The 116,751-nt window shown below is 39.2% G+C and overlaps 2 protein-coding genes, 1 long non-coding RNA gene and 1 pseudogene across 5 annotated transcripts; 1 reads left to right on the plus strand and 3 right to left on the minus strand.

Moving 5' to 3' along the window:
* Positions 1 to 31,731: 31,731 nt before the first annotated feature.
* On the minus strand, positions 31,732 to 72,841 carry TNS4 (tensin 4). 2 transcript variants are annotated; one of them, XM_087947983.1, is made up of 13 exons: positions 72,685 to 72,841; positions 64,888 to 65,475; positions 60,697 to 61,099; positions 58,033 to 58,457; positions 52,782 to 52,868; positions 49,811 to 49,918; positions 47,383 to 47,475; positions 45,989 to 46,066; positions 45,604 to 45,672; positions 42,566 to 42,734; positions 40,456 to 40,524; positions 37,376 to 37,402; positions 31,732 to 36,574 (listed from the first exon to the last, which is right to left on the minus strand). In XM_087947983.1, exons 2-13 carry the CDS (start codon positions 65,357 to 65,359, stop codon positions 36,448 to 36,450), a joined length of 2,127 nt encoding a protein of 708 aa, XP_087804109.1. In that variant the 5' UTR covers positions 65,360 to 65,475; positions 72,685 to 72,841; the 3' UTR covers positions 31,732 to 36,447. The 2 variants fall into 2 exon arrangements, with proteins under 2 accessions (XP_087804109.1, XP_087804107.1); XM_087947981.1 differs by having other exon boundaries at positions 49,778 to 49,918.
* Positions 72,842 to 85,509: 12,668 nt separating this feature from the next.
* On the minus strand, positions 85,510 to 86,012 carry LOC148129005 (NADH dehydrogenase [ubiquinone] 1 alpha subcomplex subunit 11 pseudogene; annotated as a pseudogene).
* A 396-nt stretch (positions 86,013 to 86,408) lies between these two features.
* On the plus strand, positions 86,409 to 98,722 carry LOC113424378 (uncharacterized). The gene is made up of 4 exons (XR_003372492.2): positions 86,409 to 86,792; positions 87,565 to 87,670; positions 91,389 to 91,495; positions 98,317 to 98,722. It is a non-coding gene; the product is annotated as an uncharacterized LOC113424378 (long non-coding RNA).
* Positions 98,723 to 99,708: 986 nt separating this feature from the next.
* Positions 99,709 to 108,936, minus strand: CCR7 (C-C motif chemokine receptor 7). 2 transcript variants are annotated; one of them, XM_026686043.2, is made up of 3 exons: positions 108,810 to 108,936; positions 106,701 to 106,750; positions 99,709 to 101,636 (listed from the first exon to the last, which is right to left on the minus strand). In XM_026686043.2, the coding sequence occupies exons 1-3, from the start codon at positions 108,892 to 108,894 to the stop codon at positions 100,518 to 100,520; spliced, it is 1,254 nt and encodes a 417-aa protein (XP_026541828.2). In that variant the 5' UTR covers positions 108,895 to 108,936; the 3' UTR covers positions 99,709 to 100,517. The 2 variants fall into 2 exon arrangements, with proteins under 2 accessions (XP_026541828.2, XP_087801665.1); XM_087945539.1 differs by having other exon boundaries at positions 99,824 to 101,830; positions 108,810 to 108,862.
* Positions 108,937 to 116,751: the final 7,815 nt, after the last annotated feature.

A 116,751-nucleotide genomic window follows, 5' to 3' on the forward strand; every position in this document is an offset into this window, starting at 1 on the left:
TAGCTAGTTATTTCCCCTTTATCCTATTCTCATCTCCAAATCTGGCAAAGCGACTCTTGGCTTTAATAATTTTTGCCTGTTGTTACTTTTATAAATGAGAAAGCCTGGGATTGTTTTCCCAGCTTGTAAGAAAGCTCTAGCAAGACGCTTGTACGAAAGTTAGATTTATGTCCATATTCTTTACCCTCCCCATCTTTGGTGCCAACTAATAACAAATATTATGTAGACTTTTGCATTCATTTTAATGGGCCTTCCATCAGGAAATGACATGCTGGTAAGATAAATGTCATTTGCAGCTGCTTCTTCATTTTCTTGGCAAACTATCTTGGAATTCTTAGACTGTTTGTTCCCCCAACCCACTTTTGTTGAAGGACTTAGCTGATAAACACACAGAGAAAAAGATGTTCAAGATGGGGGCAGATGGCCAAGGACCCCATCAGCATAAATTCTGAACAGAAGCCAACAGCTTGCTAAGTCTTCTCTCTTCACCTCTGGCAACAGCCTTTTAGGGCAGTTCAGACCTTTGAAAAAGAAAAGAAACAGGAAAATCTTTAGTTACCAAAGAAAGATTCAGAAGGCCTGCAAACTGCTGCTCCCTCCCATGTAATCTCCCTCAAACACATGGAAGATCCCTGAAGAAGACAGGGAGCACCCCTGACATCCCCCCCGAATATAACCCTCCCACTCTTGGTGCACGCAGAATACAGTAAAATGTTTTTAGGTCTTGTTATCTGAATATAAGAATGGCTCAAATTGTCATGAAATACATTAGTCTATTCTTGACCATCCTTATATGAGAGATTGTTCTAATCTCCCTAAACTCTACAGGACCTAGTGAAAAAAGCCTTATGTTGCTTTCCCCTTCCTTCCTACCCCTTTAAAACAGATCTGCCTCCAAAGGAGGAACTCATAATGCACTAGGACAGAGATGCTTCCTATAATTCAATCCAGCCCTTCACTGACTGATTTATTGTATCAATATTTTCCCCTTAATGGGATAATTCTTTTCCTGCAATACTTGAGGAGGGCTAAGAATTTGAAGTGTTGGAATGCAGATTTAGCACTTAGGAAGTCTTACTATGCATCTTAGTTTTAATGAAAAATTGTTATCTAATCAGGAGCAGAAACACTTTTTAAAAGTCCCAATTATTTGCAAAATTTTCTCTTTACAATTTACTTCCCACACATGTCTGTAGCCAGAAAAAAAAAATCACTGCACAATGTCAACCTTTCTGGAGAAAGCTTTGAGGTGGACCTTTGCTTCAGCCAGGACAATAACAAATATCTTGTTATTTGAAAGTCTGCCCTGGAATATCCTTAGGACTTTTCTTCTAAACTCCAAATGGAAAATTGGTGGTTCTATTAATTTTTAGGGTAGTTCATCTATGATTACCAATCTTTTTTTTTAAAAAAAAATTTGAATGAAAAGCTTTCATTCAAACTTATCAGAATCCCTTCACAAATATGCCCACATCTCATCTACTTCTGCACGCCACCAAAGCTATATGTTCTGCTAGTTAAAACACCTTGGATTGAATGTGACAATGGTTAGACTGTTCCAGCATAATAGCAATAGCACTTAGACTTATAGTCTTAGTGCTCTACAGCCCTCTCAAAGCAGTTTACAGAGTCAGCATATTGCCCCCAACAATCTGGGTCCTCATTTTACCCACCTCGGAAGAATGGAAGGCTTGAGCCTGGTGGGATTCGATCTGCCAAATTGCAGTAGGACTAGCTTGCAGCACTGCACTCTAACCACTGCACCACTGAGGCTCCTAATATAATATAATATACAATATAACTGAATATGAAGGTATCTTGCTATATGTTACTCCATATAGACTTTATTCATTCTTTGTTTAAACTATTTTAGCAATGTTTCAGATGGTGCTTTAACTCATGTGACCTCAGCTTCTTGGCTAATACAAATTTTGATGGTAACTGGGTTAGGGAATTGCTAAAAATTTAAACAAAACATTGTATTTGCACATGTTGTGAGCAAAGTCTTTTTTCTTCTCTTTTGAAAATAGACATTTTCTAATACAAATGTTTATGGAAGGCTCATTTGGTTCCCTGTTTTTCCTGAAGCAATGCATTACCAGGTCAAAACTATTTTTATGATGTGTACTGAAAGTTATACAGTTGCCTATAGCTACACTTTATCACAACTGAGCAAGAACATTAGCTGTGCTGCTCTCAGAATAGAGTGTTTATCTAAAATTGGTATGATCATTTGTCCATTATAGTACATAATCATATTCTTGTCAATCATCTACTTACTGGCTCAGAAAAGTGAGCAACCAACAAAATATTAGTCTCCCTGCTCATTGGCTCTATTCTAAGCAAGAAAACATCTTGGATTGAATAAGACCAATCTTATTAGGCTGTTCCAGCATAATACTGAATATGAAGGTTGGATTTGGAAAATTAAAGAAATGGAACAGCTACAATTTTCAGTGTTTTCCAGAAAATAGACTTGCTTAAGTAGCTTGCTCCAGTCTTCCTCACTTGGATTTGGACCTGCTGCTTTTTCAGGCAATCCCATTTCCAAAGTCATGGGGAAAAATAGAATCTAAAGTGAAAATATGGGAATGGTGATGTATAACCCATTTAATTTGTATAATACTGCTGGAACTGTATATTAAGAAAGTTACAACATTTCTCGACAGACATAAGTTAAAAATCTTCAACCTATATGAACAATATAGAACAGACAATTTTGCACAATTGTTCTTATTTCCACAGTGAGTTATGCTTTTGTTAATCCTGAGGTGAGGCAAAGAGGTTTTCAAAAATTGAAGCCATCACCTGAATCCTTCCTTGACTAACCATTGTCATGAAATCTTACCACCACTGCTTCATTTTAAAAATACAGGTGTCATTTGCATTCTTTTCATACTCACAGCAGCAATGAAGCTGTAAAATTCCTGAAATGAGAGGTTGAACCTCATACCGAATGCCACATCCTGCATTTTCACAGTGCTGTCACAAACCACAATTTATGACAGGCAGTGTAACCTAAAATACTTATGTGGAAGCTGTAGCAACTTTAGATGATGGAAGAAGAATTTTGAAATGGATTTTGGTTTCACTGAATGTTCAAATTCTGAGACATCCAGTGTGAACATTCACAAGAAATACTGCAAGTAGTTTGCAAAATATTACAACATTGCAATAGCACTTCTAGATTACCACTGCTTCCACTTCAGGAGTGTCCACAGAGGGGAAGGAAATGTCAAAAAAATATATAGAAGCCAGCTGTGATTGCACAGTTGAAGTGTTGCTCCTTTTTAATATATGTTGATCATGTGATCATTTTAACCTCTCCTTGAAGATGCACCCGTTCCACTCCCAATCTCTCAAAAGCATCCCTTGCCAGATGTTTATTGCTGAAAATATTTCATGTCCTTGGGCTGTTACAAATCTTGCAGGAAAAAAATATTTTCACTCCTACTTCATGGAAAAAAGGAACAACATTTCTTATTCCTCTACAGCATTGTGTCACTAGCTGATTGTATAAAGGTGTATTGGACTGTTGCTCTCCTCATTTGCAATGAATACTATCTTGATAGGGTGAGTTTTGCAAGGCATTTTATTTGCTTGGCTCTAAGCCCACAACACTGGCAAGATTAATCACAACAGATCCGGTGGAAGCACTCACATACCACAAACCATGCAATTTGGCTTGTGGCCACTCCGAGATAGCACATGCTTCTGGGAGGGCACCATGTAGACTGCAGGGATGGCCAAGGGCAAAGTACATGCTCTTCTATTCAGAAGAGGTTTGAGGCCTTGGGATGCCTGGGCAGGCAGGCCTGGGCCTCTGCTAGGCCTCCCATGTCCTCCCTACACCCTGAGAAACCCTGAGCCCTGCTTAACTCTTTGTATAGTTGCTTAACAACTGCATCAGGTAGAGCTGGAATGGGGGGTCATTAAAGGAAGCAATCAAGTGGTTGCTTCACTCATGCGATATTCATGCTCATTTGCCATTAAATCATGGGCAAATGAAATTTTATTATATTTAGATCTGGCTGAAAACATTGGTTGTAATATACAAAGCGAATATTGAACAAATATGTGATTGAAAGGATTGAAATTTACAGTATGTTATAATGTATTTTTATGAAATGATATACAGTTGGTATATGTTTCCCCCCAAAAATTGTCTAGAATATATAAAGGCACTTTAAATCTATGTTGGAAATGTGAACAGCAAAAAACATTTTATCAACTTTGATGGACATAAAAAACTAGAAAGTCTGGATTCAAATACATACATTGGTTTTAAAATTTAATATATAATTCAAACCAGAGGTTTTTTTTTTTTTTGAAGATTGATGGATAAACAGTGGAAAAAAGTTTTGGAACTTTGTTTTGTGTATGATAACTGCAGGGTTGGATTATGTATGCATAAAGATGGAAAAATTTGGCAATGGAGGAATGATTAGTGAGCATAATGGAACTTGCTGAAGATAGCTAAACTGACCTCCTTAATTAGACAAAAGACTATATCTATGTTTACTGGTAACTGGAAATTCTTTATAGACTTTTTGCATGAAACAAAAAAAAGAACTTATGAACTATGGTCTTGGTAAATTTTCAAAACAGACAATAGAAAGGAGAGAGCTATGTTGTAGTCATGGAATAACAGATAAATTCATCTTTGTATTTATAACTGCTCTAAAGAAGATCTGAATCTACTACTTTGCATCTTTTTTTCTTCTCAAATTTTCTTTTACTTTTTCCTCTTTCTTGAATTTTTAGCTTTCTCTTTTATTTATTTGTTCTTTTTTCCTTCTTACTTTATATTAACTTGCAAGCAGGGTTCTGTGGGTGTGGCTTAGGTGGTGGACGTAGCTTAGTGGTCATGTTATTGGCTGGGTGTGGCTAACTCAATGTCACACACATCGAGGCATGCATCTCCTCGCCTGGCCTCTCATGACTGTGAGGATGCTGCAACAGTCACAAGTGTGAAAAATGGTCATTAGTCACTATTTCAGTGCAATTGTAACTTTGAATGGTCACTCCACACAAGAAAAGTACCTGCAAAGGAGGGGGAAAAAAAAACTCCAGAGAAGTTCCAGAGACAGGAAGTCTAGTCCTGCCAAGAATGTAATAAGGGTTAACGGAGAGGTAGTTTCTGTAAGCAACACCAGAATGTTTCCTTCCTACCTTCCTTACAGGATTAGGCCAGTAATTTCTTCTAACAACCAGTTCTCCGAACTGCTTAGAATGTTAACAACCGATTCTAGCGAATAGGTGCGAACTAGTAGAATCCCACCCCTGCTCTCAAGCCTTTGGCTGCCAGATGTATATAATGTATATAAATTTGTCATTATAATGAATTTTGTTTTATCCTTCTCATACTGGAAGAAGGGATGCATGATCTTATTTACTAAAAATATCAATTGTGTAAGAATAAGCAACTATCTGTAGCAGATCCTATGTCAAATCTTGTTTTTTGTAAGCTGAATCTTGCAGGAAACATTACATACCACTTAAAGTCAAATAATTGCAGCAAGATCAGCCATTCCTTGGCTTTGGCTCAAGATGCCTCCATCCACAATAACACTGAAGGCCATAGGATTCCACACCTAAGCCAAATTCCCCCCCTTCACTTCATTGGGGGCATCTCATTTGGCGTTTCTGACTCATTGAGCACGAAGCTATGAAAACAAGATCACCAGCAGGGAATGTGGCTCTCTGTTTTCATAAGGACTGATGTAAGAAGGGCTTGGAAATTTCTCCAGGTTCAGTTATTACAAAGAAAACAAAAGGAAGAACGTGGGGAACTACAAGGGAGCCTGGGACCTGGAATGGTGCAATTGCCAACAGTAGCAAAGGAGAACAACTTTAGCAGGAAAAGTTGAGGAGCACAGCCAAAACCAAGGAGAGACATCCCCTTTCACCTACATTGAGTCCTTCCCAACCTAGTGTGTTATGATATGTACAGAATAACCCTTGAATAACAAGGATATGCACATGGAAACATTTATGAGAGTAGTTATGAATAATTATCCAGCCACACACAGATACACTAAATTGAGTTAAAGTTTACTTTAAGAAATAGCACTGTCCAATAAACGGTCCAGGTCATATACGTTTTACAGTCCAAAGAATATCCAATTACAAAGTCTTCTTACCGGTTGCCTTTGTCATTTACAATAAACAAAGATATCAAGGTATAAGCACAGCATAAATACAACAGAGAACCTTAGATAGCAACAGAATGTCAGAGATACAGAATGTCAGAGAGACAGAATGTCAGAGAGAGCAAGCTATGATCTCTAGCTCCCCCTTATGGTAATTTGCAATATAATCAACCAATCCGAATATAGTATAAATCAATACAGTGATTTTGTCTTAAAGCTACAAACATACATTATTGGTTTATATATTGCCAACCCAACTAATTGGTATACAGATTCCTAACATAGTGCCTTCAAGATGAATTGAGACTTCATCTCTCAAGATTCTCATATTGGGACACTAAAAGTTGCAGTCTTGAGATTTCTAAATGATATCAGGTTGAGGAAGGGCTCATTAGGCAAGTAATCTGGGAGATACCTACCCAAATCATAAACACTATGACCTCCTCTCAAGTACCTTATTGCTTATGCTTTAGCACAATTGTAAGGCAAAGTTTTGTGTAATTTGTGAATTTATGGATTCATGAATTTTACACCTCTTCCCTTCCAGAAGATCCTTCCAGAATCACTAGTTATCACTAGTTTCCTGAGAGAATAATATGCTGATAGTATCCTTCTTTCTGGATTCCTGACCCAGAAATTATAGGTAAAAGAATGCAATGTTGCAGAAAATCAGCCTTAAGAATACATTTTATGTGGGAATAGTAAGAAATAAGCAGGATTCCTTTATTTTATGTTAAGGCAAAAATTGCACTCTGTATAATATTCCACTATAGAAGCAGTTGTTATGACTTGCAAGGGGATCATGACAATGAATAACCTGCCCATAACTGACAACAGGAAAAAAAGTGTGGGGGGGGGAACCCCCAGTGTTATATCTTAGACTTCAGAGCATGACTTCATGATAGCAATTACACTGTTCTATTTTTATTAAGCTGGACAAAATGGTACACTTAATATATGAGTTTGGGGCAGAAACACATGGCCCTGTAAAACAAGTTTAGTTCTAGTCAAAATTCTGCCCTGGTTTAAAGCCAAATGATCAAATAAAGGACTTGCTGAGAAGATTGTTTGCTATTTGAGATAGTATGCCTTCACTGTGGTATTGAGATGAACCTTGGCCTCCCACCCCAACTCCTGAGCTTCTGATTTTGTAAGAGAAATGTTTATAGTTAGCTAGATTACTAGGGGACAAAATCTGACAAGTTTTTTCTTCATTGGAATTCCTCAGAGGTAAGTAGAGAAAGGTTAGCTTAACAGCTTTGTAGCTCCCCAGCCTCAATCCAGATAAAGGAGCAGAAGTAAAATTGACAGAGGTAGATCTGCTTTTCTTCCTGTTGATATACTGAATGAATGGCTGTTAATATTTTCCTATCCTTTCTTACTAAGTAAAAAAGGGATGAGGGTGAGTTTTATTTTATTACTTTAAGACTTTATGCAGCTCTGAAAAGGGCAGGGATCACCATTGCTTGTTCATCTTAGCAGTTTGAGTCAGATCGTCTTTAAACTAGTTCTGAGAACTTAGGGTATTCAAACAATGATGGTATGAAGGTGGGATAAGAAAGATAGTGTCAAAACTGTACCAGAAGTGATATGAAACATCATTAAGTGGCATAAATCAGCATCTGAAGGAACCAGGTTTTCTCCATATTCTTTCCTTCTTATTGATGAGAATGATGGCCACTGGGCTGAGGAAGATATCAACAATGCCTGTGTGTCCATATAACCCTCACATGTCCATTGAATGAGCACCTCATTGGTTTAAAAAGCAGAATAGATTTGAGCAGAATCTAGAATAATCTAAAACACTTGTAAAAGTAGTTTTTACACTACAGAACCCATCATCATTTTGCAGTAGTAAAGTAGCAAAAAGCGGTTTGGGTCTCACATCCAAAATACCTTCAGTACTGTCTCTTCAACTCCTTTGAGTATATCAGAGACAAAGCATTCCTATTAATCACGCCCAGACCTGCAAATACCCTTATTTATTAAATGATCTGATTTCTGACCACAGAAAACAAATAGTTATCTCAATACATCAACTGGGAAAAAGAGCAAGTAGACTTGTGGCACATTAATTGGTATTTTGACCTTTTTCACCTACCATGATATAAACATGGCCTTTTTTTTTTTTTTTTGCAGTGGTCCTGTAATATTACCTTCATCATGTTTTCAGAGCCCCTTTGAGGTACGCTTAAATTGTCTTTAGCTGTACCGGTATTAAAGTGTACAATGGTTGGCTTACAACCATTCATTTAGTGAGTGTTCGAAGTTACAATGGCACTAAAAAAATGACTAAGAACTGTTTTTCATACTTATGACTGTTGCAGAATCTGCAGGGTCACAAGAGTAAAATTCAGACAATTTGGCAACTGACTCATATTTATAATGGTGGACAACTCATAAAAATATAAAAATAAAATCCAATCCAAGAGACTATATGTAGTTTTGGTTTGGACTGTGGAGTGTGGTACTTTCTAGAGCTGGGGGAGAGAGAGAGAGAGAGAGAGAGAGAGAGAGAGAGAGAGAGAGAGAGAGAGAGAGAGAGAGAGAGAAACTGGTCCAACTAGATTATTGGACACTGATGATATTACTTAGTCGGATACTAAAACAGCTACAAGCCAACAACTGAGCTCATCAAGCACTCCACAAATAACGATCTACATAAAACAATAAACAGATGGCAAATCCAGGCAGCACATAAAATAGATACACCCAGCAGTATCTCTAATGTAGGGGCAGGGAAACATTTTTACTGATGATGTGCATAACAACTATGCTTAATGTGATTAGCTGATTAGTAGATATTGTAAAAATTCCATGGCACATCTACACCATAGATAGTAATCACAAGGTACAGTGCCTTTCCCCTTGCTCTTTTATTCCTTGTTTATCTACATGGTATGGAGTTTAATCTTGTTCATTAATTTTATGACTTTTCATATCCACAGTTTCTTGAATAGACCTTCAACAGCTCTATAGCTGAGCCCAGGTCAGCAGCATCAGAAATAACTCCCCCAAGCATTAGGGCTTCTGGTCCTAAATTGGGTTTAAGGTCCTGTAACATAAACTGTTGTTTATATGGTGCTCAATACAATGTATGAGGATACTTCATTCACTATTCGGAGTTAACAGCCTGTTCTTACTGAAATACATTTTTGGAAACAGGACACAAAGAGGTGATGAAACTGGATGCTGGTAACAATCTGAACAAGGCTGAAGTGAATAAAATTAGAATCCCCCCCCCCCTCCCTTCCTTCGCCCCCACTGAAACAGAGCATTTAGACAGAAATAAAGTTTGGAATTATCTAGTATCTTTACACAATTTAAGAAAACAGAAAAGGACTGGGGGGGGGGGGGTTTAACCTGTTCTTCCCTTTCTAAAAAATGCAGAAGTTTCAGGGGAATAGAATAAATAGTAACACAAGGATAAAGTTTATCTGCAAACTAATGTCTTCTATTTTGAATTGCTTTAGGAACATCTCCATTAGAAATGTTGGATGGGAACTTCAGTGAGACTCTAAAGATTAGAGAAATGTTAATTAGCAATGAGTAGCCATAGTAGGGAACTAAAAGGTATTCTCTCTACCATAATTCAGATGGAGAATTCTTCAGTTAAATTGGAATGAGGATGGATTATTCATCCAGAAGATTAAGGGTTTGTCCCAAAAAGGGCCACACTGGATTAGAGGGATTGCAAAGCTTTGGATTTGTAGTCATAGGAGCAGTTTTGGAAATAGCATAAGATAAGGCACTTGCTATGGCCTATATTCCAGTAAAGGGGTGGCAGTGGCATATCTTGCTGCTTTTTGTGTTTCTGCCAGTTTATTTGCTCTGTCTGATTGAGCAAGAAATGTTCCTGAATCTTTTCCTAGGAGATGGTTAACAGCAATAGCAATAGCTCTTACACTTATATAGTGCCTCGTAGTGCTTTGGGCGGTTTACAATGTCAGCATATTGCCCCCAACAATCTGAGTCCTCTTTTTATTGACCTCAGAAGGATGGAAGGCTGACTCAATCTTGAGCCTCATCAGGATCAAACTCCAAGCTGTGGACAGAGTTTGCCTGCCATACTGCATTCTAACCACTGAGTGACTTGGGATCCTAATGGCAATGAAAAGATAAATAAGTGCATGACTGCCACAAAGACATGAACACATTGCACGCTACACAAAATCCCCATGACATAGGATGCCAAACAAGGGCAATGGTTGGGTGCCAGTTGGGTGGTCTGTCCAGTTACTGCTCTGTGCTTGTAGAAGAAAAGGGAGAATAAAGCACTTTCTGGGAAGCTACAGCTGAAATAGCTTGTGACAAAAAGCTTTTTGCACAAAGACACCCTAGAGGTCAAACGAGTAAGGACTAAATGACAAGAGTGGTAATGAAGAAGAGGTCAACCTTTTAAAGAGCATTTTGTCTACTTCCGGTTTGTCGGCTTCGGCAGCGGTAGGGATTCGCGATCCTGCGCGATCCCTGTTGCGCTAGCCGTCTTGGTGCCTCCGATCCGGACGGGTTTGGAGGCTAAGGTTGCCCGTAGAGGCAGCCGAAGATAGGAGGATCCGGACAGGGGTTGGGGTTTTCGCAGACCTCTTCCCCACCTGGCTTAACCCTCTTTTCTCAAGGCGGTGGAGCGGCGGTCAGCAATGGCCGCCACAAAGAAGCTGACAGCTGGACAAGATTGTGCTGGAGGAAGAAGGAGAAAGTTCTGAAGCGAAAGTTTTTGGCTGAACTGGGACTATAAGATACAAGTAATATCCTGAAAATCCTGATTTTTTGAAAGATACTTTGTTTCCAGAAGAGATTTACAAGCGGCAGTGAAAGTGCTTAAAGAGAAAGTTTACTCTCCTTCCACATGGATTTAACAAATGGATATTGAAAATCCTGCTATTTTACAGAAGGTAAAAATTTAAAGCTTTCTGTTATAAGTGGGAAGGGAGAGGACAAAAGGAAAATTTTTATTAAGATTTTGTTGGAGGAGATGCCTGGAAGATTTTGAGATTGGAAGTTAATTGCAATAAGACTTTAAAATACAGACTCGGTTTTTTTTTCCCCTTGCCAATTGATATTACCCCAGGAAGAAAAAGTGTGAAGAACTTTGTGCTCTGTTTGGATTGTTTGATGACTTTGGGATTTTGGGGAATTGTTTCAAGCTTTGAATTATCTTGGTTGTTTTAAGAAGAAGAAGAAGAGAAAAAAGAAGAAGAAAAGGTTTATAATGGCTTTATCTGTTGATGAACTGAGAGAGGAATATGGTAAAATAAAAAAAGAAGGTAAAGACGGTGTGAGAGAAATTTTTCGCTTTTTAGAAATGGCGCTTGCCACCTATCAACAAACACAGCAATTAATGGAGGAAGCAGAAGCAGAAGAAGAAGAAGAAGAAGAAGAAGAAGAAGAAGAAGAAGAAGAAGAAGAAGAAGAAGAAGAAGAAGAAGCCATCTTTAACGAGTTTACAAAGTTGATTAAAAAGGACATAAGACTTAAAAAAACATCCAAGAAAGAGAAAAATAAGATGCAAAATCAATACAATGTTAGAAAGCAAAAGAAAAGAGAAATACAACAGAGAGGGAAGCTAAGGGGTGGGGGTAAAAAGACCAGATGGGATAAGATAGGAAGGAAGAAGGGGGAAAAAGCCACAAAGGTATGAAACAAGATGTGGAAAAGAAATCTTTTTTTAGGGATAATGGGTAATGCATAACTTTGTTCCAAAATGTTTCTGCAAGGTACATGATAGTATTGTAGTATTTGTATTAGAAATAGAAAATTAGAATTTTATAAGATTTAAGTAAAGATTAAAACATTAAAGGTTTAATAATGATAGATTTTAAGATTTAATAAAATATTAAAAGGAATGTTTAAAATACTTAGTTTAAGTATAGAGTTTAATTGACTATTGTGTGGATGTGTGTATGAATTTATTATTATGGTATTTGTTTTTGAGATAGATAATTGGAATGCTATGAGATTTAATGTTTAATTATATATTTAATTACTTTATGGATTTACTATTTTAGTAAGTAGAATGTACTAAGCAGAATTAGATAGGGAACTAGGTGTTACCTTAAATGTTAATTTAGGGGAGCGATGGAAAGGCATCATACTTCGATTAGTGATTTCAGGAGAATTTTTTTTTTCTAATATGAATGAGATAAATGGATAATTGGAAAAGAATGGACAAAAGATACAAATATAATGATTTAAATTAAGATGAAATAAATAAAATAGAATTAAGAAGAGTGGAAAGCGGGGAGAAGTTATAATGAAGATATAGAAGGGTAATAAGATAGGTAATGGCATATAAATTGAACATGAATTTAATTGAGGTCCATACAAAGAGAGGTAATCCGGGGCCAAGCTACTTTTTAAAAAGAAGTTTTATGTTTTTGTGTTTTGTGTGTGTATGTTTGATTGAGATTTAATAAAACCTTGGGAGAAAGCGAGAAGAATATTTGTAAACAAGGCAGAGGGAAATATGAATATGATGAGTATAAAATGGATAAATATAGAAGAAATGTAATTGAATAAGAGCAAAGAGAAATAATGAGAAATTTGCTAAAAAATATTTAAGCGGAAATGGGATATATTAGAATTATATTGTATAAAATAATGTTTTATCTGCCTTGTAAAAATTTATAATGGAAAGAGGTTTAATGTCTTTAATGTCTAATGATGCTTTGTTTGTTTTTAAAATTAATAAAATTTGTTTCAAAAAAAAAAAAAAGAGCATTTTGTCTGAGAAATTCTCAAGCCCAGAACTGAGCACTTATCCTTCTTGATAGAACTAAGAACTGGAGCTAAGGCAAAAAAAACTCATTTCAGAGGACCAATCTGGACAGAAATAATGGAGTAGACAGTACCATTTGAAACACCATATCCAGAGATGGATTCAAGATAAATTAATGGATTAAGGATACAATCTGGGAACTTCCGGTTTGTCGGCTTCGCGAGCGGCAGGGATTTGCGACTCTGAGCGATCCCTGCCGTGCTAGCCGCTTTTGGTGCTCCGATCCGGACGGGTCCGGAGCTAGGCTACCCTGCAGGGGTAGCTGAAGATAGGGGGGATCCGGAGAGGGGTTTGGGGGTTCTCCCCGGCCGGTAGAACCCCCTTTTCCCAAGACGGTGCAGCGGCGGTCCGCAATGGCCGCCACAAAGAAGCCGGCAGCTGGGCAAGTATGCGCAGGAGGAAGAGGAGAAAGCTTTTGAGAGTGAAAGTTTTCTTGGTTGATCCAGGACTCTAAGATACATTTAATATAATTCCTGGAAATGATGGCTTTTTGGATGATTCTTTCCACAAGAAAAAATAAGCGGCAATTCTGAGGTGCTGAAAGGAAAGTTTATTCTCCCTCCCGACGGAATTAATAAGTGGATATTGAGAAACCTGTTTTTTTTTCAGGTAAAACTAGCTTTATGGGATAAGTCGGAAGGGAGAGGACAAAAAATATATTCATCTGGTTTGATTTTGTTGGAGCAGATGCCTTAAGGATTTGAAGACAGAAATATAATTCCAATAAGGCTTTAAAATACAGATTTGGATTTTCTTTTTTCTTTTGTCTGATACTACCCCTGGAAGAGAAAGGGAGAATTTTGTCTTGGCTTGGATTGATTGAGGATTTTGGGATTGTTTTATTTATTTTTTGAAATATCTTGGTTGGTGTAAGAAGAAAGAGGGAAAAAAGAAAAGAAAAGAAAAGATCTATAATGGCTTTTTCTTTTGAGGAACTGAGGGAAGAATATGAGCAAACAAAAATAGACGGTAAAGACGGTATGGAAAAAGCCTTCCTTTTTTTAGAAATGGCGCTGGTTAACTATCAACAAACAATACAACAGATGGAGGCAGAAGAACAACAAGAAGAAGAAGACGAAGATGCCATCTTTAATGAATCCCAAAATTTAACTAAGAAAGAAGGAAGGAAGAAAGCGAGGAAAATGAAGATCTAAAAAAACATTCAAGAAAGAGAAAAATAAGATGCAAAATAAATATAATGAGAGTAAACAAAAGAAAAAGGGAGCACAACAGAGAAGGGATGCCAGCAAGGCAGAGGCTAGAAGAAGGGGGGGGGTTAGGAAGATTTGGTGGGGGAAGAAAGAAAGGGGAAAGGCGGAGAAAAGCCACAAAGTTTTGAAATTAGATGGGAAAAGAGGAATTTTTTTTAGGGACAAAGGGTAAAGTACAATTTTCTTAAAAAAGATTTTGCAAGGTACATAAGATGGTATTGTAACATCTGTATTAGAAATAGAAAATTAGAATGGCTTAAGAGTTAATAAGAAATTAAAATGTTGAAATGTTTAATAATGATTGATTTTAAAATTTAATAAAATATTAAAGGGAATGTTTAGAATATTGAGTTTTAATTAAAGAGTTTAATATGACTATGGTATTGATGTTATTGTAAAACTATTATAGTAGCATTTGTTTTTTGAAAAGGCAATGGGAATGTTATAATTTAATATTTAGATTTATTATTTAACTATGTATTTAATCATTTTGGATTTATTACTCCGTTTTTATTATTATTAAAAACAAAATTAGTAGATAGAATGTACCAAGCAGAATCAGATTGGGTATTAGGTGTTATTTTAAATGTTAATCTAATTAATTTAGGGGGAGGATAGAAAGGCATCATATGATTAGTGATTTCAGGAGAAATTCTTTTTTTTTTTTTTTCATTATAAGGAATGAGATAGAGGGATAATAAAGAATGGGCAAAAGATACAAATATAATGATTTAAATTAAGATGGATTAAATAAGATAGAATTATGAAGAGTGAAATGTGTGGAGAAGTTTATATAGAAGATATAGAATGGTAAATAAAATAGGTAATGATATGTAAGATGAGCATGAATATAATTGAAGCCCATATAAAGAGAGGTACCTGGGGCCAAGTTACTTTCCTAAAAGATTTTTTATATGTTTGTTTGTTGTGTGTTTATGTATTTGAGAGTATTAATAAAACCTTGTAGAAATACAGAATGAGAATAATGGTAACCAAGTCAGAAAGAAATAGATGAAATAATAATAGCGAAATTGAATAAGAGTAAAGAGAAGTAAAGAGAAATTGGATAAGAGGTATTTTTATGCTCATATGGAAATGGCTTAAAATAGAATTGTATTGTATAAAATAAGGTTTTATCTGACTTGTAAAATTTATAATGGAAAAAGGTTCAAATATGTAATGGTTGATGATGATTTGTTTGTCTTTGAAATTAATAAAATTTGCTTTAAAAAAAAAAGGATACAATCTGGTAAAATCTGATTTTGCTGAAGGTTCAATAACCTGGTTATTGGTTTCATGTTAAACCACTTTATTAGTTACTTTTCAAATGCAAACCAACTAAAAGCCCCCTTGAAGACTTTTATCCAGCCTAGAAGAACAGAGTGAAGCCAGATTGTATGCTAAAATAATCTTTGGTTAATTTCTGTATTTAGAAACAAGAGGAGGACGGGGAGCTTGCAAATAACCAAGAGCATTTCTAGATATCCTATTGTTGCTGGATTTTCTCTGCCCTTTTCCTATAAAAGTGAGTGATTGTGAAAAGTAAACACTCAGCTTTCAAGGCAAATGAAAGTTTTATGAAAAAGTTTCCAAGACAGAAGACATGCCAAGGCTGCCTCTTTTTCACCTTTACTGTGAATATAAATCCTTTTGGCTGTAAAGATTAATTGAAGAATAAGCTATTTGTATGGATTGGGATAACACCCAATGTGTTAACAAAAAGACCACTCACTGCACTGAGACTCAGAAGTTACTTCAGGCTGTTTGATCGAGCTCCTGCACTCCCATATTTTGATTTCTTTTTTGTTTATTCTTCCAAGCTGAACTCAAGCATATGGACGTGTATGTATATGAAGGCCATTTTTAAAAATCTAAGAAATGTCAGCAAACAGCAACAATAAAAAAAAAATCGGGATAAGCTACAAACTGAGATGGACTTCTATTTTTACAACAGACCCTTGAAATTGGATACACACAAAAACCTTCCCTTACAAATGTTTTCCTTAGCTGGGTTTTGCAGCCGGTGATAATGGAATGGGGTCTTGGCTCGGCCTCCCATCTTTAAGTTCATCTTTAAACTGTTTTCTTTTCTTTTCTTTTCTTTTCAAAAAGTGATTAAGGAGAGCACAAAGCCAAGAAAGAGCAAACATTCCATCCTTAAAGCCCTTGGACTCCACTGCACATTCCAAATTTCCTGTTCTTTGTCATCACTTTTTTTATATTAGACTTCATGGGTGAAGGAGCCTTCCTAACATGCCAGAATCTGGTACCATGCTTACCATCTCCAAACTGAGATTTTACACTGATTTTTCTATGGAAGAAATTTCTCTTGCTTTGCTCTTTTTATTAAAGTGTGCAAAAGCATATTGTACCTTGATAAATTGGTGGGCTGGGCATTGATAACATGTACACCTGTACTTTGGTGGATTGGTAATTAGAAGATATATCACCTGATCCGGTGTGGTTTTTGTAGAAGACAGCCCTCTTGTGTTCAGTGAAGCTTCTCCTAACCAAGTGCGCAGGCAGCTTTACATAGCATTTTGCACTCATTTGAATTCAAAGAGCTTCAGGTTCATTTTCTGAGTTATCTCTTTACCTTTTTACCTGGATACATATAAGAAAAATAAAAGAAACAATAGGACAGGGACGGTAGGCACGTTGGTGCGCTTATGCACGCCCCCTACAGACCTCTTAGGAAAGGGGTGAAGTCAATAGTAGAAAGTCTAAGGTTAAAGTTTTTGGGGTTTGGGGAAGAAACCACAGAGTCAGGTAGAGTATTCCAGACATTGACCACTCTGTTGCTGAAATTGTATTTCCTGCAATCAAGTTTGGTGCGGTTAACCTTGAATTTGTATCTATTGTTTGCTCTTGTATTGTTATGGTTGAAGCTGAAGTATTCATTGACAGGTAGGACATTGTAATGTATGATTTTATATACTATACTTAGATCGGACTGAAGGCAGCATAGTTCTAGATTTTCTAGGTCTAGAATTTCAAGTCTGGTGGCATAAGGTATTCTGCAATGAGTAGAGGAGTGGAGAACTCTTCTTGTGAAATATTTCTGGACTTTCTCAACTGTGCTTATATCAGATACGTAATGTGGGTTCCAGACTGATGAGCTGTATTCGAGTATTGTTCTAGCAAATGTTTTGTATGCTCTAGTTAGTAGTGTAATATTACCAGAGAAAAAGCTACGTAAGATTAGGTTATCAACTCTTAATGCCTTTTTGACTATGTAGTTACAGTGGGCTCTAGCACTTAGATCATTAGAGATGAGTATTCCAAGATCCTTTACAGAGCTTGGATCATCAACAAGGTCTTGACTATTCAGCTTGTATTTTATTTTCTGATTTTTTTTTGCCAATATGTAAGACAGAGCATTTATTTGTTGAGATTTGAAGTTGCCATTTGTTTGACCATTCTGATACATAGTTGAGGTCTTTTTGAAAGGTAGCAGTATTGTCTGTGGTGTTGAATAGCTTTACATCATTAGTGAAAAGAATGCAGTTGGTCTTGATATGATCACAGAGGTCATTTATGTAGAGTATGAAGAGAGTTGGTCCTAGAACACTGCCTTGGGGGACACCACTGTTGACAGGTTCAGAATTTGATAGGACGCTCCCAATTTTGACCATTTGTTGTCTGTTTGACAGGAATGCTTCTATCCAGTTGTGCAGGTGTCCAGAGATACCATAAGATTTTAGTTTTAGGAGTAGTTTCTCGTGTACCATTTTGCCATTTTTGTTTTTGAGGTTTCTTATTGCTATGTGGTTTCCCCATTCTTTTTGGTGAACTACCAAGAGTTGGGCAGGTACAAATAGTTAAAATAAAACAAATGATTAAATGAGAAATATTTTATTGGGTTCTTTATTGGGCTCTCTGTTTCATTACAAATATAGTGCAAGGGAGGGAGAAGTTTATTAGAGCTGTGGGGTACATTTGAAAGGAACTGGGGATGAGAGAGTGAGATCATAGTGGCACGGCACCAAGCAGAAAGTTGCAACTGCCCTCAGTGTGGCCAATACACTTTTTAAACTCTTTTGAGTTTCCTTCATTTCAGTACATTGTATAATTCTTTGTACCTGGATTTGCAAATCTGCTGAGAAACCTGGGAACAGATGACATAGCATGATAGAATTACAGAATCAGAAAACATTTAACTGCAGTTGGTGGGAAGGGAAGTGGAAGACAAAACAGAGATTTGCATTTTAATTTATCATATGGAGAGCTTAAAGGAAAGACCATGTTCCGAACTAAACAAACTCATTTGACAATAACTATACTGGCTTGCTTCAGCACTTGTAATCCTGCACTTCGGATTGGCCCGCGGATAAGCGAATCGTGATTGGCCGATTCTGGCTGATCTGATTGGCTGACAACGGGCCATCTCTGATTGGACGCTTTTAGAGCGGTTAGTTCAATTTCATTGGTTGTTGTGACAGCAGCCAGCTCTATAAAAGAGCTGCTGCTGCCCTAGTTGTTGCTCTGTTCTGAAGTCACTATTAAAGAGTTGATTTGAGTCACTATCGATGTCTCGTCTCCGTTCTTGAGCCCACTCCTCCAGACCTAACACTGGCGACGAGGGTGGGATGCGGAGACGATAGAGCTGACTGAGCACTCGCTGAGTACCGAACAGAGCACGTGGCTAAGAGCGCGCCAACAACGGCAAGATGGCCAGTGGCGCCATACCACCCGCTCCATTTGACCCGGCTAACGAAGATTGGGACTCATATATAGACAGGTTCCAGATGTTCCTGGAGACCAACAATCTGAAAGACGCTGCACCTGGCAAGAAATGAGTGATCTTCCTGACCCATTGTGGGCCTGCCATTTTTAAAATGGCTAAGGCACTTGCTAAACCAGCGGAAGTTAAAACAATGGACTGGGATACCTCGCACCGATCCTCCGAGCCCATTATGTACCCGCGGTACCAACGCTTATCCGAAGGCATGAATTTTACCAGAGGGACCAACGGAAAACGAGAGCGTTGGGGACTTCATCGCGGACCTCGGAACCTGGGAGGCCTCTGTGGTTTCGCAAACCTCGAGGAAGCCATGAGGGACCGCATAGTTCTGGGATTAGATGACCACACTGTGCAGAGCAAGATCATGGCTAAAGGGGACATCGACCTCGCAGATGTCATCGCTGACGCTACTGCAGCAGAAGCAACCAGGAAGTCGGCCGCTCGAATGCGCTGCACTAATGCACCGCTCCGCCAACTCGCCAGTGATACTACGCCTTTTTCCGAGAGGCACTCAACAATGGCTCACCATGAAGACCTCGAATCTTCGTCTGATAGTGAGGAAGAAGAGGTCAACCGACTCAGGTCAGAGTGCGACCAGCGAGACCAGAAGAACCAGAAACCTGCACGTCAATGCGCCGGTTGCAGGGCCAATCACCCACGATCGGACTGCAAATTCCTCGGCGCACTCTGCCATTCCTGTGGAAAGAGGAATGGTTTGCATCGCAAAGGTTTGCAGAAGCAAGCGAGCATCAAGCCCAATCCAAAGAACAACGGGCAGCCCATCTGTAAATCGGGACCGTCTGAATCACCAATGGAACCACTATCACTATAGGAATCGAGCGCCTGCTGCGTCAGCTAGGCGAGAAGAGGCGCATCAAACCATTACCATTGGTCACGCATCATCCTTGGATGCAAGAAAGATCCGTGTGAAGGTCGCCATTGAGAATCGTCCATGCGTAATGGAAGTAGACTCGGGATTGTCCCTATCAATGGTCTCGTGGAAAACCTTCAAACAGCTGATCCCTGACATCCGTCGCCAGGATCTCAGCACCCAAAAAATCATATTAAGGGACTACCAGGGAAACAGGATTCCCGTTGCCGGTTCCCGCCACGTCCAGGTGTCCTTCAAGGCCACACCGCAACTCTGCCTATTACCATCGTCGATCGAGACCGACCCAGCTTGTTGGGGTTACAGTGGTTCGCTCCACTGGGAATTGAACTAGCTGGCATTCACCAGACCGGGAACAGCGACTGGGAGCGGCCCTTGTCCAGGAGTTCCAGGGCGTGTTCACCGAAGCTAGACAAGTACAAGGGATCCCCATATCGTTTAGTCTCAACCCCGATGTTGCGCCCATCCGCCTTAAGCCTCGTCAAGTGCCCTTCGCACTCAAACCAAAGATTGATGAACAATTGGACAAATTAATAGCTCAGGGGTGTTAGAACCGATCGATCACGCCCATTGGGAAACCCCGATTGTAACTCCCATAAAGCCTGATAGATCGATAAGAATTTGTGGGATTACCGGGCCACCCTAAATCACACGCTCCAGCAGAACGCTTACCCGGTACCTGTGGTCCAACATCTTCTTCACTCCCTGGGTGGCGGAAAAATATTTGCAAAATTGGACCTCGCCCAGGCATACCAGCAACTACCCGTAGATGCAGAAACTGCTGAGGCCCAGACTATAGTCACGCACAGAGGTGCGTTTAAATGTAATAGACTCCAGTTCAGAGTGAGTGTAGCACCAGGCATTTTCCAAAGCCTGATGGAGAGACTGCTACAAGGCATAAAAGGAGTCGTGCCTTATTTCGATGACGTATTGATAGCTGCCCCCACTAAAGACGTATTAGAGAAACGACTCAGAGCGGTTCTTCAGAAATTCAAAAACGCCGGATTGATAGTAAAAAAAGACAAGTGTCAACTTTGTACTGAGAGGGTTGAATTCCTGGGGTACCTTCTTGACAAAAAGGGAATCCATCCCACTGAAAAAAAAGTAACTGCAATAAAAAATGCCCCAAGACCCAGGAATAAAACAGATCTCCAAGCCTTTCTAGGACTCATTAACTTTTATAACATCTTCTTGCCCCAAAAGGCGACTGTAGCTGAGCCCCTACATAGACTACTCGACAAGAAGGCTTCCTGGGTCTGGGGACATCGGGAAGAATGAGCCTTCCAGCAAGTAAAAGATCTCTTAACCTCAGATGCTGTATTAATGCAGTATAACGAGACTTTGCCTTTAATGGTCACCTGGGACGCTTCACCGTTTGGGGTAGGAGCCATCTTAAGTCATGTCCTACCAAACGGAAATGAAGCACCTATTGCTTTCTTTTCACGAACTTTATCAAAGACTGAAAGAAACTACAGCCAACTCGATAAAGAGGCTCTTGCTATTGTATCCGCTATTAAACGCTTCCATGAATATGTATATGGCAGACCGTTTACCATAATAACCGATCACAAGCCATTGCTGGGCATTTTAGTGGGAGACAAACCAACTCCCCACATATTATCACCTAGAATGACCCGTTGGTCAGAGTTTCTAGCCGCATACGATTATCAACTGCAACACCGCCCGGGGAAAGCCATTCCCCACGCTGACGCCTTGAGTCGTTCTCCGCTACCGGAAGCCATAGACGATCTGGCTCCAACTTTAACTGCACTCCAAATCGAAACTCTCCCTGCGCCACCCCTGACTGCATGAGACATCGCCGCGGAAACAAAAAAGGATCCTGTATTCGCTCGAGTCCTCAGCTGGGTGGAACGAGGTTGGCCTGACAGCGAACCCAACGACACCTTCGCGCCGTTCAAACACTGACAGACAGAACTGTTTTCCCAGAAGGGCTGCATCTTGTGGGGAGACAGAGTCGTCATTCCAGAAAAATTACAACATACAGTTCTAAAACTGTTGCACGATGGTCATCCAGGCATCGTGCGAATGAAGGTGTTGGCAAGAAGTTACGCGTGGTGGCCAGGTATCGATAAACAGCCTGGGTGGCCACATGCAACAAGTGCCAGGAAATCCGCGCTGCCCCACTGAAGGCACCTCCAACTGAATGGGACGCACCTCGTGGTCCCTGGTCCCGCATCCACATTGACTTTGCGGGACCCACCAAGGGACAAACTTTTCTCATAACTGTGGATGTCTATTCCAACTGGCTCAAAGTCCACAAAATGAAGAGCACCACCACAGAAGCTGTCGTTAAAAAATTAAATAGACTATTCGCTACGCACGGATTGCCTGACGTTTTAGTCTCAGATAACGGTCCCCAATTTACTGCCCTAGCATTTGAACAGTACCTAGCCGACCGGGGCATCCGCCATGCCTTAACTTCGCCGGCTTACCCTGCGGCCAATGGCAGGGCTGAGCGCATGGTCCAATTCATAAAAAAGACCTTGCACAAGATGGAACATGGAGACATTGACGACAAAGTAACCAGAATGCTTCTCCTCCAACACATCACCCCGCACAGCATCACAAACAGAACCCCAGCCGAACTTCTGATGGGCCGGAAACTTCGCTCACACCTCGATCGCCTGCACCCAACCTACACGCCAGAAAAACCTTGCGGTTCCAGCAGCAAGTATCGTGCGTTCAAGATAGGTGACTTAGTCTTTGCGAAAAACTTCTCGGGTGATCCATTGTGGGTCCCCGCTACTATAACTCAAATTACGGGCCCCAGATCTTACCGTCTACAAACTAGCGATGGCAAATTATGGAAGCGCCATATAGACCAACTTCGTTCCCGATTGGCACCTAACCCTATCTCAACCCCTGAATCTCAAACTGGGGGGGGAAGGGAAATCGAGGGGGCCGAAATAGAAATAGCAGACAACCCACTAACTGACGCCCAGCAGTCTGCACAACCAACCATGGGATACTCACCTTCCGGAGGAGGACCGAGCCGGGTGATTGTTTCGCCACAAAGCAGCCCGGCCATAGAAGCAAGTCCAGGGAACCCGGATGACAACAGAGAGGACAGCCCTAAATCCCCAAGCGAGATAGTGGAACCGTTTTCGCCACCCGGTTCTACAAACAGCCCACCGGAGCCCGCGCCAGAGCAGAGACCGGTGGAACAGCGAAAATCGAATAGACAGGTGAAACAGCCTTCCTACTTATGAGAATACGTCACCCCACCCCTCAGATGGAACCTAGGGGGGAGGGGTGTTACGAACTAAACAAACTTATTTGACAATAACTATACTGGCTTGCTTCAGCAGCAGGCTTGTAATCCTGCACTTCGGATTGGCCCGCGGATAGCGAACCGTGATTGGCCGATTCTGGCTGATCTGATTGGCTGACAACGGCCATCTCTGATTGGACGCTTTTAGAGCGGTTAGTTCAATTTCATTGGTTGTTGTGACAGCAGCCAGCTCTATAAAAGAGCTGCTGCTGCCCTAGTTGTTGCTCTGTTCTGAAGTCACTATTAAAGAGTTGATTTGAGTCACTATCGATGTCTCGTCTCCGTTCTTGCGCCCTCTCCTCCAGATCTAACAGAACACATTCCCTAAAGCAGTTTTTCCTAACTTACCTAGGTCTGATCTGCTGCAACTGCAGCTTTCAATCAATAGGACATTTGGAAAATTTAGATTTGCTCTAAACCTGAGGAAAACAATAGCCTGCTCTGTGACTTTGGTTAAAGGAAATTCTAAAACATGTTAGTACTTTTTTTCTGAATCTTTTCAAAGAGTATGGAAGGCAGAGAAAGACAGTACAATAAGAATCATGTCACAAGGTATTAAACAGGGGTGGGCTTCAAAATTTTTAGCAGTGGCTTTCCTTGAGCCTCCGAGAGCACAATAATGGCTCCCTGGGCTCTGGAGGCTCTCTAGAAGCAGGAAATGGGTCCATTTCCAGCCTTCCTGAACTTCCGGGAAGCCCATTTTTCACCCTCCCCAAGCTTCCGTGAGTGCCCTGTGCTTACCTGTCTCCAAAACGGACTGTGTGGGGACTCCTAGAAGGGGTGAGGCGGGGTGGGTGGGGCCAGCCAGGAGTGGGATTTCGAACTGCGTAGAATCTTAGCTAGGGGCTCTCCCCCTGGAAACTCCCAGCAGCCTACTCCTGGTATTAAGATAAGAATTCAACAAACTTAAATATCGCAGAATGCTGTCAAAGTAAAAGAAGGCAGTTGGGTACTTCTGTGTTGCGCTGTTTTGTACAATTTCTCCAAAGCAATGAAGTGCTCCCTTGAAGTGACCAATAAAAGAGAGCGTTTGGTCAGGTATCCATACTTCAGTTGTTCAGATTCTATGTGGAGTTTGGCTGCTATGATGAAATTTATCCAGCTGCAAATGTGGCTTTTCTTCTGTGTGTGTGTTTTTTTTTTTAAATCTCTGTGAGTTCTGAAGCAGAAAGAACAGCATGCCAGCATTTTTTCTAATCAGGAGTTTTTCACAATAGCTCTAAACCATGTTTATTTTTTTGCTGTGGCAGCAGAAGAGAGGGAACACAATCTGGATGATTTGGGACTGCTTTCCACTGATCCAGATCTTGTAACTATGTTCTGGGTGTAACTGGAGTGCAGATGAAGGAAGCCAGTAAGACCTTGAAAGGAATTCTCTCTGTTTTCCTCTTTCCTTGCATGGAAGAAAATGCCAGGCTTTTACTAAGTTTTCTTTTAGCCAGTTCTTGAAATGTGAGATGCTGGTGATGCATCTTAAGCTGCATGAGAAGGTCAATAGCTGGGAGGTGGGTGAGGCAAGAGTTCCTGCTAGTGGGGGAAACTGGATTGTCTAGAAGTTTAGTGTTCCAAAAGAAAACATAACTTTGTTGTAATACACAAAATAGAGCTGGGAGTAAATTGGCTTCACTCTTATAAACAGCTGGAGTTATGGAATCAAAGAGGTACAGAACTGCTTTTAAGATGATGCAGAATCAATTTGTATGATGTGCCCTCCTCTTAATTTTAAGCAGATGGGAGGGAGGGAGAGAGGGAGGGACGGCTGTTGTTCAGCCAATAATGCTGCCAATCAATGCTTGAAATTGTATCATGAGCATAAACGTAAATGCCCCTGCAGGGGAATATTGTGCTGTCTTTATTTATGGTAGACAGTATAAGACACATTGAGGACAGGGATGTTAGATTCTGTGGATTAATTTTTCTCCAAGCATCACCAGCCAGTGGGAAAACATTCACCAATCTGTTAAAGGCAACAACAGGGGCATACTACAGAAGGAAAAGAGGTTGCCAGATGTTTATGCCACAATTAGGTCAAGAAAGGCTCATAGACAGGAGAGAGAAAGCTTATTTGTTCTTGCTTGAGATGAGCAGCTTTAGAAAATACATACATACATACATTGTAACTTTGAATGGTCACTCCACACAAGCAAAGTACCTGCAAAGGACGAAAAAGAACCTCCAGAGAAGTTCCAGAGACAGGAAGTCACGTCCTGCCAAGAATGTAATAAGGGTTAACAGAGAGGCAGTTTCTGTAAGCAACACCAGAATGTTTCCTTCCTGCCTTCCTTACAGGATTAGGCCAGTAATTTCTTCTAACAACCGGTTCTCCGAGCTGCTTAGAATGTTAACAACCGGTTCTAGTGAATAGGTGCAAACCTGTAGAATCCCCCACCCCTGCTTCTGGATACAAAGACTAAGCGAGACTTAAATAGTTTTAGTCTTTGAATTTTAATAGAAATGTATATCATTTAAGTTCTGAATTCCAAACCCACATTTTCTTCCCTCCTATACTTATTATATCATGCTTAACAGCAGTGCTTCTCAATCTTGGCATTCTAAGATGTGTGGACAGCAATTCACAGAACTCACAGCTAGCCACACTGCTTTACATTAAATCTGCTTGCCAGCACTGATATAGTTCCCCAACTTTGGAATATCTGGTAAAATTATCTGGGGCCCATTAAAGTTATGCCTCTTCCACATCCTACCTCGTCTTAAATTAGGGACTCACTTCATTTTCTTATAGGAAAAGATAAACTATTTATTCAAAATGAGTCTCTAAGTAAGTAAGTACTGGTACAATCAGCTATATTTAATGGAAAATGTGCTATTTAAAATATGAATGGATGGCTAGTAAAATTAAATGTAGTTTTGCTTATGCCAGGTTCTTTCACACACTTTCATAGTTTTGGAATCATAAAGAATCCAATCTTATCTCCATCAATGGGAGAAATCTGCAATTCATGTAATTTCAATCTTACCTGATACATCATTGTTATTGTCCTCTACTTTACCTGCCACAGCCCTCTGGCCTGACTGAGGAACAGACTCAGACAAATAAACATTGTGTCAACCCTGAGGTTGGCTGAACTGTGGCCATTTTCTTTTGTAGCTTTTCTTTAGGGCAGTGGTTCTCAACCTTCCAAATGCAGTGACCTTTCAATACAGTTCTTCATGTTGTGGTGACCCTCAACCATAAAATTATGGCTCGGTTCCTAAGACCATAGAAAATATGTGTTTTCTGATGGTTTATGCGACCCCTGTGAAAGGGTCGTTCGACTCCCAAAGGGGTCGCGACCCACAGGTTGAGAACCACTGCTCTAGGGAGTTTTTCTTCTCACAGATTCAGGGCTGACACAGCCTGGGGCGAAGGGGTCAGAGGGCTGTAGAGCTAGCTGGGTTGTTGTAGCCAAAATAAAATTCTTTCCCCTGGGAATCAAGGATGTCGGTGCAGGTGCTTGAAAGGAGGAGACTGGGATCACCTAACAACCAGACTACATGCTGATTGGACCATGTGATGGGTGACTCTGGGGGGGAGAGATGACAAAGTTTTACTTTTAATTGGGTGTAAAACTGGTGGGAACCTAGAACCAGTTTTCCACCAAGAATATGCCAATGTGATATGTTCCAATAAAGTGTTATTTGAGGAATATGTCTGCCTCAGAGGTCTTATTGAATGGGACGTATTACTTGGAACCTTGACACATTGGACAGTCTCCCCAATTCACAGCTTTTCATAAATTTTGGGCCTGTTTGCTGAAAATTCGAGAACTTCAGGTTTGATATACTAGTGGCCATCCATTTGTGTAAAGTTATGCTTGTATTAGTGATAGCTTTTGAAACATAAATGGTGAACTAATAGAAATCTAACCTCAATGGGTTTCTTAGTGCCTGTATCAATGGGTTCTTCTTTAAAGCAATGTTAATCTGTTTTTCTCCAGTCCAATGAAAGGTGTATGTCAGCATACTTTATCCTGTCCTCATGGCTGAACCCTGTTCCATAACTGGATTTCCAGATTGCTTGTTGGTGGGAAAAAGTGCCATGAAGAGGCAAGCCATGACAGATGGGAAGACAATGGGTCAAATGCTGATCCTTCAGGTAGGATGGATGTTTATATATATATATATATAGGTGAGTGTGGTTCTGTCTAGTAAAATTGGCTATTCTCTCCCAATGCTTTCCCAAGCAAAACCCCTTCCCCTAGGAATTGAGCTCCCAACTGTGTTAGTTGGGTAGGCTCTAAAGGAACTTGAGTGGGGATGCGTGTGATTGTTTCTTGGTAGAGCACAAGATAAGTCTGTCCTTTTTTGTCCATGCCCAACAATTACCTGGAAAAGCTTGTAGAATAGTGAAAAATGTCTAGAAGTCTTCCAGAGGTCTGTTAACATGAGTTCAAAAGACTGCTGCATAGGTGTCAGAAATGCCCCTGTTCTGTATCTTCTGGCGGACAAGTCTGTGTGTAGGGTGGGGTGGAGGGTGAGAGTGGCTCTACTTTAGCAGAACTAGCCCCCAATTTTCTGATCCAGGAGAACTTGGGGTTAAAGAGCCACTTACCCTCTCCCCCATGCATGCCCCCCCCCATTCTTAGGACTGGTGAATTGACTAAGATCATTTTATTTATTTATTTATTATTTTATTTATTTGTCAATCACTTACAAGATAATAGGTATAAGTATAAACATGAGTAAGAATACAGGAAATAGGTATGAATAAATTGGGACAATAGGACAGGGATGGTAGACACAGTGGTGCGCTTACGCACGCCTCTTATATACCTCTTAGGAATGGGGTGAGGTTGATAATGGATAGTTTGAGGTTAAAGGAATGGGGGTTAGAGGATGTAACAACAGAGTCAGCTAGTGCATTCCAGGCATTGACCACTCTGTTGCTGAAGTCGTACTTTCTGCAATTGAGTTTAAAGCAGTTTACATTGAGTTTGTATCTGTTGTGTGCTCTTGTATTGTTGTGGTTGAAGCTGAAGTAGTCATTGACTGGTAGGACATTGTAGCAGATAATTTTGTGTACTATGCTTAAGTCTAACCATAGGCAGTGTAGTTCAAGGTTGTCCAAACCCAAAATCTCAAGCCTGGTGATATAGGGCAGGGGTCGCCAACCCTTTGGACCTCAGGCATCACCAAACTCATAATTTTAAATCCTGCAGACCAAAGACTCTGGGAAAATCCCAAAAACAGTCTGCAGGAAAATTCCTCATCCCGTTTTCCTACCAATCGATCATTCTTTATTTGGGATTGCAGGATACCATCTCCAGCTTCGTTCTCAGGAAGAGAGAGAGAAAGAGAGAGAGAGAGAGGCTTTTGGCTTCATGCAAGGAAAGCAGCAAAAGCAGCAGAAGTCTTTCTTTCTCTCCTCCAAACTCCTCCAAAAATGAGTCTTTATGAGACTTGTCATGCCGGTACAGCCTCTTGGAGCAGGATGCCTTGCAGGATCCCAAAGACTCATTTCTGGCAGAGTTTGGGGGAAAGAAAGAAAGACTTTTGCTGCATTCCTTGCATGCAGCCAAAAGCAGAAGAAGAAAGAAGCGGAAAAAAGCAGCCGGGTGGCCAGGCAAGGCATGTGGGCCAAATGGGGCAAATTCCTCCCCTCCACCCTTTCCCCCTTCCCCTCACTACCTTGTGTTGTTCACAATGCAAGTGACGCAAGCCTTGTGTTCCCGTGGGCCATGTGGGCAGCACAGCCTTGTGTTTCCACACAGCCTGGATTAATTGCTTTGGGGGATGCTTTGGGGGTGACATTTCTCTATGGACCACCAAAATTTTCTCACGGACCACCAGTGGTCCCTGGCCCACTGGTTGGCGACCACTGATATAGGGTATTCTGTTGAGAGCAGAAGAGTGTAGTACTCTTCTAGTGAAATATTTCTGGACTCTCTCAATTGTATTAATGTCTAATATACAGTGCGGATTCCAGACTGAAGAGCTGTATTTTAGCAAAAGTTTTGTATGTTCTAGTTAGCAATTTGATATTTCTGGAGGAGAAGCTTCGTAAGATTAGATTTACAACTCTTAATAGCTTTTTGGCAATGCTGTTACAGTGAGCTCTGGTGCTTAGGTCATTTGATATAAGAACTCCAAGGTCCTTGACAGAATGAGGATCATCAATGAGGTCATATCCGCCTAGTTTGTATTTGGTGTACTGATTTTTTTTTTACCAATGTGTAGACTGAGCATTTGTTGGTTGAGATTTGGAGTTGCTAATTGTTTGACCATTCAGACACATAATCAAGGTCGCTTTGAAGAACAGTAGCATTGTCAGTGGTGTTGCATAGTGTTACGTCATCCGCAAAGAGGACACAGTTGCTTATAAGGTGATCGCAAAGCTTCCTTTCAAATGAATCCTGTACCTCAGAGCTCTTGCAGCCTGGGGATTTGGCTGTAAGAAAAGTGGGAAGAGATGGCTATTTGATAGAGGAAAAGAGCTTGAACGACCTGGATTCCAGCACTGCTAAAATCAGAACAATCCTGGGAAAGATATGAAGGGGTTGTATTTTTTTTAGCTTCAGGTGGCTAATGGAAATTGGCAGAAAGGAACCCTTGACCACGTAACCAACACATCACAGTAAAGGTATCATTCATTGTTCAAAGGGCAAGACTTGCCCGATGACTGAGGGAAACTGGAACTACCAAATTCTTAAGTATATCACCTTCATAGTGGGCTGGGATGTTGATAAGATATCTTTAGTCTGCATTTAACACGAAACAGATAGTCCTTGACTTATGACCACAGCTGAGTCCAAAATTTCTGTTACTGAGTGAGACATTTGTTAAATTAATTTTGCACCATTTATGACCTTTCTTGACACAGATGTTAAGTGAATCACTGCAGTTGTTAAGTTAATAACACAGTTGTTATATGAATCTGGCTTCCCCATTGATTTTGCTTGTGGCAAAAGGGGATCCCATGACCCTGGGACATTGCAACTGTCATAAATATGAGTCAGTTGTCATGTCTGAATTTTGATCATATGACCATGGGACTGCTGCAGTGACTGTTAAGTGTGAACAATGGCCATAAGTCACTTTTTCAGTTGTAACTTTGAACGGACACTAAATGAACTGTTGTAAATCAAGGACTTCCTGTATGAGGAAGAAACCTTTAAGTAAACCTTTATGCTATTTTCCCCTTCCCTGGGCACCTTTTAGAAAAATTGTCCTCTGTTTCCAGAATTCTTGACAATGGCCAACTATTGTTCTCTGAGGATTTCTAGGAGTTTCATTTAGGTTGGGCATAACAGCATTTCTACTGGCCAGTTCTGCAAAATATCTGTAATGGGGTGAATACAGTTCTACATCTACCCTTGTTTCTATTTTAGGGAAGATTACTATAATAGTGCTTATGATGTTCTTGGAGTATTTTGAAAAAACATTATCCAGCCATTATCAATAGAACTTGGATCAGTCTCTCTCTCTCTCTCTCTCTCTCTCTCTCTCTCTCTCTCTATATATATATATATATATATATATATATATATATATATATGTATGTATGTATGTATGTATGTATATGTATATGTATATGTATATGTATATGTATATGTATATGTATATGTATATGTATATACTACTATATATCTGTTTTATAGTTCTCAATTTATGAGTAGTTATTTCTAAATTGAACTAAGATTAGAGCAGTTTTATATAAACATGTCTCCTTCCTTTGTGGCTGAATTTCACTGAAACCTGAATATAGATGATAATTCCCTTCTTCTGCAAATTTGGAAGAAGGGTCAAGAAAAAGGAATTCTAATTCAAGTCATAAAAAAGACCAAAATGGAAGTCAGGGAAAAGAGCCAATCTAGAAAATTGATTTTATTGATATCCGGGATATCCACCTCATCTCTTCATAGCTCTCTTTTACCATTATAAATGTGTTTTAATGAGGTGGAGTTATCATAAATGCAAGTAAATTAAAAAGCAGAGCTTTGTTAATGGCTTTCCAGGTTTCCTCAGAGAAATAGATTGTAATCTGCCAGGAAAAAAATAGCAAACTTGAACATTAGCAAGAGATATTATTTTAATCAAAACCGGACTGCATTTAGCAGAAACTTAAATCCCTGTTAAATGTTCTGCCTAGCGAGTAAAAGGAGGTTAGAGCAGAAATCTAACTCATTGGCACCCTCTGCAGCACAAGAGTAATAAATTTAGTTTCTTAGCAGGAAGTTGTGATCTAATTCTAAATCAATAGCTTTAATAAAGGAAAGAAGAAAAAGCTATGGAGTTATCAGAGCAGTTTTATATAAGCATATGTCCTTCCTTTGTGGCTGAAATTTTATTAACTTGTTACTCTATAAAATTTTTGTCATCAATGAAGCAAGGAAACAATTCCTTCCTTCTCATTAAATTATTGCCACTTTCAATGAAGTTTATTGACTAGTAACAAAGAGTTAATTGCATCTGACTTCAGGACACAAATGGATGAAATCCGCTCAGGAAATGTAACCCAGCCAAGCTGGTTTATAGGACATAAAATTAAGGCATGTCCTGTTCCATTTTCAATTTATGTGTTGCAGCTTCTAAGCAGTTAAAGAATAGTTTTAGAAGGATTTTTGTAATATAAAGAAGTCTTCATTTTATTGATAGCTGACAAACTAACTCCAGATGGGCTGATAAAACATACAAAACAGAAAAGCATAACAGGAAACTCAGAAAATTATAGCTCATTCTGAATACTTTATTGGTTCATATATTTGTTTATTTTCCCAGAAGAAACAAATGACTTTCATATTGGTGCCAAGGAAACAACACTGACGAGTTCATGAAGTCACTGGCAGTTGGGCTCGAGGGAAAAATGTATTTATTCAGTTTATTTTAAAAAAAAATCCTGGCTTTCATTAAGGGCAATGCATAATGAAACACAAACACATCCCCTATGCATAAAGTGAAATAATAAATCAATTTAACAAAGCAATTTAAAATCAGCAGAGATTAAAACAAGCACCACCAGAAAAATCCTAATATATGAGGGAGATATGCAACATCAGAACAAGATGACGTCTTAGAGCAGGGCTGTCAAACTCGTGGCTCACAGGCCGGATGTGTCACATGCTGGCCACACCTGATTTAGCAAAGAGGGAAAAAGTCCCGATACATCATGTGACACTGCCATGATGATGCGAATTTGGCAACTCTGTCTTAGAGGATAAAAAGGGAATTTGCCTAGTACCCCAAAGATAACAAAATTGAGATAGCAGACATTTCTTGTAGAGCATGTTTTACAGCTGAGAAAAAGGAGCACAAGGTGATCAATGAAAAGTTCTCTCCTCCTAAAGAAGCTACTGTACTACTTGAGCATGCAGTGGTGTTCAGAAGAAGCCCTCCATAAAAATCTCAGACATATATGGAAAGAGGCTCTCCTTCCTCCATTTGTCCTAGACCATGACATTTTGTCACCTGAAGCAGTATGAACTGGGCATAAAAATAATTGAGCTGGGCGGCATCAGAGCTACTGTGGTTTGAATGAAAGGAGTCTTCTAAAGACTTCAGGAGCAGCCATGGAGGGCATTTGCATGGTGGTGGTCATGGAAAAGTTAAGATGGCAGGTGCATGATCAGAAATTAATCTAAACTGAGCTGAACATGGTTCATTGAAGCCATCATACCTCATGCGCAACCGTAATATGCTTTCCTTAACTTTACCTTGCATTTGTAAATTTATTTTCCTTAATTCAATGAAGCAAGAGTCAATGTAATTAATAGGTTTTGGCCAAAGATATTAATGATCTTCTAAAGTCAGAGAGAACTGATGGTCAAGCACAATTCATAAAAAAGTACATCCTATAATTGGGAAACAAGCAAAGCAGGAAAAGGCATTCACCACCTCTCCCATTGCTCCAGTTGTCATGTTTTTGAAATCGGAAAGATCTTCTGAGTGGACTTCAACAGAGTTGAGTTTATTCTCAATTTTAATTTAACTCAATTTGAGGTTATTTAGCCTTGGAGTCCTAGTGGATGATCACTTAAATATGAGCCAGGAGTGTATGGCAGCCGCTGAAAAAGCTAATACAATCCTTGGTTGTATAAAAGAGGCATAGAATCAAAATCATCTGAAGTATTAGTACTACTTTACAAAGCCTTACTAAGGCCATGTCAGGAATACTGCATGCAGTTTTGGTCACATTACAAAAAAGATATTGAGACTTTAGAAAAAGTGCAAACAAGAGCAAGATGATTAAAGATCTGGAGATAAAAACATATGAAGAACATTGCAGGGTTTGGCTAGTCTAGAGAAAAGAAAGACATTCCAGCATTTGAGAGGCTGCATGAAGAGGAGGGGATCAATTTATTTTCCAAAGCACCTGAGGGCAGGAGAAGAAACAATGGATGGAAACTAATCAAGGAGAGAAGCAATCTGGTATTAAAGAGAAACTTCCTAACTGTGAGGACAATTAACCAGTGGATCAGCTTGCCTTCAGAAGTTGTGGATGCTTCATCACTGGAGATTTTAAAAAAGACACTGGACAGTCACTTATCTGAAATGGTGTACGGTTTCCTGCTTGAGCAGGAAGCTGGACTAGAAGACCTCTAAGGTCCCTTCCAGCTGTATTCTGATTGATAACTATGGCTTACCAGAGTAGAAAGCTGGCCACACTTTGACTGGCCACAACCATTGAGGCAACCTTTTCTGAACAAATCACTTTCCTGTACAGTAATTTTGGGTTAGGTTTAAATATAACCCCCAACTCAAAAAGATTGCTTGCCCCTGGCTTAATGCCTGTGAGAACCCAGTCAGAAAGGTTCCTGAATTATGCTTGGTGTTTGTATGATTTGTCAACTTTGCCACTTGTGGGTTATTGAGCAAAACCCCCATTTAAGCAGGATATGGAAGACTGGATTTCAGTGACAGGAAGTCAGTCTTATTCAGTATTGAAAAAAGCTTTTTAAGGACAAGAATAGTTTGACAGTAAAAAGAAGCAGGCTTTCCTTTATTGGCAGCTAGACAGCTCTCTGTTTGGGATATTTTAATTTCAATTCTCACACTGATCAGGATGGCCTCTTGCACCTTTATGAACTAAATATAGAACTAAATGTGACCCTAGTCAGCTCTTTATTGAAGTAATTCATACACAGTGTATTAGCTTAAGAGTTAAAAAGTGCTCCAAGCCCCAGAAATGCTTGAGCCTCTAATGGCAATCATACAATATCCGCAAGTTGTAAAAAGTCTCCTATAGGACAGCTTTTCTTAACCTCATGCCACTTTTTCAATCAATACATAGGTAGTCCTCGACTTACGATCACAATTGAGCCGAAGATTTATGCTGTGAGACATTTGTTAAGTGAGTTTTGCCCCATTTCCCCCCACTGCTGTTATGTGAATTACTGCAGTCATTAACCTAGTAGCACAGGTTGTTAAGTGGAATCTACCTTCCCCATTGACTTTGGTTGTGAAGAGGTCACAAAAAGGGATCCCATGATCCCAAGATGCTGTCAGAAGTATGAGTCACTTGCCAAATGACTGAATTTTGATCACGTGACCATGGGGATGCTGCAATGGTTGTAAGTGTGAAAAATGGTCATAAGTCACTTTTTCAATGCTGTTGTAACTTCAAATGGTCACTAAATGGTCAACTGTTGTAAGTTGAGGACTACCTATACTGGACCAACTCCTATATTAGCTGGTGATTATTGACTTTTGGAGTCTAACTCATGAAGATGCTTTGCCTGATGTAAATCAATTATAGCAAGTTCCAATCAGGATGGAAAGAAGTGATAAACTCTACATTCATGCTTTTCTTAATACTTAATTCTTTCATTGCATCCTATTTGCTTATAATTCTCTAATTCATTACTGAGACCAATGGCCATGTAAAAGGGAGTATATGTGAAAAACACCAAAAACTGAAGCAATAAGAAAAGGCTGAGTATTTTTGTATAATGATGGAAATAACTTTCTGATGACAAAACAACAACAAAAAGGATGTTGAAACCTTGGGTATTTAAAGACTTCCTTACAAAGTAGGGAAACAAGCTTGAAGAGTTGTTTCATTCATTAACGACAAAGTCAGAGTAGGTATTGCCATGACAGATTCCTGCTTTGGATTTTTTAAGGGTAAAGTTACATGTTTGTTACATTTCAATTTTATTTCAGCACAAAGTAGCTTGCAAATTTAGTTTATTGGACTGCCCCACTGGCCATTACAATAAATGAAGAAATGAAACATAATATACTGTATATAAAAAAGGCATTGAAATGGTGTCAATAATCTATTACATCATTATCAGCAATCTTATTCCCAGTACTTGAGTTATTACCAAAAAAAGCAACATCAATTGTAAAAAGTATCCTTTCCAATAAGACTGATAGGTTTTTGAGAAAACAGAAGATCAGAAAATATAATGCTAGTCTATCTGCAGATAGGACAGAGCATGCTTCTGGTTCTCTGTTGTTCTCTATTCTATTGTAACAGAGGGAGAAGATATTAAATAGCCTGATTATTGTTTCACATTGATCAATCCCCTGCCAGCAATTATTTTTTTGTCTGGAGAATATGAAGATTGATACCAACAATCTTAATTGGTATTCTATATAAAGCACAACAAATAATGTTCATTCTGCGCCAACTCAGAAAGCTCAAACTGCCCAAGGAGCTGCTGATTCAGTTCTACAGAGGAATTATCGAGTCTATCATCTGCACCTCTATAACTGTCTGGTTTGGTTCTGCAACCCAACAGGACAGACAAAGACTTCAGAGGATAATTAGGACTGCAGAAAAAAAAAATTACTATCCACCTGCCTTCCATTGAGGAACTGTATATTGCACGAGTCAAAAAGAGGGCTGTGAAAATATTTACAGACCCCTCACATCCCGGACATAAACTGTTTCAACTCCTTCCCTCAAAATGACGCTATAGAGCACTGCACACCAGAACAAGAGCACAAGAACAGTTTTCCCCCGAAAGCCATCACTCTGCTAAACAAATAATTCCCTCAACACTGTTCAACTATTTACAAAGTGTGCACTACTATTACTATTAATCTTCTCATCACTCATCCCCTCCCATCCCCTCCCACTTGCGATTGTAGGAGTGTAACTTTGTTGCTTGTATCCTTACTATTTATATTGACTGTTTCCTAGTATGATTTGATTGTTGATTGTACCCTATGACTATCATTAAGTGTTGTACGTTATGATTCTTGATTCTTAACAAATGTACCTTTTCTTTATGTATACTGAGAGTATTTACACCAAGACAAATTCCTTGTGTGTCCAATCACACTTCGCCAATAAAGTATTCTATTCTATTCTATTGATGAAAACCAATCCACAGCCTCAAAATACAACCCAGCAGCTTGAAGAGGTAACATTGTTTGGCACACTGCACAAGGCAAAGAATTTGCTAGAAACAGACATTTCAGTAGTGTGGCAGCCTTAGAAATCAAGAAGTTTCTGGATAAAGTCAACTACGTGAGAAGCTGGATGCACAGCATCATATTCTGCAAAGAGGTGGCAAATATTCTCGGAATCAGCTGGGATCTTAGAAACAACACCAAAGATCCTATGGTGGAAGACAGACAGGAAGCAGTGTTTAAAATAACAGATTTACCATTTTATAGTCATGACTAATGATGATGAAACGGCTTTGATAAGACTGTGGAGAAGGTTTTATATTGCACTATTTTTCTTTTACATCATGCATTTAGCTTCTGGTATTCTACAGGAGGGGCCGGATGCTATGAAAGGCATTTTAATCCTTTGTTCAAATAGCATCTAGCCTGGGCTTGAAATTTCTAAGGAATAGGAAGAGGCAATACCCAAACTGACTCACTGATCTTATGCACTCAATTTTCCTCTTTCCTTTCATTGATTCATCATGTAAGTCATTTAAGAAGCATCAGAGTGCAACAATAAAGATTAAAGCTTAGACCCAAAATTAATTGAAAGTATAAGTACAAAATGGGATGTGAGATGTGATGTTAATCAAGTACGTACAAGCAACTCCTTTGAAATTAATGGAATTTATATTTAAGTAGTAAACATTATTAGAATCTAGATATTGATTCAACAAGGCATTTAGACAACTTCAATGCCTTTAAACTCTATTTGTGGAATTGTTTTTTTTTCTTTTTAACCTTTGCTTGGCCAATACCTTAAAGAAACCCCTGACTAACATCTAATACAGGAAAGACTGTGGAAAGGATATGAGTAAAAAAAGTTAAGTCAGTAGCTATGTCTATACAAGCAAAGACCCACTCCCTTATCTAATCTGCCTTACATCTGCAATATATAAAAAAGGGAATGGGCTTTGATTGTGCAGTCAAGGCCACCACTTTTGATTTATACCATTCATATAACTTACCTTGAAGTTTTGGAAAACTTTTGCCACCTTAAAATGAAAAAGAGATATTAAATTTAATAAACATGAACTCATACCATTTTCTTAATGTGACTTCAAAGAAACAATTAAATTTATATAAGAATAAAAGCTTAGCTTCTGTTGCTGAAGCTTGGTGAAAAGAAATGGAATAAGGAGAAACATAGGTGATATTTCCAGGTTTTGAACTTTTTTAAAAAAATCATACATTCATACTGAGACAATTCTGTTCTGTACATTTTGACCTTTTCCCTGCAATTTTGATGTTACGTTGCATTAAAAAAATAAATGCATATTCAGAGTAGCTTTTTAACCCCTCTCAGCATTCAGTTTTTTTTTTTTTTTACTGTAACTCACAAAAAGAGAATCTGGAGTAGATAATGATTTAAGTTTCTTTCATATAAACCTCTTCAAGCTGAAATTGATACGATGGGTTCAGTCATCCCAAAGGCAAGAGGCAACTGGACTGTCTGTTTTTTTTTCTTTAAAATGTTTCACTTTTCATCTAAAAAGCTTTGTTAGTTTTTTTAAATGCAGATAGCCTGCTGAATCTAGTCCTGATCTGTTTGTTCTCCTTCAGGACTAGATTCAGCAGGTCATCTGCATTTAAAAGACACAGGCCACTCTTTTGAAGACAGCAAAGTCCACAGAGAGGACAGATGGTTTGACAGAGGGGTCAAAGAGGCCATCTATGTCAAAACTGAACAGCCCTTTCTCAACAGAGGGGGTGAGATACGACATCATCTATCTCCAATCTACGAAACAGTTCCAAGAAGGCTCCACACCCATTTGTACCACTCAGGTGACTGCAGCTGACCTTAACAACTTGCTTAAAGAATGCAAACGACCAGCTGTCTGCAAGCAGCATAAATCCTTCCATTGCCCACCATCAGAGCTGAAGAATCTTTTTGGACAAGAAGCGAAATAAAAACCAGAAAATCCAGTTGCCTCTTGAAAAAGCACATTTGGGACAACCATGTCCTAGGTGACTGAGAATTTCCATAGACATGGGTTTAGTCAGTTATTGAAGAATGCAGATAATATTATTACCAAATCATTGAAACTATTTTCTTTGTTTGAAATTTTTAAAGGGTTTGATTTAAATGTACTATTTTGGATTAGCAAATGCCACTGATGTGTATCTCATACAGGCAATGTTGCTCATTACTGCCATCTTGGCAATAAAATATAGTTACTAATCTTGTTGCTTTTGAATAGAACTGCCATAATGTACTTGCTGTAGCTTTTTTCTTCCCCATCATTCTACTATGATCCAACCCAACTACAATTAAGTTTCATGCTTTGATTCATGCCATTACTATAGATCTCTTCCCCAAAACAGTGAATAATACCTATTAAATTTCTCTTTTTTCCAGAAAGTAGATTCCAATTCACTAAGGACTTGCAATTATATTTCATTATTACTCAGACACTTGTTTTTATCAAGCGACAAGCACCCAGAGATTTACTGTAGAAAAAAAACCCCTTTTAAAGCTACACCATATTGCTTGAGTTCCAGACATGCCATTAAGGCCTCAGTTCTGTTGTTATGTTGACAAAACAATTCATTGGGAACTATTTCCAGGTGCGGGCAAACGATAAAGTGGGTTGCTGGGAAATAGTCCCACTTAAAAATAACAGATAATATCATTATCCTTCCAAAGACCATATATGTGTGGGAAGAAAAGAACTACCTTTGATAAAATATTTTACATACATAACTAAAACAAAACAGGAGGGAAAAAATCATGGGGACCTAAAGATTCTTCAACATTCTGAAGCTTTTACAGTACTCCAGAATCAGTATCTTTACTGCTGTTTTCTGGGTTCAACAATAGAATCAAACACTGGATTGGCTGCAGTATATTTGACACCCACAAAAAACAAGTCATTAAAAAAAAGTATCCAGCTTTATGGAGTTTGTTGCTGGCCTGTGTTTGTATAGTCTAAGAAAACTAGGTTTATTGTTGGTAACAAACCCTTATAGGTTTTTTTTTTGCATGAAGCAGAAAAAAATGAACTTATAATTTATGGCTTTGAGGATTAGAAAAAATAGATAATATAAAAAAACTTTCTTTTTTATTATCATAGAGTAAAAATGTACTTGTATTTGTTGCAAAGAAAATCTGAAGCTCTACTTTCTATTTCTTTTTGCTTTATCTTTTTTCCTATTTTCCTTTTTTCTTTACTTGATAGTAGTTCTTGCTAGTTTTTATCTTTTATTCAAAAATTTTAATAAAAATTATAAATAAGTAAATATTTGAATAATAAAATTTTTACAAAATTACAGGTAGTCCTCGACTTACAACAGTTCATTTAGTGAATGTTCAAAGTTACACCGGCACTAAAAAAGTGACATAACCGTTTTTCTCAGTTACAACCTTTGCTACATTCCCATGATCATGTAATCAAAATTCAGATGCTTGGCAGCTGGTTCATATTTATGACACAATTACCTTTTGTGACCTTCTTACCAGCAAAGTCAATGGGGAAGTGAGATAACTTAACATTTATCAACTACAGTGATTTACTTAACAATTGTGGCAAAAAAGGTCATAAAATGTGGCAAAACTCACCTAATAAATGTCTCACTTAACAACAGAAATTTTGGACTCAATTATGGTTGTAAGTTGAGGACTACCTATATTTCAGTATTTGTGAGAACTTTTGATTTCCCTTACATCTTAATCCCTGGATATTAGCCGTATGAGGAGAAGGCCTTTCAAGGGAATAATAAATTAGCAGCTCAGCAGCTTCCCAAGACTGAAATCATTTTTATTTTTGCATACAATTAAATAAGTGCATATAACATGAAATAAGGACATGAATGGGCTGCATTATGCAATCCATTTTATAATTTCCCTTCTGGTGAAGGGTTTTTCTTTTTATAAGGGCTTGCTACAGCTCAGGGTATGGCAATGATTAAACGTCATTCTTTGTTCCTTGTCCTTAGTTTTTCTTGTGTATAATATCTTGAAATTCCTTTGAGAATATGTCTTAAAATAGCCTGAAAATTGGTTCAACCTTCAATACTTGCTATAAGATTTAAGCTGAAGAGTACTCACTTTCGATTTTCAGGATCCATGTCACAGAAACTGATGGTAGCCAATGGATAGTGCCGTCTGAAAAAGATCCTGTAGCAAAGGGATGTTTGTGTGTGTAGAAAGTAATGAAGAGATTCAAAGAATATAGAACATGTTTGTATTCCCACTTGTAAGAACTATCATGCCATCTAATAGTGAAATGACCCCAGTCAATGCTTTTCAGGCTAAGGGCTGATATGACCTCTGAATATTATATTGGATGCACATATTAAAAATGTATGCAATTAGTTAAGAAGATAAGAGAAAATTACATGCTGAAAATAATAAATCAATGAATGAATTCAATAAAAACAATACTTAACTCTACCTCAACAATCTCACTTAATTTAAAGTGTCATATACGTGTAATAATCCAGGTATGGACTTATAAAACAGCAACCTTAATTGTTGTAATTTAGCTCCAGTTGTGTAATTTAGCTCCATTGTGAAATCATGGGATATAACACCAATCATCTTAATCTAGCTTTAAGATAAAGGAGATTAAGTTGTTCAAAGTGTTTGTTATTTCATAGGAATTTTTTTTTCTGCTTATCAGACTGTGCTGGATTCAGTGTGAATGACTCATGATTTAATTCACTGAAATAAAATAAATAGCTTATTATTTATTTATGATGAATTGTCCCATTGATTTCAATAGAAATAAAACATGACTAATTTCTTTATTCAAGACTGTAGTCTGTATAAGTTAAACCAAATCCAAAATGCCATAATAGCATGACACATAAAGTTGATCACTGACTCAGGCAGACGTTGTGTTCAAACATACTGCCAAGCCAAAAATTTTAAGTTATGAATTGCTAAATAATTCATAGTGGCCTATTTCATATGCAACGTGAAAACAGATAATGGCTGGGCTCACATGCTGCACTAAAGTAAACAAATCACATTTAAGTTAATGTGGTATGTGAATCAGTCCCCAAAACTTTATTTATATTGTGATAGGAGCTGGAATTATAAAGGAGCAGCTTTCCACCTAATGTTTTGGATGCAATGGACTAACCTGGCCATTTCACAGTGGAAAATACACAAAAGTAAAGGAAAAGGTAAAGGTTTCCCCTGTCCAATTATGTCTGACTCTAGGTGCTGGTGCTCCTCTTCATTTCTTAGCTGAGGTAGCCAGTGTTGTCTGAAGACATTTCCATGATCATGTGGCCAGCACAATTACCGTATTTATCGGCGTATAACACGCACTTTTTCCCCCTGAAAATAGGGCAAATGATGTATGCGTGTTATACGCCGATATAATGTTAGAAGCCTTCGGTGAATGCTGCTGGGATCGGGGATCAAGGACACAAATGAAAGAAGGGGAGGAGGAAGAAACCGAAGCCTGTCCTTCTCTCTGGGTCAGCTCTCTCAGTCGCTCTCTCGCTCCTCCACCAGCACAGGAAGAAACTGCTTCAAAAGAAGCGGGAGTTTTTCCTGTCGCCGCGCCCGTTTCTCCCCCACCCCGTCCGCCCGCCCGCCCGCCCGCCCGCAGTGCTCGTTCTGCCTGCCTGCCTGCCTTCGTTAATGGTTGAATCGGAACAGCGGCTGAGTAAAGAGGCGAATAGTTATTATTCTCAGCCGAAGCTGCTCCCAAACAACCAGAAACTAAGGCAGGCAGGCAGGCAGGCAGAATGGGACACTGTGGATTGAAGCGCGCGCGCGGGTGGGAGTGGGGGTGAAATTTCCCTCTTAAAATGAAGATGCGTGTTATACGCCTGTGCGTGTTATACGCCGATAAATACGGTATACATCAAGGCACACAGAACAATGCTACCTTCCCACCAAAGTGGTACCTATTTATCTACTTGTATTTGCATGCCTTTGAACTGCTAGGTGGGCAGGAGATGGGATGAGTAATGGGAGCTCACCCCATTGCATGGCGCTCAGGTCTCAAACCCAGGTTGTTAGTTTTCCAGTTGACCAGCTCAGGGTCTTTAACATCTGAGCCATCGCACCACCACACAAAAGTATATCTACTTTTTTCCTACACATTTTTTAAAAATATGCCATCTTTTCCATTTGAAGATTTATCCTGATGGAATTGGCTATAGAAAATGGCTCCCTGCCCTCAGGGCATCTTTCTTACTTTCTCTGGATATCAGTCAAAGTTATTCCTATGGCAGTAACTTTGAAGTGGACAATGGTGGGTGTCGGCAATATCTCTTGTTCCAAAGTGGAGGATACAGCTTTCTGAACTGCAGCTTTGCCAGTGAGGGTTTCCATAGTCACCGAGTGCAGATACAAGAGATTACATACTATAAGACAAAAGGTCAAAAAAGAAGAAAAAAGTTATCTCTGGTGTCTATCATTGAGAATTTTTTTTAAAAAAATGAAACATTTTCAAAAATATGGAAGAAACTAAAGGTTCTGAGACATTAACATAAGTCTATTTCTACACTAAGATTGCACAGTATATTTTAAAAATACAGTAAAACTTGTGAAAAAACTGAAGGCAGGCTGGAGATTTGTTTGCTTAATCAAAGAAATTCACATCTTACCACATTGGATAGAATGAAGCTTTATTTGAAACTGTGATTGTGATAGCCTTTAAAAAAAAAACCCATCCCAAATCATTTTTTTTAAACTAAGGAGAGAACAGAGGAGAAGATACTGGGTTTCAATGGGCTAATCAAGAATATGTGTTTCAGGAGTGGACTGCTAATTAACATTCTTTGTGATCATATTGTAATATTTTTGGCTTCTCATAAAAGCACCTGAAAAGTCTGGAACTTAGCAATGGTTACAGATCTTGAGCTCCTTTCTGCTTCATCTTTCCATAGTTTTTAAAAATGTTTATATTTTCTTCTTAATTGCAGTTAAATATAAACACTGAATTGCAGCACTATCTGAACATTACTAACAGTGATATGAAAAAATATAATGGAAACAAAACATTTACATATAAAACCTAGCAGTGTTTATTTTCTCATTTTTTTAACCCCGTTCACAAAAATAATTATGAGCTTTTGCAAAAAAAAAACCAAAAAAACAAACAAACCCATCAACAACCTTGAAACACTGAATGATAATCAAAATATGCTCCTCTGCTACAATCCCTCACTTGTCAGAATTTATCTCTTGATCATTTGAACAAGGAAGCAGCCTCAGAAAGCTTCTGCGGTAAGTGAGAGTAGATAATAATTTGTATTAGTTACAAATCTGATGTCCTTTGTTGTAGTTATGAATTCTCACAAGATGCTACAATGGCACTTAGGGGATGCCCCCATGGCTGCGAGAAGTTTTGAGAAGTTAGATAACAAAACAAGAGCGTGTGACAGAAATACCAAAAAAAGCCAAACAAGAAATCTAGAACAAATCAAGACATTACAACTGCAGAAAGGGAGATGGAAAGAAACACAGCGAGAAGAAACAAAATATTGTTAAAGGACATGAGCTTTGCAATTCCTATTGCTGATTCGTATGTTACCTCTCCTTGAAAGCATCGTTTATTACATGCCTGATTTCTGTACAGGTTAGCCTTTGACTTACAAGAATTCATTTATTATCATTCAAAGTTACAACAGCAGTGAAAAAAGTGACTTATAACTGTTTTTCACATTTATGAGCTTTGCAGCATTTCCAGGGTCACATGACCACAATTCCGATGCTTGGCAACTGGTTCATATTTATGATGATTGCAGTGTCTCTGGGGATCACGTGATCACCTTTTGTGACCTTCTGACAAGCAAAGCCAATGGGCAAGCCAGATTCACTTAACAACAGTGTTAGTAACTTAATAACTGCAATGATTCACTTAACAACTATGATAAGAAAGGTCGTAAAATGGGGCAAAACTAAGTTAACAAATGTCTCACTTAGCAACATAAATTTTGGGCCCCATTGTGGTCATGTTGAAGACTTATCTGTACTGAGGTACTAAGTAATGAATGATAAGAGTTTAACAATTTTTACTCACCTTGATGCTGGAAGAAAACACTAAAACATGTGAGGTAGCCCTAAGGTTGCCTCATTCATGAGATGGGCATGAGATGAATGTTATATTAAAAGAGGACCCAGTAAAACAAAAATTTTGCCAGCCAAGGTATTTCTATATTAAAATTGCAGAGATAGAACAAAAGTGATTTCTTGGTGCCCTCTATCTAAATTGGCAACAACCAGTTCCTGAACAGATAAGGGGCCTGGCAAGCCAAAGCAATGCTGGATCCATGAGCTCAGAGACAATTTTCCTCTGCAGTGAAATGGGAGAGTCACCCACTCCTCCCATTCAATTCTCTGAAATTGGTAACAAGATCCTGTCTCATGCTTAGACTCTGGTGCTTCTGAGCTGGCATTGCCAAGTATCTTCATCACCGCCCTTTTGGCCTTCCAGGTTGTTCACCATGTCCCATTGAAAGCTGAGCAGAACAGCATTTCAAATGATCTCCACAACTGGGTGAGACTAACTCGGTAATAACCCTAGCTATGCTAGAAGTTGCTATAGGTTGACAGTGATGAAATAGCATAGACAGAGAATATATAATATTACTATATATTATATATAATATTCAAATGTGCTTCTGGGCTATAATATCCCCTGAACCTAATGAAACAAGTGAATTTTATCTGGTAGTTCAGCTTTTCAGTATCTGATGAAGGCTTCTTAGCTGATCTTCCTGGAAGGCCTCTCTTTGACCGTCAGTAGTGATGAATGGGCTAAATGCCTCTCTTAAGCCTACCCCCAAGCCATAGTCAAAATCAGTCAGACTTGACAACTACTTCTAAAATTACTTCCTTCCTTCCTTCCTTCCTTCCTTCCTTCCTTCCTTCCTTCCTTCCTTCCTTCCTTCCTTCCTTCCTTCCTTCCTTCCTCCCTCCCTCCACCCCTTCCCCCTCTGCCTCTGTTTCTGTCTTTCTCTCTCTCTCTCTCTCTCTCCCCCACACACACACAAACCACAGAGGATTAAAATCTATTATGCAATCACCGTGTTAAAAAAAAATCTTTGTGTAGATACAGGATATTGTGGTCTGAAAGGTAGAAAAATGTGGCATCTTCATAGAAAAGTGACAGCACTGAAAGGAGGCAAAACGTAGACCAAACTGCAAGATATTATTTATTACCTTAATCTTTAGGATATAAAATGGTCTGGTTAATTGAAGAAAAATGCATACTCTCATTATACTCACCAGCAGCTTTCTGGGACAAAAGGAGAGAAGCCTCTGAACCAAGGACAGGATTTTCATCACTGAGGAAAGCTAAGATAGGTATAACAGCACACCAGTTACAACCACATTACAAAACATATTAAATTAAAGTACTGATGCATAACTGTATCCTTTCCTGGAAAGATCTCTGAAAATCTGCTATTCTAATATGACGCAGAATTCGCTTTAATACATTAATGCGTGTTTACTTATCCTCTTCATTGGGGTTTTATTCATTAGCAAATATATTTGGGTTTAAAAAGGAATTGTTGTTAGCTGGTCTCTCTAAGGTTTGTAAGAGTTTGTGTTGCAGTATATTATTCTTTTGATCATTGCAAGAACTCTTGGTCCAAGATTCTAAACATACCTTGGCTAGGAATGATCAATTTGCAGGGTAGTGCTAATGGCATAATGGTGTGTTGATATACAAATGCTGAGAGACTCCCTGTAATAAAGAACAAATGGATGAGGTTTGTACAAAGTGTTCTTAACATCTCTATATTTCACATTATTACTTCACAACCCTACACTATATGCCTAAATTTTTAATTTTCAGGTAATCAACAACTGGGGTAGCAGTGTTAAGAAACTGGAGGTTCATGAGACCAACAGACCCATTTGTCTTCTGAAAAAATGGGGTGGGGGATTGGAGTGACTAGAAGGGAATTCTTGAGGTGGTGGTAGTTTGGATTTGGATGCTTCCTCCCTTCCTTGTTACTTTGAATGGAATGATAATGGATGGATGAAAATGGTAAAAAGTTTGATGCAAATTCACTTGCTAAATCTAATTGCAAATTAGAATGCACTCTGTTCAACGCTATATATTTATTAAATTTTGTAAAAGCCCATACTTTTTTTAAATGTATGTATTAGGGAAAATCAATGTATTAGTGAAAGGTTGATAAATATTAGGAAAAGATCATTGGCACAGTGTGTGCATTTCTGATGCTTTAGAAAATATCTTCCCAAATAGGTATCAACTTGCAGGAGGATTTTTAAGAAGCTACCTGATTTGTGAGGCCAGCTAAATATTAAAGATCCAATCTGAAATGGTAAGATTCACTCTTCCTGATAAATGAAGAGATGGACAAGATTATCTGTTCTTCCACATAAAACATTACTAGTAAAAGGTTAGCTATCTAAGGTAGTCTGTCTCTCTGCTTATTAGTTCTAGGATTGTAGACCATGTGAAAGGTCCACTGTCTTCCAAGACTGCCACATTTATGACTTTCCATAGATGCTCCGTCCCACTTAATTGAAATAGAATGCTGAGTCTTTGAATGGGGTGGGATGCACGATGGTTCAAAGGTTAAAGATGCTGAACTGGTCAGCTGGAAAGCTGACAGCCCAGGTTTGAGACCTAAGTGCTGTGTGATGTGTGAGCTCCAGTAGCTTGTCCCACCTAGCAGTCTGAAAGCATGTACATGCAAGTTGATAAATAGGTACCACTTCACTGGAAAAGTAACAGCGTTCCATCCACATCAGCATATAGTCATGCTAGCCACATGACTGCTGCTCCCTCGCTAAGAAATGAAAATGAATAGTGCCCCCTAGAGTTGGACATGATTGGAAAGGGGGAACTTTTCCCTTTGCCTTGCTGAATCAGATGGGCAGGGCACATTTTTAGGAGCAAAAAGCAACACAGATGCAACTGCCTCAAACTCAGCTAACTGCAACACCAGCTAATAACTGTATGCATGAATATAAGACAGTCACAGCTTAAGCACAAGTAGCTGAAACCAACTAGACCAACAATCTTACCAAAATAGGGTTCTTCTTCCGTTCCCTTAAGATGCACTCCTTTGGGAGAAGACTCAATGAGGAAGTGCCTAATGTGGTTACCAGCATCTTCTCCTTTAAAACAAAACAAAGAAATCTGAAATGCAACTTAGAAAAAAAATCAATACCTTACATTGTAAGCTTTCCAAAGAGCTTTAAAATTGGATTTTTAAAGGCTTTATTCAACTCTAATTCTGGTTTTGGTGTTGTTTATGTTTAATATTAGATACAATATGTGACAATGAAGATATAATTCCTGAACCCAGTTTTGTATGCAGAAATAGATAACACACATATTTTTTTCTGATTTTCTGATGCCGTTATCATCATCTTTTAGTTCTATGGAAATTCTTTATTATAAATCTAAACCAGATGAAGAAGCAGAATTGTTTTGAGAACAGTTTCAGCTCATGAAACTAAGTGTTTCTGAATAATAAATCAGTGATGGACTCATAGTGGAATTCTTCCAGAGACGTGAAAGTTAAAACTTTAAAAAACTAAACTCAATGTCTTATGAAATGGGTTGCACAGTCTCTCATGTTCCTAAAATCCTCTATTTAAAGACATATTTTGTGATTGCAAATTCAGTAATGTGAGAATTGGATTGAATTTCAAACGAAAGCTAATGAATTGGAGTCCTAAACATTACAAGATAATTTACCACAAATGATAGAATTTGGGGCCAGAATGAGATCTCTGATCCTTTATCACAATCATGAACTTTTTCAGTGTATGACAACAACAGAAAATGCCCTCTATAAAGTTCATCCAATAATCACAGAGAAAAAAATTTTTTTGGCCTGAAAATGCAATGTAAACCACCCCAAAAAATTGTGAAGAAGCAAACGAGCAGAGATTCTTTAACCTATGTTCCCCCCCGTCTCTTTTTGTACAAGGACATGTGCATTTTTTGCAGCCTTTTCCAGCACAGAGTCCTCAGATGGGTTGGAATATAAACTCCACAATTCCCAATGGCCATGCTGGGTAGGACTAATGGGAAATATAGCTGAATATATTTAGAAGGCATCAATGTGGCATGGTACAGTTTTACTCTAGTGTATTTTTAATGATAAACCCTTTCCCAACTTTCAAAACCTAGGAATGTTGAAGGGCAAAATTTAAATGCTAGAAATAAATATTAATTTTTTTAACATTAAAACAAAGGTTGCAATACTTGCTCACATTATTTACAATCTCTTACTGCTCTCTTCTGTTTTAAATAGATTATTTCCGCCACTCAGCAAAATTTTCCTATTTGAGCTAAATTGGAGAAACTCTCTTGAAGTTGTGCAGAATGATATGGAACGTTCTGCTCTGCTCCTTTCAATGATCATTAACTCCCATCTCTTCTATGCTTCATAACTCAACTGGGGCACACATGGTTAATTAATAGAGAAGTTTATGTTTCCCTTCAGCTGAATTCCCTTCCCCGAAGCTGACCCATGCTGAAGTCACAGAAAGGTTGCTTGTCCTGGCTTGCAACTACTTTACCCTGAAATCCTTGCATGGACAGGCTCCAGGTTTGCTTTGTTTCTGTTTCATTTCCCCTGCGACATCTTGCAGGTTGCTTCCAATGTGAGAAGCAAAGTTTGCTCTGACTTGAACTTCCCACTGCCCTTGATTCAGAAAGACTGTGAATATGGTCATTTGCCAACTTTCTATTGCTTTTCTTTTGGACGCCTCATCAGTCACCTGTCCTCCCCTCTTTCACTTCTCTGCTGGTTTACCCACTGGGGTTTCCCCCACCATTGCTTTCCTGTGTGAACAAAAAAACCTTGAGATTTGTTCAGCTTTGATTTCTAAAACATGTAATGATGATTGCTTGCTTTTACGGAAATGCTGTGCTCTACCAATTATAGAGCTCTGTTTTTCATTTTTGCAGAATTTCCTTAACTGTGTGCCATGAGGCAACTGGGAACATGTAGTGAGCAATATGTTGAATGATTAACTACAGCCATGAGTTTGGAGCTTTTGGCCATGCAAAGAACTTCTCTGCATTAGCTGCAGTTACATCATCAGTCTTTAGGAGAAGTGAACGTGCTGCCTCTCTGTGAGAGTCAATAGCCTCTCTTGTTGTCCAATACTGCAACTGTCAAAATTTTGGGAGTCTGCCATTTTCCCCTTCCTGTTTAGGTCTCGTTAGTATTCAGGCTGGGATCATGCAAGTGGGAGACTAAATAAAAAATCCCCTAAGTGGGGTTTCTGCACAGTTTGGCATCAGAGCAGCTTTTCTAAACGCAGTGCCCTCCAAATATGCTGGAGCTGCAACTTCCAGGCTTTCCAGCCAATTGCTTGGGAATCCTACAATTTATAGTAAAATACATCTGGAAAGCATCAAGGCAGGAAAAGGCAGCTGTTGGCCCCTCTCTATTATCACCTTTTTGCAGTTTGGAGCAGGAATTCTGAGTACCTGCTTTGTTGCTGAAGACTTTCAGGGCTAAGCCAAATGAGCCAGGATAAGATGTGCTGTCCCTCATAATAAATGTACCCGGTGGTTCGTCTGTTAGCAGTTGGATGGCTGTTAAAACATACACCCAAAGAACAAAGTGTCACCATATCAAATAACAAAGAGAGATTAATAATCATTTGTATCTTTTGCAAACAGAGTTTCTTGTGTTCAAAGCATTTCACATACTTAGCTGGCAACCTTCACAGTAAACCAATATTGTGATCATATGTTGCAGAGAAAGATAATAGCTTACTTAAGGCCATTTGGCCACACAGAGGCCAGATTGGAATCGGCAGCGTTTTGATATACAGCTCAGTCTCTTTGCTCTTCACAACCTGAGATAAGACTAGAAAGGCTCTATATTTCAAATAACTGAGCAGCTTGAAGGTCCTACGGAGAAAATACTGCCTGTCCTCAATAACATTGCACATCTTTATCTATTTTATGCTCATCAGTTTGCAAGCTCTCCTTTTCAGAGACCCACAGGAATAAACCAGCTACATATAAAACCAGTAGTACCAGACCCATATCTGGGAAAAATTTCCTTACCCAGGTACAGCCTGATACTGCTGCCTTTGCATATAGGGTCCATCTCACAAAATAAAGTTGTGGGAATTACTTGAAAGAACACATTAAATGCCTTATTTATCATGAAAATGTGCAATAAAAGCTTAAACAATAGCTGTGATAAAATAGTAGCTATATAGACAACATCTCTTAAAATGCCAGAGCATGGGAGTGTGATTGGATACCAGTCTTTATCAAGGAAGCTTTGCTTTACAAATAATAATGTAGATGCCAAATTGTATAATTATTTTGAGCAGTGGTATCAATTCAATTTGAATGCAGCAAATATGTATATGTAAGGCCGAAACTTACATCTTACTACAGAAATTAGTTGTCCCAAAGTTTGGAGTTTCAAAACATAAGGAAGTAGGTAAATAGGTAGATAGTAAATTGAGGCAGGGAAAAATAACTGAGAGACAATTCTACCAATTTTTTTTAATGTTCCAAGCATTTATTTGCGTTTCCAAAAGCTTCCATGCCCATAATGAGAAAGAGAGGGAAAGGATTAAATCACCCAAGAAGATAGGCTCACCCAAGAAGATAGGCTCAAGATCCAGGTGGATCTTGACAGACTAGAACACTGGGCCTTTTCTAAAAAAATGAAATTCAATGTAGAGAAAAACAAAATCCTACACTTAGGCAAGAAAAACCAAAAGTACACATATAGACTGGGTGAAACTAGGCTTAATAGCAGTAACTATGAGAGGGATCTTGGAGTCTTAGTGGACAACCAGCTAAATATGAGCCAGCAGTGTGCAGCAGAAGCCAGAAAAGCTAATGCAATCCTAAATTGCATTAACAGAGGGGTACAATCGAGATCAAGTGAGGTACTAATACCACTCTATAAAGCCTTAGTAAGACCACACCTAGAGTACTGCATCCAGTTTTGGTCACCACATTATAAAAAGATGTTAAGACTCTAGAAAAAGTACAGAAAAGAGCAACCTGGATGATTAGGGGACTGGAGGCTAAAACATACAACAAATGGTTGCAGGAACTGAGCTTGGCTAGTCTAGTAAAGAGAAGGACCAGAGGAGACATGATAGCAGTCTTCCAATATTTGAGGGGCTGCCACAGAGAGGAAGGGGTCAAGCTATTTTCTAAACCACCTGTAGGCCAGATAAGGAACAATGGATGGCAACTGAACAAGGAGAGATTTAACCTGGAAATAAGGAGAAACTTTCTGACAGTGGAAACAATCAACCAATGGAACAGCTTGCCCTCGGAAGTTGTGGGAGCGCCATCACTTGAGACTTTCAAGAAGAGATTGGACTGCCATTTGTCAGAAATGGTGTAGGGTCTCCTGCTTGGGTGTGGGGTTGGACTAGATGACCTATAAGGTTCCTTCCAACTCTGATTATCTGTTATCCTTTATCCTTTTTGGCAAGTCACCATTTCTTCAAAATGGACATGGAAATCAATATAAATCTGATACATTTTCCTTTCTGTGTCTATATGGACTTGATTCAGTTTTTTTTTTTACAGACTTTAATAGATCAATTTAAAAACTATACTGCATTTTGTTAACAACTGATATGGAGCATTTGTACACAACTTTCCTAATGTAGTCTATTGGTAGCCCAAATACTTGAAGAAACCTCTTTTAAACACACTTCTCTGAAATTATTTTTGTTGCATAACTCTTTCCTCACTATCTTCTTCACTTTGCCCATTAAGAAAATGGCTTGAAAAAGTATGAAAATAGAGGGAGAAAAAACACAGGGAAGCTGACTTCTATTGTTTTTTTCTCTCCTGTAATTATAATTTCTGCCTTGATGGATGTGCTCCTAGAAGGAAGATAAAGGTGTGGTTTAGGTACAGCAACAGATGCTGTTGCTGTACTTTAACCACACTTATGGGGGAAAGTAAAGTAAAAAGATGGTTGTTGGATTTGAAGTTGTGGATTAAATGCCAAGGATCCCATCCCATGGGCCATCCCAGCAACACATCCCTGTGTTGTTATCATTTAACAACACAGCCATGAAAGGACAGAATAATTATCCTTTTTTTGTTTCCCCCTCAAAGCATGTTTGTTAAGATATAAGACGCCTGTAGCATTGTTCAGTCCAATACTGTAAAACGAAGCCTTTAATAGAGCTGCCAGCAACTTCTTTTTTTCTGAAATGGATCTTGGAAGTATTTCTAGCGTGCTTTCCAAGGGGAATAATATGTATTAAAAAGCTGTACAACACCATGAATCCATAAAAACTAATACAACTCCTTTCTGAGAGATATCAGCTCATGCAATGCATTCATGTAACAATCATATTTATCTCTGTATCTGAATCAGGTCACATTCTTAGTCGTTTAGCTTTCTTGCCTTTCCTTCATTTTGTATATTGTTGCCTGCTGCTCTTTAGATTACCTTGGTCTCTTGTGATGCTGGGTTTGAACCAATATTTAGAGGTGTCCATCACAAACTTCATAGTTGTCTGGGCTTCTTTGGAATACCCTGCATTAAAAAAAAGTCATACATATATCTAAGTTTTTAAAAAAAAGTTTAAGGAAAAGTGTTCTGTACGGTCATTACCATTCTTGTAGAACCACGCAGCGATTGGTCGAGACGCACAGCGAGCTGATTGGCCGAGTGAGCCGCACTGATTGGCCCGCCGCGAATCTCCCGCGATTGGTGAAAACTAATCGCGGGAGATTCAAAGCGGTGCCATTGGCCGCGGCCGCCACGGCCAAAGAATAAAAGCCGCCGCTTTTCTTTCGGAGCCGAGACAATCTCAGGAATCAATAAATGAGCTGAACTAAGTCACTGGCTCCAAGTCTCATTCCTTGCGACGGACATGACACTGGCGACGAGGATGGGATGCCAAAACTGATCCCCATCGTGCACGTGTCCTGAGGAAACGAGACCAACGAGATGGCCAGCATCGCACCGCCCGCACCCTTTAACCCGGCTACTGAGGATTGGGAATCGTACACCGACCGATTCCTGATGTTCCTCGAAAATAGCAATCTAAAGGATGCAACCGGGCAGAAGAAAAGAGTTGTCTTCCTCACGCACTGCGGGCCTGCAGTGTTTAAAATGGCAAAAGCCCTCGCGAAATCAGAGGACGTAAAAACAATGGACTGGGCCGATCTCGAGCCATTGCTCCGGAACCACTATGCCCCCGACGTGCCCACCCTTATCCGGCGGCACGACTTCTATCGACGAGACCAGCGAGCGGGCGAGAGCATCGGCGATTTCGTGGCCGACCTGCGGAATCTCGGAGGCATGTGTGGCTTCACGGACATGGACGAGGCACTCCGAGACTGCATCGTCCTGGGACTCAGAGATCCAGTCCTCCAGAGCCGGTTGATGGCAAAAGGCGACATCGCCCTCGCCGACGTCCTCGCAGACGCCACCACAGCCGAGGCGACCCAGAAGTCAGCGGCCCGAATGCAGAGGCCCGACACCGGGGACCGAAATGTGACCACCGAGGCAGGCACAGCAACCGAGACGCGCCCCGAAGCAAGCCGCTGAGAGACCACCACACACCATGGCGACCTCGACTCCGCCTCCGACACCACAGACAGAGAAGAGGACGTGCATCGGCTCCAGGCGGACCGAGACCGGCACGATCGACGGAGTCGTAAGTCGGGGCAACCGTGCGCTGGGTGCGGAGGCGACCACCCTCGATCAGAGGGCCGATTCTTCGATGCAATATGCCGGCACTGCGACAAGAGAGGCCACATCGCCCGAGTCTGCTGACTCAAGAAGAACTACAGCCCCGGCGGCGAGACGACAACAACCGGAGACGAGACAGCACCCCCAGGCCCAGAGACCGCCAAGCCGAAAACCGATGGAGCCAAGATGGATGGGGCCGACGAGACGGCGGGAACAGGCGGAGAGAGGAAACCCACCAGACAGTCGTCATCGGCCACTCCTCCAGCACAGACGCCCGGAAAGTATATGTGGAGGTGGGCATCGAGGGCGAGCCATGCAAGATGGAAGTGGACTCCGGGTCCTACCGTTCCATGGTTGCATGGCGGGAAATCAAGCGCCTGGTGCCTGCCATCCACAGAGGAGGGCTGGAAAGCCAGAGCCTAATCCTCAAGGACTACCAAGGGAATCGCATACCGGTAGTCGGAACAGGCCAGTTCGAGGTAACCTTCAAGGGGCGAACAGCAAGGCTTCCCCTGATGATCGTGGACCGAGACCGCCCTAGCCTTTTGGGACTGCAGTGGTTCGTGCCGCTCGGAATCGAGGTAACGGGCATCGACCACATCGGGGAGGCCGACTGGGAGGAACAACTCGCGAGGGACTTTCAGGAAGTGTTCGATGGCACCCTAGGCAAGTACCGAGGGCCCCCTATTTCGTTCAGCCTAGACCCCAGCGTTCCCCCAATTCGCCTGAAACCGCGGCGAGTACCATTCGCACTCCGGCCAAAGATCGATGAGCAAATAGACAAGCTCATCAGACAAGGGGTCCTCGAGCCAATCGACCATGCCCGGTGGGAGACCCCCATAGTCACCCCCGTTAAGCCCGATGGGTCGGTGAGAATCTGTGGGGACTATAAGGCCACCCTCAATTGCGCCTTGCAGCAAAGCGCCTACCCCGTCCCAGTAGTGCAGCACCTCCTATGCTCACTGGGGGGAAGCAAGGTCTTTGCGAAGCTTGACCTGGCACAAGCCTATCAGCAGCTACCGGTCGGACGCAGAAACGGCCGAGGCGCAAACCATAGTAACCCACCGGGGGCTTTCCGCTGTAAGAGACTCCAGTTTGGAGTCAGCGTGGCCCCAGGAATATTCCAGAGCCTCATGGAGAGACTCCTGCAAGGAATCAAGGGGTGGTGCCCTACTTGATGACGTACTGGTGTCGGCAACCAACCAAAAGAGCTAGAGGGTCGCCTGAGGGAGGTCCTAACAAAATTCAAAAATGCGGGGCTGAAGGTTAAAAAGAAAAATGCCAATTACACACCGAGAGGGTCGAGTTCCTGGGGTACCTCTTAGATCGGCACGGAATTCACCCAACCGAGGAAAAAATCAGAGCAATCAAGGAAGCCCCCAGGCCGAAGAATAAAAGCCCGGCAGAACTACTGATGGGGAGAAAATTAAGGTCCCCACGCGACAGACTGCACCCCACATACAACCCTGAAAAACCCCCAAACTCCTCAAGCAAAGACCGAACCTTTAAAACAGGTGACGCGGTATACGCAAAAAACCTCACCGGAGACCCACTCTGAGTACCAGCAACCGTAACCCAAGTGACAGGCCCCCGCTCGTACCATTTACAGACAACCGACGGACGAGCATGGAAACGACACATCGACCAGTTAAGGTCTAGAACAGCCACAGGAAACACAACCGACACGCAAACTGAAACAAACACAGAAGGGAACCCCCCCAACACAAACCAAGAGGGGAGGGAAGGCCCAAAAGACCAAACCCCACTAGAAAGAAACCAGGAATACTCACCAGCATACAGCCAGCTCGACATCTCACCAGGAAGAAGCAGCCAGGCCAGCCCAACCAGCCTGGAAAGACCAGGCGGGAGCAGCAACCGCAACTCTACCAGCCCGGGTAGACCGGGAGGGAGCTGCGACGAAAGGCCCGGCCCAGCCTTCCAGACGGCTCCATCAACAGGACAAGGAGCAACACAGAACCCGACCGAACCGGCCGGGAGCCAAGCACCAACTAACCTGCGCAGGTCAAGTAGACAAGTAAGTAGCCCCGCCTACTTACGGGACTACGTTACGTAGGACCCTACCAAGAGGGGAGGGGTGTTCTGTACGGTCATTACCATTCTTGTAGAACCGCACAGCGATTGGTCGAGACGCATGGCGAGCTGATTGGCCGAGTGAGCCGCACTGATTGGCCGCGCGCGAATCTCCCGCGATTGGTGGAAACTAATCGCGGGAGATTCAAAGCGTGCCATTGGCCGTCGCGCGCCAAAGAATAAAAAGCCCGCTTTTCTTTCGGAGCCGAGCCGATCTCGGGAATCAATAAATGAGCTGAACTAAGTCACTGGCTCCGAGTCTCATTCCTTGCGACGGACACGACAAAAAGTGATTAGAAAAATCAGAAATTTTCTTTTTTTTTCATCATAGAGGGTTTTTTAAAAATTTTTAGGGAGGTTTTATAAAATAAATGAAGGCAAGCTCGAGAGGAAAAAGAGATTATCCCAATGTTGTCCATCCGTTTCAGATTACAAATACTGAAATGGATGGGTCACACTGATATAGTGGAAGAGATCCAAATTCCTTTCAAGTTCCCAGTGATCCTAGGTTTATTGAAATCCAGACAGCAAGTTAGAAATGACTTAATTGAAATTCCTTTGATTTTCTTTTGCAATTAAGGCAATGGTATCTGGGAAAGGGGTTAAAAATAATCAAGATGCTTCAATGAATATATAATGAAAGCCACATTCTATGTTTACATACGTTGCATGTAATATTGCTTCCCTCACTTCATTATAGCTTTCATTTTGAGAGAGTTTTTGGGGGGACACCCTTTGTGGATGTTCAGAGGGTAGTTATCACATTGGACTTTTATAAGGCTAGAAAAGTTATTTCTTTTGCATGGTGACAAAACTAATTTTAAAAGAGACTGCTTAGTTGTGATAGCTAAATACACAATTTTTATATTCAGGGACTCTAATGAATCCCTAAACAGAATCTCCTCAAATCGCATGCCAGAATTTTAAATCAATGTTGCTGTTTTGGACCCAGCTGCTGGATTTTGTACCGGCCACCTCTCTCTCAAAAGTAAACACTATTTAATTAGATTTCCTAGCAAACATTCAAAACCCCAACATTACATGTCAGGATTTAATATTAACACAGTGACTACATGTTCTTAGAACATCTGGTTCTGTTAAGCAACAATATGCCATTCTAGATGAATTATTGATTGGATGTCCCTGATCAGCTACTTTGTTTTTCTGATAGTCCTACTTTTTGGAAAGAGGATGCAGACATAACCAGTCTGCAACTACTCCTTTCTCTTTGACTGAGGTGATATTGTTCAGAGGGTAGCAGAGAGAAGCATGTATGAGAATGAGAAAGCAAGGGAAGTCCATTTCTCATACTAGTATTCCCCCCTAGCTTCCTTCTCAAACTGATTGTCAGATGGAAGATATAAGGAAAAAGGGTGCGCTGAAATGAATTTACTTCCTCTTAATTTGTACTTTTTCCCCTCACTAAGTTTCTAGAAATACTTCAAAAGGCTGACAGGCGAGGAAAAGGAAGGGCAGTGAATTAACAAATAGGGAAAATGTGGTCAATTTAGGAAACTTTACCAGGCTGATTGTACAGATGCTTTGCTTGGATAATATACAGATTGACCTTATTCCCTGATTTTTGCATGAGCAGGCACACTGCCATTTTTTAGTTTGGATTACTTCCTCTACTTCTCACAGCAGGGAAATTTTATTTCACACATCCTCTAGATTGGTACTTTTTAGATGTGTGGGCCTCAGCTTCCCGAATTCTTACCAACATCCATGTCAGCTGGGGAAGGAATTGCAATTCAGATTGTGTCAACCACATATTACATGACCTGGGGAAGGTCGTTTTTTTGCAAAAAGTTGTATGCCTTCCCAATTTTTAAAATAAAGGATTCTTTTGCAGCCCAATTGGAAATAAAGAAAGATGTGAACTTTCAGTCATAGGGATGGAACAACTTACCTTCCAGAGATGAAGCGGAGAAACTTGAATTGTCAGAATAGGAATTGTTTAAATCATTAACTCCTGAAAAACTGCTTGAATTGGTCTTAGGCATCTTATCTTTGAAGGAACTGGAGTAGCCCCTGGAAAGCTTCATAGCTGTCTCACTCTCTTCTGGGAGACCATTGATGAGCACTATAGGGATTGGGAGTGGGGGATTTGTAACAGATAAAAGAGAGTGGGTGTAGGTGTCGGCTTGTCCCTTCTGGTATGGCTGAGTTAGAGAAGAATTCTCTTTCTGGGAGCATGTGGCTCTGTGGTAGGAAGAACCAGAGCTGTTGGACGGAACATAACACCCTGTCAGGGATTCAACAGAGGAAGGGCTCCCTATTGACCTGGTTAGAGGTGTGTCGGGTTCATGGTTGGACAATGATTGGCTGCTGCTGCTGCAACAGAGGGAAAAAAACATAGAAAAGTTAGAAAGGACTAGGGTTCTACGACTGTTACTTCTAAATATCCATATGGGAGCAAATCATGCATGCTAGGTACACAAGAGTTTAGAACTCTCTAATGTTGTATGCCTTCCCAATTTAAAGTTTGGCTTTAAAAGAATAATTGAAACTCATCTAGATAAAACCACTGTTCCAGTGGTGGGATTCAAATTTTTTTACTACCAGTTCTGTGGGGGTGGCAGGGGAAAGATACTGTAAAATCTCCAGTCAGAGGTGGTATTTGCCGGTTCTTCGAATTACTCAAAATTTCCGCTACTGGTTCTCCAGAACTGGTCAGAACCTGCTGAATACCACCTCTGCGCTGTTCTAACTGCCCACAACCAGCTAATTAGTGGTTTGTTTGTTTGTTTTTAAAAAACACCCATCTTTTCAAAATTCCAAATGGAAACAAGTGGAGCTGGATGATATTTATTTGGGGAGGGCACATTTTGATGATATTCCTCAACTAATGGGGCATCATCAGTCAATCAGAATCAATCAGAATAGAGCTGGAAGGGACATTGGAGGTCTTCTAGTCCAGCCCCTTTGCTCAAGGAGGAGAATATATCAAGAAAATATATAGTTTTGTTCTGTATTGTTCCAGAATGTGAGAAACCAAATAATGGCCTGAAGTTATAGGAAGGCAGATTCCATTTGGATGTTAGGAAAGAAACTCAAACAGTTGAAGTGTTTGGCTGCAGAAATAAATTCCTAGAGAAGTGGATATGCTCACTAAATCTATAGGGAATTATTTTATTTGAATTCCTGCATTGAATCCAGTGTGGAAAGTCAAATTCATGTTTCTGATTTACTTCCTGGGACCTTTTTTTAAAGACTCTGCTGTAATAGATACTATGGATTTCTGTGAAGACTAAATAACACTGTACAGGAAAATGTGTTCAATAGCAAGTTGCGCAAATGAGTCTCTAAGCACTCTTTTGTCCTGGGGTGAGGAAAAACAGTGGATTTGTTTAGGTGGGTATTGATTTGGCTCCCTGCATTTCCTAACCTTGATTTTACAAAAGGGATTCTTAGTTATTTTGACATAGTGAGGGATGTAGAGGAGTTAAATATTTGCCTATGCCCGAAGAAAATAACATAGCAGCTACCTTGAAATGCACTTTCCCTTACCAAACAAGTATGTAAGCAAAACCTACTTTCTCCTGTCACTTCTCCTGTCACTTCCCAGTCATCTTTTCCAGCCACCATCTTTAAATGTGCACAATTGCTGCTGGATTAGAGGTAGTGTGACCAGGCCACAGTGTCTTTTGAGGGCAATGTTCTGTTCTGACTGGGTTTTTCATCACTGTCTGCTAACATTTTCTCCTGCCATTATTGCTATACATTTTTTTCTCCTCCTTTCACCTTCCGGCCTGATAGAGATTGGACAACCATTTGTCTGAAATGATATAGGGTTTCCTCCCTGGGCAGAGAATTGAACTAGAAGACCTCCAAGGTCCCTTCTAACTCTGTTATTCTGTTCTATTATTTTTTTAAAATTTATTTGATTTATCAATCGCTTACAAGATAATAGGTGTAAGGATAAACATAGTTATGAATACATGAAATGGATAAAAATAAAAAAGAAACAATAGGACAGGGACAGTAGGCACGTTGGTGCGCTTATGCACGCCCCCTACAGACCTCTTAGGAAAGGGGTGAGGTCAATAGTAGAAAGTCTAAGATTAAAGTTTTTGGGTTTGGGGAAGAAACCACAGAGTCAGGTAGAGTATTCCAGACATTGACCACTCTGTTGCTGAAGTCGTATTTCCTGCAATTAAGTCTGGTGTGATTAACCTTGAGTTTGTATCTATTGTTTGCTCTTGCATTGTTATGATTGAAGCTGAAGTATTCATTGACATGTAGGACATTGCAATGTATGATTTTATATACTATACTTAGATCGGACCAAAGGCGGCGTAGTTCTAGGTTTTCTAGGTCTAGAAGTTTGAGTCTGGTGGCATAAGATATTTTGCAACGAGTAGAGGAGTGTAGAACTCTTTTTGTGAAATATTTCTGGACTTTCTCAACTGTGTTAATATCAGATACGTAATGTGGGTTCCAGACTGATGAGCTGTATTCGAGTATTGGTCTTGTAAACTAGCACTGCAAAGTAGTTCAGGCAATGACATTCAACTACAGAGAAATGTGAAGTAATCACACAGGATAATCCCTTTTTTTAGAGTGCATTTACCTTCCAAAAATGTAACTGGTGTCTGATCCAGGACTTGTTGAAAGCACTGATGCCTCACTGCATCGCTGTGCCATTCTCCTGAGCTGCAGAATGCCCGGAGAGGAAGCTAGAGAAGAATTTGAACCATAGGATGCAAAGTTCTTCTGATCTCGTTGTGGAATGGAGATACTCTCTGATACTTGGATGCAAGTTGGTGACTGCCTTCCTGTAGGGGAGAAATGCTGTACACTTCCAGAATTATTACCAATAGCATCACAGTTATAGCCAAGGTTGCCTCCACGTGGAAATAAATGACCCCGTTTTGGAGAAGACACAGAAAATGGAGTGCTGGAAGGACTTCTTGAGCTCTGCCAAGACTCTTGATACTTGGTTTTGCCTGGTGACATTTCAATATATTTTATGTCTGGTAAAAACAAGAAGAGAAAATAAGACAAACTGCAAGAGCCACAAAATCAATTAGAATCCTTTAGGTTCAACAGTTCTAAATCATTTTTATGCTTCTCCATAGACAATATGTAAACTTCTTCACTATATTTACAAAGCAACAGATATATAAAAGCAGATTTTAAATACTAGTACTTAATGTATGTCAATACCTTATCACCAGCAGCATATGGGTGGGGAGGGATAATCAAAATTAACAAATAAACTAACATGACAGAAACCTTGGGAAAGTATGCCCTTCATATGATGAATACAAGAGTGCTGAGAGATTTTACTTGTGGAATTAATGAAAAGTCCTGTGTGAAAAAGAATGCTAGAAATCTTAGTGTCCAAGAAAAAAAAAAGGATATTAGGAGAGAAGTATCAGGGCCTAATGGGGTACTGGAGAGGATGTGGAAAGTAGAGGACAGTGGTGGTAGGACCATTCAGAGCTGTGACTCCTAAGTTGGGAGAGTGGCTCCAACAGATCCCAGGAAAAATATCAGAGCTTTCTGTACAGAAGAGGGCAGAAAACAGCTAAGATATTGTGCTGAACCTTCAAGTTTGCAGGCCTCTGGTAGAGGGCTTGAGATTGAAAAAGATGCATACCATCCATTGTATTATATTGTATTGTAATGCATTAGTTTACATTAATATACTGCTATGCTATGCTATTCTATGCTATACTGTGCTAATCATATCATAACAGTAATATATGTGTACAATATATACAGGAGCCTCTGTGGCGCAGTGGTTAGAATGCAGTACTGCTGCCTATAGTTTGGCAGTTCAAATCCCACCAGGCTCAAGGTTGACTCAACCTTCCACCCTTCTGAGGTGGGTAAAATGGGGACCCAAATTGTTGGGGGTAATATGCTGACTCTGTAAACCGCTTAGAGAGGGCTGTAAAGCACTATAAAGCGGTATATAAGTCTAAGTGCTATTGCTATATGGTGGGATTAAAAATCAAATAATAAATAAATGTTCTGCATTTCAATTATCATCCTCCATGACGATACTTGCTGGGACTGTGAGAATGGCAGTGGCAGTAGTTTGTCTACTGAAGGCAGACCAAGAAAGAAGGGAGTTCTAACCTTACAAGATTTTGGACTATACACATTATCATTGAGAGTTGGCAGACTGACTGGCAGAGATTAATGGTCCAGCTCCATCATAACTGCTGGTACACAGATCAGCCTTCCATAGCTTGACTATGGAACATGGTAGAAATATGGCTAAGAATTCTGGGAGCTGTAAAACCCTATTACCATTTCTATTACAACATCTACTTTCAAGTTAGTGTATAACCTGCCTTTTCCCCAAAGAACATACATTAGTGGGGGAACAAAGCTGGAACATGCAGATACAGCATTTGTCTGATACATTGTGAGACAATCTTATATATGCTCATGATTGGTCATTCATTCCAGCACAAGTATACTGGAGCTATTTATCTAGATCAGGGGTGTCAAACTTGCGGCCTGCAGGCCAGATGCGTCATGTGCTGGCCCTGCCCTCACCTGGTTTAGTAAAGAGGAAAAAAGTCCCGATATGTCATGTGACACCGCCCTGACGACACGAGTTTGACGCCACTGATCTAGGTGGATAAACACCATTTTCAAGGTCTTTTTTTTCCAGGTGCAGTTAACCTTCTAGCCAGACCTGGAAGTCAAAGAGCCCTCCCAACAATGTGTTTTGTAGAGTCATCCAAGCAAGCTTAATGTCAATGAGTCCATTACTTGTTGGCACCTGTATAAAAGGGTGGGGATGCAAGCTTCAGTTGTTCTCCTTTCCTGCCTGTTCTAACAGCAAATGAGAAACATCTGGTTACTTCCAAAGAACATATCAGATACAAGTTTAAGGAGACTACACAAGGCCTTCTCCTTGCACAATTTTGACTCCAATCAAGCAGTGATCTCATACTGACCTTTACCAATATGTGTTATACAATTAGTAAATATGCATTCAAATTTTTTTCTAACCTGGAGCTGCATTTCAAAGCAAAAAGGTGAGTTTATATTACTTCTAATGCTGCCAATACTTTCCCTAGCATCTGGTTTTAGAAAAGATTCAACATAAATTTGTAAAAATCATTTAAAGATTTTTCACTTAAATTTGATATCGCAAGAAAACCACTCTAGACACATTTAGATTTTAAAATATGTAATATAACTAGATGTATATGTAATATAACTTATATGTACATATATAAGAAACTTTTATATGGATATGATTTTTGAAGAAAGAATACAAAGAAAAATGAGAGATATGTAGCTTTCCTAGTGGATTGCTCTTATGCGCCAATGTGGGTTTTACACATTTTGATCTACAAAGAGACATTGTTGATTTTGTTTTCAAGGGACAAATGACCTGTAATTCAGTTAGAACACATGAACACATCATCCCTTTCCTTTCCTGTCTTACTTAGCACCCACATTAAAAAAGGATAATAGCTCAACAGTAGATCACATTATGTATATGCAAAGGTTAATCCCTAACAGCTGCAGTTTGAAGTGGCAAAAGTTGCTGTCAGAAATCTGCTTAACTGCTGACTCTATGTGAATACTGACAGAGAAGAATCAATAATTCAGTTTGGAATCAGGCAGCTTTAAAACATATTGATTTCAAAAACCTTCAAAGACATATCAGTCAAACTTGATCTTGATCTGTTTCATACATTAGGCAGGATTCTCAAGAACAGAGTCCTAAGTTGAACATATAAATGTGTTTCATCTTTTATAAATAGTATGTACATATATTGCCCAAAGCACTTATAAAGAAGTGGCTGTGTCCGTGATATTTTTTGGGTAATCACTGCATATATTTGCAGTGCAAGCCAATTTAGCTGTTTAGCTGCACACCCTAGCAAATGATGTCATCTGCAGGCATTCTGCATTCCAAAAACTATGCCAAAGTACAAACTCTAACATGGCACAATGAGTCATGCTTATTTTCCTACCTTGCCTTAAGGATTTGGCTACTGGTGGGGATAGATAGGCTGAAAATGACTACTTGGTCTGTTCAACTGGAATGAGAATTGTAGTCATGCAGCTTGGATTCCAGCACTGGAAACTAATTTTGCTTAGTGAAAGCAGATGAAGAAACTTTATTATTACTGTTACTGAAAAATTGATGATGGGCATTGTGTATCTGGACAAAAGCTAGATCTTTTGTCTTATCTGAAGTATTTTTATAAACAACTTAAGGCAAATAGCATCCAGACAGTTTTGTGGCAGCTGATGGATTAAAAGATTGCCAGCATATGACTGAACAGTCATTCTATGTCTCATTAAATGAGGGTAGCAGAGTTTGAGTCCTTCATACATAGTCCTTGGTAGAATGACAACTTCTACTACATGATCACCAGATATTAGCTGTAGAATTCAATGGATTGCCAAAGCAACAAAGTCTCAGTTTGTAACCCCCCTTCACCTATCTGCCATAATTTTCCTTTTCAGACAAAATCCATTAAAGTGTGAAAAAACATATATGCTTTGATGTGTTTTTATTAGTTGCATCTAAGCGTCTCCAGGATCACCCATTTTTAATGCAAGAAATTGCACATTCATTGCAGTGTTTTTGAGAGGCTTCCACTTTCTACCAGTCTTGATTGTTCATATAAATTTTCAGGGCTTAAAAGAAAGTGGTGCAGCTTTCTGAATTCTCTGCACTCATTTTCAACTCTATAGGCCTAAAATCTCTAAACAGTGGGAAAAGGAATTATTTTTAGAGTGATCTCTTATGGTTTGAAGGTATTCCATATCTTACCTGATGTATCAGGTTCATGCTTTGCTACTGTACTGGTGTTGCTTTGTGGGATAGTTTGGAGGGGACTGTCTGCCTGGGTCGGCTGTTGGAGTGGCTTGAAAGTTGGGTCAATTTCCAAGATCAAGCGGTTCAAGTTCTCAATAGATATATCCAAAGTAGGAGAGGCTGGATAGCTGTCTTCATTTGGCCCTGTTGGTTCTTCCTGCTGATATTTGTCCTCACAAAGTTGAGAGGGCATAGGTGTGACTATTACAGTAGATTTAACAGATTTATTAGTTGGCGAACTTCCTTGGGTTTGAGCCAACAAATTCTTCCTGTCCCACCCTTCCACTGTATAATAAAAACACTGCATTGGCAATGTGTGACAGGACAAACCATCATTTGGGTGCTGCAAACAGGTATGCTCTTCTTTGGGTGAAATGCACACTGTCTGCCCAACCCGTACCACATGATTTGGGATGACTTTTGACATCCTGAAGGTATTAAGTCTTCCTGACTCTACGTTGCGCTTGATTCCAATTTTGCCAATACCTGTAAACTTCAGTTGGGTCCTGATTCATTTATCAAAAAGTCCCCTGTGCATAGGACCTTAAAAGAGAAAGAAAGAAAGAAGTACATTTTAATCTCAGAGAAGGGAGGAGGGAGAGGGAAAGAAAATAGTTCACAAATACATTCTAAGAATAGGAATTATTTGCACCAATGCATTTTCTGCCAAAATGGATTTGAAGAATTACTTTTTATTAATGCTACAATACAGGGGGGAAAGTGTTAAAGTTATCGTTTTTCCTCCCCTTAAGTTTTGGGAATTTAAGATTCCATTATGTGTCTGCTATTTGAATTTTTAAAATTGCATATTATCTCTTTGTTAAGAGTTTTAAAGGAAAAATCTCTCACTGTTTTTGCACTATTATATTAAATAGGAGAATGTTAAAACAGAAGTTATACAGACTGAAAGGAAAAGTCAACAAAAGGAAAAATCATAGTGTTCTGAGATGACTGTCAGGACTGTCATCCATACCAAGGTTGTGGTGGGAACATTCTTGCTTAAGGAGCCATCTTTGGACTCAAATCTATTTCAACTGTTTCCATATTCAATTTTTAGTCAAGCAGGTAGGGAGGGAAGTGAATCGAAGTTGCAGGAGATCTTAGGCAAAATTATTTACCCTGATGCTTTGTAGTCTGGTTTCAGGTCCAAAATAAGCACAGAAATGGACTGTAAAGTGAGGCTCAACCCAGATGAAAGAGAGAGATACCGTTTGTGGATGATACCAGCTAAGTTCCAGAGAAGTCTGCAATTTCCTGAAAGCAGCAAGCTTACAGTTTCAAAAGTGGTCCTAGATTCTCCATTATCACTCAGATGGTGTTGGTGGAACCATGTGCCTTTTATCATCTTTGGCTGGTTTACTATTTGTGACATTATGTGGAGAGAAGCAGACTTACAACATTTATGCTCTGGTATCTTCCCAGCTGATTTTTGCAAAGTGCTCTTCATGGAGCTGCTTTTGAAAATAGTTTGTTAGTTTAGAATGATTGGGACTGATTAAAATAAACATATTATACTAATTTTTTTATTTATACTGGCTGATAGTTCATTTTCAGACCCAATTCAAAGTGCTGATTTTAACCTATAAAGCCCTAAACCAGGCTTGTCCAACCCGCGGCCCGCGGGCCGCATGCGGCCCAGGTTGCCTCATAATGCGGCCCAGTGCCCACCCCAACCTTCTGGCAAGAGCCAGTGAGGAGGAGGAGGAGAGACAGGTGCGAGGCAGGGCAAGGCGAGCGCCACGCCAAAAGCAACAGAAAAGGCGGCGCCGCCTTTGCTGCTTCTGCCCCCGCCGCCGCCGCCGCTTCTGCCCCCACCGCCGCCCACCCCCCCCGCCGCCGCCGCTTCTGCCCCCCGCCGCCGCCTTCTGCCCCTGCCGCCAGCGCCGCTTCTGCCCCCACTGCCGCCGCCGCTGCCGCTTCTGCCCCCGCCGCCGCTGCCCGCCGCTGCCACCGCTGCTGCCACTTCTGCGCCCGCTGCCACTGCCGCCGCTTCTGCCCCTGCCGCCGCCGCCACCGCTTCTGCCCCCGCCGCCACCCCACCGCCGCCGCTGCCCCCCACCCCGCAAAATTTGGCCGGAAAATTAATAAAAAATAAATAATTTTTAATAAATAATTAATAATAAATAATAAAAATAATTTATAATTTATTATATAATTTTATAATATAATTATTTTATAATAATTTATTATATGTGCGACCCAAACGAAATTTTCATCTTCTAATGTGGCCCAGGGAAGGTGAAAGGTTGGACACCCCTGCCCTAAACAGTTTAGTCCAGGATACCCGAAGAAGTGCCTTCTCCTAAATGTTCTACCTGGATCTTAAGATCATCTACTTAAGTCCTCTCCAAGTCCTTGCACCTGGAGATGAGGTGGGCTTTATAAAGGGTTGAGCTTTTCTGTGGTGGCAACTGTTTAGGAAATTCCCTTTTCAAAGATGTCAACTAGCATCATTTTAACACTAGGTGAATGACTTCCTATTTCCCCAAGCCTCTAAAATAACTTTTAATTGCATTTTAGTGTAGGTTGTTTTAGATTTTGAATGACCACCATGCAACTGTTCCATGAACTTAGTTCAGAATATTTAAGTCATGAATATGTTCAGCAGGAAAGGATTGTCACAGCAAAATTAGCAGTAAATGAACCTGAACTCCGATTGCAGTGGTGCTTATAATTAATAACTCCAGTAAGACAAAATTGTGATTGACTCTGGGAACTGGTATGCAATTCGACAGATAAATCTGTTCATTATGGAGTTACCATTCCTTTTATGGAACAGAATTGCTTGTCAAAGAATCTCCTGGATCCAGAGTCCAGATCCAGTGGACAGTCACATACTTTCAAAAGTAAGAGAGCTTTTTAGCAGTTTTCAGATTTCTGCACCTGAAAAAAAGAAACCTCACTCTAGGAACTCAAGCCCTGTTATTTTTAGGATAGATCTATGGAAATAGACTCTTCATAAGGTGACACTTCAAGATACTCTGGAAACTGCAGTCAGCTAAGAACACTGCATTACTGCATGTGATAAGTACTGCTTCTTTGGGGTCTTCCATTACCCCTGTATTGAAACAGCTCCCTTTATAATTGATTGCCTCCCAACCCTATTCAGGATGCTCACAATGCTGTATAAACTCTTATATGGCTTAGGTCCAAGTTATTAAGGGGATTGTCTGTCCCTCTACAGTCCTCTCCCTGCTGTTAGGAGAGGCATCTCATTGCTTGCAAGTCCTGCCACGGATCCACTGATCATTAATGAGACATTAATTATTCATATCAAGGCCAGTATTATGAAACAAACCACTATTGGGATTCTGTCTTAAATGTATACATAAGAGAAGTTACAAAGTTTAGGAAGACTTTTTTAAAATTCTCAAAATAAGATAGCTGCTCAAAATTTATTTATTTGGGCTTTTAAATGTTGCTGTTTTATGTTTTTTATATTGCTTTTGTTTTATAGTTATTGCATCTATGTATGTTCCTAAGAGAAATGGAAATAAAGAAAAAAGCAGCTGTTTTCCTTTATTATAGACAAAAAAAAATCTGTTAATTATTATATCATGACTTCATGGGAGAATTGTCTATAGTCAATAGAATTGCTGTATTTTCAAAGGTTACATTTATAATCAAAACCCAAGGAAATCCCAAAGGGCAAGAGTTAGGGGCCAGAGGAATTAAGACAGGCCTTGATGGATAGATCAAAATTTAAACATTAAACCTCATAGATTGTATAATAGCTTGTAAGCAAATAGTAGATGTGGAAAGTTTATAAAATAATACTCAAAGAAGGAAAAAATATTTTTAGAAGTGCAGAAGCAGCACAGAAAACATAAAGCTGATTCATCAATATACAAAGATAGAATATATCAATATACAAAGACAGAAGCACAATCGGTCACAACTACCCTGAATCAATTTCCTACCTTGATCAATTTCCCTGATCAATTTCACAGTATGCATTATTGCTTTACTGCTTTGCCCCCTTGAGCTTTGCAATATCTTCATTATAATGTAAGAGAAATCTAATGATGATATTTAGTTTAAAAAATAAAAAAAAAGATACTTAAGCATGTTCTTCAGGAGCAGACGAATTAGTGATGGTTTGGGTATAGTTCCTCCATGGTGGAGAAGCTTTTGATAGACATGTTGTGACTAGCAGTAGTTGACTAACTACTTTGAAGGCTGATGAATGAGGTTAATGTAAAATTTTGAGAAATAGACAGAACATGATGTCCCAGGAATTATATAACAGTTGGCCATGAACAAATAATTCCTTTTTGTTCTCTTCCTCTGAAAAGCTAACCTGTATATTTTCAGGGCCGTCCATAATCCTCATGCTTTTTTACATACGTAGTGCTAAACAGACAAGAGTTGAGGTGAGGGTGGGAGAGGGCCAAACTTTTAAACTTGCTCCTTTCCAATTTATTCCTTTTTCCTCCATCCCCTCCCACCAGCCCCTCAACAATTGATCATTTGCATGCAATAGCTTGCTACGGACTGCACTGTCTGAGAATTTTGATCAGATCCTGGCAATAGAATAGAGGTGGCAGCTTTTAACTGTCCTTGGCTGTTCTTGAAAAAGCTAAGGAGGTCTGGAAAAGTTAAGCAGGTCTGGATTTGGTTTGCATTTAGACAGGAGATCACCCCAAGGCTCTAGGCTAGACTGGGAAGTAAAAAAAATATTCCAGAAGACTGAATGGGAGCCAAAAACACTGTATTGATCTGTTCAGGAGTCAGGCTTGATTCTGGAAGGAGACTACATTTATTAGTCTACATGTTATAAATTTCATGTTAATGTTTTTTATATGCAAGGCAGAGGTGGCATTCAGCAGTTCTGGAGAATTGGTACTGGAAATTTTGAGTAGTTCGGAGAACCAGCAAATACCACCTCTGGCTGGAAATTTTATAGTATCCTTCCAAGGCCTGCCCACAGAACCAGTAGTAAAATTTTTTGAATCCCACCACTGATATAAGGGTCAAGAGGTATGTCCAAAAATGATTATTACTTGGAAGCTCGTATTATTTTTCAGAGTAAATAAAGCTTAAGGAAGACATGCTTATTTAAAGGAAGAGGAAGGATGATATTGATGGGTAATGGCTGTTTTGCAACTTCACAAAATTGTGGAATGTTATGCTTGGAGGCATCTTGTCCAACCCAATGCTAAATGCATAATGAAAAACTCCAAGCTCATTAGCCTCATTATGAAAGAAACCACCATTCTTCAAAACAGTATGGATAATTCTGGTCTTTGGGAAATATATCATCTTTTTTACCAAAACCTGCTTGGGAGGAGGAGTTATGCAGGGAAAAGATTAATTGTTAGGTTATGTCATTCTGGGAATACAGAATTTATTTCTGAAGTTTTTATATGTGGATAAGAGAGTACAGTTAATTAGGTATTCACTCCATTCAGATATGGCTGTTGAGAAGGGAAGGCCTCACAACCATTGATATCTATTTTTTCCTCTTTCTCATGGGATCCCCATAGGATTCAGTCTGGGGCAGTGGTTAAGTTGTTGGAGTGATAGCAGAAAGAATGTGGCCTTCCAGGTGAAAACAAAGCAAATATATTGCACCAAATGATCAAGCATACCCAATTTTCAATTTCATGATACCTTGTTTAGACATTATAAAGGGAGGCCAAATTCTGATCACATCTGGAGTGTGCTTGCCCTGCCTTCCTCATGCAGAAGGCAAAAGCAGGTGTAAAGATAGCAGAAATATTTTTTTTTCTAGTTAAGAATTTACCAGGCCTTTACACAGGCTCCACAGGAAGAAGTCTGGGACATGGTGGGAATTGGCTGGATCAGTTTCCATAATGCAAGCAAGGAGCTTATACTATATAGATATCTCCACAATCTCCACAATAGGATAATATTATATTATTTAATTGCACAATGGAACCTACTAGATAGACACACATAGGCAGCCAGTGTCCCTGACTTTCACACACTTCATGCATATTTTCAGATCCAAGGACTCTTTGTTCATATTCATACTACTTGAGGTCCAGAAAATGATACTTTCTCTAAATACATCCTATAAGGGAGCCAAATAAATGAAATAATGATAATTTAATACCTTGCTATACCACCCAATTATCCCAGTGAGGCAATAGCCTCCCTGTTTTTAATGGCAGGACTACCTTAGAAATCAATCTAGCTCAATATCTTTTTATCTGCGGCACGCAGGAAGGCTGGCATCCAATTACATAAACACACACATATACTTCAGTATTCTTTGAATCCCCAAATATGTGAAACTCTAAGACTTATATATTTAGGCTATATCCTTGATAACATACGTAGTTATTATTTCTATTAAAATATAAACAAGTTTTGGTAGCTGTGGTAACTAACATTTTCCAATTTCACTGCCACACCTCTTCAGCAAGTGAGCCAGAAAGGAATCTAATAATCATTCTCCCCCACCACCCCTGCCCCACAATCCAGCTTCCTTTCATGCTATTGAGAAACGGATCTGTGCAACTCTGCACTTCAATTTCAGGAGAAAAGGGAAAAATAGAACTACCAATACAAATTTCCTTAAATGGTCCATCCAGATGTAGCATCTCCTGGTCCATATGTTAATGTATTTGGAAAACCACCTGGTTTGAAAGGATTGTACTAGAATTAAAACCTGAACAAATGTTCACCTCAATTGAATTGTATGTTAAATAGAAACAGGTACACTCATAGAGAAACTTTGCTTAGTATCATCAAAAGTTTGTATTAATTTTGCCCACTAACTAGTCTTCTGCTGTTGATGCATGGATGAAGGAAAAGGAAGGGAAGGTATGACCATTCGTTGATTAGTGTACATTCACCGATGGCTTTGCAGAGCATAATTTTACCACTTTTTAAACTGATCTTTTAATTGGTGCTAAAATATTTTGAAGTTATGATTAAAGAAAAAATCATACACCACTATAACCAATTGGAATGATTATATTCTACTGGTAAAATGCTCTAAACCTCAATTTCTACCTTTGCTAGTTTAGTAAGGGAATCAGTGAGTATATGGTAAAATCAAAATGGGCAAGTGATATCATCTAAGACTTTATGTCATCCTGTGAAAGCACAAATTACATAATAGGATTGACAACATAGAGTACCACTAATGGCTTTACAATACTACGTTGAAGGCTGAATGATACTACAAATTGCTAGAGCAGAAACACTGACACTCATTAAATGTCTTATGTTAAGGGAATCCATGTTACAAGACATTAAGATTCCACTTGTCCTCTACGCACATTCAACATACACATTGAAACTTGCTTCACTTTTTAATGCATATGAATCAGTATTATCCAGATGTTTTACAAGTACTGTCTAGAAAAAAATGACTCTTCTGACCCCAGGTAAATAGCACCTGCATGTTCAAGAAATGTCTAGGTCTAGTAAATATAAAAGCAATTTTTATATACTGCTTTTGTACAATATAGAATTAATGCTGGATCTTCTTCAAGGAGAAACATTCAGCTAAGATTTATTTTAGTGTGCTTTTTAAATCTCTGAATTCAAAACATCCCTCATAAAGAAAATGTGTCATATGTTTTCCCCTACTGAACAACAAAAGCTAATACTTTAAATAAGGGATATTGCAGATTACAATTCATTTAACTTGATTTTATAGAAATGGTATACTATCTGTTAAATGCAGAAGTGAAATGTGACAAGCCACGATGAAGAACAGGAGAAAGTAGATTGCAAGCAGAAAGAAAAGAAAAAGAAAATTAATTTCTCCATTACCTAAACTCCGTGGCTGCTGTTTTCTCTGTTGCCCTCAGCCTCCAACGTGTGGCAGAAAGAAAGTGTGAACAAATCTCAGTGCCTTGAGGGTGCTATTCCTTTAATGGTAGCCCTGTCCCGCCTATGCCAGGTGAAATCATGGCAACCACACCTGGATTTTTGTTAGGTGTGTCTTTAGGCTTATATCCAGGAGTGATGGAAAAACTGAAAGTGTTGATTATGGACCTGGCTATTAGCCAGGCAGATTCTGTCCTTCGTAGCTCATACCTTAAGCAGGCAGGAAAACATAAATCTTTTCACACAAAGAAAAATTAACCAAGAGCAATAGAGCAGTGAATCTGAACAGTTGAAAGAAGAGTGAGAATCTTATCTGGATTTCTGATGAAGGAAGGAGGAAAGAAAACAATTTTCAGTTCAGTTCCCTGACTGGCATAAATTTCTCCTTAGCATGTATAGAGTGTCCTTTGTTTATTATAACAGGCTTAGCATTTTTAGAAGACTGAATGCAACAATAAAACAGTGTGTTACCTTCTACTTTTCATACTCCTCCCCCAGTATGCTATACATCATATATCATTCTTCTACATAATGTGCTCAGAACTAAAACCAGCATGACAATAAAGTGAAACAACCTATTCATAATTGTAATTACAACTATAAAAATAAAATAACACACTAGAGTGTTTATAATTTCAGAAAATTATACTGAAAACAAATACTGTGTTTGCAGGCTATCCATGAATTATAATCACTTGTTTACTGACCATTTGAAGTTACAATGGCAATGAAAAAAGTGACTTATAACTGTTTTTCACACTTATGACCCTTACAGCACCCCCATAGTCAGGTGATCAAATTCAGGTATTTGGTGACTGGCATGTGTTAATGATGGTTGTATGTCCCAGGATCATGTGATCAACCTTTTGACAATCAATAAGGAAGCCAGATTCACTTAACAACTACGTTAGTAATTTAACAACTGCTCAAAGTACAGGAAAAAGGGGCTGCTGAATTATTGGGGGTGGGAATGTTGCCATCACTTTGTATATGTGATTTACGCGCTCATTTTCTCAGATTCAGAATTCTTTTGTTGCTACCACTTGATTTCCAGTAAAAGATATCTTTTCTCTAATTAATGGAGTCTAAGTATTTCTTTCTTGGATTTTGAATGGAGCACCATCTGACAGGGGCTCTTCTGACATCAGTGCTATAATACAAACATTATGACAAAAAACTCCTTGTATAGCTACTCTCTAATATATATGAATGATGGGACATACACATAATTTTTCACAAGTGCAAATTATATTAGTATTTCTGCTATCTTGGCCCTGAAGTATTTTGAGTTCTGTCAGTAAAAATAGGCTCCTTCAGTGGGAAGCAAGTTAAAAAATATTATATGGTCTTAAAGGAAACATCATGTGGAAGTACATTTTATATTAATTCTTAATAATAAGAATTCTATTTGGAGTACATCATTGTAAACTAGTTGCTACATAATTACAGCATGACTTAATACGATATGGTCTTTTACCTCAGGAAGGATATTGTTGACATACCAACTGGATAATCCCCCCATCACAATCATCTAGCTTTTGAAGATCCATCCCATATTTCATAGGATCATTCTCTCATCCCAATCTATATATCTGCTTCTTCAGCGGAACTGCTATCCCATCCAGATGACATTGTACTCACCATCACAGGATAAATCATCTGGTGATCAACAGGGCTTACCTCAATTCAGTGGCAGTTTATTCTTCCTCAGATTCATTTTAATATTGTATTCAGCAGTGATTCAGGACTTTCAGTATCTTGAATGTAGATATACACATAATACCATGAATATAGTTATATAACTGAACCGAAAAATTATGGATGAATTCTCCATCAAATCAGGGCCAAAGGAGAAAATAAAACTCAGATGAATCCACATGGATTAGAAAAGATGGCTCTGAGCAATATATACTCAGCCATCCTGGAAAACATTATCTGAAATATTCTGGAAACATTATCTGAAATATGACTGAAAGCACGATAAAACGTTGCCTCCGTCTAAGTTCAGCATCCAGGTTATGCAGCATCACCACCAGATGGACTGGATGACCAACTGCATTCCACTTGTAGTCCTCAATGGAATTGCATTTACATGGAGGGAAGTATGCAGTGGGTACACTAAAGCTCAGTCTTTGGCTCAATACTCTTCATCAATGATTCAGATGAGGGGATAGAGCCATCAGTGTACTACAGCTACCAAAAAAGACAACATGATCCTAGGCTGCATTAATAGAGAGATCAAGATCATATGAAGTGTTAATACCATTTTATAATACCATGGTAAGACCACACTTGGAGTATTGCATTCAGTTTTGGTCGCCATGATATAAAAAAGATGTTGACATTCTAGAGAGAGTGTAGAGAAGAACAACAAGATGATTAGGGGACTGGGATCTAAAATATGTAAAGAACAGTTACAGAAATTGGTTATGTCTAGCTTAATGAAAAGAAGGATGCCACCATCATTCAAGAACAATTCAGGAAAAAGAAATTTGAAGCCACCCTGAAAATTCATTTCAATAGAAAGGTGGGCCACAGAAAAATAAATAAGTGGTTCAATAGTTGTCTAGTCATTAGGAGACAGTGAAAAGTTTTAAAATAAAGAATTTATAATTGCTTCCTTCAGTGGAAATGAAATATAATTCTCCTTCAAAGAATGGATTATAATATTTGCAATTTAATCAACTAATTTGCCTCTGGCACCTTTTATAAACTAAGATAATTACAGGTCTAAGAGCTTGAGACTGAACAAAAAAACCTCATCCATTAAAATGGGATGCATGCCAGCCTCAATATTCTCAACATACTTGACTCTCAGTGTGGAGTCCAGCTTGCAATAGATGTGAGCAATCTGATGAGCAAAATGCATTTCTGTATTAATTATAGGTTCCTTCTCAATGTACGTGTGCAAAGCAGTTGCCCTTGGACTTCTAGAAATATTGGTCATATTGGCTGAAAATTTCTGAAATTTCTGAAAGCAGGAAATTGTTCTGGAATTTAAAATTCTTGTTTATTTAATTATAAGATTTATATATGTACTGTACTACTTCAGTCTGAATGACTGTCCACGTAGTCTACAAGATTATAAAAGAGCCTGCCATTTATGGCTGTAAGCTGTAATGGTTGTAAAATTGTTTGGTAACGTGACCAACCTAATTTTGTTACCTTTTTTATGGCACTGGTTAAGCAAAGAGAGTGATCATAAAGTGAATACCATGGTCATTAAGTGAACCCATTGTTCACTAGTGTGCATTTTCCTGAAAACTGGAAGTAAGTGCTGGTTTTCACCAAAACAATTGCAAAATGAGGGCATAGGATAGCAGGATGCTGCAAACATGCATAAATGCAACCATGTTCCTGAGTGCCTGAAGTGTGGTCATGTGACCATGGGGGAGTGGGGGAACCAGCCTCAGAACTTTGCTAGACCAATACTCGAATACAGTTCATCAGTCTGGAATCCTTATTACGTATGTGATATTAGCACAATTGAGAAAGTCCAGAAGTATTTCACAAGAAGAGTTCTCCACTCTTCTACTCGTTGTAGAATACCTTATGCCACCAGACTCAAAATTCTAAAACTAGAAAACCTTGAATTACGCCGTCTTCGGTCCGACTTAAGCATGGTATATAAAATCATACATTGCAATGTCCTACCTGTCAATGAATACTTCAGCTTTAACCATAACAACACAAGAGCACACAACAGATACAAACTCAAAGTAAACCGCACCAAACTTGATTGCAGGAAATACGACTTCAGCAATAGAGTGGTCAATGTCTGGAATACTCTACCCGACTCTGTAGTCTCTTCCCCAAACCCCAAAAACTTTAACCTTAGACTGTCTACTATTGACCTCACCCCTTTCCTAAGAGGTCTGTAGGGGCGTGCATAAAGCGCACCATCGTGCCTACCGTCCCTGTCCTATTGTTTCTCTTATTCTTTTATTTTTCTTATATGTACCCATTTCATATATTAACAACTATGTATACACTTGTACTTATTATCTTGTAAACAATTGACAAATCAAATAAATAAATAAAATAAATAAATAAATAAAATAAATAAACTTTGGATGCAGGTCATAAGCCCCCTTTCTGGGATCCATTGCAATTTTGAATGGTTGCTAAGGAACCAGTCATAAATCAAGGACTACTTGTAAATGATATAAGCAGGAGCACATTAACCATTTACCAATGCAATATTAATAAAAATAGTACATTCAGTGCATAATACACAAATAAGATAAATATATAAATATATTAAATAACACATAAAATTCCCTTTGAAACATCTAAGTCTTAACAAATCTTCAGAAGGCTGTATGAATTGGAGCAAGCTAGCCTGACTTCAGCGAGGCTCCTGAGACTTTTAGAAACAAGCAGGCCATATCAAGTTTTCAAAAGGCCATAAGAATGGTATTGCACAAAAATTCTTGGCCCAAGTTAAAAAACCCTAATCCACACATATTCAGGAAAAACAAAGCCCAGGCTCAACCTGTATGGTTTCCAGTTGGGCATTGCCCCTGTTTCTTTTTCTTTATCTTCGAGTCAGTACTGACTTCTGGCAGCTGGATTATCTGGACTGCAGTTTTTTTGGCAAGATTTTGTTATACTATATACATTTGGTAGGGGTAAGAAGAATCTATCTTGGAAAGGCAGTCTTGCAGATATATTGCAGCCATTATAGGTAAAGAGCAGCACCCTGCCAACCAGTGCAGTCTCTGTAGCAGTGATACCATATGTCAGTAACAAAACTATCCCTAAGCATGCAGGTTGGTGGTTCTGTGCCACTGGAAGCTTTTGGATGGTCTTCAAGGTCAGCTTTACATAAGGCAAATTATAGTAATCCCAGATGCAAGATGCAAGGGCATGAATGATCTCCCTTGGTACGTTCAGCTCAAGATAAGCTTGCTCGTGCATTTGCCAGAACTAAGTAAAAGTAAAAGACCTCCTGAGCATGGTTTTCTTCCAGCAACAGTTGTGAATCCAAGGAGACCCAACTTGCAAGTCCACATTTGATACTGAAGATCCAAGTTGCTGCTAATCCAGAATCAAGAGGCTTTTGAATGAAAAGCCACTCCAAATTAATAATTGAGTCTGAGCCTGATTTCTCACATGCAAACCCATGCAGATCCATTTGCAGTCTTCATACACCACTTGAGACGTTCTGCCTGTAAAGAAATATAGAGGTGGGGAAAGGTATGAAAGAGCCATTCAAATGGGTAGAAAGTGATGGGCTATTCAAAGGGATGTGGAGAAGCAATTATGCAATCAGAGATGGAAATAACAAACCTGCCTTGATTTGTCTGGTATAAGATGGAACAGAGAGAAACTTGGACAGGCTCTTAAGATGACATCAGCCCTTCAAGCTTGGCCAGATCAAGAAACAGATACCACAGGGATTCCAGTTTATTTTTCTAGGGTATAATAACAGGATCTGGAAAGCATGTCCAAATTTCTCTCTTTTCCATTTATACTAGATGTATCAAGGCAGTGTTATTTGGAGTTTTTCAGCCAGTGGTGGAGATACACAATTGGGTGTTATCTAGATATTAATGATACCTCATCCTGACCTGGTAGATAACTTCTTTCAATATCTATAGAGATTCTCAATCATCCAGATCATGGTTGTCCCAAAGGCCCTTATTCCAAAAGATAGCTAGATTTTCTTGGTTTTTTTTTTCCTTTGAAAATGTTTCACTTCTGAAGAACTGAAGAAACTTCTTGGATGAGAAGCAAAACATTTTCAAATAACAAACCAAGAAAATCCAGTTGTCTTTTGGGAAAAGCACCTTTGGGACTTCTTCCAAAAATTTCATGTAGATGATAATCAGGATAGGGGAAGGGTTCAAGCCCCATGGCATCTCATTACAGAGCACCTCACTAAACACTGTTGAAGAAATGAAATCATCAAGTCTGTCCTTCTCTGCTTTAAATAAAGGATTGGTAGCAGTTTCTTCCACCATCCAGTGACACTGGATAGGTGCAGAAACAAGCTAGGAAATCTTGCAATGGATAAAAGGAGAATTTGGAAGAAAGAAGGGGAGAATACATATCTTCCATCTCCTTTGCTGCTATAGGAAGCAGTAGAAAGACAAAAGGAGAATGGCTCCGCTGGTTCTACTTCACTTATAATCTCTCCATGGGATAGATAATTGACTGTTCTCCATCCTACCTCTCTCCTTTCTCTAACTTCTTTTCAGGACATAGCTGAGGTGGTATTCAGCAGGTTCTGACCAGTTCTGGAGAACCAGTAGTGGAAATTTTGAGTAGTTTGGTAAATACCACCTCTGACTGGCCCCGCCCTCATACATTCTCTGCCTCCCGAGTCTCAGCTGATTGGCTGGGTCTTCTTTTGTTGCCCTGCATAGGAGAACAGAGCTGGAAACTAGGTTAGTGGGGAGGGGAGGGAATGGGATTTTGCAGTAACCTTGCCCCAGGAGTGGGGTGGGAATTGAAATTTTGCACTATCCTTCCCCTGCTATATCCACCACACCATGCCCACCAAGCCATGCCACGCCCACCAAGCCACACTCACAGAACCAGTAGGAAAAAAAATTTCAATCCTACCACTACCCACATTGCTTGATAGCTAAGGGCTGAAAGTTGGTCCAGCCTTTCTTTAACAAGCCATACTTTAAGCCAGTCCCTTCATTGAATAGTAGCATTGTATACAAAATAGAAACTCTGTTCCTGTGGTACATGTAAGGAGGCATATGCTTCAGGGGGACTAGGCAGGAACATGTAATGAAAGCAACACATTCTTGATTGTGTTTTGCGGTATATCTGGTGTGCTGTATCCAGACATTCTTAGTCTTTGTCTTGGTTTTACACTTTTAAAAGCTGCCTAAAATTGTTGGCGCATCACTGTCCTTTTTTTAATGCCCATCGTATGAAAGGGGAGGAGTTTGCTTTGGAAGGATCCTGAAGGTGTTTGTGTGGAGTTGCATTGTTACATCAGGAAACTCAGTTTGTGTTTCTGAATAATCCTGATATTCAATGCTCCATCCCAGAGAAAAGTCTTTCTATACAGGCACTGAATTAACTGTTCCAGAAATTGGATGCTGGAATAGAGAGGCTTTTGTTAGATCCTGAAGGTCCCTCTTACACACTAACTCCTTTTTGTGATAAATTAAGAAATGGTGTTCCTAGGAAGTTTGTTAATCTCTTTCTTCCCTCTTTTTTTCAAATGAGTCACATTACTTTGGATAATTAAAAGAAAACCCCATGTTGACTCAGTATGGGTGGAGCACTCTGTCCCAACAATATGGTTTTATTTGTTCCTCTGACTTTTTTTTTATTCTTGCCAAAGTTTATCAGTGAGTTAATTCCATAATTAAAAAACAAAACAGAACAAAAACTGGAAGCTGCTTCCGTCTTTTGCCCATTTCTGTGCCCCCAGGTAAATACATCCTATTCAATGGAAATTTAGGTTGATAAAGGAAGTACAATGTATTTTACGGGAAGATGAAGGCAGTTTTTTAATGATTCACAAAGAAAAGGAGGGTCAGTTTGAAACTGCAATATTCATTATCTATTGAAAACTCATTCCTGCCTGTTTGATGAATAATTCAGTCTTGCACAGAATGTTGCCTTCAGATTTGCTATGACAGTCACTCCCAGAGTTTCTTGGCAGCAAAGAGGACATCTTCTTAGACAAAAATAATTATTCTTAAAGGAAATAAGTTTGGTGTAGGGCTTTAAAGCTAAAAGGTAGAAAGTAAGATACTGTGAGTTCTAGTCCCACTTTAGCCACAAAGACAGTTGCATCACTGCCTCTCAGCTCTAAGGATGTCAATTTTTCTCAGTTCTAAGAAAGGAAGGACTAACCACTTCCAAAATCTTGCCAAAACTGCAAGGACTAGCCTGGGCAATAATCAAGAGTCAACAATGACTTGGATACACATTCAAATAAATAGTCAGAGAGTAGTGGAGTTGTTGTATTGAAGAGTATAGATTCATTGTTGTGAGTAAGGCCTGATTAAAATAACAGAGTGTCCTTAGACAGGAGAGTGGAAGATTAAGAGGTGAAGCAGTATTCTAATATCAGAAGGGTCATCATGTAAATCAGTTTCTCATCTTTGGAACTTTAAGTTGTATGGATTTCAACTACCAGAATTCCCCAGCCAGCTATGTTAATTGGAGAATTCTGGGAGTTGAAGTCCTCATATCTTAAAATGCCCAAGGTTGTGAAATACTAATGTAGAGGATGAAATGGAACTGTTCTCCTTTGAGTAAGAAAAAAACGAATCAGTGGAAATTTCAAACAGGCTTGAGTCAATACTGCTAGAATGTTTCTAGGCATATGAAATATTAAATTGTGGGCCAGATTTTTTTGGGAGGGAATAGGAATATTCTCCACTGCAACTATTTCCTCAGTCTGGATGCTATATGCTAGGGATGCTGTGGAGAGTTACGGGTTTGAGGAGGACTTACATAGGTTCAGAATCCTTGAACAAAAGCAGCATTTCCCTAACATTGCATACTAAACAACAATGGTTGGAAGAAAACCAGGAATGGGTTTTTAACTGAATCGCTTGTAAGCTTGATTCCAGCCTGGTACCATTTGATGGACTTTGGGACAGGAAAAATCAGCATAGAACTCTGACTGGGTGATCTAGACTGCAAGACCTCCAGAATAATTTTCTGTACAATTCCACCCAGAAACAGTCAGACAGCCAACATCTAGTTAAAAGTGTACAATTTAAAGCCAAACCCAGAAAATGAATCTGCTGTCTTATGACTACTGCTATCTTTATCAAACTATCCAACCTGATTCCACTAGCTGAAGATAGGACAACTGAGATAACAAGGGCAGGCCTTGGAGACCAAGACTGTCCTTAATAAATAAATGGGAGTACATGGAATTGTACACTGCTCAAAAAAATAAAGGGAACACTTAAACAACACAATGTAACTCCAAGTCAATCACACTTCTGTGAAATCAAACTGTCCACTTAGGTAGCAACACTGACTGACAATCAATTTCACATGCTGTTGTGCAAATGGAATAGACAACAGGTAGAAAGCATAGGCAGTTCGCAAGACACCCCCAATAAAGGAGTGGTTCTGCAGGTGGTGACCACAGACCACTTCTCAGTTCCTATGCTTTCTGGCTGATGGTTTGGTCACTTTTGAATGCTGGTGCTGCTTTCACTCTAGTGGTAGCATGAAATGGAGTCTACAACCCACACAAGTGGCTTAGGTAGTACAGCTCATCCAGGATGGCACATCAATACAAGCTGTGGCGAGAAGGTTTGCTGTGTCTGTCAGCGTAGTGTCCAGAGCATGGAGGTGCTACCAGGAAACAGGCCAGTACATCAGGAGATGTGGAGGAGGCTGTAGGAGGGCAACAACCCAGAATCAGGACCGCTACCTCCGCCTTTGTGCAAGGAGGGACAGGAGGAACACTGCCAGAGCCCTGCAAAATGACCTCCAGCGGGCCACAAATGTGTATGTGGCTGTTCAAACGGTCAGAAACAGACTCCATGAGGGTGGTATGAGGGCCCGACGTCCACAGGTGGGGGTTGTGCTTACAGCCCAACACCATGTAGGACGTTTGGCATTTGCCAGAGAACACCAAGATTGGCAAATTCGCCACTGGCACACTGTGCTCTTCACAGATGAAAGCAGGTTCACATTGAGCACATGTGACAGACGTGACAGGGTCTGGAGACGCCATGGAGAACATTCTGCTGCCTACAACATCCTCCAGCATGACCAGTTTGGCAGTGGGTCAGTAATGGTGTGGGGTGACATTTCTTTAGGGGGCCTCACAGCCCTCCATGTGCTTGCCAGAGATAGCCTGACTGCCATTAGGTACCGAGGTGAGATCCTCAGACCCCTTGTGAGACCATATGCTGGTGGGGTTGGCCCTGGGTTCCTCCTAATGCACGACAATGCTAGACCTCATGTGGCTGGAGTATGTCAGCAGTTCCTGCAAGACGAAGGCATTGATGCTATGGACTGGCCCGCCCGTTCCCCAGACCTGAATACAATTGAGCACATCTGGGACATCATGTCTCGCTCCATCCACCAATGCCACGTTGCACCACAGACTGTCCAGGAGTTGGGGGATGCTTTAGTCTAGTGTTGGAGAAGATCCCTCAGGAGACCATCCGCCACCTCATCAAGAGCATGCCCAGGCATTGTAGGGAGGTCATACAGGCACGTGGAGGCCACACTCACACTACTGAGCCTCATTTTGACTTGTTTTAAGGACATTACATCAAAGTTGGATCAGCTTGTAGTGTTTTTTTCCACTTTAATTTTAAGTGTATCTCCAAATCCAGACCTCCATGGGTTGCTAAATTTGATTTCCACTGATAATTTTTGTGTGATTTTGTTGTCAGCACATTCAACTATGTAATGAACAAAGTATTTAATAAGAATATTTCATTCATTCAGATCTAGGATGTCTTATTTTTATGTTCCCTTTATTTTTTTGAGCAGTATATATCTTCAAGGGGTCATTTGAAAATAAAGTCTAGCAGGAGAAAGTAATCTTTCATTGCCCAATTGGACATTTTGGGATCAGGGTGTCCTTAAGATGCCTATTCATATTAGGATAACAATGCTGGAACTTTTACAGCCTTTGAATGGTTCTGTTGATGAGATGAGGCAGAGTTGAAGTGAGCTGACTTGTAGACAATATTATTCTGCGGTTCCAATTTACAATGGAAGATCTGATTTTGTGAGGCTTATCAATGGCAAATAATTTGGACTGTAATTCTATCTAATAGTTCACTTGAATTCATGTGCCAAGTAGGTCTGAAAGCAAAACTAGTAAATCTTGTTGCTCTTTGCATAATAGAAAATAAATGTGTTGCACCAATTTGTGGACTGAATCATAATAATAACTTGTGATGGTGATAAATATAATGCATGGTCTTTTGTATCATATTGCTCACTTCAATGCTCAATGATAACATATACAACACAGACCAGCATAATTTAAAATATGTGATGCAGGATAATAACAATAGCACTTAGACTTATATACCACTTTATAGTGCTTTACAGCCCTCTCTAAGCAGAGTCATTCTATTGCCCCCAACAATCTGGGTCCTCATTTTACCAACCTCAGAAGGATGGAAGGATGAATCAACTTTGTGCAGATCAAAATCAAACTCCTGGAGTCAGCAGTGAGTTAGCCTGAAGTACTGCATTCTAACTCCTGCATCACCACGGCTCTAAATCAATTCACTTAAAAAAAAAAAAGAGAGAGAGAGAGAATTCATCATAACGTGATATGATTGTTTAAATCTTTCATATTAAATGCCCACTTTCATTCAAAATAGAATACTATTTTCTGAAATCTTATTGAATATATTTTTTAAAATATTTTTTATAAATTATTTGAATGTAACAAAAAGCATGGCTTTATATGTAGGCATGTTTTGTAATTGGCCGTATCGATTTGTCTCGATAGTCAAATGGGGTAAGAACTCATAATGTGGTCTCTACATTCCAGTGATCCCAAAATATTGGGACTCTGTTTTATAATATTTTGGAGAATGCTGACTCTGAAGGAATTCAAGCTACAGAGCAATCTGATCAGCTATATCATATCATAGCTGTGTTTTCAAGAAACTTTAGGAGGAAAACTGGGGAAGGCTGAGCCTTTTTCCTCCACCTACTGTCAGCAGAACAAGACTATAAGAACCATGGAAGAGCCTTGATGGCACAGTGGTATATTGCAAGCTAATTCTGCTGACTGCCAGCAGTTTGATTCTCACTGGCTCAAGGTTGACTCAGCCTTCCATCCTTGTGAGGTTGGGAAAATGAGGACCTAGATCGTTGGAGGCAACATGCTGACTCTGTAAACAACATAGAGGGGACTGTAAAGCATTACGAAGTGGGTATATAAGTCTAAGTGCTATGCTACTGCTATCATGCTTTCTGGTACTGGAGAACTAGAAATGGGCAAGACAAATGGACAAGTCAGCTAGTTTGCTCTGTAGTATGCCTTCAGAAACTTCTGTATCCATAAATGATAACATCTCAGTTTGAAAGGGACCATTTGGGCAACTAAATTTATTCTTCACCCCATTATGTGCAGGAATCCAATGAAAGGTAGAACATATGGGAGTCCAGCATCTCTCCAGGTAACAGATCTCTTACCTTCTTTTACCATTAGCAGATTTTCCCTGAGCTTTAACATGGTCATGTGCCTTTTGGTTGCACTGGCCATTTTATGGTTAGGACTACCAGTTTTAGGCTGCATTTTCATCTATCTTCAACAATTGATGTTCAAGGGCTGAGGAACATTTTTCTCATGATAGAGGCATATTTGGAAAATGGCAGTCCTTTGGATCTAATCTTTCTTTGATCTCACTCCTCCCGCCATCCTTTTGTCTCTACCAATATCAGAATTTTGATGTTAAAGATGCAAGGTTGCCTGTGGTTTCTATTGGGGGTGGCAGAGCAGGGGGTCCTCAGGGATAAGTGTCCATGATACACATACAAAAGAGGTGGAACTTTGATATCCCCCTCCGTGCAGGCATCCATGGACAGGTGGGACTTTTATTCTCTTTTCCCTCCCTCCCTCCCTCATCTCTCTCTCTCACTCACTCCCTCTCCCTCTCCCCCACCTCTCGTTGGCAAATGTAAATGTTAATTATTATACCAGTATTAGTTTTTTTTAATTCAAACATATTATTTGGATGTAAGTTCCTCTCAGAACAGAAAATTTAGTGAAATCGCCACTTCATCATATGTACAAGTTATGAAAACATCCTTTAATTATAACTAAATATATTTGTTTGGAAGCCCCATGAGCTTCAATCAGTGACTAGCAACTGTACACACAACAATTCTTTTATATATGATAAAAGAAGACAGAGAAGGACATCTGCTTTTAGAATTAGGAAGTCCACATTATTTTTGAGGATGTACCAAAAATCTCTAGCCTTGCTGCATGCTTACCTTGACAAAAGCTCCCAACATATCAAGACCAAAGCAGGCTGATCTGCCGATAAGAAAACTGTTAGTTCTGGCTCCTATCATTGTCCCCAATGCACATCCTCCAATAAAGTAGTTCATGAGGTCTTCTGGAGCATCCTGAATGCAGATGTTGCCATAAAAACTGTCCCTAAGGTGGCCATAGTGACAGTAGATTTGGCTACTCTCATAAGTCCTTCTAGGTTTGTTAGTGGTGTGTACAGAACTATATGGTAAGTTGAACCAATAAGCCAGTAAGGGCCCCAAGGTGCCCCACAAACCTTACGGAAACAGTTCATGCCATCCAGAATCTCCCCGTACTTGCTCATGTTGACACTGATAGCGGTGGCTGGTGCCAATTATTAAACTAGTTTTTAAGAATTTTTCACTGGTAATTTAAATGTTTGCACCTAGATTTACGTATGAAAACCTTTAGAAAATATATTTTTGTGTCTATATATGTGAAAGACTCTGTGAGTTGAGGTTGATTTCAGAAAATTATCCTATTTGTAATCTTTGGCAACAGTATAGAAGTGATGTGTCACTGCCTTCTTGTGCAGTTTCTTTGTCCGTACTTTTGCCTTTGTCTTTAGCCTTAATTCTAGCCTTAGGCATAACTCTATTTTAAAAGGTTTGTTTTTGTTTAAATGGCCATTGTTTTTCTCTGAATTCATGCTTGTACATTTTCCTACTTTATAGCATCAAATATGGAACTCTTATGAACACAGACAGAATCCACTGTTACCTCAAATGAACTCAAATGAACGCAAATGCCTTAAAAGGCAAGCAATGGACACTTTCATCTGTAAGCTGAGTCACAGAGGGAAGAGAGATATCAAGTCCATGAAATGTTTCAACAATTGGCCTTCCAATGGCATGTCAGATTGGGTTGCTGACCAAGACTCTTCTACTTCTGTTGTCCTTCTGGAGGCCATGAATAGAGCATGGATATCATTATATGTAAAACTTCTGCTACAATTCCCAACATGTCCCTGATTTATGTAGCAAGCTGGGGAGATGAGTCATGCTACCAGGTTATGCATTGTCTAGATCCCTCAGGGGATATTTTATTCAATGAGAAATCTGACTGAACTGCATCATTGCTGCTGGTGAGACTCATAAATGCAGAAGACTATATATGGTCCTAGAATAGCTAGCAGAGTATTATGTAAAAGGGAAGGGGATACAAGCCAAGCCTAGACTAAGGCTTATGGAAAAGGGCTTGTCTTTCCAGTAAGGAAAGTGATTCAGTAGGCCTGTATGCACTGGAAACAAGTGTTAGCAGTATTTTGGATCAAAGCTGTGGTGGCTGTGGCTTTAACAGTTCTGCCCTCAAGTGCAACGGAAAGGAATGAACATTACATAAATTAGGATCCTCAGACTGAGCATTAGGGGATTTGCAATTAATCAGCATTTTTTCAGATGATAAGATATACCTACCAAAGCAACAACCATGAAGTTCCATCTTGTAAAATGGATTGCTAAAATCAAGTAATTGGAGGAATACCAGCACTGGCTGGTTTGTTTGTTTTCTGTGTGGGTGAATTTCATTGTGATACCATTCACAACTTCTTGAACTAAGACAAACTCAAGCATCTCTCTCCCAAGTAAGGAACTCCTTCCTTAAGAAACTGCTGCTTGAGTACTCAGCATGCAGTTGGGACCTGGAATACTTACCCTTTATATATTCAGAAGGCCTGTCTCCTTTCCTACTAGATATGGGTATGCAGTAGAGCTTTTCCCATGACACTGACTATATCTTCTTGTGGGAAAACTTGGAAATGGCCTATTTTATAAGAATGGGATGGTTTGTGTTTGATCGTGGGTAATAAAACACAAAGGACTCCAGCTCTTTAAACGTTCCTTTATTTGCTCCTACAGAACTGATTTTGGCAGCCGCGGCAGCTCCTTTAACAGCAGAGCTGCTCGTAGCTTCAACTAGTGATGGCTGTTCAAATTTCCGCCGCCACGGATCAACCAACCAGAGGTGAGTATGCTAATACCTAACACCCCCTACTGTACTGGTCAGGTTCCACCAATCCTGTCCTTGCCTACCGTACGTAATCATGTAAGTAGGTGGGGCTTTTGTGAGCACGACTGGACCTGAGCAGCTCAGTTGCTGGTTGGTCTCTGAACTGCTCGGGTGGATTTACCGTCTCTCCTGTTCTTCCCATTGGAACCTCCTGGAAACTTCTGGCTGGGGCTCCACTAGGAGCCACCCTTTCAACTGCTTTGTGGGCCTGTTCCTGTCTGGCTATGCCATCCTGCCTTTGGGATTCAGGAACATGTCTGCTTTTTTCATTCAGAGCTATTCTTAATTATTGAGGTTGTGTCTCATTAGTTGTCAGGTCCTGTTCTGTATGTTTTCTTGTTTGTGAGGGGTCTCCCCCTCCTCTCTGGTTGTGTTTCACCTGTATGAGGGTTCTCCCTCCTCCTTTCTGGTTGTGTTGTGCCTGTATGAAGGATCTCCCCCTTCTTCTCTATTTGTGTTTCACCTTTGTGAAGGGTCTCCCCCTTCCTCCCTGCTTATGTCTGGGCCACCCCTCATCCCTCAGGCTCTGAGCTGGTCTATATGTCTCCTACAACTTTGCCCATCTGTTGTATCCACTCTGTAAGAGCGGGGCCCAGTTACCTGGGCCACCCTTGTGGGTATCCACAGGAGCTCCCCTGTTAGATTCTTGGTGTAAACTGGGTCACCTGTTTGAAAAGTCCGACATTTGGTGGACGAATGTACTGGTTTGTCTGCATTATATAAGAGGTGTAGTCTGTCTAGGGTTGAGCTTTCTTCCCATGAGTAGTTCGGTGGAGCTCTTATTAATTGTTGCACTGGGTGTTATGTGCTGTATACTTAACAGCTTGTCTAATTTGGCTTGTGTGTCCCCGGGTCCTAGCTTCTGGAGGGTTTCCTTGGTGTAGCATACCATCCGTTCTCCTTGCCCATTGTGGATGGGTGAACTGAGGCTTTTAAGGCATGCCTTATCCCGTTCTGCACTAGGAAACCTTCAAATCGGGTGGCCGTGAATTGGGGCCCATTGCCGGATATGATTATGTCCAGCAGGCCGTGTGTTGCAAATAGTCTCCTAAGCTGTAGGAGTGGTAGATTGCATGGTGCTAACTTCCAACCATTTGGAATATGCAACCACCACTATTAGAAATGTGTGCCCCTTCACTGGTCCGGCAAAATCAATGTGCACCCTCGATCACGGTCCCCTTGTTGTTTCCCACTTGTGTGGGGGTGCTGTGGGAGGTACTGGCCTAGATTCTTGGCAGTGTTTGCAGGTTGACACCCAGGTTCCTATTTCCCTGTTCATCCCTGGCCACCGCACATAGCTCCTAGCCAGGGATTTCATTTTTACAATTCCCGAGTGTCCCTCATGTAACATTTCTAGTATATTCTCCCTTAAAACCTCAGGTATAATCACCCGATCCCCCCAAAATACGCACCCTTTCAGGATCGAGAGTTCCGTTTGTCTGTTTCTGAATGGTTTGGTTTCATCAGCTGTCTCAGCCTGATTGCTTTGATTTTGCTCTCTGTGGGGTGGATTCCTTCGCTATCTATCAGATAGCCCAGGAATTCTACTTTGTTGGCTGCTAATTGACATTTTTCCTTTTTTACTTTAAGCCCCACTTCTTTGAATCTGATTAGGACTTCCCTTAGGCAGTCACGCAATTGTCTTTTGTCCTTGGCTGATACGAGGACATCGTCGAAGTAGGGCATCACCCCTTTAATCTGTTGTAATAGGCATTCCATGAGACTCTGGAATAGCCCTGCAGTGACGCTGACCCCAAATTGTAATCTGTTACATTTGAATGTCCCTCTCTGTGTTACAATTGTCTGGGCTTCTGCTGTCTCAGTGTCTACCGATAATTGCTTATAGGCTTGTGCAAGATCGAGCTTTGCAAAGATCTTCCCCTGCCTCAGGGAATGTAATAGGTGTTGTACCACTGGGACGGCGTACACGCTTTGTTGTAGGGTGCAGTTCAGGGTGGCCTTGTAATCAGCACAGATGCGCATGGACCCATCTGGCTTTACTGGCATGACTATAGGGGTATCCCACTTCGTGTGGTCAATGGGTTCTAGGATCCCTTATGCAATGAGCTTATCTAACTGCTCATCTATTTTAGGTTTAAGTGCGAAGTGGACCCGCCTTGCTTTTAGTCTTATGGGGGTTATGGTCAGGTCTAGGTTAAATGAAATTGGGGATCCCAAGTAGTTGCCCAGTTTTCTGTCGAAGACGTCCTGGAATTCCTCCATCAGGTTCTCTTCCCACTTGGTCTCAGTGATAGTGTGTATCCTGATGACTTCGATGCCCAGCGGTGCAAACCGTTCAAGCCCCAGCAGGCTAGGCCGGTCCCGGTCTACTATAGTCAGCGGCAGGACTCCAAAGTAGTTCTTAAAAGTCACTTTGAATTTTCCTATGCCTATCACAGGAATCTTGTTCCCTTGGTAGTCTTTTAAGGTTATAGTCTGTCTTTTAAGCTGATTTTTGGTTATGCTTGGTTTCAGTCGTTTGATGGTGTCCCAGGATACCATTGATAAGTAGGACCCTGAATCCACTTCCATCCGGCATTGCTTGCCGTCTACGGTAACCTGGATGTGGACCTTTCAGGCATTTCTCATGTTGGAGTGGCCCACAGTCACCATCTGGTATGTCTCTCTTTTCCCGTTGGCTGACTCTTTGTCCCGATGGTTCCTGCTGTATTGGCTCCATCTGTTTCCAGGTTGATTTTCTCTGTTCCGTGGAGGTGTGCCCTGTCTCTGCCTTTGGGAGTTGGGTTTCGATGCTCAGCAGGCCCTCACAATGTGCCCTCGCCAGTCGCACCATTGGCAAATGGCGTTGCAGAAATGGCATTCCAATTGTGGATGGTTTCCTGCAGCCTGCACACCAAAAATCTTTTCTTTTCCCATCTTGGTTTTTTTGGATTGCACTCTGAATAGAGTTTGTTCACCTCCTCATTGTCCTCATCGATTTCTGATTTGGATTCGATGTCCTTGTGGTGGGTGGTGGCGATTTCTTTCAGTGGTGCCTGTGGGGTCCTGTTCATTTTTCTCATGGCAGCTGCCAATTTCTCTGATGCTTCCATTACAGTGGCTTCCGTGATGGGCTTAGTCAGGAGGTGGCTCTGCAGTGTTAGGTCTCTTAGCCCAAGGACTACATGATCCATCATTGTCTTGACTACATTTAGGAACTCACATGCCCCAGTGATGTCCCTCAGGTTTGCAACTAAGTCATTGATGCTCTTGCCTTACTTCTGGTCTCTTTGGTAGAATTCATGCCTTTTGATTAGACAGGATACCAGTGGGATGTAGTGAGCCCTCAGGATCCATTCCAGGTCTGGCCAGGCCATTGTCTTCATATCGCTGGGTGCCAACAGTACCTTGGCCATTTAAAAACAGCGGGCCCGCAGTGCGTGAGAAAGACCGCACTCTTTCTTTGTTCCGAAATGTTCATGAGGTTGTTCCCTTCGAGGAACATGTGGAATCGGTCAATGTACAATTCCCAATCCTCTGTTGTGGGATCGAACGGTGCAAGTGGCATGTTTATTCTGGCATTGTTTGGATGTCCTGCTTCAGTTTTTGTTCACCACGTGCTTGCTGGTCCCGTTTCGTCTCAGGATCCCACCCTCATCACCAGTGTTTGATCATGGGTAATAAGATGCGGAGGACTCCAGCTCTTTAAATGTTCCTTTATTTGCTCCTACAGAACTGATCTTGGCAGCCGCGGCAGTTCCTTTTTACAGCAGAGTTGCTCGCAGCTTCAACAATTGTTGGCTGTTCAAATTTCCGCCACCGCGGATCAACCAACCATAAGTGAGTATGCTAATTTGTTTGCATTTGATGTTTCCGCATATGCAAATAAATGATCACTGAGCATGGGAAATCCATATGATTTTTATTGTTTTATGTTTTATGAGAGAAACCAATGCTTTTCTTGCCCTTGTTTTGTTATTCTCATACAAAAGGAAGGGGTTCTTCCCATGGATTATGGAAAGGATTTCATTAAAACAGCAAAGCAATGAAGACTGAATAAAACCCAGGAGGGACTATAATGTAAAATGATCAGGAAATGATTGCAAGAATTGCAGTGAGATGTATTTCAAGTCTAAACAGTAGAGCATTTAAGTATCTACTTTTGCTTATTCTATATCAACAATCTCCAAACTTGGCAGGAAGATAGCTGGAGAATTCTAGGAATTAAACTCCATAAGTCTTAAGGTTGCCAAGTTTGGAGACCCTTGTTCTGTGTCATCAAAGTAACAAAATCAACAAGGTTGAAATCTGTAGTTGCTGGAATCCCATCTCTGGGATCAATTCAGTGGTGGGCTGCTGCCTGGTCACACATGTGCTCACCACCAGTGAACTGGTTGATAGCGTAAGTGCAGCCCACCTCTGTATCAATTCTGTTTAGAGCACTTGAGATGGAAGAAAACTTTCCTTGAAGAGAGAGGAGTAAATCTGACAGTGGAAAGTTCAAACCAGCAGGAGTTTTTGAGACTGATTCTTCATAGTGCAGGGCCTCCAAAACAGCATGGGGGAATGAGATAGTGAAGCCACTGATTTCCATGTTTAATGTTCCTTGAGCTACTGCCTGATGATGACATTAGGGTTGCATATTTGGGAGAAGCATCAGTTTGCAGAGAAATTTCCTCCTTTGGTATAGAAGAAGGAGGAAATGGATGAATTAAACTATAAACTATGTTAGAATTCTCTTAAGACTGTGCCTAGCTTATGAATGATAAGAATGAGGTAATAAATTATGTTGTCCTATGGCAGTTCTGATAGTTCAGCTAACAATATGATGCTGAAGTAATATAAAAGTTGGCAAGAGAAGATTCTTGGGAAGAAAGTACTAAGAATGGATTCAGAGAGTTTGGGAAGAAGGAGAAAAAGATTATTCAGAAATTGTGGCACCGATTGAGCCATGGACATTTATATCTGGGTTAATTGCTACAGCCTACTGTCAGGCAGCCATAGAAAGTAGAGACTAAGTAAGATTTGAGGGTACATGAATTTTGTATTTTTGTCAATAGCTTGGTTTAGGTCTAATGCTTATTTCACGAAATACAAACCTTGAAATTGCACAGATGCTTGATATGCTGAGCCAGCCTGTAGTGGCAGAGAAGTTGGACTTTCTAACTATCAGCCAGGCAAAATTGCTGCTAGGAAACCATAAACTTAATTTCCTGTTTATTTCCTTACTAGCTCTTTTACTGCTAATAAAAACAGTCCTGTGAGGAAACTAAATTCTAGATCCTTGGTCTGGCATTTTCTTTTTAATAATCAGAAACTTATGATGGGATATCTAGGTAATAGCTCTTTGCTTACTCTTTGTTCCAATATATGGGACTCTGAAATCCCTAGAATGTACTGCAGTAGCAGCAATATTTAATTATACTTGACCATCTGGTGCATTTGAATATTACAGAGAGAGAGAGAGGGAGGGAGGGAGGGAGGGAGGGAGAAGAGAGAGGGAGAGAGAGAATACGGAAATATTGTCACAGGAGTATAGAAGGATATGAAAAATATAAATATTTAAAAGGCAGTAAACAGATACATTTTACCACTATAAAAGAAACATAATAATCAATGACCTAACAAGGATATTTCATAAGGAAAGATGTGACAAGAGAAAGAACAGCCAGTACAATATAGTGGTTAAAATGTTAGATGTAGTGGTTAAGATGTGGATCTGGAGACTCAGAATAAATCCACCTTCCGTTATGGAAACCTATAGAATGACTTTTGGCCTGTTACTCTTCCTCAATTCAAACCACACTACAGGGTTTTTTAAAATTTTTGTTTGTTTTTGTTTTCTGCCAATTGCAGACTGAAACAATCCTTGCGTTACAACGATGGATTCTAGAAAAGTGCCTGCATACTGTTACTGTCAACTATGCTCAACTATGCGGGTCAGATGCATCACGCGCTGGCCACGCCCATGCCTGGTTTAGCAAAGGGAGGGAAGTCACAATAAGTCACATGACGATGCTGTGGTGATATGAGTTTGACATCCCTGATTTAAACAATAGTATCATACTATGAAAAGGGGATGTTGAACTGCAGAATATAAGATTATGTTATGTTGCCCTCTACTGTTCAATAAACTCCTAGGCTGGAGTTGATTATTTTTATTATTTTATTTTTATTTGTCAATTGCTTACAAGATAATAGGTAAAAGTAAAAATATAGTTATGAATATATGGATACATTTAAGAAAAATAAAAATATATATAAAAGAAACAATAGGACAGGGATGGTAGGCACGTTGGTGCACTTATTCATGCCCCCTACAGACCTCTTAGGAAAGGGGTGAGGTCAATAGTAGACAGTCTAAGGTTAAATTTAAGGTTAAATTAATTTGTAAGACATACTTTCATGTTTACCTGACTCTTTAGATTCATGTTTACCTTACTCTTTAGATTCTGAAGCATTGTACACAACAACTAAATTATTAAAAATCAATAAATTAAATAATAATTGAATAATAAATGCTGAATAAATTGATCTAGGAATGGAAACTGTACATTTTATAGTAAGATAGGTTGGGTATAAATTTGATGAATACATATTAATAAATAAATAATAATAATAAAAGCTTACCCTGTCCAACATCCCTTATCATTATTTAGCTTGCCTAAGTATGCTGGAAGTTGTAGTTCAACAACATGTGCAAGCCCACAAGTTCCCCAAAGTAACTATCATTGCTACCACCACCACATGCAAGTACTTGGGGCAAAAAAAATAAGCTGTTCATTTGTTATCATCATGTGTACATTAAAGGGTTTTTTTCCCCATAGTAATCCATTGTCACATGAGAAAAAAATTAATTTTGTAACTCCATGGAATTAGGAGATAATACCAGCTATTTTAGTTGGTGGGGACAACGCTGAAGTGACAAACTTTACTGGTACTTCTTTTGATGCTGTCTACAATGTTTAAATCTTTGTGCAGTCCTAAATGACACTATATAAAACTATCATTCCAAGAGGCAATGGAGAAGGAGAATATTTTCCCACCCCCAAATATTATTCTTTTGAAAATTCATTGGAATAATTCTCTATTGTGACAAGGGCTGGGCTCATTACTTCAAGCTATGGCTTGCTTAACTTTGAGTTACTGAAGAAGTGTTCATACAACAGATAAACCAAAATTATACAAGCCGTATTATTGCTTAGTATGATATGCAAAAGCAGTCACCATGGATTTTGAGGCATTCTGGGAATTAAAAATATAATTAAGAATAGGCTAGGGAGTGTCTTGAGTAGCTAGGGGAGCACTTGTCCATTTTTCATCCTGAACCTGAAATGTATTTTTCTAAAATATAAAATGGACAAATTTATCTTCCATTTTCATTGTAGTCATTCCTTCACCTCCATATCAAATGCTGGACTTTTGAGATAGCATGACTCATATTTTTTTAAAAATTCAATAGTATTGAACTAGCATTTAATTTAATTCATTGAATTAACTTATTCAGATCTGCCTGTGGACAAAAAAGAGAAGGATTTGGATATGGAAGCTCTATCTTGTGCTTTCATTCCTTTCAAATCTCTTTCAAACGACCTGAACACGCCAAGACCTGTGTGTGTGTGTGTGTGTGTGTGTGTGTGTGTGTGTGTGTGTGTGTATATATATATATATATATATATATATATATATATATATATATATATAGAGAGAGAGAGAGAGAGAGAGAGAGAGAGAGAGAGAGTGAGGAGGGGAGGGGGAGGGAGAGGGAGAGGAGAGGAGAGGGAAGGAGAGGGAGAGGGAAAGGGAGAGGGATGGAGGGAGGGAGAGGGAGAGGGAGAGGGAAGGAGAGGGAGAGGGAAAGGGAGAGGGATGGAGGGAGGGAGAGGGAGAGGAGAGGGAGAGGGAGGGAGAGGGAAAGGGAAAGGGAAAGGGAAAGGGAAAGGGAGAGGGAGGGAGGGAGGGAGGGAGGGAGGGAGAGGGAGAGATATTTACAGCATATATAGGTTTGTTGAATAAACTACAACAAAGTGAATTTTTCACTCAAGCAAAGCTGAGGTAATGATATGTGGGAAAAACCTTGAGCGCCTGGGCAAAGAGATACTGCAAGGGAACAGTCAAATATGGGTTAGTATAAACCTGGTGGATGGATCATGAGGATCAGAAAAGATCTTCTTAGTTTTTGAAACTCTAACAGACAGGAGGGGGAGGACTATAATTTCAAACTTGCAAGATTCTGTCAGTGAAGTAGAATTAGCTCATCTGGTTGTGATTCCTATCTGGTTTATTCCAAGAGGCCAAATAGCCATAAATTATACATGGCAGATCACCAAGGTGAACACATATTATGAGGTAAGCCATGCCATTGTTTAATGGATTTTGGCTTAGTTTGAATAAAGCAAGTTTGAAGGCATAAAAAAAAAAATGAGCTGCTTCAGAATAGTTCTGAAAAATGTAGTGGTTTGGTTCACACATATGTGTGATTTATTTAACCATGGTCTTAAAAGTAACCTTCTTAGAGTGGATTAGTGTAGTACACTATGTCACATGTCACCATTAATCCACCCCAATATCTGAATTCATGTAATATGCAGTGAGATACAGTCAAACAAATCACATTGCCATGTATCACAAGATTGAAGCCACTCTATGTATATTTGTTCATTTCTGTGATTTTGCTTCTTGGAAATCCCTAACCCCCAAACATTTTGAAATAAAAAAAGTGGTTCTTAAAATATTCATGTTCATAAAGCAAATCACTGAACATTCTCATTTTTTGTTTCAATCTGCACAATGCAAATCAGTCACAAAAATGGAATTTTCTCTATGATGCATCTGGATGGTCTTGACAGTTTTCACATTTTTCTTCTTCTTTTTTTTTTTTTTTTTAACATTTATAGTCTATTTCTTTCCCAGCCAGCAAATTTCATTTCTCATTTTCTCATCAGCCAATGTCAGGATACAGGCAAATCCAAAAGTGATTTCTATTTATATTTTCAAGAACTTAATATTCTGTATCCTATTTGATCACATGACTGGGAAGTAGAATGAGCAAACAAGATGCGAAGTCAGGATGGAAACTCATATCGTTATGGCAGTTACATAAAGAGTTTCACTTCACCTTTTCTTCAATGATTAATACATCTGCAAGACAAAAGAGTAGAACAATTCTTCTGTTTCTTAGCAAAGTTTGGTCTAATAATTAAGGCATCAGGCTGGAAACTAGGAGAATGTGAGTTATAGTTCTGCCTTAGGCACGAAAGCCAGATGATTGACTTACAACCAGTTACTTTCTGTCAGCCCAACTCACCTCACAGGTTTGTGGTTATACGAAAAATAAAAGGAGCAAGTATTGTGTGTGTTTGCCACCTTGACTTATCTGTAAAAATAATAAAGATAGAATTTTAAAAAACATCTAAAAATAAATAAAAGTATTTCACGAACATCGTTACTATTCTACTCTTTCCAGGAATTGACATAATACACTCATTTAGCATCTGAGCATAATGGTCTTTTCCCAAATCTAATAGCTAACATTGTGCATTATTTCAAAATGTGGTAAGCACTAGTCCTGCCATGTTGGGCTCTTCTCTTGATTTTTGTCCCAAAGTCTATCACTATAGCTTTCTGGAAATATTTTTCAAACATGGATTGTTGACAATCTCAACCAACTTTCTGTTGAACACTAAATATAGGAGATACAACTTGATAATGCTGCTTCTTCTACAGTATGGACTTGTACCATTGAGATGCAGTTGACAGTTTGTAGTAGAACTGGCCCAACTACTGGGCAGGTTGGTAGTGTGTCTCAAATACTAGAATAGATGATGAGATACCACTGAAAATGAATCAACAGGGCATTGATTTATTCTGTTTTATCATGATAAGGAGTTTGAGAACCACCAGAAACTTAGAGAGAAGTCTAAGGTCATCTCTGCTTTGCAGTTACTTATATGATTTAGTTCATAGATTCATGATTTTGACTTAATTGTTACTCTGTTTTTTCTTGAGATATTACACAATCACAATACTGTTTGGTGCCATTTTTCATATCCTATTTTGTCTGTTGTGTACAACAGCCTTGTGGTGCTACAGTCCCCCCCCGTCTGCAATATTCCAGTTATAAGATGGATCACTTGTGATGTTTTACTCACAGTGATATCAAGATATACACAGTCATGACACCTATCAATCTATCTAAAACACCAAAACTCTCTTTTACCTGATGGCAACAACAAAGTGAGAAATCTTTTTGAAAAGGGGTAGAAGAAAAATGTAAGATTCTTTCTCCAGGAGAAAATAAACCCAAAACTTTAAGGAAACTGGAAGACTTTAGGAAAGCATTATTTAAGGAACAATGTCATATTTGGACGATAGTCATTATAGATGGAGGTGCTATTGCTTCAGAGAAGGATAACATATCTCTCCCCCTCCCTCCCTCCCTCCCTCCCTCCCTCCCTCCGTCCCTCTTCCTATGTGTGTGTTTCTATGTGTATATGTTTGTGGGTGTAATGATCTTCCAAATCAAAAGATTAAGTTTGAGTAAGACCAAATCAAAAGATTAAGTTTGAGTAAAAAAAGAGCCGAGGCATCCTTTTTTCTAGAAATGAAACTCTAAAACCTTGATTACATGTGATCTTATCTTCTTTTTAATATTCATATAGATCAGAAGAATAAGTTCTATGATAGACATCCATGAATCTACGCCCATCTGCAATATGTCTGATTTGGAAAATAACATATTTACAGATAATTCTAAAATGCAGCAAATGAGAGAAGATTGAGAAATGATTTATACAGATATATAACATACATCATTTGTGTACAATCAAGCTTTAGAATTATAAGTAGTTTTGAAAAAAATGTAATGTTCTGCTATAATAATTTGGGGATAGGAAGTAGGATTTATTTACAAAACATTACAATCTGAGAATACAGAGACTTATGTTCTCTGTGGAGAAAATTTTGATTTTTTGAGAAGGCTTATTTCCCCCCTCAAATGAACTATTGTATACCTTTAGTCTTTTGTTTATGATGTTTCTTCCATTGTTGTAACTTTATGACTGAAAGTGGAGCATTAAATCTTTCCAATATTTGAGCTTTTCCCTATGTGTCATTTGTCAGTTGTACTAGTCTGCAAACTCAAAATCTTACCCAAAGCTGTCTTGTGCTCTCGAAGCCAGATTTGATATTTCTAGTCAATGCAATTTCTAAAAGAACTAGTATTGGGAACAAGTGATTCATATAGAACGGGAGTTTTTCAATAATCCTAGCTTGATAAGTGGAAATGACCATTGCCTTGTGGTTGAAGATTGAAGGCTCAGCATTGGCTTTTTTTTCAATGTCCCTTTGTCTCTGCTTCCAGAAGGAAGGAAAATAATATTTCCTACTAGTCTTTCAATTAATGAGTTCTATTGCTGAGAGGCAAAAAAAGAAGCAAATAAAAATAGGAATGAAAATAACCTCTGTATTTTTATGTAAATAACAGCCAGAAGCATGCCTCATCAGTGGCAGGTGTTGTTGTTTTGGTTGTTATTGTTGTTGTGGAATTCTAACTATTCCTTTCCTGCCTCTCTGCAAAACTAATATTTTCATATCAAGAAAAACTCTTTCATCTATGAAGGTTCCTTTTAAACTTAAATAGCAGCTTTGGAAAAGCAACTGTTAAAAAGTTCATGGTGTGTACCTTTCCCATTCCTCCATTACCCTGGATGCTATTGCTCAGGTTTTCACATAGTAATCCCCATAACAAAATAAAATAAAAATAAAATGTACATGAAGGACATTACTACACTTAATCTCATGTTGAATTACTTGAGAAATTGCTTTTGTGTGGTCCTAAGAGATCTATGTCTAGGCCCATCATAGCATGGAAAGTGCAAGAATGTGATTATTTTTCTATTAGAAGCAATCTTGTTAATAGTATTAAAATGAAGCATCCTTCTTTCTTTTTTTCAACACAAATGATGCATATTCTAGTGTATTATTAGTCAAATGTACCATTCAGTATAGAAACCCAAGCTTAAGCCAGATTGTTTTATTTGTTGTTTTTTATTCATTAATTTTAAAATGGAAAAGAGAAAAAAAAGACAAAAATTAAAAATTACAAATACAAATAGTATATGGAAAAGTTTGTAGAATAATACAAGATAAAATTAAAAAGAAATATAAATCATTCTACATACAATAACACCTCACTTTTGTTCTTATATATAAACTTGTACTGAACAAATATAAAGATAGCTTTATGGAAGTTTAACATTTTAGCACTTTCACTCTACTTTTTGGGGAAATGGATCGAACTGGGTAGTCATTTGGACTCCCCCCACTTGCAACATGCAACATGCAAAGTCCAGAGTTGTATAGAGGAAGGGAGGGAGGGAGGGAGACAAGGAGAGGGAGGAAGGGGGAAATAATCAGCCTGCTTGTTTCTCAGCTTTGTGAAAAAGCTAAATAATTGTCAACATTTTATGTCTGCAATTTTTTTTAATTAGGCCTCCTGAATGTCAACATTCGTGAAGCATTCTGTGCTTGTTTTCAAGTTGCCATCTTAATTCACTCTTCAACTTTAGAAGAAGATACTTTGCTTTTTCTGTAGCCATGACATGGTTCTCCTGCTTAAGATCTGCAAACACCTTTCTGCAGTTCTCCTGCTTTTTGCTTTTTAGGAAAATGTCATCTAGTTGAATTGAGTTGACCAGTGGGGAATAGAAAGAAGGGTTGGGTTTCTTCAGGTTCTGTGAACATATTCCCATCAATAAGTGAGACCTAAAGAATCTCCTGGTTCAATCTCTGATGATGGGTGATGAAAACTGTTGCCAAACACCTATGATATTGACATCTGCAATATTGATTGTCCAGCATCTCATGGGGAGAAAGAAGTTGTGGTATCAGTTTCTGTGGGAACAGAACTTCTACTGTTCTTCTGGTTTGTTGACCATTGCCAGAGCCGCTTTTGACTGATGCAACCCAGATCTTTAAGAAGTCGGAGGACATCATTGCGGAACCTAACCCCCATAAAAGCATACAGGAATGGATTGAGACAGCAGCGGAAGCAAGCCAAGCTGTAAGTCACATCATTAGCCACATCTAGGTGCTTGATGGCATTGCATTGGCCAATGGTTAGGTTGTATTTTGAAATGGTCCTGAGGATTATTATGCAATTGTAGGGGAACTGAAGGAGAACAAAAGCTATCATGATGACAACAAGGATCTTGATTACATGTTTTTTTTCAAAGCTGTGGGGTTGCAGTAAATTTCTGATGATGACACAATAGCAGAAAGTCATTACAATTAGAGGTAAGCAAAACCCAAAGACTAGCTGAGATACTCTCATAATTAAGGCTATATGATCACCTGTGGTGATGAAACATTGTGGTGGGTACGAAGGAGGTTCATAAACACTGGTATGGACCACTTCTGGGACAGAAAAAATAAAAGCCAATGTCCAAATCAAGAAACAGGTCACTTTGCTGGCAAACATTCTCTGGGACCGAAGGCGGTGGGCTGAAGTTGCTTGAACAATAGCAAAATACCTATCAATGCTGATGGAGAGAAGCAGCAGCATGCCACTGAAGAAACTCATCTGGCAGATGAGGTGAACGGCTTTGCATGCAAAGTCCCCAAAAACCCAGTGCTTGGCTGCATTGACAGCCCAAAATGGGAGAGTCAAAAGAAAGAAGATGTCTGATAAAGCTAGATTGAATAGATAGATATCAGTCATTGTCCTGAGCTTCTTGAAATGGATGTAGGTTGCCATAACCAGACCATTGCCTGCCAGTCCCACAATGCATATCAAGGAATATGCAACAGGAAGAAAAATAGCACGGAATTTCCGGACCTCTTCTTTCTTGCAGATCTCTTCAAACTGACTGTAGTCAAGGGAGGAATCTTCAGAGATGTAATCCGCTGTTATTTGGCTCTCTTTAGTAGCATCTTCACCAAAGCTGTAGTTATTATTTGTCATAAAGTCACCTTTGCAAAACTAGAAGGGAGATACAATATGGATTATTTTTATCTCACCATATTCTTTTAGTTGTGATTTATTTTTTTTGGCACTGCAAAGGAAGTGATCTTCAGGTAAGAATGGCCTGTTCTTTGAGTGTCTTTTCTTTAGGAACCATAACCCAATATTAGTTTTCTTTCAGTTGAATTATGGTGAGTTCCCTCCAAATAATCCTAGAAAATAATGGTTTAATAAGACTACTGTTAGAAATTTTTAGTCTATACTTCCCAATATTCCCAAGAGATGGAGTAATGTTTTAATCCCATACTTGGAGAACCTGGAATAAATTCTTTTGAACTGAGTTTTATTCCTGATGACAACAGACAAGGACGCATGCATGCAGTTTCTCATTAACTATAGAAAAATGCTTTGTCACTGGCTTTGGAGATGTTTTTGTCTATCCAAAAGCTCTATGTTTCTTGGAGTTCCCCTATTCAAGAAATAATCAAAACTGACCCTGCAGAAGAACTTATGCGAACCCCTAAAGTAAAAGTGTGTGTGTGTGGGAGGGGGGAAAACTATGTGGAATAATATTATGAAATAGCATGCGTACACTTTTTCCCTTTTGGAGTAAATAGCTTTATGCAAGGCACAGAAAAATATTGAGAAGCAGGAGCAAAAGAAATTAAAAGCAGTGAATAAAAGAATCAAGCTAAACCTACTTAAACCAAACACTATTCATTATAGTACTTTTCACTCTTTTGTTCTTGCCAATCACCCATGCGGCACCAAATTGCCTTTTGTTCTTTAAGCTTCTTGTCTTCCTTTTTTTTTTGCTTGTTTTTTGTTTTTGAGCAGCTCATTTATTGTAGCTAGACAAAGTTTTCTGAATCTTTCCCTTCCTCTCAACCCATTCACTCCGCCTTCCTAGATTTACTTCTGTTCAACCCTTCTTCATTTTGGTGTATGTTTCTGGTACTTTTCTTTCTTTCTTCTTTCTTTCTTTCTTTCTTTCTTTCTTTCTTTCTTTCTTTCTTTCTTTCTTTCTTTCTTTCTTTCTTTCTTTCCTTCCTTCCTTCCTTCCTTCCTTCCTTCCTTCCTTCCTTCCTTCCTTCCTTCCTTCCCTTTTTTCTTTCTTTCTTTCCTTCCTCACTTATTTTTAAAGTTTTTAAAAACCACACATAATTCTTACATATACCATCCTTATTGCATTCAACTTCCTGTACTTACCCAAATCTCAGTTCCTAATAATGAAAAAAACCTTTTTATACACAGGTCATTACTTTTCTCACACACCTTATAGGCCACGTATCATTCATTATTTTTCTACTACTATTTGCAGAATTTTAACATTTATCCATATATGTTCTGACCTTTAGTAAAACCTTATATAATGGGATTCAAATACATCTACTTATAGTATTTTCTCATCATTTATGTATTCTTTGAAATTATTTTCTCTATCAAATAGTAGGGTTTCTGGAACATTAACATTCATGCAGTGCTGTATTGTCTGCGTGCAAGCCATCATCACATCTCAAATGTCATCCCAAGCACTAAACTTTCAAGGGGATATCCTCAATCATAGCCTCATTATATTGTCTGTTCAGTGTTTAATCATTAGCTAAGCATTCTATTTATCCTCATATAAACTTTTACTTTAATCAGATGCTTTCTCTAAATCAACAAATAATCCTTTTTGCAAGGTTATTTATCTCTCTGTAAAAAGGAGCAATAACAACATTCTTCCAAATCGAAGTAGCCTTCAAACTGATGCTAAAATATTGCACGATTACTATATAATTAAATCAGACCATATTTGAATATTTTTTCCAGTTGGATCATCTATACCTACTGTCATAATATTTTTAAATGTTGTCATAGCAATTTTCCATTATTTTTTCCAGGACATTAATACTTAACAACTTTGATATCAATTCCATTTTTGGTCATATCATTACCATCTCCACAGACAATGCTCCCTCCTGCTTTGTTGCACTTCAGTTTCATTCCAAATTATTTCATCACTTTTATTCTTAATCCCATTTACTCTGTTGCAGGTTATTTTTTCAGCTCTTTGCACCTACTTTTCAGGTTTTAGTTCAGCTAGTTTTTACTAAGGGTTAAATATGCAAATCTTAGAAGTTTCCATTCCAATAAATGGCAAAAGAGATACTGAGAAGGTAGAGTCAGTTGGATTGAGATGGATGGCTAAGGAAATTAAACAAACACACAAACAAATAACTAAATCCCACAGACTCCCAATTTATCTGCACATGAATACTGGATATTTAAAAAAAAAGTTGTGCAAGGGGAACAAAAAGTGTACAAGTAACATTTTGTCTATCTGAGCTGTTAGATTTCATTTGCAGTGAAAGCTTTTATAAAATAGCTGTCTCAAATTCTTAAAAGTTGGTGTGTTGATAGCAACTCCCCAAATTTAAAATCTTTTAGCTGGATATTGTTAGAGTTTCTATTCCATTATATATAGAGTGGGGAAGAATGTAAAGCAACAAGAAAAAATCATTTAAGATCGGAGGATGGTAGCCATATGAAATGTGTTTATTTCAGAAGTAAAGTCCCACTGAATTCAAATGGTATTATTTCTACAAGGAAAATAAGGATTGGATTGTAGTCTATGGACTTTCCCTGCTCGTATTTAACCGCAGTACAAACAAGTTCTGAAATTCTCTTTTTTTTACTGGTCACCACAACATTTCCTTTGTTATGGTTTTCTCATAAAACTTTGAAATGTTTTTCTCATTCCTCATTCATAACTGAGGAATGAGAAAGATTTAAGTCATCTTTAACTATGCCTGTACTAAAGTACTATTCCACTCATTAATCAAACATTGTCTAAGGAAGTGCTTTTCAACTGTTCTAACTTGAAGATGTGTGGAATTAAACTCCTAGAATTACCCCAGCCAATACGATGGTGGGTGTTGAAGTCTGTGGATGTTGAAGACCACACATCTTCAAACAGCCAAGGTCGAGGAACAATGGTCTACTCTAAAGATAATCTTGTGGTGTACAATCTATTAGATCAGTCACTTTGAAAAGAAGTCAAGTGACTGCTGTGATTGGAATAAAAGCAGGATTGGGGTCATCAAAGGAGAGAGCTAATACAAGGCTGGAATTCTGAATCAGGAGGAATCAAGAATGAGTAACACTTCATCTTAGCAGTGGGGTGGGAATTGAGAGCTGTGAGATGAGCTATATAAATTGAAATAAATAAATAAAACCTAAAAACAGGTTACTTTTTGGGTGGGAATTAGAATACTTAAAAAGATGAATGCTGTTTATGTAGCAAGAACACATAAAGGATCAGCATATAAAGTTGGGATTACCTTTAGTTAGTGAAGATTTTATGTTGAATTATAAACAAGACTTATTTATGGTCTCTTGCAAGGTAGCTTATAAATGTTCTTCCAAATGTCCCAGAAACAGCTTATTGAAACCATAAATGGCATTAGATATTAACCATGTTAAGGACCGTTTTTGATTTGGTTCTGTCATATCAACTCATATTATAGAAAATTCTAATATTCCTCCCAATGGTTTGATACATATGACTTGCAATACCAGATGATCCAATTTAGTCTTTAAAATGAGAAAAAATATGACAATATAACACTTGATTTCTCTATCCCTGAGCCCTCACTTATCACTGTGTGATAGAACTATCACACAGTGATAAATCCAACAAGTGATACTGGCCTTTTTTAGTGCAGGATAAATTAAGGAAAGTCACTAGTGCTGCAACGGAATAGCAATGTTGGTAGTTAATTCAATTTGTCCTTGTGTGGATAGCCAGGAAGCCAAAATAAGTGGGCAAAATTCTGCCCCCACCCCAATACTGCAATAGAGTAAGAACCATTGTCATGTTAAAGCCCTTTTTGGCAAAAGCAGTTAACACTTGCATTACATTGAATGGTGACATAACTTGTAAAACTTAAGTGGCAGAAACCAGCTTTCTGACTAAACAATCAAATTTCTATTCAAAAGCTATCAATCTTTCAAAAAATGCTAAATGCTAATTTATTGCACAGCAATAAATTTTAGGCTATTTGAACTCTAAAATGAAATATTTATACTCCCTTAATGATGGGGGTAGAAAAAAGTGGTTCAAATTTTTGGTCTTGGTTTTAGTTTTGGGTGCAAGTCAAAGATTTGGTTTGCAGTTACTGAACACTGCTGTACTGGATTGAGTGAAAGAACCACATCCTGTGGGTTTACTTGAAGCAGCATTGCCTAAAAAGGAAAGAGGACAAGGCAACTATCCTTGGGGTCTCTCTACCTGTATGAAAGTGAGTGTGCCAAGAGAAAGGAGAAGAATTAATTCACAGTGTTTAGGTGAAACTTTGCCACCAACCTAACCACATAGTTTTCATTAAGATTAACCCTATAGGTTGGGCGATGTGGTTTGTTGTTTAGAAATTACATTTGTGCTTACCAGTCTTCACCCTGTGAATTCAACTGCAAACCCACCATCTCTAATCTATGCCATGCAGGGAAAAGGTCATAGTGAAACATATTTGAAGAATAACAAGTCAGCATAGGCTGCTTTCAAAAAAAGAAGTTCCATGTTTTGTCAGGTCAAAAGCCTATTGATCTTACCTTTTGTTTTCTATGTGATGAAAAAGACACTTCTGGAAAATATAAATAGTCTTAAGAGAAGAAGATCAACCCTTCTGGCAGTGGTTGGTTGTGTAAAGCCTCCTTTTCACTAACTTATTTGTGTACAAAAAGCACAAAAATCAAGTTAAAAAGGATTAAAAACAACTTGTAAAACAGTGAGCCAGTGGTTTGTCCATGGTTCAGTGGCTGAGATCAACTTTCTTGTTAAGTCATAAGTCATGGCTTACAAATTGTAGTGACTTAATTCATGATGACTTAATATCTACATCCCGCAATCTATTCCCCATTGTCACATTTATTTCATGGACACCCCCCACCCACCCCCCAAAAAAGAAGAACGGGCAAGGAACATAGAGAGTTGAAAAGGGTCGGGGGTCGGGTAGGTTTAGACCTGCAGTGAGCAGTGAGCAACTGAAGGGCTGGAGTTAGAAGATGCACAGTGTTTTCATCAGCTTTATATTGTACCTGGAAAAGGAGAGGGAGCTTCCAAAGCAATGCAACTTTCAACTGTTGATCTGGAGGAGGAGATAATACAACAGATGCATTAGAAGTCTTGTGAGACAAAAGACAACCATCATTGCATTACTTGCTGAGCAACCTAGGTCCAAATCAAAGGCAGAATGAATTGCCAAGGTTTCCAAAGCTTGGTGCTTTCTTGATAGACTGGGCTACAATTCTCAGAATCTGGGATAATCCATCTGGAGAGCTCCAGGAAGTGAAGGGTAACCTAAGTTATTTTGTATTGACTTTTCTTAATGGGGCTGGGAAAGTCCATGATGTCCAAAATAATAGCAAACATTTGGGTGTGGTTGGAGATTCCTACTTTCTTAAATAATTGATTCTAAGATATTGGCTTGCAAATTGATTCATTACAGATTCATTGTTCTTTTGACAAGAGGTTGAAAAGTGATGGATAGGGGACTTGTTAGCTCTATCAAGTACCTTACTGGCTTACAGAGCCATAAGGACTGTTATCTGCCTCCTCCATGACTTGTGCCTCCAAATTTTCTTCTGAAAAGTCAAAATTGGTTCAGAGGCTGGACCTGATTGTTATCTACTCCAGACTCACAAAAGCAGCTTTGTTTGTCCAAAGCAACAACTAAAGGAGTTCAAAAACCAAAAGAAAAATGGAAATGGAAAAGCTCTAAATTGGCTTTTTAGGCATATTTCAGCTCTGGAGCTAATTATTTAAAATATCTTGTCTGAATTTGTTATTTTTCAATTTAATACATTTACTTTGATTTTTGCTGTCGAAGGTTAAGAATCGATCCAGGTTAAGACCTAACTCTTCTCTCAAGCATTGGGCTAATATGGGAACTGAGCCCAGTACATTTATATTTGGAATAAGAAAGCTAGAGAACATTGGTTTATTTTCTTGTCTGTTTTGTTATTTTCGTATGTTGTGAGCTGCCCAGAGTTATGCTGCATAAAATGATCAGCCATATACCCCTTTTAAATAAATAACTACATCAATAGCAATATTAAAAATATAGCATAAGAAGCAAGTTATGCCCAAAAGTTAATCAAAGGAATTATATAATTATAAATGAATAACCTGGAAATTATAAGATTACTACAAACCAACATTTTCAACTAGCAACAGCAGTAAGTATAATCAAGTTAAAATTAGAATTAAACAGCTGTCGCCCATATAATTTATTATTTATTTATTTATCATATTTTGAAACCACCCTTCTCCCTCACACAGGAACTCTGGTGGTATACAAACAAAATATTAAAGCATAAAAACAGTGTATAAAATTTTAAGAAAATAAAGAATGATTAAAACTCAATATTAAAAGTTAATGAAAAAGTGTGAGGGGAGGACTTTCAGGACACCAGCTGTGACCCCCAGATAAGACATATAATATATATGATGAAAATAATAAAATATAAGGTGTATTACAATTTAATAAGGTAATATATGAAGGGATTGGAAAACCGCAAAATAGAACCATAAAAGCTAATATATTAAATTTCTTAATATATAAATAGCAGTGCAGTGTAGATTGGTAATTAAAAAAAATTGTTTTGCAATTTGTATTTTTTTTTCTAATTGATAATTAGATAACATGAAATGTATACGTAAAATGTATTTAAATATATGTAAATGTGTATATATGTGTGTGTGTATGTGTATGTATGTGTGTGTATGTATGTATGTATGTATGTATGTATGTATGTATGTATGTATCAATCATCAGTGAACCAAATCATCCTGATATCTTTTAAAGAGAACATGTAAACATTATATAGATGGAAATTTAAACATTAAACATTATAATATGTAAACATTATATTATAATAATTATAACTGTTGATTATAATATGTAAACATTACACAGATGGAAATTTGTTCCTCTGATTTATCATTTGAAACCGTCAGTTCTCCTCACAATCTTAAGGAAGCTAAGAGAAGCAGTATGAGACCTTGTCTACTTTCTGATTTATGTGAGGAGAAATAAACATTTATTCTAAGATTAGAGGATTTCACTCTGCACATGATCAAAGACACTTGTTATCCCTTGGACGTGTAGGAGTTGAACTTTCAGAAAAGGTAACTTTCATACTCACCCCTGTCCATGGTCTTTCTCAAGCAGATCGCAGAGGGGAAGTGTGAGTGGCAGTTTGTCAGGGAAGAGAAGCTCTGAATGAGCATAGAAGAAAAGCTGTATATAAGGACCGCCTTTTTATTCTTGTTGACAACACGCAAGCATGTAAAGTATGTATGATATATTGTCTTCGATGCCAAAAATTTAACCATGGTTTCTCCACCTGTACAGTCAATACTCAAGCAGAACTTGGAAGGTGGGTTTAAATACCCTCAGATGTTTCCTGCTCTACTGGAGAAAGTATTCTGATGCAACTGATAAGAATAGTTTATTCTCTCGAAGGCTAAAAAGATTGTTTCAAGCTACATTTTTGTGGTGATGTCTATTAGAGAAATAGCCTTCATGATATATGGCAATGGGATGTATTTCCTTTTAAATTCATGTACACCTTGCGTTTGGGAAGCTTTTTTTAATCTAGAAAAAAAAACCTGAGGACATATAGAAAGGAAGGGGACCAAGAAGGATAAATAGATTGTCTCCACAATGACCTTTTTTTTTCATAATAAAGCACGTAGGACAAAACTAATCCACTCTGGATGGTCCCTTCTGAGTCCTCCACTCCCCTTAACATTTCTAAAACAAAACATTTAAAAAACAATTCTAGATGCTCTTGCCACAAAATGGTTTCAAGAAGAATGACAAAAAAATATTTCTTAGAAGGTATAAATTTCCCTCTGCAAACAACGCATTTCGAAACAAGCAAGAGAACGAGATTCTCTGAATTGGGGGCGGTGGGGTGAGAGTTTGAATGGGAATTCTGGAAGCTGAAGTCCACAAATCTTAAAGCTACCAAAGGTTGGATATACATGCCCTAAACTATAACAAGTCCCAGTTTAAGAGCCTGGGTGTTAGCACAGCATCTCCAAAGTAGGTTGGCTTGCTGGGCAGAGCAACTGCAGCTAGGTAAGGTTGCTTGACTTAATCTTTTTGGTGGGACATTTGTGTGGAGTGCCTTCTCAGTCTCTCTGTGTATATATATATATATTACAAACAAGATAAAAAGGGATACTTTGGAAGGCAGCAGCTCTCCAGAAAAAAACCCCAACAGTTATTTATTTGTTATTAGGTTTATATCCTACCTATTTTTCCTCACAACAACCACCCTGTGAAGTAGTCTGCTTTGAGAAGAAGAGACTGGCTTAAAGTCACCTTGAAAGCACCCATGGCTGGAAATGGACTTGAACCTTAGTTTCCAAGACAATAAGCAACCAAAGCCACAAGGTACATAAAATCTGTTGCATCTATTTGCCATTATACTGAAGGTGACCAGTAAGGCATCATTTATTGATCAATTCAGAGATCATGAAAGCATTTATTGGTCAATTCAGGCTGATGTGGACACTCCCATTCAGGCCTTGATTGATCTTTTCTGCCATCATTTCCTCTTGTCTCTTGAAAGGATCAAACAGGACAGTGCTGTCTTTTAAATTTGTGAAAGACCAATATATAATAGTATGTTTTACATTCTACAGGGATTCTCTTTGTCTTTCTGTGGAAACTTTGTACAAATGGTTCCCTACCATAAGGGCATGCTGGCTTGCATACCCACTCCTAGTTTCAAACGTATCACATTAATGAGCATTCAAAATATGATGGTGATAAAGAAGTCATTTTCTTGCTGATGCACACATTTATGACCAGGTTTCATACACATAACAACAACATGCAATGGAGTGAGAATAATACTAGCTAAGCTAGTAGCAGACAGATTAGACAGAAGCAAGCAGAGAACTTCACAGTTTCTTTCTCTCTATCAGTCATATCTCTTAACAACCTGATTCTTATAACAGAAGTCAATCACTAAAGGAGTGTATAGCGGGGTCTGTAAACTAACAGAGTTGGAAGGGACCTTGGAGGTCTTTAATCCAACCCCCTACTCCAGCAGGAAACCCTATACTATTTCAGACAAATGATTGTACAACCTCTTCTTTAAAACCTTCAATGTTGAAGCATTCACAACGTCTGGAGGCATTGTTCTGATGATTAATTGTTCTCACAGTTAGGCAATTTCTCCTTAGTTCTAGATTGGTTCTCTCTTTGATTAGTACAATATGATACTTGGGTGTTTCCATTTTCAGAAATTGGTGAGAGCAATCAACTTGATAGCCCTTGTCATGCCAGTATAATCCTGAAATAACATTAGAGTGGAAATGGAGGGAAATGCTTATGGAGAAATAGTGCTTAGGACTTAGCTGCCTTTGTGATTTTTTTTTTTTTACTGTATTTGTTTTGGAGTATGACCAAACAGGATATAGGGTCATCAGCTAAACCTGTTGCACTCTCATAGTTCCAATGAGGGGTAAAAGATTTTCCCACTAGCTATGAAAAAGATGAAGGGCAGTAAAGCTGAAGGCATCAATCCATTCCTTGGCCTCTCATGAGTTCTAGACACACTAAATCAAAACAACACTATTCAGGTTATGAGTCAGAACATTGGCCAATAGAATTGGAATAGAGATTAACAACATAATCAACATTCAGGCCAATGTAGCTGTGTGCTGAGAAAACAATGTGGGATAGTGCTTTGACTCGGGGACTGGGAAAGACCCTGTGGCAAAAAGAAGAAACTGCATATCCCCAAGTGAGGCTGAAAATCACAGTGTGGGAGAAGAGGGGGTGGAAGAAGAAAGTGTTTGAGGTTTTAGGTAATGAGAGAAAGAGAAAGGTAAAAATGTTTATGCTAAGGGTTATGATCCTGAAACTGGTTGCTGCTTTTGCTTGCTTATAAAAAAAACGGGGGGGGTATGAGGCATTGATAAATTGCTTGCTTAGCTTATTCTTTATAGGCAGAAGTCAACAACAGTAAAGGTAGTCCTCATTTAATAACTACAATTGAGAGTGGTGACTGTATTGCTAAGTGACATGGTAATTAAGTGAAACATTCAGTAATTGCACTGGACCTATGATGTAAGTTTCACTGTGGTTGTTAAGTAAATTGTCATGGATTGACAACAACTTGCAATTTTACTGCCAGCTCCTCCACTGATTTTGCATGCTTGAAGCTGAATGCGAAGCTCACAAATGACAGTCTTGTGATTGTGGGTCACTGCAAAGGATATAAGTCTGATGACAGATATAAAGATACTTTTTCAGTTCTGTAGTGACTTGAAGAAAAATCATTAACCAGTGGACTACATGTAAACACATACAGAAAAAAGATGGAGATCACAGAAGGAGATTAGAGATAATACTCTAACATCTCTTTATTTAGATGGATAGAATATAATATCTCTCTCTCTCTCTCTCTCTCTCTCTCTCTCTCTCTCTCTCTCTCTCTCTCTCTCTCTCTCTCTCTCTCTCTCTCTCTCTCTCTTTTTAAGCAGTATAATGATGAAAACCATTCTTCTAAATGCAATTACAATTGATCAAAAAATCATTACATTCTTGAAAAATGTCAAGTGGAGAAGCCAGCAAATAAAAAAGGTAGAACTTTAATTTCAGAGCAGACTGCATGGTAGGTAAAAGGTGAGGTTATGAGTTCTGCACGCCAAGCACTGTAAACAGGGCAATAAAGAAAGCTATAGCCTATTGATTCAATGGTGAAGATGGATTAGCTGCAGAAACATTTTGCATATGAGATGAAATTAAATCTCCCTTCTGTCAGCACTGGGGTGAGGCATTGAACCTTGCAAATATGAATGCTTGTTTGTGTTAACAGCAGCTTTTCTACAGAGATAACTGGGGAATGGGAGAGACTAATGGATGATGTCCTTGGGACCATAGGATGAAATTTGAGACCTGTCATTCTATTTTATCCAAATCAAGGATTCTGTGTTGAACTTCTTGCATGATCTTATCTATTCTGAATTATATTGGAATGGGTCAGAAAAGAGGCCAAAGCAATAACAGGACAAATCATTGGCAGTAGTCTTTTTCCATATGGATATAGGGTTACCTGCCAAAACCAAGCTGGGATACACCTAATATGGTCAAATGAGATCATAATTAAATAATAAAGCTATAGAAGAGTATCCAAGTTCTATCTGAAGATGTACATTTGGAGATCCTTAATAAAGTTCTAGGGAATTTAAATTGGATGGTTTCAAAATGTGAATCATCAGACAAGGCACAAAACAGGATACTGAACAAAAGTGCATTGGATACTGTGTAGGCATTAATAACAGTTGTAGATTTGTGGTTCAGGGGTGTTAAAGACAAACAATAAATTGGCTAGTTTATTTCTGAATTTTCTTCTTATATGGTAGGTGCAGAGATATATATTTAAGTGTATCTTGTGAACACATTAATTATTGGCAGAACATTTATTGGATTTCATGGGCATTCTTACCACAAGGAAATGTTTAAGTGATGATACTTCAACAGCTGGGAATTTGCCATAGTACTCACCATGGACTGTTTTGGTTGTTTTACACATGTATATGCCCTATCAACTCATTCTGATATTGTTTAATGGGTTGTTTAATGAAGAAAAAGTACAGGTATTCTTTCAGTTTAATGACTGTTCAAAGTTATAACAGCATTGAAAAATGTGACATAACTGTTTTTCACACTTATGATTGTTCAGCATCCTTGTGGTCATGTGGTCAAAATTTGGACGTTGGCAACTGGCACGTATTTGTTACATTTGCAGTGTCTGTGATCCCCTTTTGTGACCTTCTGACGAGCAAAGTCAATGGGGAAGTCAGATTCAGTTAACAATTATGTTATTAACTTAATAACTGCAGTAATTCAATTAACAACTATGGCAAGAAAGGCTGTAAAATGGCGTAAAACTCCCTATTTTATGCAAAACATAAGCAAAACAACTGTCTTGCTTAGCAACAGAATTTTCGGGCTCAATTGTGTTTGTAAGGCAAGGACTATCTGTAACCCATGTAGTAGGAAGTGGTCATTGCTGGGTGGAGAACTACTTCAAAGTCAGTTCTGCCCAATGTTATTGTATGGCACATTAAATTATAGCCAATTATACTGATTTTTCTAGAGTCCCAAAAACTGAATTCTCATTTTGGGTTCCAAGGAATAGTTCCTCAGTATCTGATGGCTAAAAAGATTGGATCTCTAATTTCCTATTGTGTAATGCCATTATGAAAGGAATGCTGAGGGCCAAGTTGAAGAAGCTTATTAAATTTAATGCATTAAAATGTAGGAGTAAGACTTTGTCATCTGGTATTAAAATCACCAACTAACATTCCCGATGTTCTCTGCACTAATTACATCTGCAGATAACTGTGGCCCTCTTCAGGGTGACTCAATTCCTTCTGAGTAATGAGAACTCAAGCATCTATCTTCAGGGGCAAACTGGGGACTCTGATTATATAGCAGATAAAAACATTTGGATGCATTCAGAGTGGAATGAGGACACTGGGCCAATGGAGATGCCCAAGGTAAATTCTTGCCCAGTTATCTTGGATTAGCTTGAGCCTGTAGCTCCTGAAAAAGTGGGCAAGTGGCTAGGAAATGTGAGGTTAGCCACTTATCTTTTAGATTCATGCCTCTCAGAGCTGGTAAAAGCCTCCTTGGAGGTATGCATGAGTGGTGTGCACTAGTAATGATTAATACTTATTTGGGGATAGGGGTGATATCCCAGCCCTTTAAAAGGACTGTGATTTGCTCCTTTCTTTAGACACCATCACTATATCTTATCCTGATAGACAATTTTCATCCTGCCTCCAACTTTCTTTTTGGGTAGAAAGTTATTCTGAAGGGGGTGGCTCCAGAGGATGCCAAATGAAATGAAATGGAACCTCCTTGGTCAGGATTCACATCTGGATATGGAACAGAAATGACACTCACCTTGTTTTATGATCATTGGTGAGAATGGGAGGGTAGTACATCTATCCTTGCTCTATTTGATCTCTCAATGGTTTTTAATACCATTGGTCATGGACTCCTGGAATGGCTCCAGAAGTTAGTAATGTGAAGCTCTGTTTTGTCCTGGTTCACTTCATATCTCTGAAGCTGTTTTAGTGGATGTTGATAGGGAATGAGAGATCTGATCCAAAGCCCTTGCTTTGCAGGGTTCTGCAAGATTCAATACTCTCTCTGCCTCTGTTAAAGATCTACATGAAAGTGCTGGGGGAGATCATCTGTCATCATGGGGTGAGATACTATTAGAAGGCTGATGATACTCAGTTGTATATTTCTGCCTGTGGTGAGTTAAACAATGTCACAACCACCTTCTCTCAGTGTCCCAAAGCTATTGAGGTTTGGGTGGGGAACAACAGGTTAAAACTGAACTGGCAAGACAGAGCAACCTTGGAGAATTACCATTATTGGTTGTAGATGGGGTTGTGCTGCACAATCCAGATCAAAATGAAGTCTGTGGATTTCTAATTTGTTGCTATTTCTTCTGTTGATGAGGATATTTAGGAAGGGTGGTGTGTGTTGTTTATTCTTTCCTGTGAATTTATTGTCATTATTTCCTGTGTTTTCTCTAATTGATTCTTTTTTTATTATGACAAAGCTGTCACCTATATACTGGATCCATGCTTTTGGATGTATGCTTGGAAATACTAGTTTCTAGATGTTGCATTAAAATCTCTGCTATGAGTCCTGAAAGTGATGATCTCATGGATGTTTCTCTGATTTGTTAGTATATTTGTCTATCAAACTGATTGTAGGTGGCAAGGCAAGATTGTTGAGGTTTATGATTTTAATCTTCAATTTCAATCTTGGTGTTTTTGGTTAGGTTGGGTGTGTTAGGCAACAATGCTGCCATGGATTATATCACTAATTCTGGGTCTATAGGTATAAAAAGTACTATGACATTGAATGAAACTATGATCTCATCATCTTTTATCATTTTTAAAATTTTCTGGAGATCCTTTAATAGGGAGTTGATAAAATATTTATTCCCCTCTGAGATGTCCAAGACTTTTTTGTCAGTTTTTAGCTATGTTGTAGATTGGAATAATGATATAATTGGGATGGAGAAGAAGTCATTCATTCATTCATTCATTCATTCATTCATTCATTCATTCATTCATTCGCTACCCATCTCACTATCAAAAGTGATTCTATGTGGCTTACAATGATATGTCAGGTTGTATATTTTGGAGCGTCCATAGAAGTATGAAAGGATGAGTCTACTGTTTTTCATCCTCCATTTATTTATTTATTTATTTATTTATTATTTTATTTGTCAATCGCTTACAAGATAATAGAAATAAGTATAAACATGAGTTTACAGGAAATATGTACGAATAAATGGGGACAATAGGATAGGGACAGTAGACACAATTGTGCACTTATGCACATCCCTTACAGACCTCTTAGGAATGGGGTGAGGTCAATAGTGGATAGTTGAAGGTTAAAGAAGTGGGGGTTAGAGGATGTAACAACAGAGCCAGGTAGTGCATTCCAGGCATTGACCACTCTGTTGCTGAAGTCGTACTTTGTGCAACCATTATCTACTGATTAAGTTGTTAAAAGTTTTCTTGATCAGGTTCTCTAGTTTCTGTATTAGACTGATGTTGACTGGGAAGTAGGTTTCTTTCTCCTGAGGTAATTCTTTGGCTTTGTGTATATATTGTGATCGCTCCATGATAACTATTAGCCTTTATCTGCTGTTTTTGAGGGCTGACTTCTATTTTCAGCTGGTTCTGTTTCCATAATGGAAACAGAACCAGCTATGGTATGATTGGTAGAACCAGGTCTATGGTATGATTGACAACTCTACATTTTCTTGGGTTTTTGAGTTATAAAGAAACTTATCTCTTCTCTGCTGAGCACCAGTTCAGAGTAGTTATAGGAGGAAAGTCAGAGCATTATATGCTTTCCAGAAAGGGTTGTTGTGGAAAGATGATTCCTGTAGTTCAGTATAATGAGAGAGCAGGATTTGGATAAAGTTAAGTTGGAGAAAAATACAGTAAAGTTGGCCTCATTACTCAGCAAGGGTCGTAGAAACTGAGAATATGTGATTGCAAGACTTGTCTCATAGAAGT

The sequence above is a fragment of the Notechis scutatus genome, chromosome Z, assembly GCF_049901735.1.
Source record: "Notechis scutatus isolate UNSWTSFEM ecotype Mainland chromosome Z, rNotScu1.2, whole genome shotgun sequence".
Taxonomy (NCBI): Eukaryota; Metazoa; Chordata; class Lepidosauria; order Squamata; family Elapidae; genus Notechis; species Notechis scutatus.

Coding starts and splice junctions, on each gene's coding strand:
- CCR7 (XM_026686043.2), bottom strand. CDS start 108,894: ATGCTCATTCAGAGCTTCTCTTCCCTGACAAACTGCCACTCACACTTC. Junction 106,751..108,809: donor GAGAAAGACCATGGACAGGG/GTGAGTATGAAA, acceptor CTCCTCCTCCAG/ATCAACAGTTGAAAGTTGCA. Junction 101,637..106,700: donor AGCTCCCTCTCCTTTTCCAG/GTACAATATAAA, acceptor TCTCCCTTCTAG/TTTTGCAAAGGTGACTTTAT.
- TNS4 (XM_087947981.1), bottom strand. CDS start 65,359: ATGTCAAAAGTCATCCCAAATCATGTGGTACGGGTTGGGCAGACAGTG. Junction 61,100..64,887: donor GCATGAACCTGATACATCAG/GTAAGATATGGA, acceptor TGTTTTTACCAG/ACATAAAATATATTGAAATG. Junction 40,525..42,565: donor TTGACTGATATCCAGAGAAA/GTAAGAAAGATG, acceptor CCTTTGCTACAG/GATCTTTTTCAGACGGCACT.